The sequence below is a fragment of the Cyprinus carpio genome, chromosome A20 (genome assembly GCF_018340385.1).
Source record: "Cyprinus carpio isolate SPL01 chromosome A20, ASM1834038v1, whole genome shotgun sequence".
NCBI classification, from domain to species: Eukaryota; Metazoa; Chordata; class Actinopteri; order Cypriniformes; family Cyprinidae; genus Cyprinus; species Cyprinus carpio.
In genome coordinates, this window is record NC_056591.1 from 16,761,850 (window position 1) to 16,883,745 (window position 121,896).

General features: G+C 37.1%; 4 protein-coding genes across 4 annotated transcripts; 2 read left to right on the forward strand and 2 right to left on the reverse strand.

Moving 5' to 3' along the window:
• Window positions 1–10,883: 10,883 nt before the first annotated feature.
• On the reverse strand, window positions 10,884–42,864 carry LOC109072324 (fibronectin type III domain-containing protein 1-like). The gene is given in 22 exon segments (XM_042777870.1): window positions 10,884–11,609; window positions 11,748–11,870; window positions 12,077–12,238; window positions 12,416–12,445; window positions 12,534–12,613; window positions 15,813–15,921; window positions 17,843–18,079; window positions 23,017–23,175; window positions 24,600–24,983; window positions 25,060–25,171; window positions 25,688–25,803; window positions 25,905–28,094; window positions 28,185–28,373; window positions 28,948–29,055; window positions 29,713–29,900; window positions 30,395–30,515; window positions 30,595–30,693; window positions 30,881–31,090; window positions 35,722–35,781; window positions 38,317–38,403; window positions 38,506–38,700; window positions 42,696–42,864. Coding segments are annotated over 22 exon segments (5,148 nt in total). The 5' UTR covers window positions 42,769–42,864; the 3' UTR covers window positions 10,884–11,493.
• Window positions 42,865–47,059: 4,195 nt separating this feature from the next.
• On the forward strand, window positions 47,060–103,103 carry LOC109112642 (otoferlin). The gene is made up of 47 exons (XM_042777850.1): window positions 47,060–47,439; window positions 49,328–49,386; window positions 60,030–60,120; window positions 65,554–65,651; window positions 66,853–67,049; window positions 74,583–74,656; window positions 74,966–75,092; window positions 75,439–75,493; window positions 76,508–76,639; window positions 76,907–76,969; window positions 77,102–77,186; window positions 77,276–77,435; window positions 77,643–77,829; window positions 77,926–78,112; window positions 78,237–78,460; window positions 80,138–80,246; window positions 80,405–80,594; window positions 80,812–80,932; window positions 81,071–81,171; window positions 81,277–81,367; window positions 81,460–81,576; window positions 81,658–81,810; window positions 81,940–82,129; window positions 82,258–82,382; window positions 83,348–83,482; window positions 86,406–86,567; window positions 86,805–86,876; window positions 87,112–87,231; window positions 87,359–87,520; window positions 87,604–87,766; window positions 88,528–88,682; window positions 88,898–88,927; window positions 89,030–89,173; window positions 89,258–89,333; window positions 89,727–89,866; window positions 95,340–95,477; window positions 95,573–95,710; window positions 95,787–95,914; window positions 96,023–96,193; window positions 96,518–96,678; window positions 96,772–96,914; window positions 97,154–97,242; window positions 98,334–98,432; window positions 100,108–100,349; window positions 100,546–100,724; window positions 100,904–101,004; window positions 101,885–103,103. The coding sequence occupies exons 1-47, from the start codon at window positions 47,361–47,363 to the stop codon at window positions 102,063–102,065; spliced, it is 6,144 nt and encodes a 2,047-aa protein (XP_042633784.1). The 5' UTR covers window positions 47,060–47,360; the 3' UTR covers window positions 102,066–103,103.
• Window positions 103,104–105,252: 2,149 nt separating this feature from the next.
• Window positions 105,253–110,777, forward strand: LOC109112643 (protein disulfide-isomerase A6-like). Its single transcript, XM_042777862.1, has 13 exons — window positions 105,253–105,421; window positions 105,902–106,046; window positions 106,395–106,452; window positions 107,012–107,138; window positions 107,263–107,369; window positions 107,452–107,582; window positions 107,779–107,893; window positions 108,153–108,293; window positions 108,412–108,496; window positions 109,307–109,379; window positions 109,537–109,695; window positions 109,847–109,943; window positions 110,024–110,777. Exons 1-13 carry the CDS (start codon window positions 105,406–105,408, stop codon window positions 110,090–110,092), a joined length of 1,323 nt encoding a protein of 440 aa, XP_042633796.1. The 5' UTR covers window positions 105,253–105,405; the 3' UTR covers window positions 110,093–110,777.
• Window positions 110,778–113,419: 2,642 nt separating this feature from the next.
• Window positions 113,420–120,809, reverse strand: LOC109112644 (hippocalcin-like protein 1). Its single transcript, XM_019125550.2, has 4 exons — window positions 120,463–120,809; window positions 115,081–115,501; window positions 114,436–114,541; window positions 113,420–113,899 (listed from the first exon to the last, which is right to left on the reverse strand). Exons 2-4 carry the CDS (start codon window positions 115,456–115,458, stop codon window positions 113,802–113,804), a joined length of 582 nt encoding a protein of 193 aa, XP_018981095.1. The 5' UTR covers window positions 115,459–115,501; window positions 120,463–120,809; the 3' UTR covers window positions 113,420–113,801.
• Window positions 120,810–121,896: the final 1,087 nt, after the last annotated feature.

Below are 121,896 nucleotides of genomic sequence, written 5' to 3' on the forward strand. Positions count from 1 at the left end.
CCTCGATAAGTGTCTTACTGATGTTGTCCAGTCCCTCTAAATATGTCAGTACTGAGATGAGGCCATGCTTTGATCATACCGACACTATCTTCTGTCCATCCAGCATCCATCCATCTTCAATACCTGCTTATTCTATGTAGGGTCACAGGGGAGTGTTGGAGCTTTTCCCAACTTATCTCAGGCCAAAGGCAGGGAAACACCCTGGACAGTTGGCCAATCCATCACAAGACCAGCCGAAGTTGGAGACTCTGATATATGGGGAACTTGCTTATTGAATCTTGCTTATTGACCAGAGAGAACAGCCATATGATGTACATTTTGATTGGGTGTATGCAATATTTTATTACCAAAGTTACGGGTAACATTTACATACTAATAATTCAGAATTTAAAAAGTTGTGTGGTATTGTGCTATTCTGAATCCAGCCTGTCAGTTTTGCATTAGAGTTTGGGAATTAGTAAACCATTAACTTGTTAATTCAACCAATTCCTTCAAAACACAGATTTGGGGTGTCTCTAGAGCCTTTTCACTGGGGCATGAGACACAACAAATTATTGCTGATAAATCCTAACAATAGAGATTAATCCTATATGTACCTGAGAATCCTTTTCCTTGATAATATTTAGGCAATCATATCATATGCACTTCTATCAGCTGTAAAGAATCTGAGAGAACTAGTAAGAAAACTATATTTACCTGCAATCCATTGTAGGAAATAAAATTGCTAATGTCTTCTATTATTTGGCAGCGATTAAGCAGACTCTGTGCAGATAAAGACATGCATTAACATTTGTTCATTTAACAGATCCATATATTCATAACAATATCCACAAAAAAAAAAAAAAAAAAAATATCCAAAATATGCGAAGTACAGCCCCGGTAACACTGAAAGGCTAAACGTCTGAGTGAGTCAATGAATCAAACATTGAATCTATGTATGAGTGAGTCATTCAGTTAACCTCTTATTGGATTCCTTCGAAGACATTGTTTCATTCAAGAAGTTAAGTGAGTCCTTTGAATGAATTTTATAGTATGTGATAGTGTGATTTTAATTATGTCGTCTACATTTTTTGCATTCTGATGGTTACAAAATGTGGTGTTGCAAAATTATCTTTATAATTTTCCAGTTCTGTTTGGAGGTTTATGGTCCCACGCCAAGTCAAAAGGAAAAAAAAAATTGTAATTAAACTTTCTTGATGATGTTGAGTGCTAAAATCATGCTGCAATTTAATGAAGAAGGGAAAAAATAACTACACTCCCAAATGGGTTCTGGAACATGCTTAGTTTGTGACACATTGGGGCTTAAATTGTCAGAAGTAATTTCTAGCAGCTGTTTAAATCTCAGGTGGATTGGGATGTTTACAATTATTGTGATTACTTTTTAATTAAAAGTAATTATTAGAACAGATTTACACAATGACAGAGAATGAAATGCAGCTGGTGAGCTGAGCAGGTGGGGAAGGGCTGTTGATAGAAGCAAGAAAATCAGAGTGAATTCCTGGTTTTCTCTTTTTTCGACTCATCATTTGGTAGGTGTTGGCATGTTCAGTCACACTGCGTTTTGTAGAGTCAGTTCAGGATATTATTCAATGCAGGCTTATTAATAAGCCATTATGCTGTATGCTGTATATCTTTGGAAATCCTTTTGCCATAGGGCTGAGAGCAGTGAATGAGAGCAGCTTTTATATTTTTCCATGTAGCCTGACTTGAGTGACACTTAATGAGTTTTCAAGATGTTATTTCTGTACAGAATTTAGCAAATTTAATGACACTTCACCACACCTAGGAGACGGGAGAAAAAACTTCTCTATTCATTCATATATGTGTTTGGTTATTGTATTGTACAGATCAATTGTGCATGATTTCTTTGCCACACTTGTCATCTATTTTCATTAAAGCATATCTATACATCTGCTCATATGGTGGATGTATCTTTACTGCAGATGTAGCAGTGCCATGCTACCGTTGCACCTGAGTTTCTGTATTGACTAACGAATCTGTCTTGCCCAACTATGTTTTATGAGTTTCAGCATCTGTCAGTACTCCTGCCTGCTTGTCTCACTGCCCCTCCATCTTTCTTCTTCTTCTTCTTCTCCCATTGCTGCTCTATCTTGTTGGCCACAATGTTTGTCTCCTTGTGTCTAAGCACACATGACGATAATTCTGGCACAGGAACGCATCCCAATGGAAAGCATTAAAATATAATTCATGTCTGACGACCGTGCAAGGACGCGTATAAGATGAATGTCTCTGCTACGCAATTGTCTGTCTGTCCAGATGTTTTCTGTTTTTTTCCCCCTTCTCCTTCACTGTGTCTGTTTTTCTATGCTGTCCATCTGAGCAGTACTGAAGGTATCACTGAACTGGTGTATCTCGAGAGGAGAGTGGTTTTATCATTAGATGATGCAAGAGTGAGAGAGACACGTTATCCGTTTTCTCTATCAGAATGACTCACTTAACTATGGATACTTTGAACTAAATATTTTTGGTGTTATACTGACAGATGTTCCATTAAATAAAATAAAATCTGTTGATGTTGAAAATAGCTTGACTGATTGTCTTTTTTAAAATAGTTTTTTTCCCAATAACTGAAATGCAGAACCACGACAATAATGAAAACTGCAGTATTTGATGAATCCATTATAATTACTACTACTTCTACTACAACTACTACTAATTATTTTCATTATTATTGTTATATAAAGAACCATGTCATAAAAGCCCATCTGTAAAAAATATTGGTCCAAGATATTTTCACTTTTATATATAGTTTTCAAAGTTTCGTCCGTTGTTTTACACCAGTGAATTGCAAACTTGATACTTGCTGTGACTGAATTAGTGAGTTATTTTTTTACTGATAGGATTTTTTTTGCATGGTTCTTTAATAAGAATAAGAACAAAGAACCATCTGTAAAAACTTTTGGTCAAAGCAATTATCAGAATTCAGAAGCCAATTCTTTTTTTATAAACAACAGATGCTATTTCTTATTCCTTATTTTGGATTAAAAAACCTTAATCAATATTGAAAAACGACATCTGCAATGCTTCAGCATACTTACCCAGTAAAAGATAAAGCCTCCACTCTGAGAGAAGGTCAGACCTTATTAGTGTTTTTTATTTGTATTCAAGTATTTGTTCTAATGTCAGTAATTCAAACAAATATAAAGAAGGGAAGCTCTTTGTCCATCACAGCAAATACTTCCTCTCACTCAGCACCTCGGACCACTTTGAATGAGTTTGTGTCAGCATGAAATGAATAATTATGAATAATATGAATAATTATTACACTGTTCTTTGCATTCTATAGTTTCACCTGCAAACATCTAGTCAAGACTGAAGAGCATCTTTGGAGCGTGCCATTAAATCTTCCACAATAACACAAATATTCCACCTGTGGTGCGTTTGAGCCACATCCAGGCCCACCAGCAGCCCCTCATGTGTTTCATTTCTCAAGACAATGTTTCTTGTTTCAAGACAGAGAGTAAGTGGTTTTTCCATAATGCTATCCCAGGAATCAGGAGGAGTTCTGGGTTCTACAACTGCCAGTCCCTGTCATTCTATTATACCGAGACTTAATGGATGCATCAAAAAAAGAGAGACAAAGCTGATCTAACCCAGCAGATTAAAGGCATGTGCTAATGAAAGTTACTTTTAAAAGTAATGCAATAAAAATATTAAATTTCTCCATATAAAAATTAACTAAGTGGGTTAATAATTACTTTTCATGGAAAGTATGCATTACGCTATTTTTGTGTTACTTTTTGGGCTTGCTGATTTGTTTATCAAATACCTAATTACAAATAACACAACAAATACCCAAAAGTTGTATTTTTGATAAATTGTGAAATTATTAAGCCTCAGCTAAAGGAAGGGTCTGATTCGTTCATGACTCAGACATCACCATTGTGTCTCTGCAGCGGGTCTTGATTTCTTAACTTCAGAATTAAAAGTAATCATGTGTTCTGAAATGTAATGAAGTTAAAAAGAAAAAAGAAAAAAAGAAAGTTTTGGAATGCGCTAAAGTAAAAGAAAACATACTGTTCCTTGTTTTATTGAATTGAAAAAACAAACAAAAAAACAAGGGATCTGATAGCAATGTCCAATTTGTGAAAAATGTTTACTTTAGAGACAATTCAAAAGAGATGATTTATGTTTTTACTCAAATTATATTACTGAACAATAACATAAACATATGAATCTACCCTGACTGTTAAAAAAAAGTATTAGAATCTCAAAATCCATCACATGCTGCAAAGTGTGAGAAAGTCACATTACCAAATGACTCATATTTCCTCTGAGGCACAGAGCTCCAAATCAATTATTCCTGCTGAATTGACAAATTGTCCATTCTTGCTGCTCAAAGACACATGTTTCAGGAAAAAAAGGTTATTTATCACTACAGAAGTATCCTCCTTCATGAAGAACAGGCACCATGGGCATGTTTGTTTTTATTTTTAAGCACTCTAAGTGTGCTCTGATGGTTGTTCAACACTAACAGGAGGCGTTTACACCATTGACATGGCTCTAAACGTGTGACTTCATCTTTCTCTAAGTGTTTACATCTTGATGATGCAGCCATGGAAACGCAGCCATTTTGGGATGTGTATACAAAGGAAACTGAGGAATAAAAGACAAACTATGATCAAAATCACACACTCAAACAGGTTTGTCAAGCAGACATAAATATAAGAGCTTCATTTGTTACAGTGTGATAGCAATATCAGTCTGTTGATTTGCTTTTTGGGGACCATCTGACTTATTGTTTTTCATCCAAAAATAATAAACTTGACTTGATCTGAAAATGTCAGCAGGTTCACTTGACATGGAAACTCAGATGAAGAGGTGAAGACAACTGATTATTTTGGCTGAAGTTTAGGTTGATGTCATTTGAAAGTGAACAATCTTGTATTAAAGTCAAAAGATATTCAAAAGTTGTGTAATTGAATGTGAGATTCTGTTATTTAATGTATCAATCCACTGCCAAATTCAAAGGGGAAAGAAACATTTAAATAGTGGCATATGGTGAAATACAACATGAGTAGAGCAAAAAAAAATAAAATAAAAAAATAAATGCCATTGTAAAGACTGTAAGTCTATCCCTCATTCTCATCCGTGTTAAATTCAGTGTGATGTCTAACCTGACTAAAGTCTGACAACACGACAGAAGTGGTACGGTTAGATTACATTCTTACTACACACTTGCATAGCATACAATATGTGCTTTTTTAACAGCCACAAAGTAATTACTTATTTAAAATAATTACATATTTAGGGCTGGCTCATACAAAACATGCTTTTTTAGTCCTTTTTTTAGTTACTTTTCCATTGTTCTGTGTGAATGGCCCCGTGGAGAGTATGTGATTTCAGACGCAGCCTTCATGTGAACTGGCCTAGTCAGAAATATGACGGGGCTCTGCGTCTACTAATCGCAACACATCCAGTGTTGACAGCATCACTGATTATATGTTTTACAGTACAATAACACTTCAGAACCCACCGCTGGGTCCTGGTCTGGTGTTCTTATGACCTTTTGCTCATTGCAGGTGTTAATCTTTATTCATCCTTCAGCAAGCACACTGGAAAAGCTCTTTCAGACCATTCATGGTACTTAAGACAATAGCCATTTGTATGTGTATGGATGTCAACTTGGGGAAAGAAAAAGTGGAATCATATTAGGCTGACTGTAACCAGATACTGAATATATTTGAAATGAAAAAAAAGATATATATATATATACTTGCACACACAGCAGTCTTGTCACATGGAGTGGTCCATGGTTACACTCAAACACAATAACAAATGGTGCTCTCTCAGACGGGTGGAGCGCTGCGTTTTTTGTCTTCATGAGTCTCATGTCTAGCAGTCATAATGTGCACAGGAGGATAGATGATTATGTAACACTGTGTATAATATCAGTGTCCTTGTGCTGCTGGAGTAATTACCGAAAACTTCTGACACTGTTTGGTTATTGCACAAGATGTGATCATACCAAAGCACATTATATAAATATTATATATATACTATGTGTATATTGAAATATGACACCTCTGTGGCAGGGTTAGTTGGCTCGGAGCAACCATCTGGATGCAGGAACTCTGGGTCCTTGGTTTCTCTGCTGCATGTTTATCTCTTCTGGTGAGTTAGGACAGGTTTTCCATGCAGAGGCTAGGTGAGTCTATATTTTGGCAGGGTTGTTCCTATCTGGAATGAAAAAAAAACAACAACATAAAAACGGGGAAATAACTGCAATGCAAGAGGGAGTAACCACTGAGAACTCCAGAAACATATTACATCATGTCTCCGGTATGCTAGGAGATGAAAAACCTGTGAGTGATTTTCCTTTGATTGTTGGAGATTGTGATAGAGGTTGCAAAAAATAAGGTAAAATGGAAACATTGTGAATGTAATTCACATTAATTTATAGTTCCCATATAACTTTATGATTAATTAACAGCAGTTAAAGACATTTATTATTTTAGATTCATGATTTATTATTTCAGTATTATTTAATTATTATTATTATAGTGTTCATTTTCAAAATTAGCTTTTATTTTTATATTTTCATAATCCAAATATTAATTCACTCAATTCAAATTAATTTTTTTTGAATTTCCGTAATTTTGTTATGTGCTTTTGATTTGATAGTTTTAGTAATGTTAGTAATTTGGTAGCTTATGCAATATGTCCGTTAATTGCCAAGGCAACATTTTTCATGTTTGTTTGTTTTTTTCTTCTTCTTAATTTTTATTATTATTATTATTATTATTATTATTATTTTTTGCTTTTCATCTAATGTTAACATTTTTTATTTATTTTTATGTATTTATTTAAGCAAATAATAAAAATGATAAATATGATAAAAAGCAAATGATTTTGGATAAATGGGAATGTGCTTAGAAAGGGCCTTACTGTGAAGGAAAATTAATGGTCATTTAACAGACAAAATATGCCATATCTGGAATGCATTAATGCAAGATCTGGTTACATATGTATCTGTTCATCAGAGCTTGTGACAGATATTTTCAGACTTTCTTAAAGGTTGAATGTTAATACATAAAGTATTGTGCACCACCTCATTTATGTTCATCTTCTGCTTCAATCTTAAAGCTTTGTACTCTATATATTTTAAGGTGTCTCTGTGTGCTTTCTGCATGTTACAACAAATCTGACCTGTGATGTAATGGACTTTTCTAAGCTAGTGCCAAATTGTGTTGTCATCAGTGCTTTAATTTACAGCCATACACACTCTCTTGTGTGTCCTAATGGTGCACAAAACACTTAATGCACACCAGCACAACCTTTGACTGCTTTTAAACAGTTTTACAGCGGTGGGCCTTTTGCCCTTCACCACAGAGAGGCCAGTACCTCTAACAGAGCAGTTTTACGCATGATTAAATTGGGTGCCAAACACTGCATAACAGAGATTAATTTTAAATAATCAATCGTACACTGGGGTTGGTGGTAGTTTTAAAACATTAAACTCTGCCAGTTTGGCAGGGAAACTCAGTCTATGTAAATCTATGTTAAAAGTACACAGGGTACATATTAAACTTCCAGGGCCTAGAAAAACACCAGAGCTTGGATATAAATGACTTATCTGTCCTGGTCAAACTTGCGTGAGACTTACAGAAAGACAGATTCCTTCTCCTGTATAGCAGTCAATGAGTTTTTGATGGGGACATGATCCCAATAATGTAGTAGCCTTACTGATTGTCACTGTAAAGACCTGCTATAGTCATTCTGTCATGTTCTGGACTGCAACTCATACTGGCCCTCAGCACAGTCTGCTCTAGTCTGGCACCGGCACAAAGAGGCATAAATGATGCACTTTTCAGAACACAAGCAGGATGTCACTCCATGCCAAATGTATTAAATAGACATTTACTTCAGCCTTTTTAAATGTAATTTTGTGCAAAAAAAAAAAAAATAAATAAATAAAAAATTTTTTTTTGAGAGAATACAGCTTTGCGATGCTCTTTAGCATATTAATGTGCTTCTTATGTTACAGTACATTTATTTGACTGAATTCTGTAACAATTAATGAATTCCCAGAATTGAATTGTGTATTTGAGAAATATTAGTGACTCATACAAATCAGTAACCTATAAACATGCAGCTATGGTGGATTATAAGCATTATGGCATTTTTTCAGCAGGTTAATCGCTCTCTCACCCTCTTTCTTTGCTCTGTCTGTCCTGACTTTCTTTCGATGATTTAATCCTTTTAGTATGAGTGGTAACATTTTCCAGCCCAAGTAGCGCGTGACCTACTTTGAAAAGAGATGCACAAATAGCATGTGAAAACAGTTAAGATCCTGCTTTACTTCAATTTGAACAACTATACTGTTATCCAAAATTTTAGGTAATTGTGTCCCATATTTTAAAATAATAGAACTGGGCCTCATCTGATGAAAATCACTTTTCAAAAAAAAAACTAAATAAATAAAATAAAAAAATAAATAAAAAAATGACACTGATACAACATCCAAAGGAGAAAATGGGAAAATCCGGATTCACAAACACATTGTAAATCTTCAGGACTGTTGAAATGAACCGCATTACAAGGCAGTCGTCATTGCTTGGCCAACATCCTTGGTTTTGCCTACAGGCATTAGGGTTTACAAAAGCATCTGACCAAAACAAAGGAGGGAACACTACGTGTGTAGCCATTAATGGAATTGTTTAACAGAACTTGATGCCTCACATGTGTGGTTCTTCACAAAATTAAATGATAATGGTTTTTTAATGCTTTAATTCCCAGTATAGCACCATTCAGCAGACCCTCATTTTTGTCAAAGCTTTTTCAAAACACTACATGTTTAATGGCAAATTATTGAGCAAAATTCATCCTTGATAAGCAAATAAAATATTATTAGGGTGACCATACATCCTCTTTTTCCTGGACATGTCCCGGCTGGGATTTCTAAATTGCCTAACATGTCTTAAATTTGCATTGGTTTGACCATTCTCTGTAGATCCCACCTTCTCGCATACCATGATTGGTTGATTATGTACAATGCCTGCATGCTATTGTTCAAAGCTTTTTAGTCTTTACTGAAAAAGTATGAAACCAATAGAAAACAAAGCCAAACGGTGTGTTCGGTTTGAAGCGGCACTATAACCACACCTATAACTAATCTAGAAATCCTGGCCAAGACATGTCCAGGAAAAAGAGGACGCATGGTCACCCTACCTTTTATGACCTAATACTATGCCACAGATTAATCATACAATACCAAAAATATAAATAATTGCACACAGATCTGGTCATTCTGACATGTTGCCCAGTGGAAGCTGCCAGCAGTAAAATTATGAACTTTATAGCCAATCAGCAACTTACATTTTTGCCCTTGAAATGTTTTATTTTACCAGATGGGTCTCTCTGATTCCATTATTGCTTGGAAAAATGTAAATGAAGTGTGTGATGTGTAGTGCTACCTTTTCTGCTTAGTTGAAAGTCATCACTGGACTGAAGTAAACAACTTCAAACCTTAGATATTTGATTATGGTTCCCATGTGGCAATGTTGTCTGGCTGTTGCGAAGACAAGTTCACTGACCGGCTCACATTTTCCTCATGTTCTCCAAATCGACATCTTCAATGTTTGTAAACATATTTACCACAACCGTTTTGTTTCACGCCACTCTGCTTGAAAGTCAAAAAGTGCTTTCATAGAAACAGTCTCTTTCTCGCCTGCTTCCTCTTTTAACATCTTTAGCAGATGTGTTTGTCCGATCTAGTTTTGCTCTCTTTCTGGCAGTCCACATCAAACTCATCATCTGTAAAGACTGTTCTTCTTACAGAAGATGAATTGATACATTTTGATTTTCTTGTAAATAGCCAAAAGTTTTAGATTCTTTTTGTTTCTCTTTGATTTGAGCTTCACTGATATTTGTTGACTTAATGAGGGCAAGTTAAGGGCAAGTGAGGGCAAGCAAGGCAAGTTTACTCTTAAAATGGACAGATAATGTTTTTTTTTTAATATAGCTTAGTTATTATCTATTCTTTAAAATAAACATTACAACAACAAACTCTGGAAAAACACATAAGAGATCCCGTAGGCATGTGGAGTGTGACCGGATGCCAAATAAAAAAATCAGTGAGTTTTACTTAATGATAAGGAACTGCTGTACTCACAGATAAGAAACCTTGCTTTTTCTTTCTTGATTTGAATCCAGCTGATACCAGAGTTATAGCAGGCAGGCCAAATGATGACGAACCTTTCTAACAATGCCAGAATATGTGACTGGATGCCAGTTATTGAGCAGGCATGCCATAAGTATTGTATATTTTAATTGATGGGAAAGTATTCAGTCTTCTTGTACAAAATATGGGTATAATAAATTAGAAAGTAAGAGATATAAAGCGCAATCAAATATATGGCATGGCGAGGAGGAAAGTGCTTTCTAGGTATTTGTAATTTTAGAAGTTATAGGCTTTTTAAATGTGTCAGAATAAGGGGTTATTGCCAAAACACCTCATTTGAAATATATTTAGAATGGGAGGATCAGTTATTACCACCTATTATTATGTGGAAAGCCCATCACAGCAGCATGACCACAAACACATTTCAATCAGAAAGAATTCAACCATTCTTGGTTCAACGTGCTAGATACATAAAATGCATTAAGATGGTGACTGTAATATTTCCCTGACTTTAATTCTTTTTGTTTGTGTTGTTAATACACTGTGTACAGTACATAATAAAATGTACTCTTCGTTTTTTTCTAGAAATGTAGCAGTGTGGGTCTTCAAAGTTCACAAAAGTGATTAGTAGGAATGTTGATCAATATAATTAATATAAAATAGAATTAAAACTATAATATATAATTTACAATTATTTTAGATGATATACCTTATTATGCATCAGTGGCGGATAAAAAGGTTTTCTATTTTCTCCATAGCATCTTTATTCAAATTTTAATTGTTCCTGAGCAAATAAAAAAATATATACATTTTTCAATCTGCCCTAATATGGGCAATACTTTCATGCCAACCTTTGTTCAAAAAGAGGGTAATACAAAAATGTAAGAGTACAAAATCTCAGCAAGGTATATAAACAACAGCAAACATCACTCACAATTTGTTACATCATTGCAAATGTCATCTTCCCAGACATTACGAAGTCATTTGACGTTGTGCTTTGGTAAATAACTAGCCACCAGTTTGTGTTTCTTTGAAGTTAGTGTAAGATAAATATTCCAGGTGGAACTCAACACATGAAATTAAAACATTGTTAATAAACTCAAATACACATGCTGCAATTTCCTTATATACAGACTGATTTTTTAAAAAAGTGCTTGATATCGAATATGTAGAAATATTAGTGTTACTCAAAGTACTATATTCTTTCCGTCAGAAGCAGTTGCTATATGATTTAGGTTTGGTTGCCATGGTGAGCAATGGTTCACCTCTTGTGATTGGCTTAGAGATATAGGGACAGAACACGTGGAATGTGATTGCCTGTGATAATGTCCTCTTGGAGTTTCCCCCTGTTACCACTTTCCAGGGATTGGAACTCCACATTCATACCAGCCAACGAAAGGATGTGGTGTACGCCTGCCGATGGCCCCGAAATTCACTGGCTCTTGTCTGTATGACCGATAATATCCTGAAATCCACAAACGGCATCATGTTACAGTGCTGGCTGATCACCCTCTTAGGCAGCAGTGAGTAAACACGCACATGACATGATGATTTGAAGCTTGAAGTGAAGACAAACTACAGAGCATGCGTATATATGTCGTACCTTGAGCTGTGGGTAGGTTCAGGGAGAGATTGTGTGGTCCTGTCCTTCCATCTAGATAGGAGTCCACAAATTGGCAATGGTCCTCTCCATGGCCAAATGTATCAGCAATGCTGTAGAATGTTTCTGAAATGGAAAACAGTCATAGCTTGAGTATCCCTCAGGACCCAAACCTCAGACAGCGCCTTGTGTATAGCTGAGGGAAACTGTGGTTTGGATCAGATAATTCCAAGGCTTTTAGCACTCCAAAAACAGGGCGCTTCATATTACAGACGCACTAATCATTAGATTAAAGTTTTAAATGTATTATGTTGTTAAAAAAAGGTCAGCACCTTTCAGTCCATCTCCCATGAAGATCTTATAGCGCAGCGAGTTGCAGAGGACAACACCAACAAACTTCCTATACCAGGTGCGCTTGACAAACTGACTTCCTTTACAAGAACTGTGGGCGGGGTTATACCTGAATGAGAATGGGATCCAGATGGGCTCGCCACCTAGAAAGGAAATGAATGTCAATTACAAATATTGCATGACTGTTGGAAAATATCATGAAATAGCTAACAGTGAACTTTCTTAAAAGACTGGTTTAGACTAGCGATGTTGTTTTTTTTTGTTTTTTTTTTGGCTTGTCAGTGCAAACGGTGCAAACAAAGTCATGCTGTAACTCTTACCTGGGGGTCTCTCTATGAGCAGGGGGTCATCTAGATTAAAGAAAACAGAAATTCTATGGTATTTATAAACATTTTTTGAATCCAAAAACCTTTATGTGGGTTCAGACAAAAAGCTCACCTGACTCTGTGACATATGTTAAAGTTTCACTGAGTGGCCCCAGTCCAAAGATATTCTTGGCTTGAACTTTGAAGTAATACCTGAGAACAAGAATGAAAGCATGTATGTATTAAATCTGTCATATTAAAATCATGGTTTGCTATCATGAAGTGACTATTTTTTACAAAAGCACCTCATCTACATATAAAACTCAACTGTGAACACCTACTCAAAAGCATAAGGATCTAATCACACAGATATATAGGATTGATGAGAAAAAGGCAAAAGAGTAGAAAGAAAGGGAAAGAAAATAGTGAAGGAAAATAAAAGAAAAAATTATAGGAAATAAAATCACTGTAAAAAAAATGAATAACGGAAAATGTACTGGTAATTTTCTGCCAGGCATTATCCAGTAATTTTATGGATAACTGTAAGTAACAGTAAGATTTCTTTTAGGAAAAAGGATAGGAAAAAATGAAAAGAAAAGTGTAGAAATAAAAGGGAAAATAATGTATTAAAAATATATATATATATTAAATGGAAAGGGAAGAACAGAAATGAAAATATATCATTGAAAAATAAAAGAAAATGAAAAAGAATGAAAAAAAGTTGGAAAATGAAAAAAAAAGATAAAAGGAAAGGGCACAGTTAAATTGTGTATTAATAAAACATGCATGAGAGAAAGTTAGAAGAGTGAGCCTCTGGCAAAAGAGAAGGCTAACAAAGTGTAATAACAAGAAGAGACTGCATGTTAGAGGGTGAGCAAGAGAATAACACATCAACATGGAATTTCCAATCAGACAAAACATCTTTGTGACAAATACCAGACCACAACACTTATTCTGCCCTGACTCTGGCACATCCTTTACCGTAGAGTATAAATTAGACAAGTAAAGAAATCAAAACAGAGAAGTGTGATTAAGTTCAAAGGGCAGCACTAACAGCACTCACAGCCTTCTGTTCTGCCAGTAAGAGGCTGTTCAGTAAGCTCACGCTTCACTTGGTTTAACTCAGGACCCATTTAATGACATAAAATCAGCACTGCTGGATCAAATTAGCACAGCCGTGTGGAAACTCTGACCAAAATAAAGAGAAAATGGACAATCACAGTCAGACCGCCAAAGGAAGACTGGGGAGGGGGCCTGTCATATTTCAACTAGGATGTGTGTGTTACTGTTTGTGTGTCCATGTGCAACCATAAATTATATGTGTATGCACATGTGCATCTTATTATTCCTTGTTCTTCTGACCATAATTCTTTGTGGAATCGATGCAAGCTGCGGTCTCGATATGGCATCCAAGTGGTTTGTCATTGTTACTTTGACTAAGAAGGAGCTGTTATTGTCCAAAGTCTAGACTATTTACCTATTTCTAAAACCTATTATAAATCATTCATAAAACTTATCAACACTTCATAGCTGAATTGTAAAGTTGTCAGTCAGTGAGCTCGGCTGAGAGGCTAGAATAACAGAGGCTTCTAAATGAATCCCAGAGGACAATAAAAACAACTTCATCCTCACATTCAACACTTATGAACCAAACATCTCTAATGAGTGCATACGCATTCATGTGTTTTCTCAAGGTATTGATGGAGAGAGTGCATCTGCCTTTCTGGGAAGATGTACATAAAAAATGTCAGTCAAACCTGGGATGTTTCATACAGCTACATGCGTTTATGCATGTGTAAGTAACCCATGTGTAGCTCCAGACGAGATCTCTGTGTGTTTTGTTTTGCATTTTAAAGCTTAATATGTGCTGAGAGTGCTACACTTTAAAATTATAACTGAAAGAGCAAAAATATTTAATAAATAAAAATTAGTAAGGGATGTGCAGAACTTTCTGAATGATGGGCGTTCCAGTTCTTTGGGACAGATCATGCCTGCTGTAATGCACCAATACTTAGTAAAGAAAGTATCTAGATGGGTCTGGTAGACAGAAATGTCTTCACATTTGTGGCAAATGTCCAGACAGGCCATAAACACCTCCCTTATAATATCTACTGCTGCAAATATGTGTTGGTAGGGGTTCACAGTGTTATAGCATAAGCAGCATTCGAGAAACAGACACATGCACAGTACATTTCAGTGAATATAGCTGAAATTGAGTCTTGGCCAAAAGCCGGCAAGTTCTGATGAGTTTCCACAGCATAAAATATCAGTTTCTCTAGCTCTTGTAAAAATTAATTAATTAATTATTTAGTTATTATTAGGGCTTTCGGTCTAAAATAATTAATCCCACTTAATCTTTTTTTCTTTTCTTTTTATTTTTGTAGTTAACACATGACATTCCTTTTTAATGAAAGAAGATTAAATAATATGCAACTTGAAATTGAAATTTATGCAACAGTACTCTTTATTTGTTCAAAAACTAATTATTTAAACTATCGTTAAAAAAAAGTGGGGTCAGTAAGATTTTGTGATGTTTTTGAAAGCAGTCACTTTTGCTAACCACGGGTGCATTTTATTGAGTAAAAATAGTAATATTGTAAACTTTTTGGAAACTGGTTCTTTTTAGCATTCTTTACTGAATAGAAAGTACAAAACAAATATCTTCACTGTCAGTTTTAAACAATTAATGCATCTTTAATGGAACCTTTTTTTTTTGTTTTTTTTTTTTACATTTCACCATACTTTGAAATAAAGCAAGAAAGAAAGAAAGAAAGCTATCTAAATAAAGCATATAGCAAATAACGTTTGCTAAACATCTTGTCTGAGTTTGATTTATCAGTTCCAATCTGCTCTAAAGATTCCGATTAGTTAGAAATCACACAATACAGAATGAAACCGATACGTTGTCAGACTGAATATATGCGTTAACAAGTTAACTATGACAGCCGTACTAATTATATATTAGTCCCCAGCTCCCAGGTCTTAATCTGTCACATATTTTACATATTCAGCTACATCTCAGATCAGTTATTTTGTCACAGTTAGTTTAAGGCTATCACTATTTCAAGACAATGTTGCACAACAAGGGGAATATAAACAATGCACTCATATAAATTTATGTTAAATAAAGTATGTGGCAATGATTTTATAGCTTAGAATACCAGCAAACCTAACAGACAGCTTCCCATCATATTGTTGAAGTTCATGGATTAAGCATGATTTGAGGGCTCCCGAAAGATCTCCACTGAGAACTCAGACCTGCTTTGTATTCAGTTTCATAAAATATTGTGGACTATTGAACATAAATGCTTAAATATGCAAGCGCAAACATGCAAAAGATTGTAAATTAGTTTATAAATTGATGGGATATGTTTGTGTCTGTGCATGAATCCTGTCACATGCCGGATCGCACCTGGAATTGGGCTTGAGATTTTCAACAGGAAGGTGGGTTCCACTTGAGGATCTGGTTGACCATCTGTTATTTAGGACATCGTCATAGGATGCACTGTGTACCATATAGCCTATAAAAAAGAGGGCAAACAATTAAAGCATACTCTAAATGTGAGAGGTTCAAACACACTGAAATAAATAAGCATGTATTGGTCATGTCTGCGAAGGGATTCCTCAATATAATCCTAGTTCCTTATTATGCCATGGAAGGATTAAACTGCTGCCAAGACAGCAGGATGTATATAAAACACATGCGTAAATTTTCCATCATTTAATATGAAAGAGAGAGGCAGTGCAGGAGTGGAGCTTTATGAAAGAAGGAAGGATGACTGAAAAGGAGTGAAGTAGAGTGGAGATAAAAATATATAAATTTTTATTAAAGGAGATTATTAAAGGAACAGGGTTTTGCAAGCAATTTCAGTTGTTAATAACCATCAGTTGCTAACTTCACATACAATACTATTCAAAAGTTTGGGGTCGGTAAGTTTTTTCAATGTTTTTGAAGGTCTCCTCACAAAAAGTTAAAATAATAAAAATACTTTGTACACTCCTGTGATGGCAAGGCTGAATTTTCAACAGCCATTATGTGCATGTGGACAAAGTTGCACCATTCATCTAAAGCAACTGTATCGGTTGTCAGTTGGCAGAGAATCCCCTGCATTTAAACCTCTGAACACATCATATCATGACACTAACAGTGGCTATGGGAATTGCCTCCCTGTTTGTGTGAATCAGGATGAAACTGTCAGGGTCAATATTTTAGAGCAGTGTTATATATAGCTTTGTGTTTGGAAATGCACATTAAATAGAAACCAGTTCAAGACAGTTCAGCATACTACACGTTTACAAATTGGGGTACTTCAGAATGTAGGTATTTCAGCGCACAATCCTTCAACTTATTTACAAACCATACAAACAAAATTACAAATTACGAAACAAGCTAAAATATGACATAATTAAAATTAAGCATCTCTAGAGTTTTTTTAGAGTAAACACAGCTTTCTATGAATGTGAGGTGTATTACGGAATGTGCCAGTTCACAAATGTCAGTGCTGTATGCCTGCACAATTAAAGGGATATATCTGTTGTGATTTACTCACCCTCATTTTGTTCTAAAGCTGTATGCATTTCTTTCTTCTGTGGAACACAAAACAAGATGCTTTGAAGAATGTTGGTAACTAAACACATTCAGTGACCACTGACTTCCAATATATAAACAAAAAAACTGCTGAAGAATTTATCAAAATATCTTCTTTTATTTTCCACAGAAGGAAAAAATTCTGAATGGTTTGGAATGACATGAGGGTGAGTAAATAAAAACAGAATTTTCATTGTTTGGTGAACTATCCCTTTAATGTCATGGTATTACCAAACAAGGAAAGCATGCAGTTAATTAGCTAATTGCATAGCTATCTTTCTCAGGTTTCAAATGACAAAGTTCATATTGACATGTCTGATGCGTCTTTTTTTATGCCAGTGTGTGCTATAAATCCTTTTCAGTGTTGTTATCAAACAGGCCCATGCACAGTTTACTTGCTTTATGAAATATTGCTTACACATTGCAGATAGAGAAACAGAATGTTATAGGATAATCCATAAACTGGATTGGGTGCTTTTCACTCCTGTTTGATGCAATCTAAGAAACCGCTGCACATTTGGTATGTTGGAAAAAGTAGTTGAAACACATTCCATGGAAAATTGAACCACTCATCTTGAGCATAAATCAAGTCACAAGTAACTTTGGGAGTAAAAATCAAGACTTGTTAAATTTAACACAGTCAATTCTTCAACTGTGATCTTGACTTTAATCATAAGCCTAAGCCCCGATGCAAAAGAAAGCTTGTAAATTTAATTTATATTAGATATATTTCTATATTGCATCTAGTAAACATTGTGGTGAAACTTACATACTTATAGAAGTCAATGTTTCACAGTTCTGCAACTGCAAAAGCATTTTTAAATAATAAAAAAGGAACTGCTACACACACTCACCAGACACCATGTCATCTTTGAGTGGAAGTGCCCAGTCCAAAATCACAAAGGAGTGACAGCCCTCCATGGCAACTACAGTGACATTATGGGGCTTGTTTTTGGGTGGCTGCTTTTGATGGATTGATTGTTGGTCCTTCTCCATCAAGTCTGCTAAGACATCCACTTGAAGGTATTCCAGAGCCTCGGTCAGGGAGCAGGGAGCTCCAGGGTCCTTACGGATGTAGTTCACATACGGAGCTGAAAGCAGACAGTGTGGAAAAGAAGAGAAAGGGAAAAGATGTACATTAAAGAAATACAATGCAATGTTGCTACTTCAATATAAAATGTTTTACAACAGTTTTATAAGCAAGTTAACAATCTGAACTGGAAAAAATAACATGATTTTCATAATGCCATAGAAATCTTTTTTTCATGAATTATTTCTTATCAAAAAAAAAAACAGTTGTGCTCTGTAGTTTTTATTTATTTATTGTTTTATTGTGGAAAGCATGATACAGTCATTTTCTCATGATTCTTTGATGAATAAAAAGTTGAAAAGAAATTTATAACATTATAAATGTATTTACTATCATTTTTTTACCGATTTAATGCATTCTTTCTGAGAAAAACTGTAGTGTGTTGATAGATTTTGTCTGTTTTATTTGCTACAACTAGTAATACAAAAAAGATAGCAAAACATCCATGGACATTCATGCAAACTGACAACAAATAACTTGGTGCTGGAAGTACCGTTTGGTAAGGATTACATTTCTATTGTGTTGTTTGCATGAGATTGTTGTCCTAGTTTAAAATGGTATCCAATTTACTCTTGCTTGTGGTTGCAGACAATAAAAGCTACCATTGCTGATTCTTTGCTGTAGACTTTTTCCTGTTGGCTCAATGAAAATTTTTGTTATTTCTGTCGTCCCACACAGTGCCAGCTGGATCCACAGCTGTGAACACTTCCAGAACCCCCTGTCTGATTGGGCCACAAGATTCACACCTGGAGCTAATCAAAAGCTCCGTGTGATGTTGACCCTGATACAGAATAAAAAAACACTTCTGTGCATGTGCCTCCGCCGAGACTGACTGAGACTCACATACACGTACAAGCTGCACTCGTTATAGGTGATAAACCAAAAGCTACAATACAATGTGTGAAGAGAAAACCACTAATGGAGAGAAAAAACTGGACAATGTGGTATTAGACACAACTTCTGTACACTTTGTATACGCACATCAAGTACTACAGCTATGGCATTCACACCTACAGAGAGAGTCATACGCCAAGGTGGGAGCAAACATGACAGAGATGGTTTGAGATATGGTGGATTTGTTGGCTGATCTGGAGAGCAGAGAACACCCTAGCATATTAAAGCCATAAATATTTAAGGAGATGTCTGAGGTTGGAGCCAGAAGGAAGCTGCTGTCAGCTGATTTCAGCACATTTAGCTCATGTCGTTTTATTTAGGGCTTCTTTCTTGACATGTTTCTCTGTATAAATGGCTTGCATATGTGTAAATATGTGCCTGCTGTGCAGCCCAAAGTCTGGAGTGTCAGGATTTATCTCTCCATGCATTGAGGACGAGACATTTTACCAAAGAGCTGTGTTTTCTATGTTCCCGGAGCTGATTTTTATAGGTATGATGCTTGTTTTGGTGGAGCTGGACCTCGTGATGTTGATTTCTTTTAAGTGCTTCTCCTCAATCATAGCCGAGCTCCACTTGCCCCATCATTTTAATGAATGACATGTTCCTCAACTCAATTTAACTATGGCTTTAAGCACCTCCTCTTGTACCCATCAGTACAAATATCAGCATTATGAGGCCAAATGCTGTAGCCACAGCCTGGAACATGAGGTATTTCTATACAGACAGCTTGGTTCCTCAGTTCTTTCAATAATCATACTTTGTATTTAAAAGCTCAGCAGTGCTTCTGGCTCCAGTGGTCTAAATGGTTCTGTTATCTCTGTTCCCTCACATACCTCTGCTGGGCATAGCCCTTTTCTAATACTGCAATATAAATGCATTACAATCACCAACTAATGAACCATTGAGGGCCTCCCTCATAAAACAATGAAGAGTTCGCTCATAACATTTTTCTCATTCTTCGGCTGTTTTCCTATGTATCTAGCCAGAGCAGTTGATGTCACATTTTTGCCAAGACAAGCACATTAGAGGAGCCATGAAACAGTAGGAGCTCTAACAACCTAGGCCACTATGACCCCTGTTTTGTTGTAAGATATGCATTCAAGAAATGCAACAAGTAACTTAATCAGTGATACCTGAGTAAAATAATTGTAATTGAAAGACATTATTGTTGCAGAATAAACTGCTAAATAGACATTAGAAAAAGCTGCCTTAGAAATAAATAAAAATTGTTTAAAAAAAATGTGTAACTATTCTATGTTCCATGTGTACAGATGTTTGGACATTCATTATTAATTTTATTGTATGACTTTAATAAGTTTAAAATTAACTTGTTAAATTAATAGCATAATTATTAACAGTGTATTACTAGTGTGAATCAGTTTGTCTGTAGATTAAAAGCTTATATAACTAAAACATACTAAACTTAGAAAAGAAGGGAAAGAAAGAGAGAGAGCAAAGAAAGTAGAAAAGCTGGATCTCCATGTCCATTACGCTTTTGTCACATGCCGTTATTGGACACCAGACTGAATATGTGCCGAGTTGCGGTAGATGAGCTTAGCAGATACGTATAACTATAGTAATCTGAACTTCTCTACTGCAAGTGCAGTACTGTAAAGAGTCAATGAGGGGCAGAACTAAATTTGCCAGCTCACTAACCAAAGCTCCAGCTCAGCATTACCATTTCTGAAACTCATCTGGCACAGTTTCTGCATGCAAACTGGACCTGAAACAATGTTCCATAGCTAGGTGTACATCCTGTAGGGATTTAAGCCCAGAAAGATGGAGTCTGCTGAACCTAATGTTCAAAGGCTATTATAGTCAAGTCAGTCTTAGTAAATGAACTCATGCTGAACCTGAAAAAGCTTGACTAGAGTCATGTAACAGGTTGCATGGGGTCACATCATGATTGCACTAATCCACTGCTAAGTGGAATACAATTGCACTATTTGTGAATTAGTTGGAATGGAACCTAATAGCATTTATTTATTAATTTTTTTTCATTCAGGCACACACCTTTATCCTAACACAAATACTGAGTTTTGAAGAATTCAGGAAGGAAGCCCAAACCCACAGACATTCAGCCATAATTTATAGAGTCTAAATGCTTTCACTCAGGCATTCTCAAATATTTCCTACAGAAGTTGCCCACATGAAAGAACCTGAGTCCTCAGAGCCTGTAAAGTCAGTGGACTCTAAAATAGCCTCTACCAACACACGGTATGTGTTATTAGACGCGGACCTGAGGGTTGACAAGGTTAGTTACACTCTGGCCATTGAGGAGAGACCTCTAGTAGTAGAAAGTAAACTTAGATGATCCAAAAAGAAAGGCTAAAGGTGAAGACATCTTTTTTTTCTCTTCCTCTTATCCCCCCATTTGCTCTCAATTTACAATATACTACTATTCAGAAGTTTGGAGTCAGCAAGGTTTTTTATTTGAAAGCAGTTAATAGTTTTATTCAGCAAGGATGCATTAAATTGATCAAAAGTGACAGTGAAGATTTTTCTAATATTACAAAAGATTTATATTTCAAAGAAATGCTGTTCTTTCGATTTTTTTTTCCAATCAAAGAATCATGAGAAAAATATCAGTTTCCATACAAATATTAAGCAGCTATTAAGCGACACTGTGTGACACTGAAGACTGAAGTAATGGATGCCGAAAATTCAGCTTGACCATCATAGAATAAATTACATTCTAAAATAGATAGCAGTTATTATAATTTGTAATGATATTTCATAATATATTACTGTTTTTACTGTATCTTTGATCAACTATATACAATATATGATTTCTTTGAAAAACATAAAAAAAAATAAAAATCTTACAGACGCCAAACTCATGAATGATACAGTGTACACATTTACTAGTAACTTTTTGTTATGGCTTAATTTTCACAACTATCCTGGAGGTCACATCCCATAAAAGTTTGTTTATTTAACAGACACTTTTAATCTAAGTTAAATACTGTGTAAAAATAGGTCCTTTTTACACCTGACATTACCATTTGTGTCATATCCAGATAGTATCTGGATATTTTAGCCCAATTGCATTAACACCTCCATTCCAATGCATTTTCAGTGTAATTGCACAATTCAAAACTGGATCTTTCAAAATGTCTTTGCAAACGCCCTAGTAAAGGCTGTTAATGGGGCTAGAAGTGAATAAATGGGAAGAAAAGGTTGTAAAGCGCTCTCTTTGGCGAGAATACAATAATACAGTAACATAATTTGAATCAGGTCAGAAAATCACAAGAGTGTTGTGTCTTTTGTCTTTTTCACACAGCAAGTGCAGCATAATTAAAAGAACTGGCAACACAGGACTTGAACGACTCAGTCTGTCAAAGTGACGTTTATTTACAGCATAATCTCATTTATTACTTGCACAGCTGAATGTGGATAAACAAAACATGTTTGTATTTACATCTAAATCAAATGTGGTCAAAATCTGTCCCAGACACCTCTGAATGTAATTCAGTGATCGGATCACAATCCAATTAAACTGTGTTGGGTGTATTTATATTTGGCGATCCAAACGTGAACCAGGTTTAAAAACACCTTATTACGCTTAAGGAACCAGCACTTTTAGAGCATTTGTAAACATTTAGGTTGAGAATTAGGGATTCAAGTTCTTACAGAAGAGTTGTGTCTCTTTTTTGAAAATTTTGATGAACTCTGACTGAGCTGATTGGGTGGAATTTGGAAGATCATTCAACTACCGAGGGACAAGAAGTACTTGCATATAAATCCTAGCTAAGGTCAGCTGTATGCACAATTTTTTTTTTTTTTTTTTTAAGCATCACCAAGGGAATGAGCTGCACTTGTAGGCCAGATAAATTTCCTTCACATTCACCATTCAACTCTCTAGTGCCTAACATCTACAGGAAATGCTGAGGTGATTGGAAAGAAATTAACTGTGAGCGGCCAGTTGTGTTTCCTGAGAGATTCAATCTCTGCATGGTCTTGCTGAGTTTGGAACCAATAAGAACAGGGGATATTATACCAGAGTACTAACTATTGTAATATGTAGTAATCCAAACGTATTACCTGTGAACCGTTTCTTTCCAGCCACATCAAACTCAGAGGAGGGGGTGTTGTTAAAAGGCCGTGTCTCAGGAGTTGGAGACTCTGTTGTAGGATACTCTGTTGTGGGAACCAGTGTTGTGGTAGGAAGTGGGACTAGGGTTGTCTCCTCAAAAAGCCCATCTGTAAGATAGAGTAGCAATCAAAAACAGGAAGAATAAAAGTTCACAGGATGTTGTCTCCCACCTCACTGTGGCCCAAAGAGTGTTTGGACACTCATGTCACATTTAAAAACGTATTAACACTTTTGTATCATATAACAAAATATGAATCCAAGTGGCATTTATTTTAAAGAAATGCCCATTAAGTTGGATTTAAGTGTCCAAAACTGCCCAGCTACTTTTTTTGGTCCACTGTACATGCAACTTTATTTAACATTGCTTTAAAAGTTAGTGCTATTGCTCTGTTATAGTAGTGAGAATGTGACCAAACTATTCTTTCTTGCCCAAAGTCTAGTTGTTATTCCAGAAAGGTCATCCAAGTTTGTGCACACTGAATCATACAATTCTTCACTTTGCAACCTATAAAGACGCTCTGTATGGAAAAAATTAAGAATAAAAAGCAGGAATGCACCCCCTTGAACAAAAGCAAAAACTGGGCGCTCGAAAAAAGAACTGCCCACTGCTCTGGGTGTGTGTTCACGGTGTGTTTGTGTGTTCCCTACTCACTGCTGTGTGTGTGCACTTAGATGAGTTAAATGCAGAGCACCAATTCCAAGTATGGGTTACCATACTTGGCAAATGTCACGACTTTCACTTTTTTCTTTTTCAAATGGCATCTATAAATGGAGTACAAATGGCCATACAAAAAGCAAAAGTAAAAACAATCTGCTTGTAGCTTGGCAGCCAGTAAACAAAGCAATCAGCCAACACCATCTTCATTAATAACAGCATCATCAGATGCCATGCTGACCATAACACATCTCTGAACTGTATTTTCTTATGGAAGCTGGAAACCAGAGGAATCCTCTTCTCAAGTGGTACTAATAAATTTACATTTAGTCATTTTGCAGATGCTTTTATCCAAAGCGACTTATAATTGGGGGATACATCATTGATTTTGGCTCAATTTAATTTGGACTGGTGGATTGTGGCAATTAACAAATCTACATCAACAATTAGCATTTGGCCTACACTCAGACAGAAATGTAGCATTTCTTTTAAGAATAAAGTATTCACATTTCACATATCTTTATATTTCACATACTGCTGCTCACTCTTAAATAAAGCAATTATTGCCAGGTCCATGATTTTCTAGACAAAAACACCAAATAACAGATGAGATGTGCAACCACATTAAAATCCAGTTACACTAAATTAACCCTCAGTGTTAATCTTAAAGGTGATGTGTGTAATTTGTTCAGTGAGCAACTACAACAAGAGCCAACTGTAGTCACAAACTGGGCTAAACACATTTCTGTCCTATCTTAAGAGTATATTTTCCATCATTTTTGTTTTGACGCACATAACCAAATCCACATCATATTATTTAATTATCTTGTATGAAACACTTTTGAGGTAAGAATGGCTCCAAAGAGTTAATCTCACCTTCAGAGTAGCAGTTAAGTATTCCATCAGCATCCAATATTGGAAAACCATTCTTGTCTAGTCGAGAATAAAGTCCAGGTGGACATGTAGGCGCAGCAGCTAATGTTGTCTGCTCCAATGTTGACTGCTCCAATGTTGACTGCTCCAATGTTTCTGTTACCATTTCTGTTGTTGTAGGTTCTGGTGTTGTAGTTGTGGTTGTAGTGGTTGTTGTAGTTGTGGTTGTAGTAGTTGTAGTCCTTGGTTTAGGGCGGTCCAAGCCAACGATGGGTTTTCCTCCCACAGTAAGGTACTTGTCACTTGGATTAATCACAGGCCGACTGTCTCTTCCATGACCAAATAATGCTAATCCTTCCTGGTTTACCAGTGGGCTGCCCTGGTCATCTAATATAGCAAACATAGATAAAAGTCAGTTTCTTCTTTCTATATTTCTATGAAGTTAAAATTGTAAGCCACTCACCAAAAATAGTCTTGCCATCCTCTCCAATGACAACTTTTCTGGGTCTTCCCCTTGAATCCTGAAGGACTCTTCCGTTTTCATTCATTAGGACACCCTTATCCAGATCTATTATCTAAAATAGTCAATGAAACTTTATTAAAGAAGAAGAATCTTTCTTTCAAAAAAAATGAGACAAAAGTCAAACAGTCTTGCTTGAATAAGTGCCCCTAAGGTCCCTGCTCTTGGAGTTTCCATGCATTCTTAGAGAGACAAAGCTGTTCACATGACTATCTTTGCTTACTTTACAGATAATTCTGTTTGGACTGCTGTACTGTCTGATTTATTAATGTATCCAGACAACAGACAAGCCATGGATATGGACAGTAGGATCACAGTATCTTACATAACAGATCTAATTTACATTCTATCATTTATGTTTAACAAAATGAAAGTCATGGATGAAACCAGAGGGTCACTATCAGTGCTACAAACCTGCTACATAGTTTAGAAATTAGAACAAGAAACAAAGTGTTTAAATCAAGTTAGACAGTAGTAAATAAACTAATAGCATTTATAAAACATCTTAATGGATTTAGGGACATTCAGGGCTGCCAAATGTAGCAGTAATTAACACTGCAAATAAACACACCCATTTTGTTCCATCAGGACCTGTGATATGTCGGACTCCGTTTGGTTTTGAATTTTCATCAGATATTGAGGATACTTTGCCATTGGCAGCTGTGAGATTCGGCCGTCCATTTTTGCCTGATCATGGAATTAGAGAAATGAGTAAAAGTATACTTATGCACACACTGAAATTGTTATACGTAGAGCATACACATCCTTGCAGACAACATAACACTTGCCTTTTTCATAACTAGGTTTGTAACCATTGCCAAAAGTGTTTTCCTTTGAAATTGACCGCAGCCTCGATCCCATCATTGGATTTCGTGACTCAGGAGATAAATTCCCACTAGAGCTTTCACCAGCAGACAGCCCATGGGAAGAGCGAGAAACTGAACTTGGGGTGAGCCTAACATTAGCATTACTCCTGTCAGCTGTGTGCCGATCTGAGATAAGTGGTGATTCTGCTGGACTATTTTGAGAGGAGGCAGATGATGATGCTGAAGAGGAGTGTGATGAAGATGACGAAGAGCCCGGTGTGGAAACAGAGCCCAGTCTTCTGTGTTGTACTGGATACACCCTACTAGGGAATCGTGAACCTCTCAGACGGCTTGCCAACACAGGTGAGCGGACCCGACCATTAGAAGCCAAACTAGGGACTTTTTTGGTGACTGAAGGAATTGACTTTGAACTGGTACTGGTACTACTTTGTTCCCTATCCACACTTTCATTCTCAAAGTTCTGGGCAGGTCTGTGAGGTTCACTCACAGTTTTTGTTGTTGTTTTAGGTGCAGCAGTTGAGGTGGCATCTTTGCTTTGCCTGTCCAAGGTCTCTCTGCTTCCCTCGTAAAGATAATCATCTTCATGATCATTGCTAATTTTTACATCTTCATTATTACTGGGATTTTTGGAACTTATTGCAACATTTGTTTCTTTATTTAGCACACTAGGTTTATATGAGACAGGATTAACCTCATGCTTTGAAGGATATGTTGTGGGTGAAATTTTAGTTTTATCGCTAGTGTCTTGAGAGCCCACAGCAGTAGAACGAGAAGGAAATCCTGTAATAACTGGCCTTCCTGCACCTATAGATGAGGCAGTCCTACTCCACGGTATTCTTCCATCTTGTCTGCGACTCCCTGTAACTATCCTAGAATTTTGTTTTGGTAATGAAAGGGGTAAACTTCTTCCTTTTGTAGAAGGGTTATTCTTTGAAGAAGAATGGGAAGTGGAACCATAACTATTGCTTTTCTCTTCTTTGTTATCATTTTCCTTTTTTTCTGGGTGTTCCTCTTCAGTTGTATCAGAAAGGGTTTTTTTGGGTTCTGAAGTTGGTTGTTCACCCTTTGTGTCATCTAGCTCCGTGTTCTTGTGTTTGGCATCATGCTCCTCTGTTGCATCGTGACTGTTTGTCCTGGTTCCCATTGGCAGTGTGGACTGTGAAGAAGCAGATGTTGATGATGAATCAAGTTTGTGCTTTCCTGTTAGAAGTCTCTGAGCTCTGATTGAAATTCCAACTCTTCTTCCATTAGGGTACATGGCACCAGATCCTGAACTTGTGACTCGACCTGAAGTGGAGGAAATCCTTCTTGTACCTGATGATGGTAAGGATGATGAAGGAGAAGATACTGAAGAAGATGAGGTGGAAGAGGAAGCTGGAGAAGAAGAGATAGATGAGGATGATTCTGATTCTGATTTTTTCACTGGTTCAGGGATGGTTTCCTGAGGTGAGATCACTGAAGGTGTCCTGTCTGTGACACTTATCTGTTTGTACGAGTTCTTTCCCTCAGGATAGGAGACTGCTGTTAGGTTCTTTCTTGTAGTTGCAGACTCTTGGTTTTGCGACAAATCTGAAGAATCTTCACTCCGCATTCTTGATCGAGAATTAGGCCTTCTTAATCTGCTAATATCAACAATTGAGGATGTGCGAGGGGTCCAAGAAGGACGTTTGTCCTCTGATGTTTTATGGACAGATTCAGACTGATTGGGTTTTGATTCTTTAGTGTCAGGTGAGTATTTTGAATGCTCCTCTGTTTGTGGTGATGCATTATTATGGCTCTCTGGTTTTGTGTCCTCGATAGCCTCATTTGCTCTGATTTTCTCTTCTGTTGGACTGTCTGTTGGCTTCTCTTCCTCATTTGTATTTCCTTCTCTATCTTTGGCATGAGTGGAGGATGAATGTGAGTTTGACCTTGAGCTAGAACCTCCGTTTCTGACAGAACCCCTCACAGAGGAGAAGATGCTGTGATAGGACCTTGTTTGAGAAAGAGGGCGTCCTCGTCTGTTGGTGGGTGGTGCTTGAGTTGTGGTCTGAGTATCAGACTCTATCATCTCATCTGGCTCCTGATTGTCTGATTCATTGTTTGATGATGTCTTGGAGGCACTTTGACTTGTCTTGTGGCTGTCTGTGTTCCTTAAATGAGTAGAGCTGGCTGGAGACAAAAATTAAGATACCACTCTTAACCAAGTTCCTGTAAAGCTGCTGAAGTGTATTAGGGAAAACATCTGTTGGGAATACTTACATGCAGGCATTGCAACAATGATGGCTTTAGTCTGTGGTCCTTGGCCCTTCCTATTGACTCCACGGATTTTGAAGATATAGCGGTCACCTGGCGTAAGTCCATCTATGGTAGCAGAGGTGGTGGTGCCACGGTATGTAACTGACTTTGCACCAAACGGTTTCATTGCAGGAGCATAGGAAAGGATGTATTCTGGAAGTAGAAGTCAAATTAATCAGTACGGTCAATTTCGTTTGGATGCCATAGCTGAATATTTTCCAATGAACACTGGGAATACCCATGATTGAACCAATAAATCTAGAAAATAAATAAAAAAAGGAAAGTTCCTTCCGTGTGAACAGGGAACAGTTTGTGTTTTCCACATGTACATTTGTATTGATTTAGCTTTACAGACAGGTGCTCTACATGCCTGCTGGAAAAATTGTAATGCTGAAGGCTTATCATTCCCATATATTTTGGCACTGCACACAGATAAGTTATTTCAGGGAAGACATATGGTCAACTATTAGTAATGTTTTATTTTCCAAATGCCGAAGTCATTTTCTGTTCTTTATGTAGGGCAAATTCCAAAAGTCATAGAAAGAACTAACAGATATCTTTATAAAATATTATCAATGTTAAAATACTTTCTCCAATCCCAACTAAATATGCAGATACAACAGATACAAGGCAAGAGTAATGTTGCATTACATAATAAACAAATATTTCATCCTATGGTTAATATGGATCTCACTGAATTTACAGGGTAAGTGTAATGTTGTATTACATATTATTCGAATATTTGTTTGTTTGGTTGGTTTGGATGTTGCTGTGACAGCAGTACCTTTTCCTCTAAGTGGTTTTACTTGAAAATTTTCTGGAGGGCCAGAAGGAGCTGCATTGACAAAGATGGGTTAAAAATAAAACTAGGACTGACAAACAAATTATTATACAAACAATATGGAGCACTGTGTATTCTCTTAAACTTTACTTAATTTTTTCTGGCTGTAGATTTTTTTTAGATTTTTTTTTAGATAAACAAAAGACAGTTTATGTTTTCCATGGGAATGAGGTCATTCTGATCATTCCAAAGAAAAAAATCCAGAATAACATTATAATGAACTAGCCAGTTAGAACATTATTACATGGTTTCAAAAACTAAGGCAAGATTGTTTTGAATGTTTGTGCATTTGTATGGGTGTACAACACAATACAAACACCCTTTTGCTCATCCTTTGCTTCATTAGTATATTTTTTAGGCATGCAATAAAAGAGCAGATTCTAATTAAATTCACTTCAGTCTAAATAACCAGCTTTTTAAATATGTTTTAAACTATGTTAAAGAAAAAAAAAAACTTCTAGTAATTTTTTTAATTATAATCTTGTAATTCTGTATGTTGTTCAATCTGACATTGACCTTTTTAGTTTGCAGATAATTATATCTATAATAACAAATACTATCTATCTATAATATCAAATACTAATATATATCTGCTCAGCAATGCAAACTAAGCAAAACATCTGGGTTAAAGATCAGGGAGTGTAAACAAACCTGATTCAGGAGTTCTCTGGAACACAGATGCACTCCATTTTCCCTTCTGATCTCCTTGCGAGATACAAATAGAAAACTCGTACATGCTGTCCGCAGAGAGCGTTTCAATTATGAGACGTCTCTGAGTGGAATCCTTGTATTCCCATCGAGCAGATTCTCCTTTCTCTCTGTATTTCACAGTGTAATACCTGCACACACATTGATTCTAAAGCTCAGTATATACAATGGTTCCAAAGTTTGGGGTCTCTAATCAGAAAGGACACATTAAAGTCATTCACAGTAATGATACAGACACAGTAAAGACATTCATAATTCAATCATTACAAAAGATTTCTGTTTTTTAAATAATGCTGTTCTTTGAACTTCCTTGAAGTTTCTGAACACAATGTATCATGATTTCCACAAAAATATTAAGTAGCACAACTGCTTTAACACTGATAATAATAAGAAATGTTTCTTAATTTAAAACGTAGTAAATGTAAATGTAGAAAACATTCCTTTTAAATTGTAATTCATATTTCAAAACATTACTTTTTTTTACCGTCTTTTTGATCAAAGAAATGCAGCCTTTGTGAGCAAAAGACATCTTACCAACTTTTTGAACAGTAGTGTATATAATGCAGCCAACATACCAATTAGCCCACCATTTTAAAAATGATATATTTTTTTTTTTTTTTTTTACCTGGATCCCCCTGGTATTTCCTTCTTCTTTTCAACAAGTGGATCAACCCAGGTGATAAGGACAGACTGAGGAGACAATACTCTAACTGTGATGTCCTTTACTTCATCCACAACCTCCGGCTCTGACATAAAGGCATAAAAAAGTGAGTTAAAATACTGAATATGGAGTTCTGGTTAGTACCACCATGATCTGTGATATACCTGTTGTTACTTTTTTATTCATGGTGGCTGTGGTGATGGGTGCACTCCTCCCCTGGGCTCTGGGTGCCTGCAGTGATACCACATAGATGGACTCAGATGCTACGAACAGAGGGGGGATACCAGATACGGCCATGTATCATTACACATTACCTGCTATGGGACATACTGACGACATGCAATCTGAGGTCTATTTACAAATATTTGAACCTAAATTTAAATGCATACATTATGTATGTCTCAAACATTATTCATTTTAGCATTCAAACATCCAGACTTTAATGCTTACCCAGTTTGTGCTTGTTAGCATTACGCTGGTCTGCTTGGTGCTGGCTGAGGTCCACTCTGTGCTTGTTTTGGGGTCGCAGAGGGAGGCGTCCTACTTGATGAGGGGGTTCTGGTCCTGAGGATGACTGAGGGGCCCTCTGCTGTTCTAGTGCTGTCCTCTGAGTTGGGGGCCGTGGGTTAATCTGTGATGAAGTTATAGACACCATCCTACCTAATGAAGAGAGAGACAGAGCAAATAATGTTGGCACTGGAGTTTAATAATCTGTTATTATTATAATTTTATGCTGTACAGAACTTTGGACCAACTTCTGTTGTTTTAAATGTGCTTTAGAAAGAGATCTGTCCTCAGCTGACTTGACTTAACACTGATAACACAGATGGTACTGTGTTTATTTTACATTATCAAACTTAGTGGGGTCCATGAAGTCTGAGACTAAACTGAAAATTTGGGATTTAACATTTATTTGAACACGGACACAAATAAAGTTTTTGAATTATGTAATATATACGTTGTGATGAAATATGAAGAAATTCACAAATTTGATTTATTAAAAAAGGTCAAATTTCCTTGCTTACAATGAAGCACACAACATTTGTAAAGCAAAAAAGTTGTATTAAATAAAAAAAATAAAATAAAAAAAAGAATGAAGAACCATTTTCACAAGTGGTCTCATAATTTTAAATCCCATTACACTTCACAGAGGATGACTCATGTTTGCAATCTCTTATATGAAAAAAAAAAAACCCTGGCAAATAACAAAGGCACATGGAGATTTGCTAAAGTGAGTACAGTTACAGGGCCACACAGTTTACAGTCATGTGCACTCTCACTTCCTCGCTCTTATTGCTTTACTGTAATCCCTCATCTGACAGGACTTGGCAGGCGAATGAGACAGTCAGACAGTCTTCCTCCTCTCTTTCCTTCAACACACTGCTTCACACGCATCTCTCTGTCTCTCCCTCTGGTGTGCTGTACATCCCTGAGAGGATAATGAAAAACAGTCCCCCTCTTTCTACATCCATCTGTCTTTTCGGTTGTAGTCAGACTTCCTCATTAGAGTCTGTGCATAATTTAAGGGTTGATTGTGACAGTTCAAAAGGGAAGTCGTGGCCTAATGGTTAGAGAGTCGGACTCCCAATCGAAAGGTTGTGAGTTCGAGTCTTGAGGAATTGTGGGTGGGGGGAGTGCATGTACAGTTCTCTCTCCACCTTTACCATGACTTAGGTGCCCTTGAGCAAGGCATCGAACCCCCAACTGCTCCCCGGGCGCCGCAGCATAAAATGGCTGCCCACTGCTCCGGGTGTGTGTTCACAGTGTGTGTGTGTGTTCACTGCTCTGTGTGTGTGCACTTCGGATGGGTTAAATGCAGAGCACTAATTCTGAGTATGGGTCACCATACTTGGCTGAATGTCACGTCACTTTCACTTTCACTTTCAAAATGGGCATTTTCAACGGCTGTTTGAAAACACGCTTTATTTTTGTACTTCTTCTAGTTAACACTAGTAGCGCAAAAACTGTCCACCCTGGCTTTAATAAATATATGTTGTTCTTACAAGGTAAGCTTTTTGAAACTCTAAATCAACTGAACCAATTTTAGGTGCATCTGAATAAATTAGAATGTTGTGGGAAATTTCATTTATTTCAGTAATTCAACTGAAATTGTGAAACTGGGGTCAAGGCATCAAGCAATTTGGCTGTCGTATTCCTCTTGTTAAGCCACTCCTGAACCACAGACAACGTCAGAGGCATCTCACCTGGGTTAAAGAGAAGAAGAACTGGACTCTTGCCCAGTGGTCCAAAGTCCTCTTGTCAGATGAGAGCAAGTTTTGTATTTCATTTGGAAACCAAGGTCCTAGAGTCTGGAGGAAGGGTGGAGAAGCTCATAGCTCAAGTTGCTTAAAGTCCAGTGTTAAGTTTTCACAGTCTGTGATGATTTGGGGTGCAATGTCATCTGCTGGCGTTGGTCCATTGTGTTTTTTAAAAACCAAAGTCACTGCACCCGTTTACCAAGACATTTTGGAGCACTTCACGCTTCTTTCTTCTGACCAGCTTTTTGAAGATGCTGATTTCATTTTCCAGCAGGGTTTGGCACCTCCCCACACTGCCAAAAGCACCAAAAGTTGGTTAAATGACCATGGTGTTGGTGTGCTTGACTGGCCAGCAAACTCACCAGACCTGAACCCCATAGAGAATCTATGGTGTATTGTGAAGAGGAAAATGAGAAACAAGAGACCAAAAAATGCAGATGAGCTGAAGGTCACTGTCAAAGAAATCTGGGCTTCCATACCACCTCAGCAGTGCCACAAACTGATCACCTCCATGCCATGCCGAATTGAGGCAGTAATTAAAGCAAAAGGAGCCCCTGCCAAGTATTGAGTACATGTATAGTAAATGAACATACTTTCCAGAAGGCCAACAATTCACTTAAAATGTTTTTTTTTTTTTTAATTTTTTTTTTTATTGGTCTTATGAAGTATTCTAATTTGTTGAGATAGTGAATTAATGGGTTTTTGTTAAATGTGAGCCAAAATCATCACAATTAAAAGAACCAAAGACTAAAAAACTACTTTCTGTAGTACTTTCTACTACAGTCTGTGTTCACTGAATTTATTTAATACACAAGTTTCACAATTTGAGTTGAATTACTGAAATAAATGAACTTTTCCACGACATTCTAATTTATTGAGATGCACCTGTACTTCGCAAAATGATTCAGTTTTGTAGCACTCCAAACACCACAGGCTGACAGCACCTGCTAATCAAAAAGTAAATGCATCAAAATTTCAGCTCAAACATTTTTAATGACATTTTTTTTTTTTTACAAATCAATGGCAAATGTTATATTGACAGTTTAGTCTATTAAATGTAAAGCACAAATAATTAAAATGAAGGTTCTGTAAAATGTTATTTTATTAATGTATGGTGTTTTGTGTGTGTGTGTGTGTGTGTGTGTGTGTGTGTGTGTGTGTGTGTGTGTGTGTTATTAGGCAGGATCCTTTTTGTATTATGCACATATTAAAATTAAACTAATTAAAAATGAACATACATTGTAAAACTGACCTGACAGCAGTTCAAATAAATGTTTCAAAACTTCATGAAGCAGTGTTTTGAAAGCACCCATCAATAATGTCAGGTCATTTTGATGACTGAAGAATGAAAACAAAAGGCGAGAAAAGGAGGAAGGAGAGGAATGACTCAATCCTTTATAGCTTCGTATGAAGCATTTCATATTCTTTAAAGCTCAGCCTTTTTGTGAGGGTTTTGGCTAAACGCATGCCTTATGTGTAGGCTTAAAGACTGTCTTATGATTCCGCTGGGATCACTTACTCAATACTTAAGCTCTAACAGAATTATTTACACCTAAGTTAATAAGAAGTGTCAGGTCTCAAAATGAACTGAAATGATAGTAACAGCAACTCGTTTTCCTTTGTACACACAAACAGACACTTATTCCCACTTCCCATTCAGAGAGTCCAGCCAACACAGCTGAGGCAGGCTCACATATCACTGGCCTTGAAACAGGGGTGAAACATAGTAGCTCACCCCTCTCTAACTCTTTCCCTTTCTCATTGTTTTTAAAGTGTCAGTCTTCCAAGTCCATGTCTTGGATCCATGATCCCACATCGATCTCTTTCCCACCCCTCAGGTCCGATTTGTTCATTGATTGTACGAATTATCTTCATGAATTCTCTCTCTGTGGGAGGTTTAGGATGTGATAACAAGCTCCAGGTTGCAGGGACCAGACCAGAGTTACCGTGTCCATGTGTGGACTCAGCTGGGCTACATGTGGACCTGCTCTTAAAGGTTAGTCCCACTGTTTTCCACTGCCAGAGTGATGACAAAGAGATGATAGCACAATGGTGGTGGCTGTGAAACAAAATTTAGCTTTTCCTGCCACATTCTTGCCATATCACGGTTAGAAAGCAAAACGACATGAAGCATATGTCTTTTGTTATCCCGGCAGCAAAGCCAGAGAAAAATGAGAGCAATGCTATGGTAACATCATGACAATAGCAATAGCAAAGAACAAACATGGACTGGATAACATTGTGGGAAAACCAAGGGAATAATATAATAATGAAATTTAATTTCTGGAGATGTTAATGAAGTGACCACAATCAGTATTTCTGTGTCCAAATCATTTTATACATTAGTAAACCGAACATTCCACAGTATTGTCTATTCTAAATCTATGACAGAGGTGCAAAATTTTGAAGTAGAAAAACCGAAACAGTATTTTCATGCAAAACACACTCCAATAATCTTATTGATCTCCAAAAATCATTTTTGATCACATGTAATTCAGTCTGTGGGATTCTCCATTTTATGTGTTTTCATCTCTTTTACTCTTGAGATTGTAAGAAACTAAAACACTCTTCAGGATTCCTTCTTCTCTTCAGAGGGCTCACGTGTACAGAGTTTGGCTTTAGATGGGCTCAGTGGATTCATAAAGAAGAGGAATAAAAGCTTTGATTTAACAAATTCACAGTTGACAAACTGCCACTGTCTTTCCAGAAACTTGGGGTATCGGAGGTCTCTGGCAGTCAGACATGTCCAAACTTTAAACTTTACCAAGGGTGTAGCAACATAGATGTTTTCAATAAGCCTGCAAGTCTGAAATCTGTCATTTGCCATTAATGTACAGAAACAACTATATTTTTAAGAACTTTTAGTAGTTTGAAGTGGAACTTGCATTCAAAGAAGGTTGGATTTGACAAAATTGTATTTTCATGACTTTTTTTTTTATCATAAATCTTTTGTGTTTATCTTGAACATGCTTGACAAAAGTCCTCATAAAATGGTTGTGCATCAGTTATGGGCTGGGAAAATATTGGGCCTACCTGGAGAGGATCTGTTGAAAGGCTCGACAGCAAAACCATCCAATTTCACCCACTCTCCCCCTAATAAAAAAAGAGCAACATGGTTATAAATAAGGAAGCACAATATATACCATAACAGTTATTGGCCAAAATGTATCTTTGCATTAATATTAATATTGTAAAAACCCTTTTAAAACATTTAATACACGTTCACAAATTTTATAACATTTTATATATATATATTTTTTTTTTTTTTTTTTAGAAAATCTCAAAACATCAACTTTCACAACAATTGATTTTTAGTTTTTAATATTTTACTTTTAATTTATTTTGATGAAATTGTATAGCCTTATCATAAAAATTTTAATCTGTGCATAATAAAGTAAAACGTGACCCTGTCAACTATTAATAAGTCACTTTTATAACTGAATTACTCAACAAATCTGATTTATACTACACAAAAATGTGTAAAAAAAAAAAAAAATGTAAAAGAAAAAAGCTTAGCACAAGATATCCAGATATGTTTACTATTGCTAAAAAACATCCTCAGCCAAGAACATTTATGATCTGTTTGGTGGATTATTAATATGCTATTCTATTATGAAAGTGAAAATGAAAGTGAGTTATATTACACATAAACAACCAGCTATCCAGATATGTTTACTGCTGCTAAAAAACATCCTCAGCAAGAACATTTATGATCTGTTTGCTATTCTATTATGACAGATGTTTGGGGATAAATGCTGTGAGACATGCAGCAATATACCTAGATCCTGTTTGTTAGAGATGGGACATTTCACTTAAAAAAAATGTAAGCAAAAAACTTTGTGGCGTGCGTTTGACGAGTGACTGGCTACCACAACACAAGGCTTAAGGCTCTTGACTCAAGCTCTGGTTTGGATGCAAAAACAAGGACTGGCCACATAAATGCTCTATCTTTGGGGATTTCAATCTCAACAGATGCCAGTTATTTGAAAAACAGAAACGACCATATATTTCTACACCCTGCAGTCTACACATGAGTGTGTGCTAGCTATCCAGTCTGGCTTAATATTGTGAAATGAACAAAAAGCATAGACAGCACTGAAGTTATAAATACTTTCCTTGTAAAAACCATAATTAGTTAAAACCATAATAATGTGTGTTAGAGTCTAATGAGTCTAAATTAATGAGGCTAATAAAAGTGTATATTTAGACATATAATGACATCCAAGTACACTCAGAAAAAAAAGGTACAAAAGCTGGGGTGCTATTTTTTTTCGAAAGGTACAAATATGTGCGATTTAGGTACTTAAATGTGCACTTCAAGTAATATGTACCTTTATGGTACTTACAGTATATGCACCCTTTAGAGATAAATAACAGTACTTTTTGAAAGGGTGCTGCCCCAGTGACAGCTTTTGTAAATTTTTCAGAGAATGTATACAGCAATAAAATTTTGTGTACACTTAAGCCACAGTTAAAAATGAATGAAAGAAAGGTTTGTTGTGCTGTCTTATATTTGTTTTCAAATGTTTTAAATTAGAAATATATAATTAAATTATATATACACCACTGGTTTGTCACTGTTTGGGTCAGTAAGATTTTGTTTCTAAAGAAATTAATACTTTTATTCAGCAAGGATGCATTACATTGATCAAATGACAGTAAAGACATTTATACGTAATGTTACAAAAGATTTATATTTCAAATAAATGCGGTTCTTTTCATCAATGAATCCTGAAAAAAAATTGCAAAAGAATAGAAATAGAAAAAATTTATCACAAGTTTCCACAAATATTTATAAGTACCACAACTGTTTTCAAGATTGATATTAATAAGAAATGTTACTTGAGCACCAAGTACAGTAAGCATACAGTATTAGAATGATTTTGAAGTATCATGTGATACTGACGACTGGAGTAATGGCTGCTGAATATTCAGCTTTGTCGTCACAGGAATAAATTACGTTGTAAAATATATAAGAATATAAAATATTTATTTTAAATTGTAAAAATATTTCACAATATGTTTGTTTTACTGTATTTTCTGAACAAATAAATGCACTATTGGTATGCATAAGAAACTACTTTGAAAAAAATTAAACAATCTTACCGACCCCAAACAATTGAACGGTAGTAGATCACCATAGTTTGTGAATAGTTTAATGTTTGATCTTGTAATTAATTCATTTTTGTGTGCAACTTGAGTGGCAAAAAATTTTAGGGGCCACTGTATGTATACAATGCTGAGGGATTCCTGTTTTGTTACACTTAAAGGAAATTGACCTAGAAGTAAAAAGTTTGACATCATGTCGTTCCAAACCTGGATGACTTCTGGAGAAAATAAAAGAAGACTGAGGTCCAAACAACATTGACTTTCAATATATGGACAAAAAACAGAGACATTTTTCAAATGTGTTCTGTACAAGCAAAGAGATGCATACAGGTTTGGAACAACACACATGATGACACACATTTGTTTAAGTTTAGAAGCATGCATATGTGTATAAAAGCATGCATATGTGTTTTATGCGCATACTGTACTTTATATAGTCATGCACCATTTTACAACAGTGAAGAGAGAGTCATAGAGAAACATGCAGGTCTCTATCTACACACACAGGCAAGCACACACCTCCTGGAGTCTCTGCCCTGTAGACAGGTTTACTTATTCCATCCTTATTCTCTGCACTCATCTTGAGAAAATGCAGGACTCCAGGCTCTAAAACAACACAACATGCACATGAGAGCCTGAAATAGTGCTCAAGTACTCAATGTGTGTCTCTAGCTTTTCATTTAATGAATAAACGATTTGCACTCTTACCTACGTCCTCTAATAACTCTGACCGTCTGTCCTTGTCGACAGTGACGAAGCGTAGTGACTTCATGGACTTCCCGTAGCCGATGCTGTAGCTATCAACAGGCCGTCCATCCAGCTCGCTGGGTGGATCCCACGTGACCTTTAATCCCTTATCCACCGAGGACAGCTTCACATTGCGTGGCGGCAGTGGCTTAGAACCTGCGAGAGAGTACAGTTGTCTGTCAATCACATTGCAATTACAGTCTGGTGAGTTCGTTTTTGCAAGATTGCAGTTGCTAAGTTCAGCAAATCAAGTATTAATTATCTTATAAGCTACATTTTATGCATTTAGCAGACACTTTTTATCCAAAGCGACTTACAGTGCATTCAGGCTATACATTTTTTTTTGTTTGTTTGTTTTTACCAGTATGTGTGTTTCCTGGGAATTGAACCAACTATCTTTTGCACTGCTAATACAATGCTCTACCACTGAGCCACAGGAACACTATTAGACTAAGTATGGAGTATTGAGGGTGACTGTCACAAAATATGTCCCAAATCATGACCACAAAATGAAGCAAAGAGGTCTTGTATAACCTTGAAGAGTTTTATTTTGCAATAATGCCCGACAGATTACACAATATTCCACACATTTACAGTTTAGCGGTCATTATGCTCAACATTTGACCAATGAATGCATGCGATTATGTGATTGACCAATCAGAATTATGTGTTGCAGAGGGCCATATATCAAGGGAAAATTGTAAATTTAGCATGAATACTCACTAAGTAGGAGTCATAGTGTTTAATGTAGAGCTATTGTATAAGTTAACTTTCTTCCTTGCTGGCATAAAGCCAGTGAGAGAGATCAGTCTCTATCATTTATTTAAGCGTACACATGGACATATGCCTCTCGGTCACTGCTTTATAATGTAATATTGGTAATAGAACATCCCTCCACATAATCTGGAACCACATCACACATGTCATTGTAATTACCACAACTAACACACACACACACACACAGGCCACAGAAACATCAATCTGTGACTTGGCCCATATTCAATGTTATGATGTAGGGTGGGTTCACATTTTGATTAAATAAAGATTTGTAAGACATAAGAATTAGATCTTTCTCCAAAAATAAACCTTTTATACTGGAGTAAACTAACTGAGGCTCGTATTAGGAAGTGGACATCACCTAGATCAGTAGTTCTCAAATTTTGGATAATTCTGCAGTGAGAAATAAAAGATAATTTACTGTGATTCATTTTAGCATTCCAGAAGTTTTAAGAACTGTTCCTCAGTTATTCAGTTAAAACAACAGTTATTGAGGAGACAAAAAATATATAATAAATTAAAAAATGTTAATAATTATGTGTTTTGTATTTTGAAAAAAATATATACTTTTTTAATTTAAAAAAAATGTTTAGATTATATAAAAGCACAGACTGATGATATTATCTCTAAAGATGTTGAAGGTACGAAGAAATTTGCACTAAACCCCTGGTAAAGTAGGTGACTCTCAAACATTCTTTTTTTTTAATTACAACAAATAATTTATTGTTTTTAATTTGCAGTAATATGAGATGTTATAATTTAACTTCATGACAGCTGTTAAAAAATAAACTTTGTAAATTTTAACCCATTCTAACTGATGTTTCCAAGACTATCACAATTTGCTATCGCAATTCTGACATCGATGTAAGCCAGTTAGATTGATGACATATTTCCAGCAGAATTCGCAAATCAGTGTTCAATAAATCACAGAAAATCAATTATTTAGAATAGCAAGGCATAAAATCACATGTACATACTTAAAACAAATGTAAGATTGTTGGAATGTAAGAACTGTCCCAATAGCTGTCCTGAAACTCTGTCATACTGGCTCTTGGCCATTGTCCGTTCTTTTATTAGGAAGGTGAAAGTAAATGTCCTGTGGTCCTGTTGTCAGTTCTTTTGGAAAGACCTGTAGGGCAAGCACCTGCTGCTCTGACATCATTTTCTCAATGACAGGCATAAATAAACTCTCACAAACATACTATTTACTTATTATTTTCATTCAGGTGCCTGGAGGACATTCAAACAAATGCAAGAAGCATTTAGAGTGTATTATTGTTTGAGTCAACAATGGCTTAGTGCTTTTAAATAGACAGCCTGAGCTACAAAATACCCAGGTGCTTCATAAGAGGGAATCTGATGATAGACAATGCTCTAACACCTTAGTGACAGGTTGAGTGTAGGCATTGTGCCAGCTACCATCACACTCACTTATCGACAGATTGAGTTTCTTAACCCTCCAGCCTTGCCTACGTCGATCAAAGACTTTCCGCAAATTCCTTGGTTAAAATCTGAGCAAGATTAAATTCCAGTAGCTGGTCAGGGCATGATTCTCTCTTCCTCTTACTCTCTGGCAGAGCTCTTACCTGACAACATAAGCTCATTCTTACCGGAATATCAACATTTAACTTGATGTTAAAGTCCAGGGTTGTGGAACAAAACCCTGAGACTCATTCCTTCCAATATATCTTTTATCTGTCAGGCAGATGTCTGGAATGGTTTTGAAGCTGCAGTTGGGCACCTTTCGAAGATCTAGAAGTTGAAGATTGTTGAAGATGGAGAGAAGAGGAAAAGAGAAGAATACTGGATAAAATGCAGCTGCTGATGGCAGTCCCAGGCTGCACTGGGGTGACCTCATTTAAAGAACATTTCCAAAACACTTTGAAAGAGCAAGTGAGAAAGAAAAGGCCCGTTGTAACGTGGCATCTAAAAAAGCTCAGTAGGACTTTGCTACCACTTTTCTCATCCAAGATTCCTCTGCTCCACTGCATTCTCCTCAAAATTAGAAGAGACAGGCAGAGTGAAAGAAAGATGTGGAAAGAGAAAATGAGGCTAAAATTGATTTGAAGAGCTGAAAGCGAAGGAATGTCTAAAACATCTGTCACCTTTTAAAAAGGTTAACTGTACTTCCTGTCCTGGCTCTAATTTGTTCCTTACTAAGAGCTGCACTTACAGTCCATCTATCTATCTATCTATCTATCTATCTATCTATCTATGTATCTATCTATCTATCTATCTATCTATCTATCTATCTGACCTCATTCAACTACCTCTTCTGTCAGTTAAAGAACTGCTCTCTGAGATTTTTGACACTTTCATCAGACTGAATAAGCTCTTTTGCACTACAATCATTATATCTGCACTGTTTGTTTACTTCACTGGTTTACACTCTTTCTGCCATGTGCCTTGTGATGCTTATCTTTCTTTTTACATGACCTATTTGTATATTTGTATAGATGTACTTTATATTTTATCTGTATTTAATGTTCTACTGTTAGTGTTATCTGTATGCACCAAGGGTCTGAGAGTAATGCAATTTCAATTCTCTGTCTGTATGTACTGTACATGTGGAAGAATTGACAATAAAGCAGACTTGACTTGACTTGACTTAACTTGACTATCTATCTATCTATCTATCTATCTATCTATCTATCTATCTATCTATCTATCTATCTATCTATCTATCTATCTATCATCTATCTATCTATCTATCTATCTATCTATCTATCTGTCTGTCTGTCTGTCTGTCTGTCTGTCTCTATAGGGAATCCAATCAGGATATATAGATTTTTAAACTGTATGTGTTACAACACATAACACATACAGACTCCACTAAATTAGCTACAGAAATTAATTACAAAGGTGCATCAGTCGAAGTAGATGTTGTACAGTAAGTATTAGTCTCACACACGTACATGTAGACATGTAGACATACTTCTATGATAACCTTTATGGAAACTGATTCAAATGGCTAAAAAATTGACTTGATATTAAAAATATAAGCAAAGCAAGCACACCTTTTTTTTCTGTTAAAGTTTGTGCACCTGCCTGTGGCTCAGCTGTTCAATCACTGTCTCACCCATCATGCATTATTAGTGCCTGAAATGTTTAATAAAGGCATGGTTTCCACGCACAAACAAACAGGACTTAGACATCCAGATTCACAAACCGCAGGTGATGAATTCAATAGAGCCATTTGTCATAAGCGCTTATGAAATATTCTTTACAGTAAAGCCCTGGTAATTATGGCAAAGGCTACTAAACAAAAAATAAACTTAACGATTTATACCTTTAAAATGGTTCTAAATTTAAATTCTACATAATTAGAATAAAATACAAAGCTTGATTTCGTGAATTATAGAGATTTGACCTACCCGACAGTAGTGGGCTCTGGGTGCAGAGTGTGATCAGGAGCCCGAGAAGAGCTCGTGCCCGTGCAGGAGACATTGCAGACAGTGCTTCAGTATTACGGCGATCCGCTACACTGAGGGAAGGAAGGTTATGGGATGCTCGGATGCTCCGCTGCCCGCTACCGTCAGTCTGTGCACTCTTTCCTAAACGTTGTCTCCCTCTTCTGGGGACGAATGGGACTTGGGGCTACCCAAATATTTCCAGAAAAAAGAGATGGAAAGTCTTTGGAAACACACTTCCTCTCGTGTAGAACTCACTTATCGTGTTCTGTTTTTTTTTGTTTTTTTTATAACGTATTTACCCAAACCTTGGTATATTAAATTGGTATATTAAGTTATAGCTATTGTATTTAATCAACTGTAATTTTTATTCAGCTCTAAATTATAGATAATCAATTCTATGCGCATGCGCGCAATTTGGAATTCGGCTACAAACTGAAGGCGCGAGAATAGTTAGCCTAGTGTTCAAGACGTTCACAGTTTGAGAATATTTTTTTCACCCCATTTCTCAAGAAATAGGTGAAAGAGCAATCAAAATATTAAGAAGAGACCTACCACGAAGAAACAATCGAGTTAATATGGGAGTTTACAGTTTGTTTGAGCATCTATAACACATCTCTAAATTTGAGTTTTGTGTCTCATGCTGTAATATAATATCCAAGTGTTTGTCTGCTACACATGTTTAGGAACCTGAAACTTTTCCCGAAATTGTAAATTAATGTCAGGTACAAAGATTCAGATGATGCAGTTCTGTCATTTAACATCCATTGACGTTCTCACAAAGCAAAGCAAATTCTAAAAACAGTATACGTGTTGTTATTATTATTATTATTATTATTATTATTATTATTATTATTATTATTATTATTTAACCTTAAAATTGTCCTGTAAATTCTTTATATTTGTACACATATACACTATCTCATTTCAAGGAGGTGGCAGTCATGTGTGATAGTGATCGTGACCTCTAAAATAAATTATTTTTTTAATGAAAAGTCAAAAGTCTAAAATACGATTTTAAAGTCTAGGGTACCCTTGCACTGCAAAGAACAAAATAGCTATTGGATCATTATCATATTGGCCTTAAAACAGACATTCCTGTCCTATAGAAATATACATCTATACATGAATTATGTATGATAATCCAAGAGGCACAAAAAGAGCCACATATTTTTCTCATTTTTTTTTTTTTTTTAATTAAACATAATAAATGTAATTAGTGATCCCTTGAGGCAGACTTGTCTGTGGTGGACACTATTAGACTTCATCAGACTGCTGCTTCCATCTACACAGATATGGCATAATCTCTAATTAACTGACAAAGAAAGGAAAGAGAAGGAGACAATATTTAAAAAAAACAACAACAACAGCTCTAGTTTCGCTTTAACATAAATTCTTTATGACTCCAGAAACTACCCAGCAGCTAAATGTGAACATAACTGAACATAGACTGCAGAGCTCCAAGTATAGTTAACACGAGCAATGCATCAGCAAATAAGACTCCATCACAAACAATCACTGGACAGCCATAGTCTCTGACTGTCTCAGGGGACCATGAAAGAGGCAGTTAGATCCGTGTGAGATGGAGGATTAAGAGAGAAAGAGAAGGAATAGGAGAGCCAAGAGCTGTTTTTAGAGATTACACTCAAAATGAGCCCTATTTATTTTAATGCATGTTAATTATAAACAATTAATATATATTATTTAAACAATTATATAATTTAATATTATATACATAATTAACACACACACACACACACACACACACACACACACACACACACACACACACACACACACAAACACGCACACATATACACTGAACAAAATTATAAATGCAACATTTTGTTTTTGCCCCCATTTTTCATGAGCTGAACTCAAAGATCTAAGACTTTTTCTATGTAAACAAAAGGCCTATTTCTCTCAAATATTGTTCACAAATCTGTCTAAATCTGTGTCAGTGAGCACTTCTCCTTTGCCGAGATAATACATTCACCTCACAGGTGTGGCATATCAAGATGCTGATTAGACAGCATGATTATTGCACAGGTGTGCCTTAGGCTGGCCACAATGAAAGGCCACTCTAAAATGTACAGTTTTACTGTACTGAGGGGTCTGAAAACCAGCCAGTATCTGGTGTGACCACCATTTGCCTCATGCAGTGCAACACATCTCCTTCCCATAGAGTTTATCAGGTTGTTGATTGTGGCCTGTGGAATGTTGGTCCACTCCTCTTCAATGGCTGTGCGAAGTTGCTGGATATTGGCAGGAACTGGAACACACTGTCGTATACGCCGATCCAAAGCATCCCAAACATGCTCAATGGGTGACATGTCCGGTGAGTATGCTAGCCATGCAAGAACTGGGATGTTTTCAGCTTACAGGAATTGTGTATAGATCCTTGCAACATGGGGCCATGCATTATCCTGCTGCAACATGAGGTGATGGTTGTGGATGAATGGCACAACAATAGGCCTCAGGATCTCGTCACGGGTCAGTGCATTCAAAATGCCATCAATAAAATGCACCTGTGTTCATTGTCCATAACATACGCCTGCCCATACTATAACCCCACCGCCACCATGCCACTCGATCCACAACTTTGACATCAGCAAACCGCTCACCCAAACGATGCCTTACACGCTGTCTGCCATCTGCCCTGGCCTGTACAGTGAAAACCGGGATTCATCCGTGAAGAGAACACCTCTCCAAAGTGCCAGATGCCATTGAATGTGGGCATTTGCCCACTCAAGTCGGTTATGACGACGAACTGCAGTCAGGACGAGACCCCGATGAGGATGACGAGCATGCAGATGATCTTCCCTAAGACGGTTTCTGACAGTTAGTGCAGAAATTCTTTAATTATGCAAACCAATTGTTGCAGCAGCTGTCCGGGTGGCTGATCTCAGACGATCTTGGAGGTGAAGATGCTGGATGTGGAGGTCCTGTGCTGGTGTGGTTACACTTGATCTGCGGTTGTGAGGCCAGTTGGATGTACTGCCAAATTCTCTGAAACGTCTTTGGAGACGGCTTATAGTAGAGAAATAAACATTAAATTTATGGTCAACAGCTCAGTCTCATATAGGCTCATACTGAAGATGCATATTTTACTTTCTTGGTTCTCACTTAAAAGATAATGTAAAATAGTTATTTTCACTGGCATGACAAAGATTGACAGGCTGCACAGTGCCAGTCTTATCTTTGTAATATTCCCTGTGCTTCTGTGACAGCTGGGGAAAAGAGAAGTCCAAAATGTTCATGACTAATCAATGAGATAAAAGATATCAGTTTATATCAGAACATGATCTATAATCACATCTTAACACTTATTCTTACCATGCTGAAGTACTTGATCTTCTTCTGCCTTTTGAAATCAGTGTTGTACTGGACCCAGTAGGGTAAGATACTGTCTTGCGTATGGGGGCTGAGAGGCACGCTACCCTTATTGTAAGGACTTTTGCTTGAGGCCATCATAGCCGATCGGATGTTTTGAAAGTAGCCTACTTTAGGGTCGAATTGCCAAAAGTCTCCCCATACAGGAATATAGTAGTGAGAATGCATCCACAGTACCTTTAAATGATTCAGCAATTGCAAAATTAACAGGTGTTGTAATATTGTTTGCACCAAGGTAAGAAATTAACCACTGAGAAAGGGTAGCAGCCATAACTGTTAATTCAAGTTTATTTCAATTAATTGATTTATATATTATTAAGAGATAGCACACAAAAAAGAAAAATACTCTTATCAAGGTCCCTGAATGTCAAAACTTAACCCTGAAAATCAATTCAAGGTGACAAATAATGTTTTAAAAAATTGACACTGCTCTGCACTCAAAATAAGAAAGAAGCTATGTTTTTACCCGGGCATCAAAGATGATGCTATGTGAAAAAGAAAAGAGAGAGAGAGAGAGAGAGAGAGAGAGAGAGAGAGAGAGAGAGAGAGAGAGAGAGAGAGAGAAAGCCCTTACAATGTAGGCTGTGTTATGCGTAATGAGAGTCCCATTTCCTCTTAAAGTCCTGGCTGAGTAGATAAAAAATATTATCCGATCACGCTGCGCGTCTAAAGACCTGCATGACTGCATCAACCTTTTTTTTTTAAGTATAGACTAGCATACGTTTTTATTAATAGCTAGTCTGTCAGTTTACTCCAATATACGATACATAAAAACTATGATTTTGCCTCGAATAATAATAAATCTGGTAAGAAGCTTTTGGGGCGTAACTGGTTTCTGCAAGAATCCGCCCCTGAGGAAGAGTTTTGATCGTGAGCGACTGCCCCCTGCTGGCGTCATCCGTCATGACATTGCGCTCGAGCGGAGTGGCGAGGCGCATAGCAGAGTGAAAAGAGTCTCGGAGCGGAACTGACGAATGTACATGTGTGCATAGTAAAGCGAGGAAAAAATGAACGCTCTTTAATTATTAATTACTCTTTTCATGTTATTCCGCACAGAGGATACACTCTATACGATGAGAGGATTTTTCCCGGTTTTATGTAGCGAATAAAATAATTTAGGATATGATTTTCTAAGAAGTTTTGCAGCGTTGGTCAAGATAGATGCGCGATCTTTGTGATTAAACTTTTTTTTTTAATCCTATTTTAGTCTTTTTATTTTCCTTATTTTAAGTCGAAATGGCTTTAGTAGTGTACCTGAAGACTGTCACGGAGCTTCGTGGAAAGGGGGACCGCATCGCTAAAGTGACTTTCAGAGGTATAGAGCAATAGGCTACTTTTAATTTCCAGTGAATGTTTTAGTTTGTGTGCATCTGTATATTAAGTATCTTGTGTTATACATATGTAGGTTTAATGTTATTTTATCCCATATATAGGCTATATATAGTGCAATAGTGTGTAACTTGAGGTTCTGATGAAAAGTTGTGGATATCCAGTTATTCTGAACCACCCTGTCTTTATCAAAGAACATGGAGGGCATTTTAATGTCGCTTTAGGTGATTGAAACCTCCCTTGCTGGTATATAGAAATCAACATTATTGCCTCAGACACAAGCTTGAGCTGCTTTCTTACCTGGTTGCATTAAATGTGTAAATGTAGGGTCTCAGTTTTCACTGCAGTATCCTTTAATTCATTGTTAATTTCAAGCGATGAATTTTAATCAAATGGAAAGTTCAGTAGGCTGCTGGGATTCTTTTTTCAAAACTGTCTTCAGGGTTGCCAGAAGTATTAAAACTGCATAAAGTTGTAAACTGAGAAAAGTGAACCAAATTTGTTTGAATTTTTGGCTGTTTTATCTCATTACTCCTTGAATTATGAGGCTTGCCTCGAAAATCCATTAGATTTTATGTCAGTTAAATGTGGCTTTAAAAACACTAAATATGAATGGCAAGATTTTATTCTCCTGATTCTCTTCTCTCTTTCTCTTTGTTTTTTTCTCATCTGTATTTGTATTTCAGCACCTTGGACAGTTGCTGAGAGTTCATCTGACAATTATTTTCTTTCTCATAAAATGCTCTCTGTGTATGTGTCTGAGAGAGAGGGGTTGGGAGACAAATACAGATATATGTGTGAAGTTTTATGTGTTTCTAGCATATATAAAGAACAATTACAGAATCGCCTTAGATAAAAGGAGCAGAAATGAGCTAGGACAAACAACATTTTATTGCAAAAAAAAAAAGAAAGAAAAGCAAGTCATTTCTTTGCATGATCCTGTTGTTATGTTATGTACCCCCCCCCCCCACTGAGGGCAATGACTATTAGCGCTCTTGCCACCCTTTCCTTCCCTCCCATTTTGGTCTTCCTCTAATCTTCAGCACCCTCAGTGTGGAGTCTTCTAGGCTGTCTGGAACGGAAGGGCTCTACTGAGCTGTGTCCTGTTTCTCTATGGGTTGCATAACTTAGATTGAGTACCTGAGAACAATGAAAAATCACAATAAAAATGTTTCATCAAAAAGAGTAAATTATGGAAAGTACAAAAATATTGGCTGTCAGACATTATTAGATGTGATTACCTTGGAATTTGAAAAGTCCTCGTAAAGACTGTACATTACTGAAAATAATCTATCAAGATTGTTCTTTTGCTTTACAGGCACCCTATCAATTTTTCACCCAGTTTATGCATGTTACATAAGCTTGTATCTCTCTCTTCTTGTTGTTGTTGCCAAGGAAAAGCGTTTTTTAAATCTAGGTTGTGAGCCTTGTGATTTTTGCCTTCAGTTCTCTCTCTATTAAGGCATCAGTGCTGCACAATTCACAAAAAAAGGAACCAGCTCAACATTTTGTGATCTACAGCACTATGTATAGAGGGTAGATGTAAATCGGGGGAAAAGCTCCTGAACAGCCGCAGCCAGCAATGAGTTTGAGATGAGCTGCTGCTTATTTCTCTGAGACTAAGAGAACTTTGTTGTCTGTATTTTGAGATTACAAAACTTAGAACTCATTTCAAAACAACATATACTGTACAGGTACATAAAATAATTCAGCCTATTTTTACTTGTTTTACTTGTTTACGTGTACATTTGTAGGATTTGAGATTGCAGTCTTCATTATATCACACAATTTATATCACACAATTTTTCTTATATATCGTGCTGCTTTGATGCTATGCTCCATATTGACCTTTAACCTTGTTTTTCTCCATGCAGGTCTGTCCTTCTTCTCTCGGGTGGTGGAAAACTGCGAGGATGAAGCTCAATTTGAGCAGGTCAGATTTTTCCCCCTGCTATCGCTTCGGCTATTATCTCAAGAATGTTCAAGCGTGACACTGTAACGATGTAGACCTCAGAGCACCGAAACATAAATACGCTAAAGATTGGATATCTCTCTCCCCAAGAGAGGATGTGGGGAAGGAATCACACGAGGAATCAGCCCGCTTAACCATGACCAACACATCACATTTAGCCCCGTGATTCCTATTAATGTTATTTGCACAGACCCTCAGGCAAGAAAAACAGCAGTATGAAGTAGCAATATGCCTGTGGATAAACCAGCTAAATTCCTATTAGGCTAATACAGTTCTTTGAATGATCACTCTCTTTGCTCCAAAATATTCCTTCAAGTCCAAAACTCATGCTTACATTTGAATAGCAAGGGTAGTGTTAGCCTCATCTTACCTTTGAAGGGGGTTGTTTTATTTTTCAGTGCTGCAAACAGCAAGCATTATGAAAATGCTTTTTTTTTTAAATTCTATTTAAAAACTAACTGCCGCTTCCTTTCTTGCTTGTTGGTCTTTTTTCTATGTTAATAGGGAAGGCAGAGTTTCTACTGTATGTACAGTAAGACAAGAAGAGAGAGAGAGTGACTCATAGTGAGTAAACCAATTAAAAAAAATAATTTGAGATTATCTAAATGTAGAACAATAAAGCTGACATTTTTTTTTTTCTGCTAAGTGGAGACATATTTAGTTTCATATTGCTTTCTTTTATGCCCCATAACCTTTCCGGTTGAACTCCAGCCTTTTCATTTCCTTTCAATCCCTCACTCATACTTTTGTGGTAATAGTTTAATCATTACTGGGTGGTTAAAGAGGGTCTGTACACACTTCAAATCTACTGAAGCCACTCGCCACTTATGATTACATCACAGATCTTATACCAAACCCCACAAGACAGTTCAGACAACACTCCTGTAGGACATGCTGTCTCTCTCACTTTCTGTTTTCTGTTTTATTTAAAAGCATGTTTGTGTTTGGCACCAGCATTGTTTTTCATTCAGGTTTGTCAGGTAGGCACGATCAGGTTTCATATTCATCAGAAGTAATGTGAGTTTTAGTGTACTGTACCTAACACTGACATTTACCCAAAACAGGACATAAACAGAAAGTAAACAGAGTTTATTTAAAAGAGATGTTTGTGTACATTTTCTGTTGACCATGACAGATTTTGTTCATCATTTCAAGATCAATGACGATCATAGAGCAGTATAACTGGGTATATATTCAGACACAATGATTAGACGAGCATGCTTTGCATTGTTAAATAGCCAAAACTGGTATCTACATGCAAGATTCCATATTAATTTGCTGCATCTGCACAACATAGAATCGACTAACAAGATGGGTTTTTGTGCTGCATAAATTGCATTCAGCACATATTGTGCAGGTCCATGTTTGTGCTGTTACCTGTTTTGCATAATTCAAATTGCATAATACAGGCAGCATTAAATCTCAGTTCATTCTCAAGCTGCTTCAAAATTCCCATACTTTCACAGTATGTCATATTCTACTAATGTGACATTCTGCTTTTTGCTTACTTTATAGCAAGAAGTATGCACATTCATAATCAGGTTCGAAAGGATAGTTCACCCAAAAATGTAAATTGTCATAATATTTCACCCTCGTGTTATTCTAGAACCATTGCTTAATGCAATATTTTATTGTACTTTTTGTTTAAGTTTTGGTTGTGTAGTTTGTCAATGCTGGGACAGAAGTCTGTCAGGTTTCATTAATATATGTTTTTTGAAGGTGCAAATGTCTTATGGGGTTGAAAAACATGAGGGTGAGTAAATGATTACAGTATTTTAATATTTGGGTTGACTGTTTTTTAAGTAAATATTCCCTATGTCTCTACTAACATATTTGTTCTGAAGTTCTGCTTCTCTCATTCGGTCATGTATCCCACCACTTGTTTTCTAACAGTCTTACTATCTCTTACCACTAGAACAACTAAACTCAGCAGCCCAGCATCTTTCAGGGCTATTGCCGGCTGTACTCATTGTACACTCAAGTAGACTATTCATTTGAATCAGAATGGACCCAGATATTGTTTATGCATGAGCAATTATTATTTTATCTTCAACAAGCTCACAGACACTGACAAAGACAAAATATACATAATTTGCACATAATTTAACCAGATATGTCCTGCTTTCATAGTAAAATGCTGCATTTTCTTCACACAATCTGTAATATAAATAACTTTTTGATACTGTGTGTTATTATGGCTTATTATTGCAGCACTGTTGCACGCTGCTTCAGGCCTGCAACCTGGTGTTGACTGTGATGGACAGACGAGGTTCAAAGTAGACACTTGCTGCAGCTATGTGCAAAATTGTAGGAGTGCTTGTTAAAACATTGAATTTATCTGCAGGAGTCCAGCAAGAAACTCTGTTGTTAGTTGCTGCTGATGTGAACGTTAGTCGCTCGCGCTGGTTAAGGCACATCCTGTGGTTAATGAAACTTCAGTGGGTAGAATATCCAGTTCAGATACAGTATGTACAGATTTTGATTTTGTTGCTTGTATTTTAGCATTTTAGTGGGAGATATAAAAAATGGAGTGACTGATGAAGAAAGACTTGAACCCTTTGTGGCAGGGAATTTCTTTGCAATCTTGTAATGTCTAAAACCGTTATTCTCAACCAGGGGATCGTGAACCCCAGGTAGTCCTTAAACAACTTTTAAGGAGTGTTTGGAAAGATTTTGACTTCACTTTGGTAGTCTTGTGACACTACCTTTAACCTGTAAATCATAACTCAGCATTAAAATTTGTAAAAATGGCAATATATTCGCTTTGGTGGAGATATTTCATGTTTGTTAATGAGCTTTCATGCTATTTACATTCTACCAATGTAGACGTATTGGTAGATGGTATAAACATGCCATCTGGATTTTATTAAATAAACTAAATAAATGAATTTGTTGTTTGGTCTTCCAAAGAAAGTTTCTGATTGGCCCTTGTAGAAGACAAACAAGCTCAGTTTCTCCCATTTCTTCTTCATAGTTTCTTCTAACTTCTTTAATGTAAGTGAAGGAACATATTTGAGGTTTTATTTTAAAGAAAGGATACTTAAGCCTCTCTGATGGGGCTGTGGGGGTGGATAAAACAATAAATGCTGGGAAACACTATGTACTGTACCAGGACTAAAATACGGTCCTAGTGAAGTGCATTTTCTATGAATGCTAATGAGTGAATACTTGAAGTGATGACATAGTAGTACAGGAATACATCATATAACCAAAGGCAATAAAAGTATGTTTAAAAAATGAATGCTTGTCCCAAATCCTTTTTTGTATTAAAAAATGTGCCTGCAAGAGATCATGAAGATATTATTAAAGCACCACTGCTGCTGTTTGTATTAATGCATGCATATGCTTTTTAGGATGTTTACATCCGAAGACTGACAAACAGAATTTCCCCCGCCCTATTACTCTCCCATGCATTTAACTGTTTAATCAAACACTCTCTGCTGGTGCTTGTTATTGCTGAAACATGCAAAGCTAGCCCCCACTAGTTCACATGCCCATCACAAAACTTCAGCTATGCCTATCACACTGCATCAGTGTCTCAGTGAAGAAATAAGAGTTGCTTTCTCATTATGTTAATGTGGAATTGTCTCATCATGACCTGCAGATCTTACCTGATATGATCATTCTCCTAAATGGCCCAATGAAGCATCAAATTGCACCAATTTCTCCTCTTCATCAGTCTAATTATTCTTTCTGTTCCAACAGTTTTCAGCCACATGATTCTCGCTGACATTTCACATTAGATGTTGTGTTTTTAATTTGGAGTGTGAACAAATTTGTGCACAGAAACAATCATTCAGTTCAGATCACTAACGAAAAGGTGCCAAATTAATTAGTTGTTTTAAAGTGCACCTGCATTTATTGAGCAGTAAGATTCTCAACTAATTTTGCTTTAGGACCCACATTTTACATTGGACATCAAGTGGCAAGTACCAAAATAATATCAAATGTCAAATTCAAAAGCTTATTTATTATTCTATGCTATATATACACAATTATGTGGTTATATGCATTTTAATTAGTTATTTGCATTTAACATAGTTTTTCCCTGCTATCTGTGACCCAATCAGAACAATGTTGGGTTTTGTACCAGTTGAGAACCATTGATGTAAAATAATCTTCTAGGTAGGTGTGGATTCAGATCATAGACAAATAAATGAACAAAAGTTCTGGTGACTTGTTTTAAGATCATTCAACAACAGGCTAGCATTTTGCATGTAACTACGTTATTGCCATACAATACACAATCTGCATACTACTATGCTTCAGGCTTCTGGTAGAGTCTAACATTACTGTCCCCTGTCTTTAGAATTTGTAAAACAACATACAGGCATGTAAAAACACGTCTCATTTTCTAATGATGCTTGAGAGATTTAATGCCAAAAGAAAATGGAAGATATGAGCTTGCTGTGACTCAGAAGTAAAGTAAGGTCACCTAGAGAAGTCTGCAGAATGTGAGATGTTTGAGGTGGTGCAGGAGAAATCACACAATGTGAGGCCATATGGTGTAGAAAGGGAAGAGTGCAGAAGTAATGGTCTCATTAAATCATCCCAGATTACTGCGGTAAATCAAAACAATCTGTTTTTAATAAGCTTAATTAACTGAAATGTTCCTGAGAGTTGAGATTCTGAAATAAGAAGTGCTTTAACTCGCTGGATTAATGTCAGGAAGAGACTTCATGTGGCAGTATGAAATATTACAGAGCTTGGAAGATAAATATGAACATAAAAGCTGAGAAATCAAGATAGCTCAAATAGCAAGAAACAAGAAAAATAAAGGAGAAGAAGCAACTAAAATGTATAGTCTGTGGGAAGGAGACAGATAAACATGTAGGAGCAGAGGAGAAAGAATAGTGGAAGCGAGAAAGAAAAACACCAGGGGGCTTGACTGAGCAGGCTGATTAGAGAGGCGGTTTTATGTCAGGACCAGTGCGCATTTTGTACCTAATAGTGAGGCATTGATTTAGCTGAAATTGTTAAATGTTCATGCATCTTTCCATTATCTGAATCACAGACAAAAAGAGAGAGAAGAAGTGAGGGGGAGGGAGATATGACATGTCAAAACTTGTGATCCTTTGCCATTTAATAATTCACTCTCCTTGCGTTTAAATGGTGAGGAGGCTCTTAGTTTCTTGGAGCTCAAATCATCTCACGTCTTCACCATCAGCAGAGAGCTCATCTATTCACAGTTTATGTAAGAGGGGGAGGAGAGCCATTGGTGGGAGAAATTAAATGTAAGTAGGTAAAATAGGACTGAGGTTGGTGTTAAAACCAGGGTGCACGTTTTCAAGTGAAGGAAACTGTCTGCTTTGAGTGACTGTGCAAAGTAGAGAAAACAAGAACATAAACTCTTAAAAACAAAGATTCCAAAAGGGGTTTTTCACAATTATGCCATGAAAGAACCATTCTGGGTACCCCAAAGAACCTTTCAGTGAACAGTGAACAGTTCTTAAAATAACCATTTTTTCTTAGTGTGAAGAACATTTAAAAAATCTAAAGGCCCTTTTCCCACTATATAGAACCTTTTGTGAAATGGAAAGGTTCCATGGATATTAAAGGTTTATATATATATATATATATATATATATATATATATATATATATATATATATATATATATATATATATATATATATATGAGCAATATCACTTAAGTAGTAGTGCAATATGGCCTTTATTAACTCATAGGCGTGTGATATGGCTGTATATCAGCACGGCTGTGATGTGGCTGTGGGTAATCACAGCGTGCTGATATACAGCCATATCACACGCCTATGAGTTAATAAAGGCCTTCTGAAGCAAAGCGATGTGTTTGTGTAAGAAAAATATTAATATTTACAACTTTATAAACCTCAATCTCTAGCTTCTGCTAACTGTTATACACACGTTCACGAGAGACTGGCATCCAGCGGATGACGTAGGACATAGGCGTAGTATAAGCTCCGGTGAGAATATACTAGTCTCGCGAGAAACAAGTTTTGTTTACAGCAATGGAAAACCAGTGTCCTCTTGGCTTATATCGAAATCCCCCAACATTTTTCTTTACAAATCCTCATTTTGTACTGCTAATTTGTGATCATCCACGTTTTTCACTTCCGTGTTTGTCGTGTTTGCCTACCTCCTACGTCTTCCGCTGGATGCCACTCTCTCGTTAATATGCGTACGACAGTTAACGGAATCTAGAGCTTAAAGTTTATAAAGTTGTAAATATTTTTTGAACACAAAAGCGTTTCTGTGTTCATCTTGTTGCTAGGCTAATTGTTTTGTGCATTGAAATGGACAATTTTTTTTCTTAATGAAAGCTTTGATATTATAAATAGATAAAATCCTAAAATAATTTAAACGTATTACATTATTATACATTATTATATATAATACATTATATATATTATTTATAGTTTATTATGAGTCTATTCACAATATAAACACTGCATAATATAAATATTTGGGGTTCAGATCCTATGAAAAATGCATTTGTTACATGTTTCTCTGGTTTAGAGTCTGTAGTGTATCCAAGAGAAGAAAAAAAAAATGTGGGATGAGGAAAGATTGAGAATGAACTCTGTTTCTCAGAGTTATCTGTACTGTCACCAGGATGGGAAGACAAGTCTTTTTTTCATGGACAGAAAAAATGCTTCAAACAGGATTATTCAGGATTATTCCATAACCTGTCCTGAACTTATTTCTTCAAGGTTTTGTGTATACACTTTGGGAAGTAATTGTCAAATAATCTGACTGCATTTCAGGCATTTCTTTGAGGTTACACTTTTATGTAGAATTATATGAGCTTGAGTCTTGTCAAGTCATGTGACTTTACACATTGCAATCATTTTCTTAATCATCGTTTGAAGTTTTTCTTACCATATTTCCCATTTTAACCATGCATCTTAAAAAAATGTGGTGAAGCTTATGCTTTGAACATTATGTGAGAGAATATGTCATGCTATTGTAGTCCAATTAATTTTTATTTCCTGGGTTAATTAATCATGGTGGGGAACTGTGAGCTATGGCGTTACATCTTTGTGTTGATGAATGCAGCCTTCTTACAAATAACTTCTTAAAAATCTCTGAGCTGCAAATTATTTTTTTTAACCAGTAGCTTTATCATCCACGAACATAATTCAGAAATATCCCTCATCTGATTTTCATCTCTGGTCACAGTCACTGTAATTCCTTCTAATTTGTTCTCTTCACATGGCTGGCAGCATTTGTAAGGGTATTATTAATTATTGTAAAGGATTTGTTGCAACTTGACACAGGTTCCTTGTAAATAATATTGTCTGTAATTATTGGTGCCAATTATGCACAGCTATTTACATTTTCACACATTATTTTGATTGTTCATTAATAGGAATGCACCATATTTTGCTTTGTCAATATTTTCATGTTATGGTTAAAAACTGAAAAATGTCAGTATTAAAATCGAATCTGTACTGTTTTATCCAAATAACTGAAAAATAAAGCTAAAAATTAAAAGCAAACATTTGAAATGCTACAAATGCATTAGGCATCACAACATTATAATGTACAGTATGAAGATAAGATTTGCTGAAGATTACGTTTAACAGTGTTATTATATTATTAGTGTTTTTAAAGATTAATTTTTAAGTAAACATTAAATTATGGCAAAGGTATTCTGATTATAAACATATTGGAAATGAGCACAATTAAATATCCAATATCCACAGATAGTGAAAAATGAAACAATTCTCTAATATCAGCAGATTACAGTCCTACTATGTATTTTGCATCTCTATTCATTTATAATTGTGGTGAGCTATAACATCCTATCAGACCATTTGAAGTATGGTTAAATATCTCATCTAAATATTAACCAGGTTAAAGAGATGAGCCCTGTGTCAACTCTTCATTTTCGTAATTCTTGCCCATACTCACAGTAACGCCTCTCACCCCAAGCTTTCTGATAAATGTACTAAAGGCCAAACATACACAGGAGATTTAAAAGATCTGTCACTGCCAGTTATTCCTTTCACTCTAAGGAGCAGCTCCATGTCCTATTGCTTATTCTTCCTCATATTTAACAATGTCTGTGGGAGTGAATATAGATTCTGCACTGGAGCTGGGGGATTTGAGGGGAAAGTTCTCTCTGCTTGGCTGGACTTTACCCCGTGGGTATTTGGCTCAGACAATGAAGCTAAGCAAAGTGCACAAGTCCTGCAGTACTCTATCAGCGGCTCCTCTCTGTGCTAGAGTCTGTGCAGATTTATTAGAGGTCTTAAACCACCTCCATTTGCACTTGAGCAAATGGAGGTGGTTTGAGACCTCTAATAAATCTTGCACACATCCTCCCTTCAGCCTTTCATATTCGACATTACTTCACAGTTTCCATACATGCCATATGACTCCTTTTAAAACCCTTCCGTGTTACCATTTTTTTGATTAAGATTTTTTTCGTTAAGTTTCACTATTTTTTTAAATAACGTTAAATATGTTATTTCCTTGTGTAAGCCTCATTTGCATAGCACATTGACAGGGAGCTTTAAATTATTTTAGGTGAAATATACTATATGTGTGTCTTTATGCACAGTTGGATGTAAGTCTTCTTTTCACACAATATTTCCTGAGGTTAAAATGTACACATAGTGCAATTTCCGTTTAGACCGGAGTTCAATTTTAGATATAATTATTCTCCATTTGCCCTGGTTCATTGAATCATTTCTGCATACAGATGAAACTAGTGGCCTTAATTATGTTGTATTTATTTTTATATTTTTTCAACCTGCCTTTTGTTACAGAGTTACTGTCTGTTTGCTTTTTAAAAAGAGAAGGAAACAGGCAACAGGAAACGGGGGTGGGGGATCTCATTTCTTCTTTTCCATGTGATTTGTTTACACCATACTAGGAGAAGAGAATCAAACATCTCTGATAAGCTTTTAATAGCACAATTAACAACTATGGGTAGTCAGTTCTATAGACACATCATTATCACTTCTTGAATTTTTCAAGACTTAATTTGCCTGTTGATTACGGCTGTCACTCCTTAAATAACCTAACTGTCCAAAACAGGACAAGTGACAACCGCATTTACCTGCACATGGCCTTGGCGACTTTCTAACCATACAACAACAAATCTCATTTCCCTAGTCAGAGCATCCTGGCCAGTGTCAGCGCTGCACTGATTCATTTGGCAAGAAACATTGTGGGCCCACAGCCTGGTAGTGGAGTACCGCTGTTCTCCATAATCGCAGTGAAACAGCCCTCAGGGCAGCCCGTTTGTCTGTATAGATCAGTGTGCCAGATGGGAGTCCCATGTTCTGGGATCAGAAGAAAGCTAGTGCATCATCCCACTGTTAAGAGCCCCAGTGCCAGAAAAGACTCCTGCAGTGTCATAGATTGCAACAATTAGTTTAAAAGGGAATGCAAGTGGGTCATCTTTCAGTATCCTATATAACATTCACACTGAAATCCATAATAAAGTTTGGGAAGTTAACGACAAGTGAATGGCAAGTGACTAGTGTATTTAGATTGAAACGTGGTCATAATAGACAAAAGAGGTACATTAATAATATAAAAAGCACCATTTTAATTAACTGTTTATAGATGTGAAAATTATCAAATCTGCCGGTTTCTACCTTGGAGTGAAAAAAAAAAACATTTCACAATTCCAACTTTATATCTCACAATATGTCTATGTGTTATTTTAAACTTTATCTCACTTACTATTACCTTTTTTATATTGTACTCTGAGTCTGAGGCATAAACAAGCTTCTGTAGATCCCCAAGCATGGCACAGTATCAATAACATTCAGCTGCTGATTTCCTGTTGTGTCCTTAATGATTTCCTGCAGAATATTTCCTTTTTAAAGGGATACTCCATCCCAAAATGAAAATTGTCATTATTCACTTACCCCCATGTCGTTCCAAACCTGTAAAAGCTTTGTTCGTCTTTGGAACACAGTTCAATATATTTGGGATACGTTTTTTACATGTATTTACACTTTGGTTTGAAAGCAAACAGTGCATCGGTGCAGCACTTCTGGCGCAGGAGAGCGTACGCTGCCTGCGTACTGTTCAGAATTGTCAAAATGGCGCTACGCTGATTTGGAGATACACAGAGGAGAGGAATTGTTGAATAAAGTCGTTATTTTTGTTTTCTTCGTGTAAAAAAAGTATTCTCGTCGCTTCATAACGTTATGGTTGAATCACTGATGGCAGATGGACTACTCTTGACGATGCTTTTCATACTTTCCTGGACCTTGACACTGTTATTTATTTGGCAGTCTATGGAACAGTCTCAAGCCTCCCTGTTTTCATCCAAAATATCTTAAATAGTGCTCCGAAGATGAACAAAGCTTTTACGGGTTTGGAACGACATGGGAGTAAGTGATTAATGACAACATTTTCATTTTGCGGTTGAGTAACCCTTTAATTCAGATTATGGTTTTATTGGAATGCCAATAATGATTCTGATAATTGGCTTGTTTTGGTTTGATATAATAAGAAATTATAGTCTAATAGTGCAGTGTGGTGCTAGAGCACTTTTGGATTTTATATTATTCCAATACAATGAGAATAATTAGCATGAAAGATCTACAATCTGTTTAAACGGATTGATTTTTGTCTTTGTTTGATTTGTTTTCCAGGCCTTCCGTTGGCCAATTGGGAGTAAAGTGGATGGCAATGAGATGCTGGAGATCCAAGTGTTTAATTACAGCAAAGTCTTCACTAACAGGTATGAAAATTCAATTAATTTGCTAAGCAAGATCAGATCATCTAAAAAAGTGTTTATTGACACACATCTCTATATATTTCAGAGGCTATGTTTAGAAAATACAATATAACCAAGACATATATAAGAATTATAACAGTCTTAATTGAGTGAAACAAGGCTATAAACAAATCCTAAATACATTTCCATTTAACTCTAGTAATTAACATTCGTTGCTTCAACCTGTGGTCTCCAAACAATGGTTATTTAAATATTTTCTCTCAGACAAACTAAAGCTTGTTTGTTTTGCAGCAAGTCTTTGTTATTTCCATCTGACCTTATAGGACCTCATAACTCATAATTGCTGAACTCTTTGTGATGCTGGTTTCCATAATCATGTTGTTTTGACAGTCTAATAGCGTGTGTAGACAATTTGACTCTCTGGTATTTTGAGATATTATTACACATGATAACAGCAGGGGTGAGGCCATCCTACTGCAGGTATTGTGCTGTAAATATTGATTGTACAGTATTTCATATATTTCATATATTTGTTTTTTTATTTAAGTAAAGTGTTTATCTCTCCTTCCCTGCAACATACAGTTTGTATTTATTTTGAATTTTTAGATTTTAAAAATAATTTTTAAAACAATGTTTTGAATGTTTCTTCAGGTTTATAAATAAATAAATTTTAAGGTGTTTTAATATTATTATAATGTTGTAATATTTACTTGTGGCAGTATTAAAGCCATTTTAATTTATAGTTTATTACTTTTATTGTAATGTAAATTTTAATTTACACTGAATGAGAGAGCAGACACAGGATAGAGGTTACAGTATTTTCTAGAAACTTGTTGATGGAATGCAGTGCTCCTTTTTTTTCTGTACCTGTATCTGTCAGTATTCAGTCTCTGAAGAAGTGCTATGGTGTGTTTCCATCCACTGTGTAAATTCTGTGTCCTGAATTTACATCAGCAGGAGTGTGACACTCCTGCTGATGCAGACATCAGTTTGTGTAGGTCTATATACAGTACAATATGGTTAACCTCCTGACATTTCTCTAGACTACATCAGATTCTAGATTGAGCTGAGATGTTAGGTTGCAGTGTTGTTAACAGATTCTCTGTTGCTCTTGCTTGTGAGCAAGTCTGATGTCTCTTCCAATCTAAGTCAGTTCCATTTCAACAGGTCTTGCTACAGTACATGGACGTGACTAAGTAAATCAACAGCTGTCGTGCATGGGCGCCAGTAGAAAAATCTACCACGACTACTAAGTTAATTTAATTATGGTGTGCAATCAATGGTCAGCACTTTGTTTTGTGTTATCTTAGGCATTGTTTTGAGTTCACATCTATTGTGGTCTCAGTGACACCTGTGAATAGATCACAATGTATATGAAAAGCATCTGCTGAATAATTCACATGCCACCGTGACATATGTCAACCATGCAGCTGATTAGCTATTTGTTTGTTATTTACAGATGTAATTTCTATCCATCATATGCATTACGTACTGTAGCTGACTGTATCGACAAACACCATGTGATATCCTGAACTTTGCAAACTCAGTAGGTCGGGACAAAACACCAGGTGTGAGACCGATGTGTAGCTCAGAAAAACTCTATCTTCTTTATGCAAAACTTAAAGGTTATACATTAGAGATGAAGATTTCCTAGCCTTGGGAAGATTCATTCAGCATTGCTGTTGTTATTTCATGAACAACTGACCACCAGGTGGTGACACTGTAGATTTCTGCAAAGGCATTAATAGGATGCCATCCTGCAATTAAAGTCAATATGAGAAGAAAGCACCAAATTAGCATATAAGAATGATTTCTGAAAGATCTTGTGACACTGAAGACTGAAGTAATGGCTGGTGAAAATTCAGCTTTGCCATCACAGGAATAAGTTACATTTTAAAATATCTTAAAATTGAAAACATTATTTTAAGTTGTAAAAATTATTTTCTGTATTTTCAATCAAATGAAGACAAAGAGATAGAGAGACATTCAAAGATGAGAGACATTTAAACATCTCACAGAACCCCAAACTTTTTAGCAGAAGTGTTTGTATGTTTTAAATACTCACCATATTTTAAAAAGTAGTAGGGAGTTAGGTTAGAAGTAAGCCTGGGTTTAAATCCAATGTCATGTAATGCTTTATGTCAGTGGATGTATATCAGAAGTTGGGCTGCATTTTCATGCATTTAAATTAGTGATATCCCTGGATGAGAGTGCTGTGCAGGAGAGAGCACTGCTGCTCTACATCAGGATCTGCTACTGAAGACAACTACAGCGAATATGCAGAAAAGCTTCAAATTCTGTCTCCAACACGGCCACTTATATTACTCGCTAACAAAGTGAAAACTCCTTCTCGGCAGTTCCTTGGTATTAGATACAGAATGTCTCTGCTGTGAGCTATTTTTTCCTGTTTTCAACTGAAGAAAGGCTCATGATCTTACTCAATGTCTGTGGTGGTTATGGCCTTCACAATAACAGTAAAGATAATATTAAAAACAGTAAAGTAGTAAAAAGTCTCAAAACTGGTAACAATTATCATTTAGAACGCATATCAGATCATCAGAAGTCAACTTGACAGTGTCATATGGTTTCAGTATACTGTAGGAAATTAGTGTGGTAAAAATGTGGGAAAGCAATTTGGGAAAAACTGGTAGTTGGGTAATGCATGAAAAACATGTTTTGTTTTGTTTTGACATTACCTTTGTAAATAGGGTTGGAAATTGTTAGAAATTTTCCGGTTCTGGTTCCGGTTCCATTAAAATCATTATTAAACAACTATTTAAAAAATAGTGGTAAGGAAAAAAGCACAATACTCAACTACTCAATGCTCAATACTGTTTATTGCTTACTGTCAACTTAATATAAAGGTTGGCAAAGTCAAAATTCAACATATATTACAGTATACGGATTTTCATAAGTAGGGTTGGGTATAGTTAGAAATTTTCCGGTTCCGATTCTGGTTCCATTTAAATGAACTATTATGTTTTTGTACTATTTTACCTTCATTGAATGTAGTGTTGCTGGAAGGTAGTAAGTAATGTTGAGTAGTACTACTCCATTAATCAGCATGTGCTTCAAAGTTGATGATTTTACACTATCAGTAACATTTTGCTTTTCAAGCAGGAATAAGCTGGTTGGCCAAATAGTCCCTTGAGGGCTAAGACACTTGTTCATTTCCCTAAATTGATGAAATGTAAACTGTTATTCTTATAACCATCACCATAAACACACACTCCATAAAGCCCTATTTTACAAATAATATTGCAGTCAGGAGATGGTGTGATGCAGTGAGTGGTTTTCACATTTTTCCACCTGTATATTGAATTGTCTTGAAATGATACTTAATTATCTATAGCTGTTTATTTATTTAGTGGTCCAAGTTGAAGTCAGTATGTATATTAATGACAATATGGGACAAATTTAGTGGCGGCAGGTGCTGCGCGCTGCCAGTACATGTACAGTCAGACAAAATGACGTGCACAGTTATCAAAGGCTCGAGTGCTCGTACAGTCGTGGAAAACGATGTGTTCGGCAGTTAAAGACACAAAGCATCTGTGAAGTGTGCATCATTTGGAAACAATGTGCTCAGTAATTAAAGAGGCAGGGTGGCAGTTCTGTTATTTGGATTGTGACATCCTTTACAAGAAACGCCGGCGCAAGGCTACTCACAGCACTTAGTCACGTGTTGCACCAGAACTGTTTTTGGAACCGAAACTTAGAAATTGCTCACGGTTCCGGTTCTTTTCAAAAAACAGGTTTTCGGTTCCCAACCCTATTTGTAAATATGGATATTTATGGTTGTGAATTCTCCAGTTCTGACCGCTACAACTAGACTAGTGACTTGACAAGGCAGGACGCAGTCAATTATGGAGCAGATGAGAGTCAATTGTCTGTTGTTTGTTCAGGGGATCAATAATATATGTGGGGTCTTTAGAAAAGTTGATCGAGAGCCAGAACCTGATCCAGGATCAGTGAATTATTCACCCGTGGATGCATGCAGTTCAATGACAGTCAAAAAGTTATTATTTCACCACTGAACTGGGCACATATCAGTCACAATGGTCTTTTTTTCCTTTATCGAGTCGTTCTGAATGAACAATGGTGCTGAGTGTGTCAATTCACATTCGAATACAGCTGTACCTTAGAGGCAGGTGCTAAAACTGTTAGCGGTTTAAAGTGGTTTAATGTGTTTTCTCATCATATTTATTGACTTCATATACCCGCCTTTCTTTCTCTTCCTGACAGTGATGCAGTAAATAGACTAGAGAGAGTGTGTGTATGCTAACTACATGTGGCATTTAATTGGTCAGTCCAGAGCTTCTGACTGCTTTGGTTCACTGCCTCAGTTTTCATAAAGATTTGAGTTAACAATCAGAACAAAGACACATCACTATCGCCCATGTGTTTGTTGATCTTCTTATGTCTTGATGTGTCTTGTGTCTGTGGCTCATGACAGACATTGTGGTTACGTAAAAAGCATGCAAAAAGCAGCTTTCTTCTTGTTATAAAGAAATTAAACTTTTTTTGAAAAATATCTACATGATTCATAGAGGGGACAGCATTCAGTATTGATTTAACAATAAAATAGGGTAATTTAATAAATGTATTTTTTTATCAGGACAAGCAATTTAGTAGTATTTTCCAAATAATTTTCTATAACTAATGCTGTTAAAGAATGTTTCCTAACTAAAAATATATTAATAATGCTTTTGAAAAATAATAATAATAATAATAATCTTGTAAACATTGTGTGTGTGTGTGTGTGTGTGTGTGTGTGTGTGAGAGAGAAATTAATACTTTTATTTAGCAAAGACAAAATAAATTGTTCAAAACAGAAATTACTTGTAATTACTTTTAAATTGTTCACAAAAGATTTCCTTAAAATAAAAGATGATATATTTAACTTTCTATTTATCAAAGAATCCTGGAAAAATGTATTACAGCTTCCACAAAATATTAAACAGCATAACCATTTTCAAGTGGGATTTTCTTGAGCACTAAATCAGCATATTAGAATGATTTCTGAAGGAAAATAGGGAAGATATTTTAAATTGAATAATATTTCACAATATCACTGTTTTTGCTGTATTTTTGATCAAATAAATGCAGCTTTCAAAAATATTACCAACTTTAAACAATAGTTAAATGAATCATGGCTGACTACTAATAGCAGTAGCAGTAAATTTATAAAGTTTAAAAATAGATATAAAAAATCCATAAAGATATTGTTTTTGAAGTTCATGATATGTGTGTATGTGAGTGTGTTTCTCACAGTGTTGCTATTTTTCATTGTCTTTGTAGTTGTCACAGTGTGTCTCCCTCACTGTGCCCAAACCACCCTTTTAAGTTCAGTGCACATTGGGCCGGACCAAAGTGAGTGAAGGGAAGTGTTAGACTGTTGTTTAACACAGCTGTCTGACTGATGTTTTTGTGTTTGCAATTAATTGGCACTTTCCGCATGGTTCTGCAGAAGGTGGTGGAGGAGGGTCACTTGGAGGTGTCTGACACTCTTATTGACGACAATAACACAGCCATACGGGTGAGATGCGAGGATCGCAGGCAATGTGTGTGTGTGTGCATGTTTATGTTCTGGTCTGACAGATCAGAAATGCTCTTTTTTCATATAACACACCCACTCACAAAAACATCCATTCACATATTTCACCACAGGGGTCTGTTTTTGCAAAACTTGCACAAAAATGTTGTTGTCATGGTTACGTTTACTCGGAGGCTATAGAGGACTGTTCAGTTTTATTTATTTTTTCTGTGTTATCCACCATCATGTGCAGGTTGATTTCTGTATGGGTCCTGCTCATCTGTGTTAGGATTAATTAATTTCATTGGTAAAAAAAAAAAAATCTCGGTTTAGGTGGAGGTGTTAAAATTAAAATTATTTTCTCCATTAAGACACCTTTGATTGTTTATCTGCTGCATTTTCAGCCAAGATCTTACCAACAAAATAGTTTGGTCATTGCTCCTTTAAAACTTTTTTAAGCTAAGTGGATTATTATTCATTATTTTCATATGCCTAAATGTGTTAAATTTTGATCTACCAATAATTATTTGCTTTAAACTGAAAACATTATCTGCCCACCCTCAGTCCACTCAAAACTTTTTTACAACTTGACTTTTTTTGTTGAGCTTGAAATTTGTCTTGGTTAATTAAAGCAGGGGCTATATCTCAGTAAATTTGCAGCAGGTCTCAGGTTCCCCCTTTTGAATGACATATGCCCTTGGGAGAAGTGACCATTGGGCAGTTGACAGGGATAAGTTGGACTAAGGCTAAATTGTTCCTTTTTCCTTCTAATGAGTTTGTAAACATGAGAAGGAAAGGGTAACTGATGCTGCCAGACTGATACTGCCACATGGGTTAGCATGACCCTAACCCTAACACTTAACTCTAACACCTAACCCTAAACCTTATTGTTCTACCTCTCTTCAGCTTTGTCAGGATAATACTAGAGTCTTATTTGCTTGTTAAACTTGTGAACTAATTTGGGTTTACTTAGTAATTCATTTCAGTTTTGTGCAGAACACAATTTATATAAAATGTGCAATTAGACATATGTATATTTCAGGTTTTTCAATAAGAGATAATAAACGTTTATTTTATTCAGTAGTCCACTTGAAGACAAGTTAAATAATGAAATAAAAATGTACTGTGCATATTAATTTTTTGACACAAATATGTATAATTAATTTAAATTATTCTGTTTTTTATTTATCATTTTGTATTTCAGACAAGTATTTCCATAGAGATCAAATATCAGACCATGGATGGGAGTGTAAAGGTGTGGAGCGATGGTGAATTCCTTGATATTCCAGATGACTGTGATGGAACTTTCCAGTTTGAAACAGACAGTCTACTCTCTGGACGCAGCCAGAGCTCCGGGACATCACCTGGACGATCTATCCACGGCATTCCCACATTCCGCAAGTAAGTTTATCATTTTAGCCAGCCTCAGTTAAAGCAATCACCCTCATCATCTCCCTCTGTATGGAGTGGCACAGATAATTCTGTGATAATAATAGAGATGAAGAAAATAATGTGGAGGAAATTAGATTAAGTATTCTTTCCTTTTTATTATATTTGTCAAGTTAAGTCAAGTGAGTATAGAGACATGCCAAGGAACGCAATGTCGTGCTTAACAAGACCATGGTGTTACATATGTTTACATAACTGTGTATACAGCAGTATATACAGAAAAATAAAATAAAATCAAATACAGCTGACCTATATAAAAGAAGTAATCTAACTATTCGTATCAACACATAATCTTATTAGCTTATTATTATTAGGACATTTTTGCTGAGTAATGAAGACATGGATGACTGGAATGTGTGCGATGCACTGTTTTCCACTAAGCTTTCCAGTCTCCACAGGTCCACTGATCTATAGACTATAACCATACACAGACACAAGCGTGCTCCATCATGGTTTGTGCGTGGGCACCATTAGTGTTTCTGTGTGGATGTGTTTACATACCGATGCATATTGATGATTACTGCTAGAAAAATCTATATCGGGAAAGTCTTTATAGTTACTACTGGGTAAATTAAAGCAGCCACAAGAGATTTGTAGGTGGTTTTGAATTTTTTTTGAAAGCCCCATTTCATTTAGCAAGTATTCAACCAATGAATCATATAGTTATTTCTGGAATTCAAGTATTCCTTTAAATCTGTGTTTGTTTTAGACTGATGTTGGTTTTTTTTTTATTTTATTTTATTTATTTTTTTGAGCTGTTTATCTGTTCTGATTACCTTTGCTTGCTTACGCTCTTTTTGGTTCAAGTAAATCTCTATGAAGACAATCTATTTCATTTAAACTTCCAATTTTCCGTATTATTGTGACTTCTTATGTCTTCACTGTTCACTCAGGATTCACACTCATAATATAAAGTGAAGATCCTAGTTTGAGACAATTTATCTATATGCTATTCTGTTCATGTTGCCTCTGGATATGGGCCTTATCTTAACACAGGATCATTTCTTGTTAGAGAACTATTATTGATAAAGCAACTTTAGCATATGTTAATTTAGCATTAATTAACTGAGTAAATGAGAAGAGACAGGGAGCGGAGAAGACAGGAGGAGTCATTCAGGTCTGAATAAATAGGATATGATATGATAGTTTATTATGCATTGCATAGTTGGGATAGATGACAGCTCCTAAGTCAGACAAACAAACAAACACACACATACACACCAGAAAAGTTTCAGTTTCTTTTCTCCATTCCTTTCTGCACACTAGCAAGCAAGCAATACAGTACATTTGGAGACCTTATACAACATATTTTCTTTTTCTAACCAGAAGGAGTGAGCACAGACCACTGTCTTTCATGCTTTGTAGATGACTTTAGAGCTCACACAAAAAGTTTGCTAGTTTTTTTTTAGAAGTTGTTGATATTTTTTGAATTTTTTTATTTTTTTTTTTTTTATAAGTTTCTTCCTAGTTATGAACTGTAAATCATTTTAAGAGTCTGGCTTTACTGCTACTTTGCATTTCATACTAATTAGCATCTTTAACACTTTGAAGAATTAATATTAATTACAAAATGTATGTATTTTTGTATCTACTTATACATGTCTGGAACAGTCTGAAAACTGAACAGTTATCTTTAAAGATATTTCATTTAGACACTTAAAAGTTATTTTAAACTTGTGTTGTCATGTTAATTGTTATAAGTAATTAAAAAAAAGGTTTCCACAGTTTTTAGGTTACTTGACATTGGCATTTTAATAATGTATCCCACTGTCCTCACTTGAACCTCATTCTTAGTCCTCTCTAATGACTAAGATCCCTCTCTCATCTCCACCTCTCTCTCTTCGATCTTTCTGCTTTATCTCTTTCTAGCTTTTCTCTTTGTTTCTTTCCCTATAGAGTCATGAATCTACCTATTGAACTTACACTGAAACTATGCTTTCCATACTCAGATATTCTGTGTGTAACAGTCCAGTGTCCATGGACAGTTGCAGGAAATAGAATGCCTAATAAAAAAAACATTTTATTATTCGCAAGAAACACTGACTGATGATAGTATATTTTATTTTGCATTAGGCAATGTATCCTGTGAATTGCAAGGCTGCCCTGACCAATATCTCCAGTTCTGTCTCATTGATTGGACTCTCACTTTTGTTTACGAAGACTGTGTCTGTTGTGACTTAGTTGAAGATGGTATCAGCTTAATGATCAGTTTAATTAATGCCAAAATCCAGGTAAATCCTGTTTCCTTTTCACAGTATTGGACTTGGTATGTGGCTTGTATCCAAGGCTAGATTTAAATGGTTGTGATGGATTTGCATTATTATTGCACTTGTAAATGTATGATATATCTAAAGCCCTATATTTTTCAGAATTTTACAAGGGTTTTGTTCATTTTCTTTTATATGTTATTTGAAGAGCTCCTCAAAAAGCACCTGCATCACTGAACCAGCTTGACAAAGCTTTTGATACCTCAATTGGACCATCCAGCTTCTATAGGCCTTTTGTGTGCAGCATCATTATCATACAGTATAAAGGACATTGCATCATTGCCGCATTAGAAGAGGTGCTTTCATGTTTAGTAAAGCAGAAATTACCACCCTGCTGGGGGAAAAACAGTTTAATCAGGCCTGAGGTAATCACTGGTCACCCAGCTTAGCTCAGCTATTTATGCTGGTCCTTTTTTATGGTTGTAGAGGGGTTTCGGGGAATTTTTGTCTGGATAGGCTGACTGGCTGAATAGCAAAACCTAATGCCAGCTTGAAGACTAGATAAATTGTTTAAATCATCTAAGACTAGCTATCCACCTTAGGTTGGTTTAAGCTGATGGAATTGCCAGTTCTGATCAGATTCATTGTTTTAGCCTGCTGTTTGTAAGGTAAGCTTAATCATGAGAGCAGGAGCGTTATTCTCTTGAGCCTGGTGCAGTGACAGGCCAAAGCTTGCAGTCAAATGAAACTTTACAGAATAAAGGGATTTGCACAGGGATGTTTGTCACTTCAGAGCTGTTGCATTACTCTAGTGGTTCAGTTCGCTGTCTTTGCTGAAGTCTAATGTTCAGCCTCAGTCGCTTCATTCTTTTGTTCTTCTCTCATCCTCCTTGCATAAAACTGTCACACTGAACCCCCACATTCACTTTAGAAACTAGGGCACAAAAGCTCAAAGGCGCTCATTGTTTAATAATTCATTACTTTAATAGAGAGTCATATTAATGAAACAGAAATGTGCTTATTCATTTACGCATTGCAGTAAAAAAACATGACAGAATATACAAAGGAGACTCATATTAAAGCAAACACTTCAGAGTATGCATGCCTCTGCTGAATAGTGTTTAAACTGTTAAACTATTTAAATTTGAAGCAGCTGATCTATATATATTTATAATTTTAGAGTGACCCAGAGGGAAAAACAATGTTGTTAATACTATGCTACTGTATGTTACCACACAACTTTATTCTGATCAGTGATTTGACAAAGAATGTGCTTTGAGTTTCTGTTTTAGCTCAGTTTTTTGGCTAGAGAAACTAGCCTCAGACACCAAGTTCTCCCAAGCACTTGAGGGATACACAATTGATACACTGCTTTATGCTTTTCAATGCATCCCAGTTATCTCTGATGTGCATGTATTCCATGTCATGGTTGAGGAATGGCCTGTGATATACTTTTAATCAATGTGAAAGATCTTCTCTGTTTTTGCATGCCGGTGCCCTATTTCTTACCAAATAAGTCTTTTAAGCCTGGTTAAGATGATATTTACCTGATTTAGCTGTAATGTGTTGTGTATTATAGTAAGGAGACATGATCGCATACATGCATAATTAGAGGAAATGACAAAAAAATCACATCAAGCTGTTGTTGTTGTTGAGAGAGAGGTGGATTTGTTTGTTTTTTTTTAAATTTTTTCTGAGGTGCAGAAGGGATCTTTAAAATTTATAAATTAATTAAAGTGGTGCATATGCTTACACTACTGTTCAAAAGTGACAGTAAATATATTTATAATGTTACAAAAGATTTCTTTTTCAAATAAATGCTGTTATTTTAAACTTTCTATTCATTAAATAATCCTCCAAGCAAATTTATTGTGTTCCACAAAAATATAAAGCAGCAAAATGTTTTTAACTTTGATATATATATATATATATATATATATATATATGTATATATATATATATATAATTCAGTATATTAGAATGATTTCTAAAGAATCATGTGACACTGAAGATGAATGAAATATATTAAATATATTAAAATAAATTAAAAAATGTTATTTTGAATTAAATCTAATAATTTTTCATAATATTAATGTTTAACTGTATTTTTGATCAAATAATTGGAGCCTTGGTGAGCATAAAAGACTCAAACGCAGGACAAAATCTTACTGACTTTTGAACAATATTTATGTTAAGTCTTACTCTAACTTTTTGTGTAGTCTTGACATACTACAGTATGCCACATTTAAGGATTTGAATATATTTATGTGTTCATATTCCATCATGTCTGAATGCCTCAAGCAAATACAAATGAAGTGCCTTTCACATTTCTCTCACAGGTGTCATGTTTTTCTCTTTTCATATTGTGTTGACAGTTGTTGTATTGTTTGTATTATGTTACAGGTACAGGTCATAATTCTTAAACAGGGTTTAGAATAATTGGTTTGGATCAGTGACTTTTTTGTGCATACCAGTTAGCATCATCACTCATAATATCTAAAATATCATTTGATCTCACCCCCACACACTAAATTAAATGCAAAGGTAACTCTTCAGTAAACTGAGAGTATTACACTCTTTATTAAAGTGGGATTGCCTTTTTGCAAAAGTTTCACTTTTTAAGGAAACATCAGATGGTCCATTCAATACACTGTAGATAGACTGAGATTGAGTATATGAATTAATGAATTAAATGTTATTGGTTTATCTCAAGTGCTTCATTGATTGACAGTGTCCACAAATGTCCTTCTCCTAGGCATAAGGAGCTCAGCTCAGAGCGTAATCTGAGAATCTGGCTTTGTTCTCTGTAGCAACGCTGTCCATCAGACTGATGATTTACTGAACACCCTACAGCATCTAGACTTAACAAGTTAGTGCTGAAAGTCTGGCCTTCATACAGTGTAAACAGGTAGACCAACTGTCAGGCTATTTCACGTGGCACAAAATTAGCTCCAAGAAATCCCAAAGAACTGCAGAACCGCCATTGTTTTCTTTGCAATTTCCTATCTGTGGGTTGCCTATTTCTCCTTGACTGCTGAAGTGAAGCCTCTGATTAAACAGAGCTGGTCTCATCACGCTCTAAAAATCATCTAATTAGTGTTAGGTTACCTTATCATGTCTAGATACAATCCAGTCTTTTCTTCTTGATTTTGTCCACTCTAATCATAGGTGATGTCCAAGTGAAAGTTATAATGTATATTTTAATATATTTATGTTATATTTTTATTATATTTTTATTTGAGTTTTTTGTGGTGATCCCACAAAAAAAGGACATTGTTGAGGTTAATAACCTTTTATAGTTACAGTTTATTTGCATAATCTGATAAGCATAGTACATTTGTAAATATATATATACTATTACTTATACTACCATTCAAACATTTGGGGTCGGTAAGATGTTTTAATGGTTTTGAAGGAAGGCTCTTATGTTCACAAATGCTGTATTTATTTTTAATTAAAAATAAATAAATGAATACATACAGCACAAACAGTACTGTTGTGAAATATTATTACAATTATTTGTAATTAATTCCTGTGATGGCAAAGTTGAATTTTCATCACTCAATCAGTTTTCAGTGTCAATTGATTCTTCAGAAATCATTCTAATTTGCATAATTGCTCCTCAAGAAACATTTCTTAGATTTATAATTTTTTTAACTTTTTTAATATAGGTAATTATATCAGACACATCTGTAAGAGAGTGAGAGTGAGTGAATGTGGGTGTGTATTATTATGTGTCTATGTGTGTGTGTGAGGTCACACTCTCCTGTTTCTTTTCACTCATACCTGGTCATCATCTCAAGTTCTCCCTTATTGTGGATGTCCCGTTTAATCTAAGAAGTGTCTCTTTGCCTGTGTGTTTTGCTTGGATCTGGACTAGCAACTGAAAATGGACATATAGTACACTAGTCAGGAATACCTTATTTTCTACCCTGAGTGGCTAAGCACACAGATTTCTCTATTGGTTAGTGTTTGGTGGGTGTCAGAGTGTGGTGAGTATCCTGTATATGTGAGTGAGTTTGTTCTGTTGTGCAATTCATAAACTTGTTAAACTAAACTTGCTTAATAAGAAATGTTTGTTTCTTTGTTTTTTCAAAGCTTAATTTAACTTGTGTTGCTTGTGTTAAATGTGTGTGTATATACATCACTTTATGCATGAATAAAGAAGAAGATATATTATATATATATATATATATATATATATATATATATATATATATATATATATATATATATATATATATATATATATATATGTGTGTTTCTTTTATGTTTGACTGAGTATGAGGGGTGTTTGACTCCTGAATCGTTCACCTTGTGTATTGCTGGACTTCTGAAAAAAAAAAAAACCTTCTGATCTTTATTCATTTCTATTAATGAATAGAAGCTTAAAAAACAAGCTCTAAAGACTTTCACTTCAGTGTTACTTTAAGATAATGGCAGTGATTCAAAGAAACAGATTTTAGAGGGTATGCTTCCATCATAAACTGAGATGCAAAAAAAGACTAAATTACAGAATAATATTTGTCGTTTTTGAAAAAACTATCTGCATTTGCATAATCAGTACTTTCTTGACAGGTGGTTTATGTCATACATCCAAATTATGTGATGTCAGTGTGATCTTGATACTGCACATTTTCTCTCTGTTTAAAATGCTCAAAGGAAATAAAGGAACAAAACGATCTGGAAATCTTTCATCTTGTCCTGACAAAGTATCTATATCCACAGATCACAGCTAATTGGAGAACTGTGCCCATCTTGTTGAATAATTAAGGACCGTTATTTGTCCAGCCGGCCTGTGACATCATCAGGCCTTTGTAGGTGAACTGATATCTAATCACCATAATATCAGTGCAGAGTTATTGGACACCACTGGGGCTATTGTGAGTAGGGTCTCGCTGTTGAAACGAGTGTCTGGTCTGAGTGATAAATATCACAGAAATTTTCCATCATGGGAAACCTGCCGTGCTTGACCTATAGATCAAACATTTGTATATGGGAATCATTCTTATACTAGAATATCTATCCTTTGCACTACCTATGTGTAAGCCTAATGTATTAATAATTTATTTTATCATTGAATGTATCCGGATGGTTCACTGCTTTTTATACAATATCTATGTAACATAATCATATTTCTGAGTTTAAACTGGTATAAATTATTCAGTGTTTGGGAGGCCCAGAAGTAGAGATGATTTAAAATTGAATCACAAGTGCAAATATTTATTCCACTTTTTTCCACATTCATACCCACCTAATTGTTTGTTTTATATTATAGGACAGGGAAAGGTGTGTTTTCAGCCATGAAACTGGGCAAGACACGCGTCTCTAAAGATGACCACAAAAAAGGAGGTAAATATTGCTGATCATTAGAGAGCTGGTTTCACTAGACAGGTAATTGTATTTATTTATTTGTTGAGAACAAACAAACTGCAATGGTTTTTAGCTTACTGCATTTTGTGTCTGCATTTTGGATCAATTTAGTGCTGAAAGCACATTATAGTAACTTAACCTTAATTGTACTTTTGAACTTCTTGTACTTCTTGTACTGGTTCTCCACTGGTTTTGCTTCAGGAGATTTTACATTGGATGTGAATAGGAAAGAAAAAATAATCATAAAATTCAAATGCAATATCAACTCACCGGTGCTCTTGTGTGCAGATGATTCTGCCATTTTGGATGCAGAAGATCTGGATCGAAAGGTCATGCGTCTGGGCGGTGGGGTCGACCATGATACCATCTCACTGGCCTCTGTGACTGCAGTTACCACTAATGTCTCCAACAAAAGGTCACATATCTCATGCACACATGGTGTATTTTTAAAGCAGTACACCATCACATTTTGAAGTTTATCTGTTCACATCCTTTGAAAAGGTCACAGGGAAGAAAACTTTCTGTATTTCTTTTTCTGAGTGCTTGTTTTTTTATTTTATTTTATTTTTATATTGAGGAGTAAGAGCAGTTTATTGAGTTTAAAGTATCCATGTTGGTATTTTATTTTTTATTTTATTTTATCCACAACAGATACCTGATTTAATATTTCATCTAATTCATTTGAGTAAAATGACTAATCAATTGACAGTCCTAGTTTAAATGTGTTTTATGAAGTTTGATCTTCACATTTTGCTTTTCAGATCAAAGCCTGACATTAAGATGGAGCCCAGTTCAGGGCGTCCTGTGGATTATCAGGTATGAAGAGAGACGAAAGAACACAGAGAAAGGAAGGGGAGCTCAATCACATTCCCACATTCCCAAAGACAATAACTCCAGGCCTTGAATTGCCAACCAGACGTGTTAAATTAGTGGCATTTATCCTTAAGTAGCTCTGCTCAAAGCGCTGGATTTACATAGCCATCCCAAATAAACAACATTGGCTTTGAGCTTCAGTGTTTCAGAGAAGCCTTTGATGCTTACTTACTAATTGTCCTCTGCATGGCTGTTGTGTTGAGAAGTTGAACTGCAAATTCGTTTCAGTACTGGCATTGTATAATTCCTTTAAAAGCAAGAAATCCATATATCCCATGTGTGCTCTGTAAGTGTTTTTAGGTCTTGTTAAAAAATTTCTTTATCTCTAACAGTTCATATTTTGTTGGAGGTTGGAAACTCTTTGCTTTCTGTCTTTCTCTTACATTAACTTTTGGGATCCGCTTGCAGAATACATCCCTGCAGCAATAAGCAGTATTATTGTCTGCATTCTTCTGGAATCCAGCTTCTGTTACTTTGTGGAGAGTAGTTTATTTGCTTAAATGTGTTTCATAAAAATCTAACTTTGAAATGTAATAAAGACCAAACCAATGTAAGGAAAATAAGAGAGGGAGAGTGCAATTTGGTAGTTCATTAGAACTGTGCAAATCTGAATTAGATGGCTTTGGACTTAAGAGCTAAAACTAAAATGACAAATATTATGATTTTCCTTCTCTTGATTAAGTTTGGCTTTGTTTATTTGTCCAGCCACAGATGTGTACTTTATGAATATGTGATCCAATAGAATACTGTAGCTCATTTGTCATTTGATTCCCTAAAGCAAACTTGACTAATTAGCCCTCTACAGTAATAAAAGCGTAACACATTCCACACCCACGTTAATACAGCCTCTTCAGTCTTAATCTGCATCTAAGACACACCAGCTCAGTTTTATATCCTGTATGTTTTATTTTTAATTTATTTAAGTTTTTATAATATCCCTATTAAAATGTCTTTCAGATCAGTGTTACAGTAATCGAGGCCCGTCAGTTGGTTGGTTTGAACATGGATCCTGTGGTTTGTGTGGAAATTGGAGAGGAGAAGAAGTATACATCAATGAAGGAGTCCACAAACTGCCCCTACTACAACGAGGTTGTATTCACATTGCTGAAAATCTGAGCAAAGCAATTTAGTCATTTCAGACAGTTTTATGGCCTACTGTAAAACTGGATTACAACTGCAAGAATCATGTCATTTTATTTGGAAAAACAGATTATTTTGTAGTTTTTTTTTTATCATAGTTGCTGTATCAACACCTAAATAATGGCTAAATCCACCCACATTGTTTGAAATGATGAACAACCTCATTTTATAAACTTCATGTCCAGATACTTAATTTCAATACTTTTCTTCCAACAGTACTTTGTCTTTGACTTCCATGTGCCTCCAAATGTCATGTTTGACAAGATCCTGAAGATATCAGTGAGTAGATTAACCCTTTGTTCACACTTCCAGCATATGATTATACATGTTATAACAAACCTCCATGAAAACCCATTGAAAACAGCAGACGATTATATTGTACTTCTGCTCTTCTCTCATGCTAAAATTAAGGTAATACATTCTAAAAACCTTCTACGAAGTGGTACTCTGGTGGGCACCTTCAAATTAGATGTGGGAACTGTTTACTCACAACCTGGTCAGTAACCATGGAATAATGAAAATCTTAATAAGTAATAGATATACTTAGATGGAAAAGGTCTTTTAATTAGTGCATGTATCTTACAGAACATCAATTCCACCACAAATGGGCAATGCTGTCAGACCATGATGACATCACAGCTGGCTGCAAAGGTTATGTTAAGTGTGACATTGCAGTCGTAGGAAAAGGAGACAACATCAAGATTCCCCACAAGGCCAATGAAACAGATGAGGATGACATAGAAGGGTCAGAAACTGATATCATACATTAAAATTAATATTTTTATTAATTGATTTAGTTAATTAATGAATTTATATATTGGAGTGCACTTTAGATTCCCAGATGTTCATGAACTAAAGTTCATACTGTATTCTACACCATCTAATGCTTTATTTATTCATTCATGTATTTATTTGAGTGTCATGTTGGTCTGTTCTTTATGATATATTGCAGGAATCTTCTTTTGCCAGAGGGTGTTCCATCAGAGAGACAATGGGCTCGGTTTTATGTTAAGATTTATAGAGCTGAGGGACTACCCAAAATGAACACCAGCATCATGGCCAACGTGAAGAAAGCTTTTATCGGGGAGAACAGGGACCTTGTGGACCCTTATGTCCTTGTGCAGTTTGCAGGGCAGAAAGTAAGAAACACCTGAAAACACTCAATAAGAGATCAATATGCCTTACATTATACATGTAATGCATGACTTTTTTTACATGTCACCTTACATGTGCAGGGTAAAACATCAGTTCAGAAGAGCAGCTACGAGCCCATCTGGAATGAGCAAATAATCTTCACCGAGATGTTCCCACCTTTGTGTAGGCGACTGAAAGTTCAGATCCGTGATTCAGACAAGGTGAATGATGTTGCCATAGGAACTCATTTCATCGATCTACGAAAGATTGCAAATGATGGAGACAAAGGTACTGGCGATCTGTCCCAGTGTAACACTAACAGTTTAATGAATGTACAGGTTGAATGAAGGCTGTAAATAAACAGAGCTCTTAAAGAACAAGAGAATTAACTGCTCCTCCATCTCTCCCTTAGGGTTCCTGCCCACTATGGGCCCAGCCTGGGTGAATATGTATGGTTCTATCCGTAACTACACCCTGATGGATGAGCACCAGGACTTGAATGAGGGGCTTGGGGAAGGTGTGTCCTTCAGGGCACGCCTCCTCATTAGTATCACAGTGGAGATCCTGGACACCTCTTCCGCAGAAATAATGAGCTCTACTGAGGTACAAATAGAGCCGGTGTCCAACGTGTCAGAGGTGAGATTACTAATTTCCTCTTTTTGAGATTGGGTCAAGGCACTGTGACATTTCTCTTGAGATCAGCAGTGAAATCTCCTTAAATCATAAAATATTCTACACTTACCTTTCACACCATGACATTACACACAGGTTATTTGAAAGCCATCTGATTCATTCTAACTCATCTGCAGGCCTGCAATTTTCATATTTAACAATTTTATAAAAAACTCTACAGATTCCATCTTGGCCTGGTTATTTGTAACCTTCTAAACCCCTTGCACCATATGTGAAGGCAAATTGATTACAGCTCAGTCCAGATTCTACAAAATATCAGCTGCCCACTGGGAAATTACAAGGCCAAGCTCTGTGTCCTTAGAAAAAAAAGTCACTGCAGATGTGGAAGTCCAGCTGTCTGTGATTTTGTGTGGCCTTTGGGAGCAAATATTGACTGTCAAGTGCATTTTACTGAAGCACAAGTTTGTTTTTACACTTGATGTAGAGGCAAGCATATGATGCTGATAGTCCCAGCTGCCTTTCATTGCATGACTAAACTGGTGGTTTAAAAGCCTGAGCATTAATCCAAGCTACATGAAGAATAAAGACATAAAAGTGTAAGCCAAAGATATGTTGACAGTGTGATCGTTGATATAATACAGAAGAGCTGGGGACTAGCACAGAAAATTAGATGTTTTCTTAGTGTTTAGAAGAGGAGGAGGTGAATAAACTCCTTAGAGGCATAGTTCACCAAAAATAAAAATTCCAAAAAGTTATTTACTCATTACAAAACAACTTACATTCTTCTGTGGAACACAAAAGGATACATTTTGTACCATTTATTACTTTTTGTGACATTAAAATATGTAGGGAAATAGAGATTTTATTCTTCAGAAAGTAAGAGTGAAAACAGCATTAAAGCATCATAACATTATTATAAAAGTAGTCCATGGTGTCCATGTGCTGTATTCCAAGTTAAAAAATTCCATATAATAAATATGAATAAGGACTGAGGATGTGAAGCTCCAAAATCACATGCATACAAAAAAGCCTCACTGAATCAATCTTTAAGATTTATCATGAATAACTTTTGGTTTGTTTATCACAGAAAGCTTTTGTTCAGCTTTATAAGACTTAGAATATAGTGCACATATTATAATAAATGTGAAGATTTCCTCTCTTCCATAAAAGATTTAGTATAAACATTTTGGGACACAGTTACATAGTTATGGTTACTACAGTGGAAAAGAAGAGTATATTTTTATAAGGCATGAATTAATTTCTTATTTTCTGCTAAGGACAGCAGCAAGTTTTATATTTGATCAAAGATCATAGCATCAGTTGAGAGGAAACCCCTGCTGGGTTACAATGCAACACTGAGCTGCCATAATCTCAAGTCAATTATGATTTCAGACTGAGCTCACACACTTGCAATCACTATTGGGAGAATCCTATTCATGTCTGAGAGAAAAGTTGCAAGAGCGGTAAAATAAAAGGTCAAACACGCACACACACACGCACGCACACACACACACACACACACACACAAAAAAAAAAAAAAACATAGTGTGTTCATTCCTCACTCTGCTGCATCGGTCCCATTCAGCAGATAGTTATTTAAGACTTTTTATATTATTAAAATCAATGACAGCTATTTGGATGTTATTTTGATGTTAAAGGATCTTACTTTTTTTCTATCAGAGTGCCACAGGGAAAATGGAGGAGTTTTTCCTTTTTGGGTCGTTCTTGGAGGCCACAATGATAGACAGAAAAATTGGAGATAAACCCATCAACTTTGAAGTCACTATCGGTGAGCTGAAGTCAAACACCTGTGATATCTGTTTTCAAAACATGCACTTTTCAATATGGAAATAGTCAGGCAATGCTTCAGAAAATTCAAAAAAAAAATTCATCTAAAAAAAAATAAAAATAAATTACAGCACCACATGTACACAATTTTCCACGTAGGTAACTATGGGAACCAGATTGATGGAGTGAGCAAGCCTGCATCAGCAAAGAAGAAGAAAGAGGATGGAGGGGAGAGTGAAGAAGAGGAGTCCGAGCTCATCCACAACTCCAGCGATGAAGAGGCAGAGGATGATGGAGATTTGACGTCTGTGCCGTCCACTCCTCCTATAAAACCAGTTATCACTGACAGGTCAGAGGTTAGGGAAAGGAAAATGATCAAATGTCAAAGAAATATCTAGAAATGGTTTTGAGAAAACACTTTACACCGTTAGTATTCTCTGACTGAAAATCACTTTCATAGGCAAGTTGAATTATATGCAGTTTGTCAAAATCACACTTTTTTAACATAGATAACAGCTACGGTAGAGCTCTGTGGAACTGAACTATCCATTTTGCTCCATTTACAGAAATTACTTCCACTTGCCTTACTTTGAAAAGAAACCCTGCATTTACATCAAGAGCTGGTGGCAAGACCAGAGGAGACGGCTCTACAACTCCAATATAATGGACAAGATAGCAGATAAACTGGTCAGGCTCTCCCTAAAATTGCTATCTGACTGTTAAACTGTCAATCTCCTCCTTCGAAACTGTTGTTTTAGGGTTATTTTTGTAAAATCAGACATTATAATAATGTTTAAGCATGTGCATGTCTGTCCTTGTAAACAGGAGGAAGGTCTGAATGACGTTCAAGAAATCATAAAAACAGAGAAGGCTTATCCAGAACGTAGACTTAGAGGTGTATTAGAAGAGCTCAGCACAAGCTGCAGGTGAGAGAGTGTAAAAGTGAATCTGAACAATCAAAGTTAACATATATACAGCACAAATCACAATCAACAGTCTTTTGACTTTTTCCCTATTCTCCACAAATGAAGTCGATTTGTTACACTGGCAAACAAAGATCAGAATCTATCCGGAAGAACCAAGCTGGACAAGGAGAGGCTGAAGTCCTGTATGAGAGAGATGGTATGCCTACATGCCTTATATGGTGTCAGCCTGGACATTCAGAACTGCTGATGGGTTGTTTAATGTAATTTGCATGGTTATATTGTTCACAGGAGAGTATGGCTCAGCAGGCGAAGACTATTCGCTCACAAGTGAAGAGAAACACGGTTCGAGACAAACTCAAGCTAGTGTTCAATTTCCTTCACAGACTTCGTTTCCAGGCAGATGAGGTAAAATAAATCACATCCCCTTACTACTCCATTCACATTGAGCATCTCAGTCTCAATGTTTTATTTTTTATTTTTCTGTAACCCCAGCACAGCATCCCTGATGTGTTCATATGGATGATTAGCAACAACAAACGCATAGCATATGCCCGCATACCCTCGAAAGACATCCTCTACTCAATTGTTGGCGAAGAGATGGGAAAAGACTGTGGGAAAGTTAAAGCTGTTTTTCTCAGGGTAACTCCTACTTTATGTCCCATTTTCATGTATTTTTTCCTCTGAATAAACATGTTAGTTAGAAGGAGTTAAATTAAGTTGGATATTATGGATGTAAACATTTTGCATTGGTGCTTGTGTTCATTATAGCTGCCCGGAAAGAAAGGCTTTGGACCTGCTGGCTGGACAGTTCAGGCTAAACTAGAGATGTATTTGTGGCTGGGGTTGAACAAACAGAGGAAAGACTTCCTGAGTGGCCTCCCTAGCGGCTTCGAAGAAAACAAGGCAACGAAAGGAACAGGCATACAAGCTGTTCCTCCCATCAGCCTGGTTTATAACAGTAAGATTATTATGTTTTAAATATGAATGGTTAGTTGTTTTTTTTTTTTTTTGCTTTTGTTGAAGTTTGCATGTATGTTAAAGCATGTACAGTATGCGATAATTGACCCTTTATATCCTGTTCTGTAGTGAAGCAGGTGTTTCAGCTGAGGGCCCACATGTATCAGGCTCGCAGTCTGTTTGCTGCTGACAACAGTGGCCTGTCTGACCCTTTTGCAAGGGTTTTCTTCTCCACCCACAGCCAGGTGACAGAGGTGAGTGTGTGTTGGAGTCTTTGGTTATAAGTACTCATTTCGAGGACTGTCTCTGCTGTCTGTGAACAAATATTATGGGTGCTGTATTTATATGTCGGTAACAAATTCATAATAATTTACAGTATTACAGTTTTTGCTGTATTACTTGTATTTATATATAAACACTTAGCCCAGCAGTTCTTAATCCTGGTCCCCCACTCTGCACATTTTGAATGTCTCTCGTTTAACACATTTGATTCAAATCACCAGCTCTTTAGAAGAGAGCTACTTGAATGAACTGTGTTCCAAATGACATGGTCCCTACACAGTGTTCATTGGTCCCTTCTCCCTGCACATGGGAAATCGGCTGAAGTTTACTTTACTTAAGAACAGGGATTTGCACTACACCACTACCTGCAGCATCTTTACACACAGACAAAACTTACTACAGAAGTGTAAAGGGTTATTTAACTGTAATCATGAGATTTGCATAGTCGTCAAGTCTTGCGTGCTTTAATGCCCTTTGAATGGAACATATACACTCCTTTCGAACTGGAATCATGGCAGAATGTGCTGTTTTGTCCACAGGACACTTGAGAGAGAATGAAAAAAACCTCTGAAGCGATAAGAGAAACATACAAAAGAGGATCGCGAGGACCAGGATTAAGAACCACTGTTTACACAATTTTCTAAAATGTTTGCAGTGATGTTAATTACAGTTACCTTACCACAATTGTTTATCATTGTATTTCTTTATTTATACATTGTGCATATGAATACAAAATTTAAAATGTTGATGTTCTTAATTAAATTTGTTTAAGAGCCATTTCCCTGAAAAATAGAGATGTTGAGAACATTTCAACACTCTTTGATATGAGGAAAACAATTAAAGAAACGTTAAAATGTCTGAAGTTTTTTGGTTAAAGGACAGAAAGGTTCTCATAATTGATGAATCATTCATAAACGTTTGTGTATGTATATTTCAGGTCCTCAATGAGACACTCTGTCCTACATGGGATCAGTTGCTTGTGTTTGATAATGTTGAACTCTATGGTGAGGCTGGTGAACTCCGCGACGACCCTCCAATTATTGTTATTGAACTGTATGACCAAGACACTGTGGTAAGTTTATATAGCAAAACCCAAGACTTATATCCATAAATAAAAGCTAAATATACAAAATTAAATGTCATTGTTTTACTAGCTTACTAGCACAGTTTTGTTGACATTATCCTTTCTATGTATGAGTCACATTAAGAGTGTGTGAAAATGTGCCCTGTTGTCCTGACTTGATGTTTTTTCCTGTTTAAATCTTCTGGTCCTGGCCTTTTGTTGGACGACATTTTGGCTAAGTAGAGTGTGAACACTTATCTCTACACTGCTGTCAGTCTGTGTTTGTATAGCTGAATTCAACAAGGCATGCAAGAAGTGGGATTGCTTGGGACTCTGTCCCAGAAACAAGATCAGATCATTTCCGTTACTTACATGGTGATAAAAACACCCGTTTCCTGTGGCGATAAACTGCCTCTTGCATTCCCTTGGTTGTGACAGCTCAGAGGGTTTACAACTGGATGTTTCTTTGTAGTTGTAGTCTCTACAGTAGTTTGTAGTAATCGTTGCTGTGGACAGCTGTCAGATATAGCATAAATAATTTATGAACTTTTATGTTCAACATTTAATAAAAATATTTATAATTGCCAACCAAAGATGAACTTTTATGTTAGGCCAAAGAAGATGCTTTCAGGAAGGGGGACAATGTCTTGTATAAACAGGCTAAATACACACTGGAAAAGGAGATCAAAGTGGCAAAGAGGAATTATTCTGATAAAATAGGACTCAGTTCACTTCCAACGACTCAGCATCAGTGTGGAAAAGTCTGAAAGAGATCACCAATTACAAGACACCATCCCCCAGCACTGTGGAGAATCAACAACTGGCAGACGATCTGAACGAGTTTTGAAAACAGGTTTGAAAGAACACCCATCACCTGCCCTGAACACCTCTCCACACAACCATTCACACCATTTACACCTCTTGCAACCCGCCCTGAACACCTCTCCACACAACCGTTCTCACCATTCACAACACTTGCAACCCGTCCTGAACACCATCTCCAAACAACCGCCCTCACCATTCACACCTCTTCTGCATCCCCCCTCTCCCCCCACACCTGCAATACAGATAAGCGAGGATGCGGTGCGCCAGGTCTTCCGGAAGCAGAAAAGGAAAAAAGCACCAGGCCCAGACTGTGTTACACCAGCTTGTCTGAAATCCTGTGCTGACCAGCTAGCCCCCATCTTCACACAGATCTTCAACAGATCACTGGAGCTGTGTGACGTCCCTTCATGCTTCAAAACGCTCCACCATCATCCCCATCCCAAAGAAATCCAAAATTACAGGACTAAATGACTACAGGCCTGTGGCTTTAACGTCTGTGGTCATGAAGTCATTTGAAAAACTGGTGCGTGGCCCACCTGAAGGACATTACTGGACCCTTACTGGATCCTCTTCAGTTTGCCTACAGAGCAAACAGGTCTGTGGACGATGCAGTAAACATTGGACTGCATTATGTTCTGCAACACCTAGACAGACCAGGGACTTATGTGAGAATCCTGTTTTGTGGACTTCAGCTGGCCTTCAACACGATCATCCCAAACCTCCTCCTCCCCAAACTAACTCATCTCTCTGTGCCCACCTCCGTCTGTCAGTGGATCAACAGCTTCCTGACAGACAGGCAGCAGCTAGTGAGGCTGGGAAAATACACATCCAGCACCCGTACAATCAACACTGGAGCTCCCCAGGGCTGTGTTCTCTCCCCACTGCTCTTCTCCCTGTACACTAATGATTGCACATCTAAGGACCCCTCTGTCAAGCTCCTGAAGTTTGCAGACGACACCACACTCATCTGCCTCATTCAGGATGGTGACGAGTCTGCTTACAGACAGGAGGTTAAAGAGTCTGGTGCACTCTCAACAACCTGGAGCTTAACACGCTCAAAACAGTGGAGATGATCGTGGACTTCAGGAGAAACCCCCCTGCTCTCCCCCCACTAACCATCATGAACAGCACTGTGACTGCAGTGGAGTCATTCAGGTTCCTGGGCACCACCATCTCTCAGGACCTGAAGTGGGACATTCACATTGACTCCATTGTGAAAAAGGCCCAGCAGAGGTTGTACTTCCTTCGCCAGCTGAGGAAGTTTAAGCCTGCCACAGGAGCTGCTGAAACAGTTCTACTCCGCCATCATTGAATCCGTCCTCTGCACTTCAGTAACTGTCTGGTTCAGCTCAGCTTCTAAATCTGACCTCAGAAGACTACAGAGGGTAGTCCGGACTGCAGAGAGAATCATCGGTACAACCCTCCCGTCTATTCAAGAACTGTACTTATCCAGAGTGAGCAAAAGGGCTGGCAAAATCACTCTGGACTCCCTCACATCCAGCACACTCCCTCTTTGAACTGTTGCCATCTGGTCGACGCTACAGAGCTCTGAGCACCAGAACGGCCAGACACAGGAACAGTTTCTTCCCCCAGGCAATCCATCTAATGAACACTTGACAATAACTGTGGAACACATTACACTATTTATTTTTACAGACACATATACTTATTATCTAACACACATACTTAGTGTACACTTAAATTATTATTTTTTTGCACATAATATACCTGTACATACATTACTGCTCGTAATATATCTGCCATACAATTGTCATTTGTATATTGTCATTCCTTACCTACTGATTTGTATTTTTTTTTTGTATTTTTTTATTCTTTTATTGTGTGTTTTTTTTGTTTCTGTCATTCTGTTGCACTGCGGAGCTTCTGCTTCTGTCACGAAAACAAATTCCTCGTATGTGTAAATCTACCTGGCAATAAAGCTCATTGATTCTGATTCTGATTCTGAACCAAAGCTTGGGTTTCAGATCTTAAAGTCCTAGCAATACAGTAGCTATGAATTGCAAGTGGTTTTACAAGGAATGTGGCCTCACTGACCCCTGGTGTTCAGAGGTAAAACTGCAACTGGTGTTTTTTGTGTGGCATCCAGGGAAAAGCTGAATTCATTGGGCGAACATTTGCAAAGCCACTTACTAAGATGGTTGATGAACACTACGGGCCCCCACAGTTTCCCCCTCAGCTGGAGTACTATCAGATCTACAGAGGAAACTGCACTGCAGGAGATCTGTTGGCTGCTTTTGAACTACTTCAGGTACAAGCGGGACACAGTGGCTGTGATCATCTTGTACATACTCCATCTTGAGTGGACTCTCAGTCAATGCTTGGCCTATCTTTTCATAAAAGTTGCTTGAATAGCAAAGATTCAGATCACTCTTTCTCTTTTTCCTCTTACTTGTATTTGATTCTTGAACTTTTCATGTGATTTTCCATTTCATTTTTCCATAATCTGCCATCTTTCTGCTGTACTCTTCCATGGCAACTTTAACAGATTCCTTATGATGATGAGGAGATCAGGAGGGCTCTTATTGCTGCCCATGACTTTGCTGTACCTCAGATCAAGGTGCAATAAACAAAATAACAATTTCCCCTCTTTAATTCTGCTTTGTTTTCCATTCTTGTGTAAGTAACTCCATCCTCTTTGCTATTGCTGTGCTTTGGCTTTTTTCCTGTTTTACAGGGTAGAGGTTTGAAATTAAAATGAGGATTTAATCAGTATTATTAGTTAGTAATTACTTCAATCTTTCATCAGTTAATGACTTACATATTTCCATTCTAAAATATCTGTTTATCCACAGATTGGTCCAGCAGGGCGAGCAGCACTTCCTCCAATTGATGGCCCGACTGATTCTGACCGCGGACCCATTCTGCCTGTTCCATTGGGAATACGACCAGTTCTCAGCAGATATCGCATAGAGGTGAAAATCCTGCCACAGAAAGCCACAACCAAAATTTGATTATGTTAACAATTGCATTCACTACATCGGGAGCTCATATTATTTTTGCATCAGTATTGTTGAGCTTATGGTCATTATTTCTCTCCAGGTCCTGTTCTGGGGTCTGAGGGACCTTAAAAGAATCAACCTGGCCCAGGTGGACAGGCCTCGTGTGGACATTGAGTGTGCAGGGAAAGGGGTTCAGTCAGCCCTCATTCAGAATTATAAGAAGAATCCAAACTTCAGCACGTTAGTGAAGTGGTTTGAAGTGGTGAGTGAAATTATGTATGTAATATAAATTCTCCACTTCATTTCTGATTTAAAAAAATTAACTTGAGTAATCTTGTGCTGCAGGATCTGCCAGAAAATGAGCTTCTTCATCCACCACTCAATATACGGGTGGTGGATTGCAGAGCATTTGGACGCTTCACCTTGGTGGGGTCTTATGCCGTGACCAGCCTTCGCAAGTTCATCTACAGCCCCCCAGACAAGACTGCTAACAACTGGGCTCACACAGGTACCTATCATATATGAATATACTAACTGTAAATCTACAATAACATAACAATACAATATAATAAAACTCTCCTAATGATCTTCTTATTTGTACAAAAATGTATTTGTTGTATTTTCAATGATAATTTAATCCCACCATACACAGACCACAAATAACTAAATAATTTGCAAGATGACAATGATTTAGTAGATATGTTTTCAGCACCATACTGTATATTGCACAACCCTAATATACATATCAAGCAATTCAGTTATAATTGCTTAGACTACTGTTCAAAAGTTGAGTTCAGTAACATTTTACTTTGTTAAAATTAGTGCTTTTATTCAGCAAGGACACATTCAATTTTTAATTTAAAAAAAGTTACAGTAATGACATTTCTATTGTTACAAAATATTTCTTCTTCAAATCAATTCTGTTCTTTTGAATGTTTTATTAATCTCCATCACACAAACAAATTACATTTTAAAATATATTAAAATATAAATATTTCTACTGTATTTTTTACTTCTTTGAAAGAGACTTCTTTCAAAAACCTTTAGAAAAAATTAGCAACCCCAACCTTTTAAACGGTAATGCTACCAACATATGTCACTTTTATTTTTAATTCTTGCTACAGACTATATATTTTTTCCAGCTTTTCTGACTTTTCATTCCTTTTCTCTATTCTTTCTTCCTGTGATCTCTTCAAATTCTTATCCTTTCTGTCCTGGTGCTGGTGTTGGGTCATTGGTTGCTAAATCATATGACCCTCCCCACACTAGCTAGACTGGCCAATGGCTACATGGCTCTCACGAATGGGACATCTCATTCCTGCCCCCACTCCCGTCCCATTTCTCATCCCTCAGGTGATATTGTGGTCAATATGGACCCTGAACCCAACATTAAGAAGATGGACACAGTTGTGAAGATTGATGCTGTGAGTAGATATGCCCTGCTGTGATAACACACTCTTATGATTTAGAATACTTCTCTGCTTGGTGTGTTTTTGTTCCAACTATGGTTCTGTTTGTTTTACTGCTTTAAGGTTAGTGCATCAACAGTCATGTGATGTGTATGCTAGTACGTTATAGTAGAATATGTTGTGGATGTTGTTTGTATTTGATGTATGTTTGTGTGGCCCTGTCCTTGTAGACCACAGATGCTGTTGTTAAAGTTGACTTGGTAAGTCTTGGTTTGGTTCAGACAGATGTAAATGTTTTATATTTTATTTACATTCATTTGGATGTACATTACATTTTAAATTAAATCCTCTTTTACTAACAGAATGAGGATGAGATGGAGAAAGATAAAGAGAAGAAGAAGAAGAAGAAGAAAAAGAAGGGAGAAGAAGTGGATGAAGAGGAACCGGATGAGAGCATGTTGGACTGGTGGTCCAAATACTTTGCCTCAGTAGAGACTATGATGGAGGTGGGAGGGACGTTTAGCTTTTTTGCACACATGTAGTGTGTTGTATTGTAATATTTTACTGCAATATACTTAATGTGAATTCAGAATCTCAGAGCCCAGGAGGCTGCTCTGGCAGAGGCAGAGGAAAGAGAAGATTTGGAGATAGCAGCAGAGAGTGCAGGTAACCACAGAGTTTTGCATGGACCCAGTGTAGTGTTCCTGAGTAGAACTAACGTTATGGTTAAGAACAAGCACTGTCATCCCAAATCCATCTCCACTTTAGTCATGAAATAAAACCATAATTATTATTTTTCATGCCATGAATGTCGGACACAAACTTTCCCACATATTCTCTTAATTCAACTGAATTTTAATGTATTTGTTCTTTCATACTTAAAGGGAATCCATCAAGTAAATTTCTATATAATCTATATGTATTTAAAATAACTCTCATGGCTTGAAGCATCATTGTTCAGTACAAACACCCATTCAGACTGGCATTATAGGTGTTGTGCTCATATGTTTCTCATTTCCTCATTTCCATCTGTACCTACCCATTCACCCCTAACCTCAGAGATCAAAGCTGATGACTTTCCTGTGAAAGGCACCAAACTCAAGGAGAAGAGCAAAGACAAGAAGAGCTCCAAGGACAAAAAGAAGAACCATGATGGGACAGAAAAACGACCTCCAAAACCAAAAGTTGATGAACTTGTGGTCAGTGCTTCTTGACTGTTCAAAAGTTTGGGGTCACTGAGTTAAAAAATTCCAAATTCAAAAAATTCAAATCTTCCTGATCCTTTTGAACATGTGTTAGCTACACTGTGATCTGTAGCAATTCATACTTGTAACGATGAATAACTCGACTTGGGATCCATTTGCAAGCTTTTATTTGAACACTCGTAGTCGTACAGGCGAAGGGTCAGGATCAGCAAACACAGTGTCACAGGAATATCAGAATCGTAGTCAATACCAAGCAGTGGGTCGGGGTAACAAGCAAGTATCACAGTCCGTATAACAATCAGGGTTCAAAGGTAGGCAGCAAAGGTTCAAGATCGATAAACAACAAAGGTAGGCAACTAGGGGAAACAAGAAGGTTCAGAAATGTTAGCCGTGGCAGTAACAAGACCTCGCAATGAGGTGATGCAAAGGTCTGGCTTAAATGGCAGTCTCTGATAGGGAACACCTGGCCGGTGATCAGTCCAAGGTACGGGGCTTATGGGTAATGTAGTCAGTATCAGTGTACGTGAGTGTTTGGATGCATGTAAGTGTCAGTATTCGGGTGATGGTGCCCTCTGCTGGCCACTGGAGGGACTCACGGGGTTCGTATCCGTGACAGAGCCCCCTCCCTGCGAACGCCTACTGGCGTGAGGTGGAGGACGACGTCGGGGTCTACCTCGAGGTCGAGGGGCCGGTTTCTCTGGATGTTCTCTATGAAAATCTGTGGTTAAGTTGGGGTCAAGAATGTCCTCGGCATTGACCCAGGAACGTTCCTCTGGACCGTACCCCTCCCAGTCAACCAAGTATTGGAGGACTCGTCCCCGACGTCTCGAATCAAGCAGCTCTCGCACCTGATAGGGCTCCTCGCTCTCCACCTGAACCGGGTGGGGACTCTGCTCACGGGACCTCCCCTCGCCCTCCTCCTCAGGGGCAGCAGCGGGCTTGAGCAATGACATGTGGAAAGTGGGAGAAATACGATATGTGTTAGGCAAAGCAAGGCGGAATGAAACAGGTGTGATTTGTTGTGTGATTCTGAATGGACCCACGTACCTTGGACTTAACTTTCGGCATGGCAATTTCATCCGAAGGTCTCTGGTGGACAGCCAGACCCATTGACCAGGTTGGAAAGTGTGTCCAGGGCGTCGACGACGGTCGTCGGCCTGTTCCTTCAGGCGCCGTACAGCTTGTTGTAGGTGTACGTGGGCTTGATTCCATGTGTCCTCGCTTCGTTGAAGCCAATCAGTTACAGCGGGAACATTGGTGGGTTCACCTGACCAGGGAAACATGGGTGGTTGGTACCCTAGAATGCATTTGAAGGGGGTGATCCCGGTGGATGGCTTGATCAGGGAGTTCCGTGCATATTCGGCCCATAGGAGAAAACGAGACCAGTCCTCTTGATGGGAGCTGCAGTAGGAGCGGAGGAACCGAGTGAGCTCCTGGTTGAGGCGTTCCACTTTACCGTTGGCCTCGGGGTGATAACCAGATGTGAGACTTACGTTGACCCCTAGAGCTTGAAAGAAATCCTTCCATAAACGAGAGGTGAATTGAGGACCTCTATCCGAAACGATGTCGTCAGGTATGCCGTAAAACCTAAACACCCAATTACACAGGAGTTCGGCGGTCTGAAGAGCAGTGGGGAGTTTGGGTAGAGGGATGAGGCGACATGCTTTGGAGAATCGATCGATGATTGTGAGTATGACCGTGTTTCCTTGGGATAGGGGTAAGTCTGTGATGAAGTCTATGGCAAGGTGTGACCAGGGTCGTTGAGGGATAGGAAGAGGTTGAAGGAGTCCAGCTGGTAGTTGACGAGGGGTTTTGTGCATGTTACACGTCTGACAGTTCTGAATGAATTTAATAGTGTCGGGGGTTGATTGTCTCCCACCAGAAGCGGTTCTTGAGGAGATGGAGTGTGGCTGTGATGCCGGGGTGACCAGAGGCAGGGAGACAGTGGATATGATCCAGGACTTGATCACGGTAGGGGGCAGGTACGTAGGTTTTATCCGGTGGACAGGTGGCTGGTGGTGGTTCTTGTGAATTGTGCTGTTCTATTAGGGTCATTATATCCCACTGGATGGGAGCAACCACCACATGGAAGGGCAAGATGCGTTCGGGGGTTGAGATGGAGAGGTCGTCATCATGGATACGTGACAAAGCATTTGGTTTGTTGTTATTGGGAGGTGGTCGTTATGTGTAATTGAACTGAAACCGGGAGAAGAACAAGGACCATCTGGCTTGGCGTGGGTTGAGTCTTTTGGCAGAGCGTAGGTATTCCAGATTTTTATGATCCGTAAAGACGGTGAAAGGATGAATAGCCCCTTCGAGCCAGTGTCTCCACTCTTCAAACGCTGCTTTCATGGCTAACAGTTCTCTGTCTCCCACATCATAATTCCTCTCCGCCGGGTTGAGCTTGCGGGAGTAGAAAGCACAGGGATGAAGTTTCTCCTGAGGGCCTGGTCGCTGTGAGAGAGAACGGCCCCAATGCCAGTATTGGATGCGTCAACTTCGACTAAGAAGGGGAGAGAAGGGTCAGGGTGATGCAGGATAGGAGCGGTGACAAAGCGTTCCTTTAATTCCTTAAAGGCTTGACGGGGGGCCTCGGACCAGGTGAGACGATGTGTACCTTTTTTTGATCATAGAAGTGAGAGGACTGACGACTGTACTGAAATGTCTGATGAAGCGTCTGTAGAAATTGGCAAACCCCAGGAACCGTTGTAGCTCCTTGAGAGTCTGAGGCTCTGGCCACTTGAGTACAGCAGAGACCTTACTGTCATCCATGGCAACTCCCCCCGGACTGATGACATAACCCAGGAAGGTAGTGGATGTAGTGTGAAACTCACACTTCTCGGCTTTGGCGTACAGTTGATGTTCGATGAGGCGCTGTAGCACAGTTCTGACGTGTTGAATATGATCCTGTAGGGTATTGGAGTAGATAAGGATATCGTCAATGTAGACCACAACAAACTTGTTCAGCATGTCCCTGAAGACATCATTAATGAAAGCCTGGAAAATGGACGGACTATTGACCAGTCCAAACGGCATAACCCGGTATTCATAGTGCCCGTTGGTTGTAGAAAAGGCCGTCTTCCATTCGTCACCCTCTCTGATGCGAATCAGGTTGTAAGCACAGCGTAAGTCAAGTTTGGTGTAGTATTGGGTAGTGCGAAGTTGTTCTAATGCAGCTGGAACCAGGGGAAGGGGATAACGGTACTTCACCGTGATCTCGTTGAGACCACGGTAATCAATGCAGGGTCTCAGACTGCCGTCTTTCTTCTTGACGAAGAAGAAACCAGCGGATGCAGGGGAAGTGGAAGGACGTATGAAGCCTTTTTCCAACTCTTCCTTGATGTATTTAGTCATGGCTTCGGATTCTGGGAGTGACAGTGGAAACACACGACCTTTGGGTGGATTGTGACCTGGTAGGAGATCAATAGCACAGTCATGGGGTCGATGAGATGGTAATGTGTTTGCTTGGGTTTTGCTGAATGCTGCCTTGAGATCGTGATATTCCGCTGGTAGATTGGGAACCTCGGATGACTCCTCGTTAATCACCAACGAGTGCACTGGGAGAGGAGAAATGGTAGATAGACATTTTGTTTGACATTTAGTGCTCCACTTTAATATCTGACCTTCCCTCCATGATACTAGTGGATCGTGCAGTCTCAGCCATGGTAGTCCCAGAATTATGGGTGTATTAGACGTGGGCAGAACGTAGAACTGAATGACCTCCTGGTGCAGTAAACCGGTTGTCATGGATAGACTTTGAGTAAGATGAGTGATGATACCAGTTCCCAGGGGACGACCATCTATGGTAGCTACAGACAGAGAGTTAGCACAGGGTATTAATGATACTTTGTTTGTTCTTGCAAACTCAGGTGACATGAAGTTCCCAGCCGCTCCAGAATCCAGTAAAGCAAATGTGGTCACTTGAACGTTGTTAATGGTTAGTTTCAGGGGTACAATCACGCAGTTTACAGGATGGAGAGAGTGTAGGGATTCACTCACCAATTTGGACGAGACAGATGAGGGACGTGAAGGACAGCTGGCTCGTTGATGACCTGGGGATCCACAATACAGACATAGACGATTTGCCAAGCGACGATTCCTTTCTTCAGATGAGAGATGATAGGAATTAACTTGCATAGGTTCAGGGTCTTCAACAGACTGAACTGCTTTAATGGCAGTGCTGACACGAGAACGGGGTTTACGTGAACGTTGCAGATTGTCAATTGCTATTGTCAGTTCGATGAAATCATTCAAACTTTTCCCTTCATCTCGACATGCCAGTTCAGTTTGTAATTCATGACTTAAACCTTTCCGAAACAGAACTTTTAAGGTGTCACTCACCCAGGTCGTTTGTGCTGCCAGTGTGCGGAAGTTCATAGCATACTCAGCAGCTGAAGATTTCCCTTGAGAGAGCTCTAGCAAGCGTTCACCAGCGCTCTTTCCCTCCTTGGGATGATCGAAAACCTCACTGAAGCGTGTGAGGAAATCGTTGAAGGAGGAGAAAGATGACCCATCCGTGCGCCATACAGCGGTAATCCAGTCAAGAGCCCTTCCGGTTAACAAAGAGCAAACAAAGGCAATCTTACCGTTGTCAGTGGAATAGAGCATGGGTTGTTGTTCCACAAACAGCGAACATTGAAGTAAGAAGCCTTTACATTTATTAGGGTCACCGTCGAATTTCTCAGGAAACGCCAGTCGTGGGTTAATCTGAGAGGGCGTGGGAACCGCATGTGTAATGGCGGCCGCTGGTGGCGCGGGTGTTGTGACAACAGGACTGTGGAGATTCTGAATAGCTTTCACCAATTCCTCCGTGACGGCGGTAAGACGATTTAACTGTTGCTGATTAGCAGCGATCTGACTTGCCTGAGCTGCCAGGTTGGTGCAGAGATGTTCATATGCTGCTGGATCTTGTCCAGGCGAGGTCTTCTGTAACGATGAATAACTCGACTTGGGATCCATTTGCAAGCTTTTATTTGAACACTCGTAGTCGTACAGGCGAAGGGTCAGGATCAGCAAACACAGTGTCACAGGAATATCAGAATCGTAGTCAATACCAAGCAGTGGGTCGGGGTAACAAGCAAGTATCACAGTCCGTATAACAATCAGGGTTCAAAGGTAGGCAGCAAAGGTTCACAGATCGATAAACAACAAAGGTAGACAACTAGGGAAACAAGACAGGGTAAAACGCTCAGAAATGTTAGCCGTGGCAGTAACAAGACCTCGCAATGAGGTGATGCAAAGGTCTGGCTTAAATGGCAGTCTCTGATAGGGAACACCTGGCCGGTGATCAGTCCAAGGTACGGGGCTTATGGGTAATGTAGTCAGTATCAGCGTACGTGAGTGTTTGGATGCATGTAAGTGTCAGTATTCGGGTGATGGTGCCCTCTGCTGGCCACTGGAGGGACTCACGGGGTTCGTATCCGTGACAATACTAATTTTAATGTGAATATAAACACCTTTATCTCAGGTATACAATAAAGAGCTGGAGATTGAGTTTGGTAACTTTGAGGACTGGCTCCACACCTTCAACCTGTATAGAGGAAAGGCTGGAGATGATGATGACCATGATGTGGTTGATGATGACAGGATTGTGGGCAGATTTAAGGTAAGATAAGAATATATCATGTATAAATCAGGCTTCAAAGAACACTAAGAACACTTCATTTTTTAAATGTTTGAATCTATCTCCTTATGAGCCAGGGCTCCCTCTGTATGTATAAACTACCACTATCTGAGGAGATCACCAGAGAGGCAGGATTTGATCCAAACATGGGCATGTTTCAAAGTATTCCTCACAATGACCCTATCAATGTTCTCATAAGGATTTATATCATCAGAGTGAGTGAATTCAACTATGAATTATAAGTGTTATTCATACGGTACTGTCTCTAAAGTAACATGACTCTCTTCTCAGGCCACAGATCTGCATCCTGCGGATATAAATGGTAAAGCGGACCCTTATATAGTCATTCGATTGGGAAAGTCAGAGATTCGGGACAAGGAAAACTACATATCCAAGCAGCTAAATCCAGTCTTTGGAAAGTGAGTAGGCTATACTATTTTAAACCAACCAAACCAATAAATTGGTATGAGCTCAAACTAGAAAATAATTTCTTGAAAGCTGACTCTCCTCTCTCTCCTGTCCTTAAGGTCATTCGACATAGAGGCCACATTCCCAATGGAGTCCATGCTGACTGTGGCAGTATATGATTGGGATTTGGTTGGAACTGATGACCTGATTGGTGAGACTAAGATTGATTTGGAGAATAGATACTACAGCAAACACAGAGCCACATGTGGCATTGCGTCCAACTACTCTGTGTGAGTACTTTCTTTCTTGTACTTTTTATAGGATATCAACACATTGAGCAAAAACCTCTCAAATCTTTATAGAACAACATGTTCAAGTATTTTAATTTTGGGGTTGTCAAATACGTCAAATACATTAATTTTACATGAAATAATTAATTCATTAAATTAATCCAAATTAATTTCATATATCAACACTTGAAAACATGATAATAATAGAGCAGCAATATCCAGCATAATCCAATCAGTCATGTTTTGATCTGTCAAAAGGCAAACATCTAGTCTTAATAATTAATGTGACAGTCTTATTTTTTATTTCACTGTGAAACCATCCAGCCATGGTTACAATGTATGGCGTGACCCTCAGAAACCAACTCAGATCCTTGCTAAGTTGTGCAAAGCAGGTAAATTGGATGGACCCCTCTATGGCCCTGGTGGGAGGGTCAAAGTTGGAAACCGCATCTTTCTTGGGCCAACAGAAATTGAGGATGAGAGTGGTGAGACATTTACAGAGCTTATACAGTGTTTATAATGTTTTTTTCTCTGATCATACAGTATATGAAAAGATATCAATTTCATTTGGCTTACAGGTCTGAAGAAGCAGACAGAAGAACACTTGGCTCTTACTGTTCTTAGGCATTGGGAGGAGATCCCACGTGTTGGTTGCAAACTCATCCCTGAGCACGTGGAGACCAGGCCGCTCCTCAACCCGGACAAGCCAGGCATAGAGCAGGTACGCAAGGGTGTGCAACAAAATACCACTGTGATTACCAAGGACATACTCCAAGGTTCAAGTGACCTTGATGAGATTTCCATAATTTGGTAACGCAGTTCAGAGGAAGAATAAACAACTGTATCAACTTTAGCAGATGCAGTTTATTTATGCATGTTAAATTAGGGAACATAAATGAACATTGTAAAAGAAAATATGTAATGTAACTATCAGCTCCTCGAATTTTCATAATCTCACAGGGAAGGATTGAAATGTGGGTGGACATGTTTCCTATGGATGTACCAGCACCAGGATCAGCCATTGACATATCGCCACGCAAACCAAAGAGGTACAGTATATGATTCCGTTCAGAGTCTCGACAGAGTCTTGCTTTTCCTTAATTCCAAGGAGTTTGTTGCAGTTAAGTTTTTATTTTATTTTTACATATGTTTTTCCTTAAAGTCTCTAGGTACATGGAACAAATTGTCATTTTGATATGTGCATCAGTGAGTTTAGCCTTGAAGAGGATTAGACAAAAAATAGAAAGCTTTAATAATCAGCATGCTGAGATCACATACTCACTCTTAGATCATTACACCCTTAAGCAAGGAACAGACTGCTTTGTATTCTGAACTGCTTGTGCAATTAATATTCTTTGAATGACTTACTGTAAAAGCTCTGGATGAAGAAGTGGCTCTGAGTGGTGAATTACCAAACTACAGAATGTCTTTTTATCTCACATGCTTTCTATAATTTACTATAATCCTATTTAACTGTGTTTACAGTAAACACAATGATACTACTGTGAGTCAGCTATAAGTTTAGATACCACAAGGAACTGCGAAACAGATTAAAAAAAAACACTAGAAACCAAAGGTTTGTAGATAAAACACATCCTCCTTTTTCTTTTTCTTTTTCCTCTCATACTTACTCTTCTGGCTTCACACCTCTCATCTGCCTTTATTTTTTATTTTTTGTGAATCATCTAAAAATTTGCCAGTTTTGTACTGTGAAACAGTCTTACTTTAGCTTGAGATATTCATGTGCTGCAGAAAAGACAAAAAGTGTAGTTGCTTTGCTTTGCAAACATAAAAAGCTATGTGCATATTCAATATCATTATCCATCATAGTCTAAATTCTAAAAAAGGTGAAGTCTTTTCAGAGAAAGAGGAGACTATTGTGTTTCAATTAAAGATTATGAAGACAAATTACAAAAACAGGAACATGCATTAAGAAAGTAAAAAATATCAATGTCATGATGATTGCAGTTGTTACCTAGTCTGACAAAATGACTTTGGTCATATTAAATAATAGTTTCATATAATTATTATTTTTTACTCTAAACAGTTACTGTAGTTTAGATATTACCACATGACGCACGTTTTTGGGATAAAACACTTTTAACAGTGAGATGATGATCCCATTCTTTTCATCTCCCAGATGTGAGCTCAGGGTGATAATATGGAATACTGACGAGGTAATTCTGGAAGACGATGATTACTTCACAGGGGAAAAGTCCAGTGACATTTTTGTGAGGGGGTAGGTATGGGCAGGTGTGTGAAAAGTGTGTGGTTTAATCGGTTACCTTTGTTTGTTTGTTTCTGTTTTCTTTTGTTGTTTGTCTGTGTTATTGCGTTTGGTGTTATTTTGTCTATCCCTCCTCCCTGCCCCTCATGTCATTGCTGTGCTGTTATCTAGCTTTGAGCTTCGTGTTATTATTTGGAACACTGATGACGTAGTTCTAGAGGACGATGCTTTCCTGACAGGAGAGAAGATGTCTGACATCTATGTCAGGGGGTAAAGATGATACGATCGCATGGCTTGACTGCTCTGCCCGCCACCTGCAGAAATCTGCACCTGCCCCTTCCATTCACAACAAATGAACAAATACCACCTTCCATACAGTTTCAAGTTAAACGGGACCATATCATTCAAAATTATGTTGCTTTCTAGTTATTACCTCTAAATTCACTGTATAATGTTATTTAAAATTAATTCAATAGGCTGTTCAGTTGAATTGCTTATAAATAGATGTTTTAAGATTTAATAACTGGTATGGTCTTGGTTTATAGAGCCATTTTTGCTTAATATGTCTTATTTAGTATGTCTTCATCAAAAATACTGCATGAAAGCATAAGATATCTGTTTGTATACCAATATGTTGCTTAAGGATCTGTCTCAAGGGCTTAATTTGTTTATTTTGAAAAGTTACACACAATTATGCATGTATTGGATCCATAAAGCTGGCTACTAATGGTTTAAATAAATACAGTACCTCTATATGATGTAATGCTGTTGGGACAGACTAGTGTTTCAAACTGGTATGCTCTGCAGATCGAAGCCTCACAACTTAAAGGAATAGCTCATCCAAATATTAAAATTTGTTAAAAATCAAGATTTCATCAGAATTTAGCAGTACTTCACTTGCTCACCAATGGATGCTCTGCAGTGAATGGGTGCTGTCAGAATGAAAGTCCAAACAGCTAATAAAAAACATCTTGTTAATCCGCAAGTAATCCACACAACTCCAGTCCATCAGTTAACATCTTGTGAAGGGAAATGCTGTGTTTTTAAGAAACAAATAAAATGCTATATACTGTATACAGTATATCTTCAAATCTGTTCCGATGAGGAAACAAACTCATCTACAGCTCATATACGAATTGTGGGTGAATACATTTTCAGCAAATTTTTATTTTTGGGTGAACAATTTCTTTAAGTGCAGAAAACTGACTAGATTTTCTCTTTTTATTTTCTGTTTCCAGAGAATGCATCTATGATTTACATGCGAGTAACAAGCACATAACTCTTCTGTGTCATGAATTAATCATCTACATATTCTTTGCACTTTATTATAAAAATATAATCATTTGGACTAATCATTAAAATGTTCAATAACCAACCTCTATTGTTACTGCAATGACAATGGGGTAGAATTAAGAATTTTCCAGTTTTCTGATGCAGTATATTGGATTACCAGCTTGACATGTATGAATGCTATTTTATGCATGTTTTCTATTAAGTATTTTTGTGTATACATTTCACACATTATACAAGTCTATAAATGCACTCTTTGTTCAGAACATTTGTGCATGTTTTGTCATGCAACGTATACAAGAAATCACTGATGGCCATAGGTGTTCTACGCTTTGATTTTTGTATGAATATTAAAATTGTGTTGCTTCTAACAATTGAAAATCATCTCCCTGCTCAGCTGGCTAAAAGGACAGCAGGAGGATAAACAGGACACAGACGTGCATTATCACTCTCTAACTGGGGAAGGAAACTTCAACTGGCGCTTTGTCTTCCCTTTTGACTATCTCATGGCTGAGGAGAAGATAGTCATCTCTAAGAAGGAATCCATGTTTTCCTGGGATGAGACAGAGTACAAGATTCCTGCTCGACTCACCCTTCAAGTATGGGATGCCGATCATTTCTCTGCAGATGACTTCCTGGGTACGTTCACAATTCAAAGAGACAAAAAAAGACATATTTTTAGATATTTATGACTTCCTTGAATGTACTCGAGATCATTTTGGCTTCGAATAATAAACTAATTATATTGTAAATAAGACTGTGCTCAGTTAAAAGTTGATGTGTTTGATTCCAAAGCAAAAGAAATTTTTCATGCTCTCTGTGTTTATTTTCGCAGGTGCGATTGAGCTGGACTTGAATAAGTTTCCCCGTGGAGCAAAAACAGCTAAGCAGTGCTCTCTCGACATGGTTCTTAAAGAGCATGAGCTACCAACCATCTCCATCTTCAAACAGAAGAGAGTGAAGGGCTGGTGGCCATTTGTGGCCCGGGATGAGAATGATGAGTTTGAGCTCACAGTGAGTTAATACAATAAATAAATAAATGGAAAATATTAAAGCAGGCATTTCATTGCCAGATAAAATTATTATTACCCAAATGTTATTTTACATTTGCTTGATAATTTGCCAGCATGCAGTGTATTGAAAGGATTGCATAAGATTACCACATTAACATTCTAACCATGTCATGCTTGCAGGGAAAAGTGGAGGCAGAGCTCCATCTATTGACAGCGGAGGAGGCAGAGAAAAATCCAGTCGGCCTTGGGCGTAATGAACCTGAGCCACTTGAGAAACCAAAGTAAGACATAAACCCGCTCACGCACACACACATTTGCTTCTACTCACATGGTGCCTAGCACATCTGAGTAATGATGCAGTTTCAGTTTGTGAATAAATATGCAAGATATCATATTTGAAGAGTGAAAAATAAAAAGGTAATTGTGAGATAAAGTTTAAAATAAATAAGAAATAAAGTTGCATGTAGGTACACTACCATTTAATTGTTTGGGGTCAGTAAGATTTTTAAAAATGTTTTTGTAAGAAGTCTCTTATGCTCTTATGCTACATTTATTTAATCAAAAAATACAGTAAAAACAGTAGTATTGCGAAATTATTACAATTTAAAAAAGTATTTTTTTCTTTACTGTCACTCTTTATCAATTTAATGAATCCTTTCCGAATAAAAATATTAATTTCTTTAAAAAAAAAAGTTTATTGACCCTTATGGCAGTGTATAAGATTACAATGTTTAAGAGGTAACACTGTGAAATATAAAGTTGCAATAAAAAGAAATAAATTGACAATTACCCTTTTATTTTTTTTTTATTATGAAGGAGGAGTCTTGTATTGTATAGTGGATAGATTAAGTTTTTTTTTTGTGTTATGTATTATTGATGATGATGTGCTAATTATATGGCTATAGAAAGGAGACAAAAAGAGTCTCATATAAATACTATAGATAATTACAGGTATGGCACAAACACTGACAAGTAAAGTGCGCTTATGTCAGAAGCGTTCTCTCCAGTGAATAATGCCCCTCTAAAACTGTTAACTTCCCTTTCTAATACTCCCACTCTCCTTTTTCACATCCGTCCTTCCTCCTGTGACTGCCCTTTCCTCCACCTATTCTTTTCTGTTCATTTCCTTCATTCCAACCCCCATTCCTGTTTCGGAAAAAGTCGTCCAGACACCAGTCTAATGTGGTTCATGAACCCTCTGAAGTCCATACGATACTTCATTTGGCACAACTACCGCTGGCTGATCCTGAAGGCTCTGGCCCTGCTACTCCTCCTTCTCCTTGTTGGGCTCTTCCTGTACTCTATTCCTGGATACCTGGTCAAGAAACTCCTAGGGGCGTGAGGGGAGATGGGAAGACCACTGGTAGCCCACTGTCACTGCCTCTGTTTTCTCTGCTTTCTGTCTCTCTCTGAGCAATTCACAATGTATTTGTCTTTTTGCTACTCACACTGTCTTTAAAGGCCTACAACATGGACCTGAGGGATTGTGGGTGATAAAGTGTTTTTCATTTTATCATTCCTCTATCATTCCATCTCTTACTTAACGGTGTATCTGTGTGCTATATTGTACTTCAGGTCTTTGTGGTTATCATTTGCCTCCAGTTTTCTTTTCCAGTTTTATTAATTATTGATTTTATGAAATTTATAGTCGACTGTCTGCTACTATGCTTTCTGAACTTAACTTTGGTTGCCTGATGTGTCATTGTACTGCTCTGAGCTCAGTCCATTGCAAATTTAAAGTATAATGCACATATGCGGTAGTCATAGGCAAACATTTTTACCAGCTCTGTGGGATAGTTCACACAGAAGTGAAAAATCGTGTCATCATTTACTCACCCTCATGTCGTTCCAAACCTGTATGACATTTTCTTTCTTCTGTGAAACACAAAAGTAGTAAAAAGTGTCTATACAATGGAAGTCAATGGGAATATATTTACTGGACCCAATTTACTTTAATTGCATTGGCAAAAAGTATATTCAAAATATATTCTTTTGTGTTCAGCAGAAGAAATGAAGTCAGGTTTGAACAGATACTTGAGACATCAAGATGTTTTCATTTTGAGTGAACTATCGTTTTAAGTAGATAATATGCCTTAAAGAGATTTTACAACTTTGCAATAATCTTACTAACCACTAACATTTGTATTTCCTCTCTTCCACCATCATCCATGGTTTCACCTTTCAACTTACCACCTCTTACCTGCAACCCCTTCACCACCACCACTACTTCCAATCAAAGCCGGCCTGACACCACCTTCCTGTGGTTTTTGAGCCCACTGAAGGCCATCCGCTACCTGATATGCAACCGCTACAAATGGCTCATCATCAAGATTGTCTTGGCTCTGCTGCTGCTGATGATGGTGGGCCTGTTTCTCTACAGCATGCCAGGCTATCTGGTCAAGAAGCTGCTTGGGGCCTAAAAAGGGGTCAGAAAGGTTTTATTTGAGAAATTCTGATTTGACCTTGCCCTCTGAAGTGGCCTTTTTCTAATATTTAATCTTAAGAGTTTGCCATCCCTCATAGTTGCACTCTAAGCATAACGTATCAAATATCTTGACTTTTTCAGTATCAATTTGCATGTCTAACCCAAAAAAGATCAATTAACTTATCTATCTTTTTATTTGTACATTTCAAGAATAACTGGTCATAGGGAGAAAAAGAAAGCAGTGAAGTGTCTATTTTTGGTACGAAATTGACTAAACTGGACTAGCATTTCTGGTGTATATTTCTGGCATATGTTCATATTAATGCTTTGCTTCAGAGTATTGGATTAGATTTTGTTGTTATTGTCTACATGTGTATATGTAATAAGATTGCAAGTTTGTCTAAAGAAAGATGAGTTGTTCATTAGTAGCTACAATCTGAAAAATATTATGATAGGGTTGCAGGCCTCATCTATACAGTACGTAATTGATTACACTTTGCCTTGATGTTTGCACTTTTAGTCCATGACACAAATCTTCTGCACTCCGGTAAGATAAGGTTGCTTATCCTTTAGAGAAACACAGACACTAGTAGGGGAATGATATTTCATTTGACATTTCAAGTTTAAAGAACATAATAGAATGCTATTTCTTATATTTCCTACTATTGTTTTTGCTTGCTGTGTGCACTGTACTTTTTGCGTGCTATTTAATGTTGCTCTATATTTGACAATGGACCTGTTTGCACTGATTTTGGCTTGTTTATATAAAAAGAGTGTATTTTTAATTCTTGTTTACATGTGTGCAATATGGATTGATTGATTTATTTATTTTTGTCAGTATGAAGACTTAATAAAATGAACACACTGAAATAAAGCACTGAACATGTTTATTGTTTCCATACTGTGGCTTTGCATGTGTGTGAGAGAGTTTACAGTATAACTCTGTTCTCTTCCACACAGTCGTCCGACTACCAGCCTGTCGTGGTTGTTGAGTCCAATACGGGTGACCTGCATAATGTGTTGCCGGCAGTATAAATTGGCAACAGTGGTGACTCTGCTCATCATAACTGGACTGATCTTTTTGGGACTCCTGTTCTTTTCCCTACCTTCAGCTTTCATCCAGAAGATCTTCAACATCTCTGGATAATCACCTGATGCCAGCACAATATGCACAAAGCAGGTTATGGAAATGGATGGCATCACTTAGAAGTATTGCTGATTTAAGGCAAATATGATATCATCTGTCAGTTAAGAATATTATTAAATGTTGGTGTTTGGCACTTGCCAAGTATGCATAGATACTCTTACCCGTTGAAACCATTTTATGAGGTGTTTCTTCAACTATGAGCTCTTTTGCCTCGTCATTTGTCATTGGTTTAATTAATTTGTCTTATTACAACCTAACAGTGTCTATACATGTTAGGTTTCATCAAATGAAAGTTATGTTATTTTAAACATTTATTTCTGAAAGTAATGAACATATCCACCTCATCTCAAAGCACAGTATTGTATGTTACCACATTCTAAAGGAAATTACATTTAATGGTCGACCTCACTGTGTTGCGCTAATTTCATAGTTGGCATTTTATGTATCACAAATAGTTTTATATTTTCATGCTATTTGCATGACCTTTTTATTTTTTATTTTATTTATTTTATTTTGCAAAATCATGATTAGAAATGTCACACAAAAAGGGATTTTTACCTTTAAGATAAAAGGTACTTTTTAAGTAATTTCCTCCCTAATTTGTTAAATTTATAATATTGTGGGCCAAATTAAAAGCTTTCTTTAACCATGCGACTCGGTTTGTATTTATTGCATGCATCTTAATATAAATAAGTATGCATGTGCATGTGCATTTGTCTTTATCTTTATCTTTAATTAAAATGGGTCACGTGGATGCTGGACAATGGAAAATTAAATAGCAACGTTATGTCATCAGAGATATTATTTTTGTGATAGTATTAATTACTTTAGTACATCACACATAAAACAATTTTGCAACCTCCCAGCCACCGTACTTCACTGAGACGCAGAACTACACGTCGAGTCCCTATTGGCCTAGCTCGTCTCTGGCTGGAGGCGCGCCAATCAGCGCGGGCCACGGTACGACTGTGTTGTGCTGCGCTGCTGGTTGGGGACCGGCTGTGTGATACGGTGAGTGAGCTGGAGAGTACGCGCGGCGCATACAGCACTGCACTGCACTGCACAGCCTGAAGAACTGAACACGATATTGACTTGGCACAAAGAACAACCATGCGAGCATTCTTGGGTGAGTTATAATGACAAAACGGCGTGAACTCAGCTGTGGAGTGGCGTTTTATTGACACAAATTCGTGTGCAAGCACTGAATAACTGAAATAACTTTAGTTAACATGTAGAATTGCAGTGTGAAGGATACAGGTTAACATGATAAAAAGGGAAAGCAAAACATTATGTAAAACCACCTGATGAGTGGTTTAGAAAGCTTCTGTTTACATTGAATGCATAAATGTAACATATAGCATAGTTAAACATGCAGTGAGTGAAGGTGGATGGGCCCATAGTATACATTACAGCAAATTCATCTTCGTATTGTACAATTGGAGACTAAAAATTTAAATCACAGTTCATATTGAGATTCTGCAATTATCCTTTCTATGTGCTTAGAGTCTGGAAGTAGAAAGTTCTGTTTGTTATGAACCATATGCAATGTTTCATCCTGTGGTTCTTGATTCCTGATGCTCCTTCTTTATCATTTGTATGTTCTCAGGTGTGTTGGCGTGTTCTCTGACTGTACTCTCTGTCCACGGTCTCTACTCTGCCAGTGATGATGTGGTTGAACTCAACCCCTCCAACTTCAACAGGGAAGTCATGCAGAGTGACAGTCTCTGGCTGGTCGAGTTTTATGCCCCCTGGTGAGTTGGAAGAGTGTGGGGGAACCCAGATGTGTGTCACTCACAGAGATCTCTAGATCTGTAGTTACAGATCAGGTTACTGTCTGAAATGCTGGTGCTGAATCAGCCCAATCTGTTGCTTTCTAAGCAGTATATTCACTTTGTAATGAGAGTATATTGTTGAAAGCATACATAGTTTAGTTATTCTTCTCTAATAGTTCAGGCACTTTATTTGCATCATGATTTACATCCCAGTAGTTTTAGCTTGCATATTATGCATAATACAGTCGTGAGCATCAGTGAGTAATAATATTATTACACCTGTGTGGCTATACATTTATGTGCAGTATCTTATTTTTTCTTTTTTAAGTGTGGACACTGTAAGAATTTGGCTCCTGAATGGAAGAAAGCAGCCACAGCTTTAAAGGTAAATTCAGACTATAAGATTACATAAAAATTAATTCCACTTCAGCAATTGCTATTAGGGTTGACAGTCGAGAGAAATGGGGCTTATTCAGAGCCGGTTCAATTCACTGGCACAGAATGATTCATTGAATCGTTGATTAAATTAATACTTAATATTATTATTAATATTCTGCAAGGATGTATAAAAGTGATCAAAAGTGACAGTAAAAATATTTATAATGCGACAACAACTTTCAAATAAATGCTCCATTGAACTTTATATTTAACAAAGTGCATCCTGAAAAAATTGCATCACCGTTTCCACAAAAATATTGTGTTCGAATTGTTTTCAACATTGGCAATAATAAAAAATGTTTCTTGAGCACCAAATTTGCATACTATTTTGATTTCTGTATTTCTAAGTAAATATTAAATAAGTGGCCTGACTCATTGCAGTTAATTGGATGAATCTGGATATTAAAATAAAAAATGCTAGAATACATTTTTTTCTTCTTCTTCTTCTTCTTTTTTTTGTTTTGTTTGAGATTATTTGATTGATTACCATTTGTGTTTTGGTACAGGGCGTTGTGAAGGTGGGTGCTGTGGACGCAGACCAGCACAACTCCCTGGGAGGCCAATACGGAGTCCGAGGCTTCCCAACTATCAAGATCTTCGGAGCCAACAAACACAAACCAGAGGACTACCAAGGTTCAGTACTGCATCTTCATAAAACATCTTGGCATGCACAAAAAGGAAATGTTTTATGGTGATATGACAGTTTGTTGCTCCTCCTGAATATGGTTTATTCTCTCTCTCTCTCTCTCTGTGTTAGGTGGCCGTAGCAGTCAGGCCATCGTAGACTCAGCTCTGAATGCTCTCCGCTCCCTGGTGAAAGACAGACTTGGTGGAAAGACCGGAGGCTCAGACTCTGGCAGACAGGTAGTGAAGGCCACCATGATGACTTTGTTGCTATATTGTTATGAAAGCCTTTTGACTGACTCTTGGGTTCCATTGTGATCAGAGTGGAGGTGGTGCCGGCAATAAGAAGGATGTGGTGGAGCTGACCGATGATAACTTTGACAGTACTGTACTAGACAGTGGTGATGTCTGGATGGTGGAGTTCTTCGCCCCCTGGTGTGGACACTGCAAAAAGTATGCTGCCTTCTCTGTGTCTCGCGTACATCATAAGACCTGGCTGTCTGTCATTCTGCTGAAATAGTACCTGACGTGCTGCGCCATGCATTATTGAAGCGCAGAATCCATCTTCAATTATTTACATGGATTCAAAGACAGTGAAATTCCTCTGCCAGCTGGGCTTTACCCTGTTGACTTTCTTTAATGATTCCAGTCTTGAGCCGGAATGGACAGCAGCCGCCTCAGAAGTCAAAGAGCAGACGAAGGGTAAAGTGAAACTGGGTGCTGTGGATGCTACTGTTCACCAGGGCTTGGCAAGCCGCTATGGGGTACGTCTGATGTCAGCACTTATTTACTGTCTTGCAATATAAACAATTCTTATATTGTCTCTAGTTTCATTTTAGATCCCAGTGATATCCTAACAAACCATATGAATCAATTTTGGACATTTTAGTTGAATGTCTGTCTTTATTCCAGACTTGCAGAATTCATTTTTAATTTTTCTGCGTGCCATTTTTTTCTTTTCTGGTTTTTGGGTTCACTAATTTCATCTGGACTTGCTGTAATTTCTGCTGTTTTTATTGGTAGATTCGAGGATTCCCCACCATAAAGATCTTTCGTAAAGGAGAGGAGCCAGAGGACTATCAGGGAGGACGTACCCGAACTGACATTGTTGCTCATGCCCTGGATCTTTACTCTGACAACATCCCTCCTCCAGAGCTTCGAGAGGTAAGTATTTTCACTTCTATTTCTTAAGACAGAAGAATATGTTTTTTAGTGTTTAGTAATTTTTTTTATTTATTGTAAAATATTTAGTTTATATTCATGTGAATTTTATTTCTTTTAGATTTTGAGTGAAGACATTTTGAAGAAAACCTGCGAGGACTATCAGCTGTGTATCATATCTGTGCTGCCTCACATTTTAGACACAGGTACAATACAATTTCAACTTTAAAACAAGATACTTACTTTTGTTGATTATCATTTGATCTGTGTTTTACAAATTAAAATATGAAAGTGAGAATCCTCTCAAACAGAATGATTCACTAGGGATGTCCAGTATACTGAAACCATATTGGTTTTCGTCTAATTACAGTTTTTTTTATTATATATTGATTGGTCAGGGTTGGAAATTTTATTATGCATGCTCATTTACTAAATTAGTCTGTCTTTTAATGTTCACTTAATCTTTTAAAAAGGACTAATAACTGTTGAATATACAGTATAATGCTGATGCCTCATTTCACTTGTTGAATTTAAAATGTTTGATTTTAATTTACACAAAATAGTATATAATTTCAGTACCAGCCATTTATCAGATACCAGCCATAACCTAAAAATAATTATCATCGGCCAAAATTTAAAAGTAGTTTATAATTTAAGTGCCATAAATTTATCAGATACCAGCCATAACCTAAAAATAATTATATATGTATATGTATGTGTGTGTATGTATGTATGTGTGTACAGATACCAGCCATAACCTAATAATATTTTTCATTTGTAGTTTTTTTATAATTATATATTATATATTTTTTATGTATCTCAAATTTGTAATTTAATTTAATACACTTTTTTTTTATTGTGTTATGTGCTTTTGTCATTTTTAGTTATTTGTATTCATTTATTTTAGTTTTAGTAATTTTAGTACTATTTAGTTGCCAACATTTCTAATGAATGTATATTAACGCTGTTTATTTGTGGAAGCTAAGCTCAATCTCTGTATTTTTCTATGATCGCAGGTGCATCTGGAAGAAACTCTTACCTGGAGGTAATGAGGACGATGGCAGAGAAATACAAGAAGAAGATGTGGGGGTCAGTGTTTTCAGTCTGAGTACAAGTTGAGATCAGCCTGCCCATAAATAACACCAGTACATGTCACTGCTTGTGTGCCAGAGATGAGACTTCAGGGAATAAGGAATGGGGTACAGTCATACACGTCATACTCTTCCCTCTCACTCTCTCTGTACAGTTGGTTATGGACTGAAGCAGGGGCACAGATGGAGCTGGAGTCCTCTCTTGGGATCGGTGGATTTGGCTATCCTGCTATGGCAGCCATTAATGCTCGCAAGATGAAGTTTGCCCTGCTTAGAGGCTCATTCAGTGAAACGGGCATCCACGAATTCCTCAGGTAACAGAAGGCTGCAGTTTATGTTTCTGGGAAACAAGTTACGTCACAGAGACTGTTAGCATACAGTTAACTGTAGGTGTTGTTTATAAGGGCCCTTCTAACTGTCAGTGTGTTTTATGCTGTTAAGCTATTAATGTCTTTATTTATGCAGGGAACTTTCTGTTGGCCGTGGCTCCACTGCTACAGTGGGAGGTGGAGCTTTGCCTAAGATCAACACTGTGGAACCTTGGGATGGGAAAGATGGAGTGGTGAGTATAGAAAACAAAGTCAGGGTGTATGGATTTCATCCTTCATTATTTTCAACCCCCGTTTTCTGGCCTTTCCTCAGTTGCCCACGGAGGATGACATTGACCTGAGCGATGTGGATCTGGATGAACTGGAGAAGACTGAGTTATGAGCCTGGTCTAAACTACTCTAGACCCCAAATGATGCCCATGTCTTCTCTCCCATGGATGAGGGGACGGTTAGGACACAAACTTCTTCAAGACTTCTGAAAAGATACAAATAAAGCAAACGATTGTGCAGCTTTTTAAAAGAAAACATGTTAGTTGAAAAATTAGGCTTTTCAGTATATACATCATGATTGAGCTACAGTCTGCCTCAAGTTCCTTCTTCACTTTTTGATTTAGTGACTGATTGGAGTTTTCAATCAGCTTGATGAAGCAGAATGTGACTCACTGATTATCAAACACTTGTTTCCAGTAAGCAGATGTCACACAGAGGCTCTTCATAGGACACTTTCATTGACTAGATTGAATTGGATGGTGCTGGTATCTTTCTGGTAATGAGATAGAACAGTGGTTATTTAATTTGGCCTTTCTGTAATTTCAGCAGCTCCTTTCCCTGGAGTTGCAAGATGCTTAAAGTTGTTCCCATTTCCACCCTTTCTCCCTCTGATGTGACTTTATTTTTTGGCTATTTGTTAAATTGTGTTACTGAAAAGAATGTCATCCAACCTGTATCCCTGTTTGCCCATTTGTCTAATGTGCTGGACCGGGTGTAATGTGGGCGTTGTGTAGATTTTTCTTACACAGCACTGTTTTGAAAGAAAAGTTTTTATGAAAATAAAACAAAAATAATAAGTTGAGTAGCTTTTTTATTACACCTCTCTAGGAAGTTACTCAGATGTACACTGGTGGTCTTTGAATCAGTGGTTTATTGAGAATTCATGCAGACACATACACTGTAAAGATGCAACATTAAGATTCACACTGACGCTTTGGCTTCACAATAATATGGCTGGACATCCCATTCCCAGCTGCAATATAACTTTTCTGTCAACCATAATTCCTTACAGCACATTTAACACTATACAAAATTAGAAACGACTCATAAATCAAATATATATTTGTATTTGTATCCAGTACAAATATTAGTTTTGGCATTTCACTTCAACAGTCATTTTACAGAGAGAAAAAAAAATTAAGGGAGCACTGAAATAACATACATGCAAATTAAGAGCATTACCCAAGTAAAAGAATGTTTCCATTAACAGAAAGAGCCTGAATACACTATATTTGACTTGATGTTTTCCTGTTACATTCCATGGAGCTACTTATCCAACAGCATCTGTACTGTTCATGTTGACACTGGACTGGTGAAAGGACAAATAGAAACTAACCACCTGTCTGCCATTCTATCTGCTCCATATGTCCAAACGACAACAGTGTTCAAATATTCATGAGCAGCCTAAAGGATGATGGTTGCTATTTTTTTTTTTTTACCTTCAGGGCAGAAACGGTTGTGAAAAGTTTGACTGACTGCTTATGTTACAATGAAGAAGTTTCCTTTAGAATTGAAACCAAAACAAAGGAAAAATAATTATGCTTGATTCGACTGCACTTTAAAACAGTTCATCAATGCACATTATCATTTGAAACATTCTCTGACCTCCTGAGAAAAAAAAAATCCAAACTTATTCTAGCATATTAGATTTTAAATCTAAATGCTACATTTGAACTCAAAATACATGATAATGAAACGCGAGCACCCAGAAATGGGCATTCATTATTGTTCAAAAGTTTGGTTTCAGTAAAACTTTTTGTTTGAAAACATGTTATGCTCACCAAAACTGCATTTGTCTGATCAAAAATACTCAACAAACATCTTTTATCCTTGTTGAAAACAGTTGTGCAGCTTAATATTTTTGTGTAAACCGTGATACATTTTTCTCAGGATTCTTTAATGAATAGTTTTTGGAAAGAACAGCATTTATTTGAAATACAAATCGAATAATTGTAACAATGCAAAAGTGTTTACTATCACTTTTGATCAATTTAATGTATCCTTCCACAATTAAAAAATCTTACTGACACCAAACTGTTGGCATGTTTTTTTTTTTTATACAAAGAAGCAATACTTTCCTTTTAAAATGCAGAACATAGACAGTCTGATGTTTCAGAGTGATCGTAATTGGCAGGACAGCAGGCCGCTCTGAATACAGCTAAACCACCTGATGTATAAAACATTCAACCAAAGAACACCTAGTATAAATATTATGTTTAGGACATGCCGGAAGCATGCAAATAGTGCTCTGGATATATTTGAGATTGATTTTTGGAATGAATGCAAAACTAATGGAATATTTACAACCATGGAATGCAAACAATTGTGAAAATGTAATTCTTTTTTAGGTCATCTCTTAAAGACACTATGAAGCCACTTGACAATTTTACAGTAGTTTTTTTTGTATTTTAAAGACACTATGAAGCCACTTGATTGCAATGCTGTGTAAAAATCAGAAGAGTAAGTTTTAAAGGGGTCATATGACGTTGCTAAAAATAATTATTTTGTGTATTTGGTGTAATGCAATGTGTTTATGCATTTTAAGGTTAAAAAAAAACATTATTTTCCACATAATGTACATTATTGTTGCTCTTCTATGCCCCGCCTTTCTGAAACGCATCGACTTTTACAAAGATCATCGTTCTGAACGAAAGCGAGGCGTACGCTGATTGGCCAGCTATCCAGTGCATTGTAATTGGCCAAATGCTTCAAGTGACGGAAATGTTATGCCCCTTACCATACTGTGATGCCGTGTGTCCCGGCGCGACAAGACAAAACCAATAAAACCCATTACAAACGAGGCATTTGTTGCTTCCAGTGAGGACATATTTACTGATTATAATGACTTTCTTATTACATGTTGCATTGCGCGCGTAAACATAAAACCATGTCTGCATTAGTGATCAGAGAAACGACAAACAACAAGCCTACTCTACACTGCTCAAAACTCGCGTTTGAATCATCAGTGGCAAATTCTTTAAAAACGTACTTACAGACTGTGAGTCAGAAGTGCCAGACTGTCCTTGCAAAGTTGGAATTGCCCCACTTTATAGAAACAGACACAGGCTACTCTCACAGGAAACAGTCCTTGTCCTCCGCAAAATGTGCTGCACACATCTGAATATTTGGGTTGAACTGTTCCGGAACAGTGTTGTAAATACAACTTAACCACTGATTTCTAGTTGTGTCCTCTTTTGGAAGGCCAAACAACGTAACTTTGCTTTCACAATGAAACACAGAGTCTCCACAACATGGCGGCAGCAGCAAAAGCGAGAATAAAAGTTACGCCTTCTTTCTTTGTGTGAACATTTGGGCAGCGTTATGCAAATCTTCCCACATCGTGACGTAGACATGTGGGGGCGTGTTAGAATGAGACGTTTTAGGTAGGAGTGGTTGACTCTTAACTTTTATAAAGAATATCTCTTTGGATTTGAGACTTTAGTCTTTGCAACTTTACAGATCTTCTTAATGCACCAAGAGCTTGTAACACTCCAAAGAGAAAAATTTGAAAAAATTGAAATCCCATCATATGACCCCTTTAAAATATAAATAAATGTAAATTTCTGAATTTTGCCAATTGATTTCAAGGGTTCTTTAAAATTCTGACTGAGCCCAAATATTATTACAACTCAACAATACCAATCCAAAAACAGGCTGGAATACTGATGAAACTGGTCACCACCCAATAACAAGGAAACTTTTTTTTTTTAAGCAGGAAAAATACAAGTGGATCATTAATAATGCAAACTACCTGTCTACTTAAAGTCTTGCCTTTTCAGTGTGCATGTGAGTAGTTTCCTGTCTGCTTTTAAGATCTGTGTTTATAACTGTCGAGAGGTGCTTTGGTCAGACTGCAGTAGTCTGACAATAGAGGGGTCACTCTTGGCACCTTTGATGAATTCCTCCAGAGAGAGTCTACCTATAAATTTGAAAAAGCAACAATAAAAAGGTTATTTCACCCATTTCCAAGAGTAGCATCTGAGTGTTGCAAATACTGATGAAATATCCTAGAACTTGAATCCTAAATAAATGTTATTGGTGTGTCTGTGTGTCAGAGGTTGCCATGGACACGGTGAAAATTGATTTTCTAAATCAGTATTTTTGTTAAATTTACTTGGCAACCAAAGTTACATAAGACATGAAAACTAAATTTGGCTTTGTAAAAAAAAAAACTATTTGGAAATTGGGTAAGAAAAAAAAGGTTTAAATTCTAATATTTGACATTGTGGAAACTTAATTATAGGATATATATATATATATATATATATATATATATATATATATATATATATATATATATATATATATATATATATATATATATATATATATATATATATATATGTGTATATTTATATATATTTTTTTCCAAGTGCAGTTTCTATGACATTTTGTGTGGTTCACCTTCTATATAAATATTAACAGTGAGTGGGAGATGGTTCTCAAGAGGCGTACCATCGTTGTCCGTATCCATCTGTCGAAATATCTTATCTGTGCGTTTCTCTGGCGTCGACTCATCCTCAGGCATCTTCATCACAGATGACACCATTTTATAAATCGCCTGTGAAGATTAATGTAACTGTGTGTCAAAGCATATGGTCGTTTATGGCTTCGGTTTTCAATAGCTACAAGTTTGATAAGGCTGTCATAATAATGCTACGACTGACAGTCAAAAGTTCCATAACGCAGCTGTCACTGTCACAGCTTCAATCAACACTTCATGTCAGCGTAATCAATGTAAATGATCATGAGCCCATTCCTCTGCCAGACACATTTAATGTCACTTTCAGATATTGTTTTATAACATGTCCTCATTCGCCGGTGTAAAAAAGCCATCTACATTATTAACATGGAGAGTCAACAGACCCTTTGAAGTAGTGAACAAAGCCTTTGTGTTTGGCCACCATTTGTGGCAAGACCATATGGCCTGTGGAACACTTGATTGAGGAGATCTGTTTATTCAGGAGGTCTGTATCACCAAACATTAGACTGAGCCAATATTGATGTGGAACAGGCTGCTCTGAAAACAATGACTCGCTGGGTGAAATACAGAAATGCAAATGAAAACAAAAGGAAGGCAAGAACTAAAAAGCACCTCACCTGTACGATTTCCAGCATTTCAGCTCGGCTGATGTATCCGTTGCCGTCCAGATCATACATGCTGAAGGCCCAGCGGAGCTTCTGCTCCAGGCCTCCGCGTGAGGTCACGCTCAGGGCAATAATGAACTCCCGGAAGTCAATGGTGGCATCGCCGTTGGTGTCAAAGGTGCGGAAGACGTGCTCTGCAAACTTTGAAGCGTCACCGTAGGGAAAGAAATTGGCATAGATCTTCTTGAATTCTTCTACCGTTAGGTGGCCAGACGGGCAGTCCTTCAGGAAGCCGCGGTACCACTCCTGCAGCTCGTGGTCCGTGAACTCAGTGTTCTCCCGCAGGTCATTGAGGACCTCGGGTCGCAACTTGCTGTTCTGTTTACCCATGACGAAACACTCCCACAGATGATTCCCAGACCCTTGCTGCTCCCTGTCAGTACAAACACAAAGAAAAAAGTAGCTACTTAGCTATTTTGAACCCAAAATTTGCCTCTTTTATATTTTCACCACAAGCCACAATAAAGAGATTCACATTTCCTCTGCCAGATGTAGGTTTTGGAATAATGGAAAATGTGTTATCCTTCCAAACTGAGGGAGTGAATCCTGGTATCCATGGAAACCATTTAATACCTTGTTATGGTGAGAATCTATTGACTCGTTCACAGTGGGTTAGGCTAACCCACCTTAGCAACAATCAAGTCAACGTGGGTTACCAGGGAGATGATGAAGTGATGTTTTTTTGCATGTGTGTGGGTAATTTGGAACGGTTGGTGTTGGTTGGTCTTACTGTACACAAGCCTGTGCTCACTGCGTTAAGAGGGAGTGGAGTGTGAAGCACTGCTCGTTCTATTTAAACAAATCGTATAAAGACCATATAAATGGTGAGGTGGCTGGGAAGTGAAATTTAATGATAGGTTATGTAAGCTACATGACCATATGCACTCGCTCACATATTCTCACACTTTTTACTACAGCCTCTTGCTCCATTCTTTAGTTGATCTGTTCCTATTCCTTTTCTGAATCTGACTTGTTTACAGTTAAGTAATAAGGTCAATGACGTAATGCCTGTTATTTTTTTGTCCGGATCTAATTATTTTTTTCAAAAATACATAAAAAATGCTATTCATACATAGAAATGACTTGAATAAATCTATTCTGTGATCTTTTATTTCTGCATTAATTTTGATATATTTGTGGGGGCATAATATACAACTGTCCTGACACTATACTGTATATAACTTTGTACTTGAGTGTTACATGACATGACATTTCGTAATTTATATTTTCAAAACCATATGAAACTAACATGAATACAGAGTATATTTTAAGAACTTGACCCTTAAACTAGATTTAAAAAGATCATTGGTCACAATTAGACCTGTGTAACTAGAAATCTATAACTATGACCAGACTGTGCATATTTTAGTTTGCAAAAATATATCTTCATGCAAGCATCTTTCTTTCCAGTGTAGCAGGATGTCCTCCTTTAGCCCACAAGCTGGTTTCAAGACTGCAGGGTGGCAAGTTAGATCATGGCTCATTATAAATATAAATTGGTGTTCCTGTGACTAAAACACCTTCTGCCATCTATCTTGTGCTGCATCCACTATGATAATTTTTTTTTCCTAAATAAAAACTCATGGGTTACTGAGTTACAATGACCTAAAAAATCTTTCATTTTTAAAGATACCATAAATATCTATTTATATCGCCACTTCATTTCAGTTAAAGCTACACCTTCTTAAGAAGGTACTGTCTTAGATAGTAGGATAGTTAGTTCTATAATAAGAGAAATATTTTTTATAGGAATTTAGACTTGATTCTCTAGACATGTCCACCTCTTCAGAAAATGGTTTTGCTCCACTTGCTTAGTTTGTCAGAGTCATCATAAGGGTGGCTCCTCCCTTGGCTCGAGTCACATGGGTGAAGCTACTGGCCTGGCAGCAGACATAAACATGGGCGTAGCTTGCTGCTTCCTCCTTCTTTTCCCTGAGACACTCACTAAACCACAAGAAACCCAGAACTTTCCGTTCTGAAGGAAAAAAAATGCAAACTCATGCTGCTGTCAAATGGGAGGGGAGGCACATATATAGAGCTGAGAATATATGTGCCTCTTTGTAAAGAGGAACCAAAATTAAAGACATGATGAGAGAAGTGAGGAGTCGAACACAGCCCTAATTTTCCAAATGCTTGAAAAGCCCTTTGCAAAAAATTTGATCAGAACAGCAAAGTGTGAGACACATCTCCTCAAATGAATTGTGGGTGGAGAGCAGATGGTGTATTACTTTATGCTCCAGTACCACATGATTCAGAAGCATCCTCTGCCACTCAAGTAACAAACCATAATGCTTTACAGGTGGTTGCACAACTGGTGTCTTTCTGTAAACAATACAAATGGCACTCACACACCCTAAAGAAAACTGGGAAAACTATATAGCTTCTTATGTCAACATCCCAAAGAATGACCTCATGTTTCTTAAAAGGATAGTTCAGCCAAAAATTTAAATTCTGACATCATTCAAATCCTTTCATGTCAGTCATTCCAAACCTGTAAGACTTCTTTTTTTTTTTCTTTTTTACCCCATGGAATACAAAATGAGAAATTGAAGCACTTACTTGTCATTTTTCATTAAATTGCAAAGAATGGGAACTGAAGCCTTAAAGTATCATACAAGTAGTTTATACGTTTTATATGGAAATCTTCAGAAATCCTATGATAGCTTTGTGTGAGGAATAGACAAAAACATTATCTTTTCACTTGTTTTTCGCTAATAGTCTTAACATAGAGGACCAGCCAGTTTAGCTGTACTCAAGAACTGGATCAGACTGATTCGTTCAGATTACTTTTGTGACCAAATAAATGAAAAGATGCAACTGAAAAGAATATTACAGTAATGAATAGACTGAAATTTAATCCTTTCACTTTATATCCGTTATTCATTGATAGACTTAACATAGAGGACTAGTCAACTGAGTAGAACTCGAGAACTGTACAGACTGATTCGTTCTAATTGATCTTGTGAACCAAATAAACTGATTTATTGAAAAGATTCAATTCACAAAAATAATTTGCTCAAAAGTAGACTGAAATCTAATCTTTTCACTTGTTGTCCACTGACAGTCTTTACATAAAGAAGCAGACAGTTAATTGAATCAGAATGAAAGGTTCAGATTAGTTTTGTGAACCTAATAAACTGATTCACTGGGGAAAAAAACTCAAAAGAATATTTTTTTCATGATTGAGACAATCAAGCAAGCATGATGCCATCACTTACAGTAAACTGAAACTGTTTCAGAAAACAAAGCTATTGCATGACTTCAGAAAATGCATTAGACATATGGACCATTTTTATGATACTTTTATTAGGCTTCAGTGTCCTTTTTAAAGCTTGAAAGCTCCAGTTACCATTCATTTTAACTGCGTGGAAAGAAATTACTGGTACATTCTATAGTACAATTTTTCCACCGAGGAAGGAAAGTTATACAGGTTTGGAACGCCCAGACAGGGAGAGTGAAATCATGACAGCAATTTTATTTTTGGGTGAACTATCTCTTTAAGGGTGAAAATAGGTTTGGAAATGTCAATCAATGTATGGAAAAAAGCCAATATAAACAGTTCAGCAAAGCTTGTGAGTATTTCAATGTTATTTCATTTAATTAAACTGATTTGCATTTGTTAGTTTAACATATTTTCTCTGTTTATCCTAAATCCCATTTTCTATTACAGTACACTGACCCCTATTGCTCTTTCTTTTCACCAAATATTTTACCCTTGCCTGCCATGTCTCTAAAGGGAATATTTTGTCACAATAAGTCACAGCACTTACATTGCATCTAATGACTAAACATTCCTCTATGATTTCCACACAAGCCCTAGGTTCCAGTTTGACTCCCAGTAGCCTTGGTTGCACAAACTTGTCTTTATTACATTCCCTCCTTTCATTAGAGTAGACCCAATTACAGTGCTGCCACTCTGGCAAACGTGAATGTTGTGTCTTACCACCAGATTCCACACACTCACGTTGCATGTATTTTTTCACAGACCAGTGCAAAAAGCTATACAGTGCAACTATTGCCCTTAATTCATTTCCATATAACAGCTTTCATTACACCCCATTAAAAAAAAAAAAAAGTTCCAGGTTGCCATGTGCATGGATCAAATAGCCAGAGAGACATTACCTGGAAAGTGAGGGACGCACTTTGTAAACATCAGTGCAATTCAGCATGTAGTTGTACAGTATTCATCTTTGACCCATCATGCATAAAACATGTCAATTCACTGTGTGTGTGTGTGTGTGTGTGTGTGTGAGTGTTTGTTGTGAGGCTCATTAAGCCTTCTATTCCCCAATGTGGCCTAACTAAAATGCACCCTGAGAGGTGTCAAAAGATCAGTAAAACAGAAAACCCAGTACTTCTACTGCTCTGGTGGACCGTGAAATTACAGGAAAACAAACAATCCGCTTGTACCCTCGTTTGAGAATTCAGGGTATTTTTCCCAGAAATAGCTTGTCGCTAAATGTAATGATGTCAAGAGGTCATCCAATACATTTCCCATCGAGGATGAATTTCCCCAAAACAATTTTACACATTTTGCTGGTATTTACCAGAACTAGACTAAAATTAGAGATGGAAATGGAAATGCAGTGTTGACAGCAGTTCCGGTTTGTTCTGACAGTGATGGCAGGCTGGCAGGTATGCCACTGAGATGACTGCAAGGCATCATGGAGAGACTTGATTGGAAAAGTGAGAAATCGACCTCTTACTCCTGCTGTGAAGATCATGCTGTGATCCACAAGGTGATCATAATACAGGGGAAATTAATAATACAAATGGCAATTGAATTGGAAGAATAACCTCTCAGTCCATCTATAGACTTCCACTGAAGAGCTGCACTGCACATATTTATATAACATAAGGGAGCTATCACTAGGAGTGTAACTAGAATTATAAACTCAGTTATATTATACCTAGAAAGTAACTTAGCATATTCACATATGTCAGTTTACTAGGTGTATATGGAGGAATCAAGTGATTTAATGTATCAAATTAATGCGAGCATCCCAAGGTCAGTTTTCCTGGGCACTAAAAACAGCCCCTGCTTACATTCATGGATTTTTATGGAGACCTGGCCATAAACTAAGTATAAATTATAATATAATAAAAATAAATTAAAAAATTAAATGAAATTTCTCCAACCTAGAAATATAAAACCATCGCAGACTGCTAAAATGATACATCGAACCAGTATTTAACCTAAACCTCAGTATTTTAGTTGCCATAAAGAGCTGTGTATTGATTTTCATGGACCGCTATGCAAATGATGGGTTACAAACAGTGGCATATGTTGTTGAAAATATATATATTAGAGGCTTAAAAGCGACATCAACTTACCTTTATGAAAATGACAGAGCTGATACGTCCCTCAGTTTGTCAACTGTAGTCTTGGTCCGTCGGGTCCCGAAGAAGGAGTGTCCTCACAAAACTTTCAACATTTTCGCTGCATGGAAAAACTAACAGAAGCTTGTATATACAAACAAGAAACTAAATAAGGTACGTTTGCACGTACAGGTCGATCTTGTAGTCTAAAAGTTTGAATGTTGTTTTAATACAAGCGAAGCGAAAAAGCTATAAATTGCAGAATATTCTACAGACTCCATAACATCTCAAAGGCGCACTTGAAACCTCATCATTGAGCGAGAGACTTGACACCACACACGCAGCTCTGCTCCGCTGTCAATGGACGAGACCACCACTACACTGTAGGGGGGACTTGTGGATCTGAGAAAAGGATGTCAGTATCATATTTGAGAACATTTACATTCTAAACTCGTTTCACGTTGCGATATGGTTGAAGACCATAAATAGACCATAAGTAATAAACCATTTCTGTGCACACAGCGTTCTGGAGAGAGCCAGACACTCTTGCTACCCTTTGGATGAGTTTCTACACCTTTAAGCAGAGCAGATTGCAATATACTGTAAAAAGAACGGTTCGCCAGCGGAAAAGAAAGCGCGTACTTGTCTGCAGCTGGATTCTGTTGTATTCCTCCAATTTCTCTAGAAATTCTCTTGAAATTCTCCCTCTCTCTATATATATTTTTGATTACAAGAAGGAAACGTTTGACAACATAAGCCTAATAGCTCAAATGTAAATAAAGCATAATACATTAAATTAAATAACAATGCTATTTATCTTTCTATACCTAATAAAATCATGTGTTGCACATGCCGTTTCATGTTGAATACGTTTTTGTTAAATTTCTTCTATACAACCCCCAGCAAACCCAGATTAATTAATATCAAGTAGCCTACAATTGTGGCAGATTTTTATTTCATTTTTCTTTTATTATTTTAATTTTTTTCCCCAATATCCAATCACTTCAAACTACCTTGGTACCTGATGGGCTAACGTGATTTCACCAAGTACAACATGTTCCTGGATCAACATCCTTGTTGATCCTGGAACAACATTCGAATCAATCAATCAGAATTGAGATATAACTTTTCAGGAAATATCTGTTTTAGGCTTACAATCAGGGTTAGGTGCTTCTACATCATTGATAATCAACTATCATTTCCCACTGATTTTAGGAATAAATTATGGGTAGGGTCAGGTTTAGGGGTAGGGATTGGGTTAGGTCTATATTTCTGGACAGTAATGTCAATCCAGGATCAACAGAGTTGTTGATCCAGGAACATGTCTTGGTAAAATCACAGCGACCGTACCTGATGACTCAGTTGAACCCAAATAGCATCACCCTATATTAAATATGGATTTAGATTTTAAAATACAGTTATTTTGTCTTACAAGGTTTTACTCGTAGG

Excerpts from the sequence above, each read along its gene's own strand:
- LOC109112643 (XM_042777862.1), top strand. Across the intron at positions 109,380-109,536 it reads TACAAGAAGAAGATGTGGGG|TTGGTTATGGACTGAAGCAG; the intron begins GTCAGTGTTTTC and ends CTCTCTGTACAG. Across the intron at positions 109,944-110,023 it reads GGGATGGGAAAGATGGAGTG|TTGCCCACGGAGGATGACAT; the intron begins GTGAGTATAGAA and ends GCCTTTCCTCAG.
- LOC109112644 (XM_019125550.2), bottom strand. The coding sequence starts at position 115,458 with ATGGGTAAACAGAACAGCAAGTTGCGACCCGAGGTCCTCAATGACCTG. Across the intron at positions 114,542-115,080 it reads AAATGCTGGAAATCGTACAG|GCGATTTATAAAATGGTGTC; the intron begins GTGAGGTGCTTT and ends TAATCTTCACAG. Across the intron at positions 113,900-114,435 it reads GATGGATACGGACAACGATG|GTAGACTCTCTCTGGAGGAA; the intron begins GTACGCCTCTTG and ends TCAAATTTATAG.
- LOC109112642 (XM_042777850.1), top strand. The coding sequence starts at position 47,361 with ATGGCTTTAGTAGTGTACCTGAAGACTGTCACGGAGCTTCGTGGAAAG. Across the intron at positions 96,194-96,517 it reads ATTGCGTCCAACTACTCTGT|CCATGGTTACAATGTATGGC; the intron begins GTGAGTACTTTC and ends GAAACCATCCAG. Across the intron at positions 96,915-97,153 it reads ACAAGCCAGGCATAGAGCAG|GGAAGGATTGAAATGTGGGT; the intron begins GTACGCAAGGGT and ends ATAATCTCACAG.